The 121,896-nt window shown below is 39.7% G+C and overlaps 7 protein-coding genes across 7 annotated transcripts; 4 read left to right on the top strand and 3 right to left on the bottom strand.

The window, feature by feature from the left end:
* Positions 1–4,803: 4,803 nt before the first annotated feature.
* ctrb.3 (chymotrypsinogen B, tandem duplicate 3) lies at positions 4,804–10,272 on the bottom strand. Its single transcript, XM_072670989.1, has 7 exons — positions 10,158–10,272; positions 9,634–9,737; positions 9,258–9,337; positions 9,048–9,126; positions 8,053–8,233; positions 7,228–7,361; positions 4,804–5,067 (listed from the first exon to the last, which is right to left on the bottom strand). The coding sequence occupies exons 1-7, from the start codon at positions 10,207–10,209 to the stop codon at positions 4,906–4,908; spliced, it is 792 nt and encodes a 263-aa protein (XP_072527090.1). The 5' UTR covers positions 10,210–10,272; the 3' UTR covers positions 4,804–4,905.
* Positions 10,273–20,835: 10,563 nt separating this feature from the next.
* LOC140548018 (chymotrypsin A-like) lies at positions 20,836–24,813 on the top strand. Its single transcript, XM_072671367.1, has 7 exons — positions 20,836–20,887; positions 21,038–21,141; positions 21,299–21,378; positions 22,458–22,536; positions 22,745–22,919; positions 24,042–24,175; positions 24,631–24,813. The coding sequence occupies exons 1-7, from the start codon at positions 20,836–20,838 to the stop codon at positions 24,811–24,813; spliced, it is 807 nt and encodes a 268-aa protein (XP_072527468.1).
* A 1,841-nt stretch (positions 24,814–26,654) lies between these two features.
* Positions 26,655–29,645, top strand: LOC140548253 (chymotrypsin A-like). The gene is made up of 7 exons (XM_072671722.1): positions 26,655–26,706; positions 26,884–26,987; positions 27,726–27,805; positions 28,056–28,134; positions 28,271–28,451; positions 29,066–29,199; positions 29,320–29,645. The coding sequence occupies exons 1-7, from the start codon at positions 26,655–26,657 to the stop codon at positions 29,479–29,481; spliced, it is 792 nt and encodes a 263-aa protein (XP_072527823.1). The 3' UTR covers positions 29,482–29,645.
* LOC140548252 (chymotrypsin A-like) lies at positions 26,946–36,172 on the top strand. Its single transcript, XM_072671721.1, has 8 exons — positions 26,946–26,962; positions 33,122–33,173; positions 33,342–33,445; positions 34,277–34,356; positions 34,469–34,547; positions 34,684–34,864; positions 35,715–35,848; positions 35,969–36,172. Exons 2-8 carry the CDS (start codon positions 33,122–33,124, stop codon positions 36,128–36,130), a joined length of 792 nt encoding a protein of 263 aa, XP_072527822.1. The 5' UTR covers positions 26,946–26,962; the 3' UTR covers positions 36,131–36,172.
* Positions 36,173–41,025: 4,853 nt separating this feature from the next.
* On the bottom strand, positions 41,026–43,059 carry agrp (agouti related neuropeptide). Its single transcript, XM_072671539.1, has 3 exons — positions 42,924–43,059; positions 42,433–42,527; positions 41,026–41,226 (listed from the first exon to the last, which is right to left on the bottom strand). Exons 1-3 carry the CDS (start codon positions 43,057–43,059, stop codon positions 41,026–41,028), a joined length of 432 nt encoding a protein of 143 aa, XP_072527640.1.
* Positions 43,060–49,101: 6,042 nt separating this feature from the next.
* Positions 49,102–59,086, top strand: atp6v0d1 (ATPase H+ transporting V0 subunit d1). The gene is made up of 8 exons (XM_072671583.1): positions 49,102–49,317; positions 50,869–51,040; positions 51,801–51,979; positions 52,815–52,894; positions 53,025–53,102; positions 54,579–54,755; positions 55,619–55,696; positions 57,029–59,086. Exons 1-8 carry the CDS (start codon positions 49,191–49,193, stop codon positions 57,188–57,190), a joined length of 1,053 nt encoding a protein of 350 aa, XP_072527684.1. The 5' UTR covers positions 49,102–49,190; the 3' UTR covers positions 57,191–59,086.
* Positions 59,087–79,890: 20,804 nt separating this feature from the next.
* Positions 79,891–99,561, bottom strand: hsd11b2 (hydroxysteroid (11-beta) dehydrogenase 2). Its single transcript, XM_072671155.1, has 5 exons — positions 98,937–99,561; positions 89,841–90,053; positions 86,369–86,554; positions 82,939–83,076; positions 79,891–81,413 (listed from the first exon to the last, which is right to left on the bottom strand). The coding sequence occupies exons 1-5, from the start codon at positions 99,208–99,210 to the stop codon at positions 80,998–81,000; spliced, it is 1,227 nt and encodes a 408-aa protein (XP_072527256.1). The 5' UTR covers positions 99,211–99,561; the 3' UTR covers positions 79,891–80,997.
* Positions 99,562–121,896: the final 22,335 nt, after the last annotated feature.

Here is a 121,896-nt window from a genome sequence, read left to right as displayed (position 1 = left end):
CATGGTGGAATACCATACGTGCCCTGTATTGCACAATACTTGTTCTTATTGTACACAGCCTTTATATAATGGATTAAGTATGGATTCTGCTTTAGATAAACCTCTTTCAGAGAGACATTTGTTACACTGCAAACTGCAACTGCAGCTAACAATGCTAACTAGCAGGTAAACCAATAGTGACTGATACCTGTCGGACAGTCAATTCACTTGACTATTCTCACAGCAGCAAATCGCTATGAGCTGACCTCTAATTGTTTTAAGGTTTATAATTCAATATCAAGAATCCTGCTAACACCAGGCATGCTAAAATGCTAACACCAGGCATGTTCACTGGCAAGAATTTAAGGCAGATTCACTGCCCATAAATGGCCAACTCAACTGAGCGGTCACACATGCTTTTCGGGGCAACGCAGAGATACATTTTATTGTCATGTTTCTGCCATTCAACAAAAATATAAGTTTTAGGGGGTGTGGAACATGAAATTTTGTCTTTTTGTGTCTTGCATCAAATGAAAGTAAGCTTTCTCATCTTTCAGTGTTATCCTGTACTGCATTTCCACCCAGTGAATATAATCGCATGTTACAGCAATCCGACCTCAAAATAAGGTCTATCATGTGGTTACAATGCCTGTTAAATGGTTAAGAAATAAAGATAATATCAAGAAATCAACCAATTAACAACCAATTAACAACCAATTACCACTACCTCTTGAAAGTTGTAAGGTTGTGTCTCCATGGTCATTGTCAGTCCATAAGTAGTTGGACAGCGCCATGACTTTTAACTGTTTTGGCTGTGTAATGAACCACTGTACAGGAACCAACGCAATGGTTATAAACTGTGTACAATCTGTAGCACTAATTTGAGGTTATGTTTGATGACGATGCATTGACTGTAAAAATCTCAGGCCAATGATAAGTGGACACCTGTCTGTTTATAATTTTCTTGGCCAGTTGTGTGTTGGTCCATTATTATTTCATGAGTAAGAAAGCTATTAAAGGGTCTAAGTGTCCTTTTTGAAGTCACATTCGAATTTGGACTTTATTACTGTGTCTCGACAACAGGACCAAAGTGTCAGAGCCAGCAAAGCAGATCATCCCCATGCTAAAATAATTAGAGTAAATCAATCAGAGACATGGCTCCAAAAGTCTGAGAACACTTGTGAATGTGCTTCTGTTATTCATTCTCTTTCAACTGAATACAATGTTGAGGTGGCATTTTATTTTGAGTGGTCCTTTTAGATGAAATAAACACTCCACAGACTCAGTAACACATCATCAACAAAATATTGATGATGTAGCAGCAGTAAAGCATCTGAATAAAACGGCTTGAATAAAATGTGTGTAGAATCTGTGGTATGCAGTTGTTTTTCACTTTATTTAGATGTTGACCTGAGAAGTCACTGGATGTGTAACAGGTATGAAACACCATCTCAACAAGCTGTTGACATGCTGCTCACAACACTGTATAACTGGATTTAACTGAATTAGGTTTTGATTAAGGTCAGAATTAGGGCCAGGGCAAAGGTTAGGATAATGCTTTGGCTTGAAGTTTAGGGTTAGGTCTTTGGTTGAGGTTAAGGTAAGGATTTTGGTCTGGATTGGACCAGGGCAAAGGTTAGGATAATGCTTTGGCTTGAGGTTTAGGGTTAGGTCTTTGGTTGAGGTTAAGGTAAGGATTTTGGTCTGGATTGGGCCAGGACAAAGGTTAGGATAATGCGTTGGCTTGAGGTTTAGGGTTAGGTCTTTGGTTGAGGTTAAGGTAAGGATTTTGGTCAGGATTAGGGTCAGGGTTTGAGATAAATTTTGGGGTTGAGATTAGAGTTAGATTTTGATTAGGAGTAGAGTTATGGTTAGGTATTGGGTTGAGATTAAGCTTTAGATTCAGGTTGGGATTAGGGCTTGGGTTAGGTTTTGGATTCAATTCAGTTCAATTTCATTGTATTTATATAGGGCTTTTTACAACATCTTCAAAAAACAGCGTAATCCTTACTTGACTGGATTGACAGGACATGCAACCATGCATTGGAAAAGAAATGAAGCATAGTAATTTTTTGTGTCTGGAGAGCTTATAAAAACCCACTATAATAAAATGGTAAATGTGGAACAATTCCTTTTTCTGCTTCATAGACCAATAGTTGCATAACCTTCTTTCATTCAGTAAAATTGCCTTCTTTCAGGAAAGACCCTAAATCAAAGATAACCCTAGTCTAGTCCAATATACCTTTGGCTCACATCACTAAAACACACTGGAACATTTAAATACAATGGATACAAAGTATTCAACCCCCTTAAAAGTCATCAGATGTATTTAATTACAAGTAACACATTGACATTTTGGTTGTAATCATAAATCATTAGAAATTTTAGCCCCGGATGGGAAAAGCCTGTGAAATAAGCTCACACACAAAAAATGTTGGATCAGATGGTGAAATGGAAGCTGTACCACTCAGAAGCAAGACACGGTTGTCCTTCAAAACTCAGCATTAGAGCAAAAACAATTGTAAGGAAAGCCAACAGAGAGGTTAGCAATTACTTGCTGAGGTCTTGTAAAGGCCAATGTCTCGAATGGTCAGATGTGTTGTGGCGGCACAAGGGGAGCCTACTGAATATTAGACAGATTGTATTAATGTTTTGTCATACATGGATAGATTAATTTTTCTAAGTATTGTAGAATCAACTCACAGATATTTTCCATGATGTAAAATAAGAGTCTATTTCTATGTTTTCTCCATCATGTCCAAGATCAGCAAATCTTTGTCTTTGTGTGCCTAAAGTTTAAACCCTGCAGTGGAAACACCTGGAATTAAATTAGGATTAATTATAATTGGTGAAGGAACAGTCCTTTAAGGTGACGAAAAGCCCCTCCGTGCCCTTAGTGTATTTTGCTAGTTCAGACCATGCCATCAGCATATGATGATATGCAAGGAGACTAAAAAGAGCAGAGTGAACTAGTTCAGATGGCTTCTGTTTGTGGTAGGAAGGCTGTCCCCCATCTCTGGTAAGACTGGTGAGGTGGAGGGTTGTAAAAACCTTTGTCATGGACACGTGGACATGGTATTTATAGGACATTAAATTGGGAGGAGCTTTAGGCATGTTCCTCCTCCCAAAATGTTTATTTCATAACATACTTCACTGTAATAGAGGTGACACTGCAATAATCTCCAATAACAAACCTGAATTTAGCATTGTGTACTTTAGGATAGTCATTTAATAGTCTTTTTTTATTTCAAATCTGATGTACTGGATGATCATCACATTGAAAATTGTATCCCTGGATCATCCTTAATTTGCCCTGCCATCTCCTTCACCAACATCAGCTCCTAATGGAATTGCCCTGACATCAATAAATGGCTGTCTCACACTTATCACAATGTCACTTTCTCAGCCCATGCATTGGGTTTAATGCAAGGGCACAGATCCTCTCCTTTTTTGTGGCTCATGAAGGCAAAATGGATCCACTCGTCTCCAAAGACATCCCTTGAGTCTTGAGTCATCACACACTCTGAGACTCAGTTCTGAGACTGACCAAATGACGTCAGAAGTCCATGATTTACTCATTCCTCACTTCCCATCCTACTGAAAATTGACCCTCACACTCCACACACACACACACACACACACACACACACACACACACACACACACATACACACATACACATATTTATTAACAGCCCCCTGAGCCCTAGAACTTCTGTCACCAGTAATACAGTTTATAGTGCCAGGTATTGTAAAAATAGAGCCAGGGCTGTGAGTCGAATTGGATTCTATTCATTCGATAAGGAACATTCAATTTAGGCTTGGCTGGAGTCTAACCATGAGCTTGCATAGAGCAAACATTTAAATAAAGTGGCAGGGAGAGAAGAAAAAAACATTGGTAGCTAGATTCAATGACCCCAAAATAACAGGATTCGGTAGATCATAGAGAAGTCGCAGATATGTGCTTTGAGAAATTGCGACTGATTTGTTTGGCCAATGATGAACATAATGCATCTGCTCATAGTACACAGATGTAATAAATGAGGATCAAATGCTTTGTTTTTGTAGCATCCCAGCATGAAGCTTCTGATATGGCTAGATTAGTGATGTTTCATGCAAAAAAAGGATGTTCTCTGTTCTCTGTGAATAAATAGCTTCTAACAGCATCACAGGGGGAATTTAAGTGCCTCTTGTATTGTATTTCTTGCGTCATTCCGCCTCTACAGCCGCCTTTTCTGCTCTGCTTCATTCGGTGCAACAAGTGACCTACTCCATGCTACAGAGTACTCAAGGATCAGGCCGTTGTCATGGAAATGCCTTATTCTGCTTTCTATCTTGTCTGTAGAACTGGAGGACCTCAGGGTTTGGGCTTAATCATGTAAAGCCTGTAATGCTGACAATCATGAAAACATATAGAGGACCGCTTTTCACTTTTTCTTTTTTTTTTTTGGTTTGGTTATTGCCAGCACCTTGGTTAGCGCTCCTAGGCTTATCTGTGGCGTTTTCTGGGGATATAATGCATGAGACACCTAAGGCCGAATACTGTGTCTGCTGTTAGTGACTTAAGTGCTGTCTTGTTTTTTATGACAACTCCCATACTGAGTTTAATTTACTGATTTAATTTGAACTCTGGCATAGCTGATGGTGCTGAGAGTTGAGGGAGATACCTGGAGAGTGCTGATATCTGGCTGCTTCTAAATCGAAACACATTAATGTTTGAAACCCTCAATAAATCACGCACAGGAGACTGAAACCCATGGATCGGTTAAGTGCTGTGGACAACTAGTGCCCCCACCTGTCAAAAACAAGCCACTGAGGCCTTGGATGTAAGGCAGTGAAAGACAAGAGTGGATTTATTAGGTTGTGAAGGTTGGGTTAATCCAGGGGGAGTCACTCGAGCAAAGACACTCGAAATGCTGTGGTGGCTTTAGTTGGCTGCCAGGGTCTGGTCCACCCAGGCGCGAAGCTCAGTCACACGGGCGTACACGGCAGGAGTGGTGGTGGAACAAGTGCTACTACCCCAGGACACGATACCCACCAGGGTCCACACATTGTTTTTCTGACACACCAGAGGACCACCGGAGTCACCCTGCAGAAAGAGCACGGGGGCGAGAAGGGGAATCAGAGTCAAGGGCAAATAAAATTGACATGTTAATGCTCCTGCAGCTTAATGCTTAATAGGTGCCAGATTGAAACTACTATGTCAAAGAACAACAAGAAACTCTAGATTTTAAGATCCAGATGTTCTGGGCAGGTTTGGATCAATTAAAAGGAACCCCAGTGTGATTGCTCTGTAGCCCCTGTTGTGCACCAGCTATGCAGCCTGAAACCTCCAGCGCAGGTGGATCTCAGCTCGCTTCCAAACAAACTGTAGTGTAGTTTGAAGGTTGAACGAAACACGACCAAGCACTTCTAAATGTACCAACCATTAAATGAGTCATCATCTCCACTGCAGTCTCCAGCAGTCTCTATTCCTCTGGGAAGGCTGGTCTGTTTCTACACTAGATGGTGGAACATTGCATTGAGCTCCAAGACAATTAGCGAGGGAATGATTAGTCCCCCCCAATGCATCCCAAAGGTATTAAATGGTGTCCCATCACTCCAGAGAACACAATACCACTTGGCACTCCAGTTGGCTGAAAATAAATGCTAAACTGCTTGCACACCAGAAGTGGAGTGCTGTTATTGTTGGGAGCCAGACTAACATATGTGCTGACCTCACTGGTGTGCTTATGTCTGAATGCAATCAAATCCTCACAGCACCTTTTCAAGAGTTTTTCAGCTTTTATGGAAATGGACACTCTCAATTTGATTGCAAAGTGTGGGTGAAGCAGGTGTCTGGATGCTTCTGTACATCAACAGTACCTACAAAATGCTGCACCTGGAGTATTCTAAAGATCTAATAAACTTTAGATATGGTGAGCTATGGTGAGTTTTTGCAGCAGCAGTATTGCTGAAAGTGCTGAAGTCATGCAGGATTTATGCAGTCTGATATCGAGTTATAACCTAGGGAACCCCTGAAGAACCCCTGAGGCATCGGTGCCGATGCGATCTTTCTAGCTGAAGGAGACATTTATTACTTTTTATTTCCTGTTTATTGTAGTTCATTACTCTTTGAAATACAACTGTTAAGAGTGTAAACTCAACAACACTTTAAGGTTTATAAGATGTGCTTTTGACTGTCATTTATCCCTCTGTAAAAAAAGCTAATTTTGGGGCTGTTGACTATGTATATTAATAACCACTGCTCTCAAAGGCTGTCTCTGAAGAAGAAGTGAGACAGGGGATATGGATTTGTACGGTGGCAAAAAAAACAACAAAAAAAAAACTTTAGACTTGTTTGAGCTAAAATACCAAATATGGTCACTAAATCATAGGCATGAGCCATGATGAATTACACAGTGAAGTTTGACACACACACACACACACACACTTTGCAAAGCAGCTTTTATCCAACATTATAGACAAGACAACCATATTCACCATTTGTGTTGGACACAGATGGAATTTGGCCTCCGTCTTTAACCCAGCCATGCAGTGAACACTCATATACACACCAGTGATCAAACCCACACACACAGTGACAATGAGCACACATGCCCGGAGCGGTGGGCTGCCCGGAGCAGTGGGCTGCCCAGAGAAATGGGCAGCCTTTGCTGCGGTGTCCAGGGAGTTGAGAGGGTAAAGGGTCTTGCTCAAGGGCAGCTTGCCCGAGCCTGGGTATCGAACCCACCACACTGTCATTAATAGGTTGGTGCTCTAACTGCTGAACACTAACAGCTGTCAACTAAACTGAAGTTGCCACTAGCACAGTGCTAAGCTCCACGCTAAGTGAAGGCTGGAGAATCTAATTCCTGAGTTCCCACAAAGTCCACAAAGCAATAAATGTATTACATTTTTTGTTATAAAATATTATTAAATATTAGCTCAGCTGTTATTATTAGCTAATGCTTAACAAAGAATCACTTAGCTAGCGCAGCTAACAATTACATTGCCATCAAAAACAAACTTTTTTCCACTCAGCTCTCCTGTTCTTTGAGCATGGTGCACAAACTCAGGTGAGGGGGTCTAATTCTGAAGTATTCCACCGTGATTTAGGAAGAGGAGCCAAATCCACACAGTGTGCTTTCACGGTTTTGTGCTGGAAGGCACTTCAGATATGCCCAAGCATAAGATATTTCCTTTAAGGAAGAACAAAGCAAAAGAGAGAGTGAAAGAGAAAGGAATCAGCAGATGCAGGTTTTCTCACCATGCAAGAAGATGCACCGTCAGCACCAGCACAGATCATGACATCAGTGATGTTGGATCCCCAGTAGTTCTTGCAGTTGTCGTTAGACAGCAGGGGCAGTGCAACCTGCTGCAGCTTGTCAGGGGTAAACAGAGCTAAGAAGAGAAATACGATGGAGACGCTAAATTAAGAAAATATAAAAAGGAAGACTGTATGTATATCTATACACGGTTATTGTAGAACCTGATGTGCTGTGGGGCAAGTGTGTCATGATTTAGATATTGTCGCTGTCCAATGAAAAAGACATATCTCCAAAATGGCAACTTTAAATAGCAACGTTACCCCTATTAATTTTCAATGGAAGTCAATGTAAATATATTTAAATTTGTAAATTAAATAGCGTTGGATAATTTCTATTGCTTAATTCATCCAGAATTCTTCACACAGTGTACAGAGCGGCTACAGGGTTCAATCGATAGAGAAAACTAAAAACGGACAAAAACGGACAGCAGCAATATGCAATTTACATAGGACTAACTAGTCACACAGTCAATCACAGTGTTCTATTGCTGGAAATGGAATTGGACTGGAACATGTGTAAACCAGAGTTTAGAGCTTTCTCAAAATATCAGTACATTTGGTCATTTGGTGATATTTTCATATTATATTTGTCACTTTGAAATTAATTAAAATATAGAACAGGATGAAACTTTCCAAACTATCAAGGTCCAATAGTAGGAGTTAAAGGGCACACAAATTGTAATTGGCATGTAATTGTAGGTGGGCCGATTGTTATAAATACCAGATGCGGTTGTAAGTTAATACAAGTTTAACCCTTTGCCTCACCATTATAGCGTGTCAGGCCCCATCCGCTGGTCACACATTTCAGGCCGGGGGCGAACACGTCGTTGCTTTCAGCCAGACAGACAGGGGAAACGTTGCTCTCAATGGAGGCTGGGGAAGCCAGCTTGATCAGAGCAATGTCATTGTTAATGGTTTGGGGGTTCCAGTTGGGATGAGTAAACACCTAGAAGGAGAATTCAACAGAATTCAGTTCAGTAAGTTAGCTTTTTCATTTAAATCCTACATCCTACATTTCAAAAATGGATCCCTTACTCAGATGTTCAATTATAGATGCATCATGGATGCTCACCTGACATTTAACTGAATAGGTATAAGTTAAATGTAAATGACTGTCTATTTAAATGTAACCCTGCACTTAACCTCAACTTATATTAACTTTACCCTTCCTAAACCTAACCCAAACCCTAACTTAAACCTAAACCTTAAATTGAACCCTAACCCTTTAAAGGTTAAGGTTAAGGTTAGGGTTATGAGACAGTTACAATGGCATCTACAATGGACCATCCAAGTAAAGTGTTATGTCAAAAACAGCAAGGATTCATTTTTTACATCACCATTTTCCAGACTCTCTTTCTCCCTTAAAACTAAAAGGCTGTTACTGTAAAGTGTGATATATGTAAATGACATCTTTTGTAGTTGGCTTCCATATTTATTTGTGTATATACATACAAACACAAAAAATATGAATTTATTTAATTACAAAAACAAACATTTAAACATACTTTAAATGGCCCCTTTACTTAGAAAAGCACACCCTTAACATAACAAAACTACACCTTGTTGAACTGCCAACTTGCCACTGGAATAAATGTACAATATTTTTTATGAAGACTCAGAGGCTGGCTACGGTAAGGCAGTACAGTAAAGTTACTTTGCTATGTATGAACCCTTATTTAATATTTAATTTACCCTTATTTAAAAGCTACTGAATCTATAATGCCTCTGTTAAGGTACATTTTGGAGTTACCAAATCCCACCTTGGTCACTCTCAGGGTCTGGATTTTCTCTCCGCTCTTGGCTTTGTTATGCTCACCAAGGATCACACGATGGCTAGTTCTGCAAATTCATCAAGGAAATGAATCTTGACATATCATTAAGATTAACCAAGCATGGGTTTGATGCATCGTTTTCAGCCACAGGTCAAATGTATTCTACTTTTCTATTAAGTAAACACGCGCAAAATGTACCTGACATTGCAGTGAGCAGCAGTCACGACCCAGTTCTCATTGATCAGGGAGCCTCCGCAGAAGTGGAAGCCAGTGAAGTCCTGTAATTTGCAAAGAAAAGACCTATTAGTCAGGAAAACGTTAAGGAGCATTTGAATTACAGAAATTATTTTTTGTTGCTATGCTGTGTGACCGAGAGGGGCGTAGCAACATTCACTTGTTCTTGAGGCATTGTTTACTACTCATATTCTTACTTGAGTAGGGGTTTGAGCAACTGTACTCACTGATCAGTATCCCGCAAAATGTGTAGCAATGAAGATCTGAGCAGGCTTGAGCAATGCTGGCGTTACAATGAGTGAATGAGAGTGTAGAAGTGAGTTAGGCTAAAGCATCATACCTGCAGAGAGACCTGCCAGGGCCATGAGTGGGGCACTGCCTCCTCGCCGTTGACAATACGAGCATAGCCAGTCACCACAGGGGGGATGGCAGGGACACCACAGCCTGGAATAAAGCGAGAGAGAGATTCATATACTTTTTAGCATGCTAACACAGCTCTGCTGTTGAGATGTATTGGCGATTGTGAAAAAATGGCTTCTCTATTGAATTTTTGATCCCTGAGGAGTTTTTGGTGGTTTGTTAGTTTGAAACTGTGGAGGAACTTCCTTAAAAGCTTTGAGTAACCTTTTTCTTCTAAAATCCTTTTCTTAATGGTTCCTCAAAGCACCTAAAAAGAATTCGCCACAGTTATTAATTGAGGAGGCTCCTAAATGTTATCAAGGATCTTATGCTTTCAGTAGAGCAACTCGGATAAACCAAGTAAACCGTTTTTTATGAAATACCTATTTGGAGTGAACTAATCTAGCTGTGAGCTGATGTTCTGCATCAGAAAACAGAAGGACAATGCAGAAACTAAGCACTCACCGTAAGCTGCGCTTACAAAGGCGAGGCAAGACACCAACCAGAGAAAAGCCATGTTTGTTAATCTGACAGCACTGACAGACAGCAGTAGGCTGTTTTTAACCTCTCTCTGTGACCCTGCTCTTACCAATGAGCTGCTCAACACTCCAACACGCCACCCAAAAAGAAAATTCAAACCCTGGGAACCAACATCGACTGTTTGTCACCTGTAGTCAGTCTGCTAATTCTCACCACTCTACCTGACCAGTGACCTGTTTTAGAGCTACTATCACACTCTGACCTTCAGAGATAGTACAGGAAGGAGACATGATTAGAGAATACAGTGCAATGTGAATGACTGGCTCTCCCGTGTTGCCATAATTGTGATTAGGCCTTGCAGGCCTGCCATGGTGTAGTGCTTAAAATGGCATGTAAAATGATTACTTTTGGACAGTGGGTGTAAAATTATGAAAAAAAAAGGTTACACCACTTGACATACTCTGCTTTTGTTTTTCGATGATTTATTTAGTTTTGCATTACAAGAGCAAGTTTTCTAAAACATCCTACCATGGAGTTTGGTGTTAGTAGTGGTATTAACAGTTGGTAGTAGTAGTAGTGGTCATGGCCATGGTAAAAGTGATAAAAATAAGGACTTAATGCAATACAAATGTGTGGTTTTCCTGTGTAGCAATTTTTATCATTAGTGCATACTACAGAAATAAAAACCCATGTAAATTAGTTTACATTTTTTTACATTGAATTTACATGATATACAGTACAGTATATCTTTACTGCCATTGTCATTGCATGTTTTTTCTATAATCCTTTCATGATTTTCATCTGTCCATTCAACATCCCCCATACCCGAATAAGCTCTCCAGAGAACATGTATTTTGGCTCCAATTCAAGGCAAACTTACATACGTGTGACACAGCGCAGCTAGTGTGGAACAATTTGTTTTCAACAGGTGCTCTAATTTCATTGTGCTTCTGATAAAGCTGTTCCCTCCCTTCAACCCCAAATCCTGCAGATGAACTTTGTCACATATACAAGTGTTGAATTAAACTGCTAACAAAATTAAAATGTTTTGGGCTACGTTAACTACTGTATTTCACCCACAACAACACCTTTCCCAAAAGAATTATATTTAATGCTGTGTCTTTTTTCAATTACACTTTGCTAAACATTGTAAGATGGTTCTGGGAGCCTATGCAGTTTAATCAGTGTAGTTTAGATGTTTGGAGTTGAAGATTCTGCTTTAATCTCTTAAGCTCCCTGGAGCCACTAGTTCTGGCCATTCCCCCCGCTGTTATTTCTTAGGAATAACTCAACCAGTTTGCATTGCTTCGCATATAGTTTCTGAATAGTAATTCTTAGGATGTAATAAAAGTCACAGAGCATAAGGAGTCAACTGGATGGGACCAGATATGTCTTAGCTAATTTCCTGATAAAGATGGAATTTAAAGCACTTTTAAAAAATAGTTAAAAAAATAGCTATTTATTAGCACAGCCATGTGTAATCATCACACAAAAAGCTACATTTCTACACCAGGACAAACAGAAAGCAGATTATATATACTGTACATAATCTGTATATACAGTATATATATATTATACTATACTATATACTATACTATATACTATATATATATAAATGAAATAAAAGTGGTCTGAGAATAGATCCTTGTGGGATACCAGTAGAGCATTTATGATTAGGAACTTGAATACAAATCATACCACTTAAGGCAATTGACTAAACCATTAAAGGAAAATAGTTTAATAAAAAGTATTTTATGTTTTACCATATCAAAGGCTTTTCTAAGGACAGGAAGAAACAGCCCGTACAGTACCACCATCATCCATCACTGATTTAATCTTTTTCCAGAAAGAAGCAGGTAGCAGTCTCTGTGACGTGATGAGCTGTAAATCCAAATTGCATTGGATGCAGGGTGACATTACTATTTTTCAAATAAGAGACTATCAGCTCTGACACCCACTTCTTCAGTACCTTGGATACAACAGACAGAATGTTAATAGGCCTACAGTTACTGATAAACTGGGGCTCGCCTGTCTTAAAAATTGATGATAGAACAGCAACAGTGCTATTATTGTTGCTATTATATCTTTTTAAAAGTAATTGTTTTGCTGAGCTACTGGGATTAACAGATTAGCTTCTTATTATGTTCCCAGGTGTGTTTAGTATTGCCTTTAGTCTCACAAATAATAATAATAGAAATGTTTACTCTGGCCTTTCTCAGTTATTAATACAATTATGGCATAACATTATAGATTTCTATTGATCATTTTACAGTTTAGACTTTAGGGACTTTTTGCCACATGACCCATCTCTTCCATAAATCAGTGAAACATTCATTCCTGGGAACGCTTTATAAACTTTTGGGCCATGCATTGAATTTTGCCAAGAAAATATTTATGCTGCTGTCTTCCTCTACTTTCTGCTTCCTATACTTCCTGCTACTTTCTGATATTAATTACTTCCAATTTTTATGATTTATTGCTGTTTGAAGTTTTAGGAATTCTGAGGTAGTAAGAGGGTTTAGTGGTTATCTTACATCTGTTATTTGAATGCTTTCTAGTAAATAATTTAAGATAATCATAATAAAGTACATAAAGTACATACATGGAGATTTCATCATATGCACCATACTTTGGAAGTTGGGAGTGTGAATGTGTGTCGAATACTGAATACAACGCCGTCGCTCTTTCCAATTGCTGCAGTGATCAAGCACTCCCAGGAGCAGCAGCATGCAGGTATGATTTCTGATCAAAATTACAGTGAAATTTACATTTAAATGAGTGAAATATTTATTCCATACTGATTTCTTTTGACTTATCTTCCTAGTTCATGTTGGGAAGTATTAAATAAATACAATAAGGTTCCTCTGTTATTAATGCTTGTTTCTAAAATGAAATGGCCAGACATATCTATTTTTCTCATTTTTACCACGCCCCAAATCTCCTCCTCCTGGCCCTAAAACCTTTATATACCCCTACTTCTTACTTTAACTGTGTTGAACAAAAGTCACACCCAGGACCGGCTGCACTCTCAGACCGCCTCCAAGCCGACCCGTACCTCCAAGTTTAAAATATTCCCACCTTCCCGTTCCTTCTCAGGGAGTGGTCTGCACTGACAAAGAAACTAGATATTAATAACTAAAATGTAAGTAAAGTATATTTAACAGGTATTTATATTACAGTATTTATTATAATTGGGAAATACTGGAGTGTGAGGTACAACCCCGACATTATTTTTCTTCAGCTTATGTAAAACTAAAAGACCTTTTAATGATGTCAGTAGTCAACTGCTGTTAGCTGTCCTGTCACAAACACTGACTCTGAACACTAGGTGGCATAATTAGAAACAAGAACATTATATCTGCCAGTATCAAACAGTATGTCTGTTTTTTCACAGTAAATGACAGTTTTGATTTATAGTATATTATACTATAATTTATCTTTAATATAAAAGAAATCTCCCCACAAATGTGTAAAACAAAACTTTTTTATAAACAACTTTAAAGTTAATTTAACAAAATTATAATATAAATGATTTACTTTATTTTAGGTGACCCATGTATCATAAGAGGTTCACACACTCAGTGGAGGTTCTAGATCATTTTAACCAGGGCGGGGAGGTTAGGTGGGGTTGGGGGCCAGGCTGGGGCCATCTTAGAAGGGCCAATTACTTTTTACTTTATTGTGCATTGTGGACAATAAGATACAAAATCATCATTCATATATAATTTAACATCATATTTACTCAGTTTTCAGCAACATTTTTCTGTATTAATTTCTATGTTCTATTCTCATGTTTCATACAGTGAGCCCAACCAATCACAATGAGGGAAACTCCTTCAATCCTTCCTAAACAGGTCTTTTTTAAAATGATGTAAAGAAATAAAAATCATATTTTTACATTTTTCTTAAGAAACAAACAATGTACTGTTCATCAGGTGATAAATAAAATGCAACAAATAATAATAATAATAATAATAATAATAATAATAACAACAGCAAAAGCAACATTGGAGACAAAAAGACCTTCTGAGCATTATCATATATAGTTTCTGCAACAAAAAAAAAAATCACAGCCCTGCCCCAACTTCTGCTATATGCTTTATCTTGAACTCCAGACAAATGAATTACACTGTCAATATTTAAAATTCCTTCATGAATGCCCTTCTCAGCCATGTTAGTCAACTTTAGTCAACTTTCTGTGCCTCAATTTCATGAAATGTTTTGTGAAATGAAATTCTGCCCAGTGTTTCTAAAACCCACACACACATTCTTGTTCCTCATAAACCATACACACTATATGTCCAAATGTTGGTGGACGCCCCTTGTAATAAACGCATTCACATACATTAAACGCAACCCATGGATACCCCTAGCACACACACACTAGGCAGTGGAACTGTGTTCTCTGACATGATGGTGCTACATCCAATACTTCTGGGATGAGTTGGGGAGTTGGGGATGAGGTGAGGTGGTGATTGCAATAAATTCCTTGCAGCAATGTTTCAAAAGCTAGTAGACAGCCTTCCCTGCACAGTAGAGACAGTTACTCCAGCAAAACAATAAATACTTTTTGTAAAGTGTACAGTATAGTGTCCCAATACTTTTTTCCATATAGAGCCATGAAGTGTGTGTACATATATATGAATTCTGAAGCATTTCTATTGGTCATCTCATTATAATATTTGATACAATATAGATGACAACTGGCAATGACAACTTTTCAGGTGTAACCCTAAATATAATCTTATCCTCATTAACAAAATGTTTTTTCCAGGACCCTGTTTATCAAGTCAATACATTTGTGTCCTGAAAATGCTTGCAAATGAACACACACACACACACACACACACACACAATGCATACACCACAATATGCAAATGAAGGGTTTTGATTTGAATAAAAGAAGGTCGCTCCTTTGTGATTTACTGAAGCCAGAATCATGGCTGTCCTGTGGGTGCTGTCCTGCCTTGCCTTCATTAGCACAGCCTATGGCAACATATCACTCTCTTCTTTGTGCTTTTGTTGCAATAATGAGCAAACTTAATAGAAGCATCAGTTAAAGCAAAGCTCTGTGCCTGGAAGACTTTCTCTGGCACAAACTTTGAAATGATGTCTTTGTTCCCAGGCTGCAGCTTTCTTGCACCTCCTTCTGGTCTCTAGTGGCTGCTCCAGGGTGGTGAACTATGAGAAGGCAGTGGCCCTGGCAGGTGTCTCTGTGGAATAAACAAAGTTTTCATATGCAGTTAGCATATCTGCTAATTACTTTCAAAATTAGGGACAGCATTGCACAACCTGAGACAGACCTTTTTATTTTTCAAGTACCTTTTAAGTGCTTTTGGTCTTCTTGTGTTTCCATAGTGACATCATCTGCACATTTTGACAGCAATTGGAAGGATTCACTGTATGTCTAAATGTTTGTGGACAGCCTTTAAGCCTTTTAAGACAGCTACTTCAGGTTGCACCTATTGCTGACAGATGTACAGATGTGCACACACACAGCTTGCCTAGTCCCTGTAGAGAAGTACTGCCAATATAATAGGCCTCTCATGAGCAGATGAACATTAACCTATTGAAACCATGCCTAATACCAGCTGTGGGCTAGAGGGGTACAAATCCCCAACACTGAGCTATCCAATACTTTTGGGATGAGTTGGGATGAGTTGAGGATGAGGTGGGTCAAATCACCACACTATTGCTCCACAATCTAGTTAAAAGCCTTACCTGGACAGGAGATAAAGTTACTCTAACAAAATCAGAAAAAAACACTTTTATTATGCATGATTTCTGAAAAACAACAACAGGTGTCCCAATACTTTTGTCCATAAAGGGTATTTCTCAGGATTCAGCTTGAATACACCCTGTTTTTGTAAGTAAAAAGCAACCTCTGAACATCTGTGGTTCTATGCTTAGCATGTATGCAACATATGGGTGCATTTTTTTCTCCTCCTAGCACTTTAACATGACACAGAAGCATGAGATCTTATTCACAAGTCTTTATCAGCTTGAATCAGTTTGAAGTCTTGGGATCCTGACAGCATATTATTTCCTCTAGTACTGAGGACATTCAGAACATGCATTTAGGCAAGATGTTCCCAGTAACTATCAACAACTGGGATGTCTGTCCTATATGCTTTTCTTTTTTGCTGTCAATTAACTAGCATCCCCTGTCCAGCTGAACTCCCATGTGTCTTTTGTGTTTTTACTAAGACCACCAACAGTTTCTTTGGTGACATTAAGTAGGGGGCCTAACCAGACACAATGGAAATTATCAAGGTTTCTATCATTAGGTCTAACACCAATTCTGACCTTTTTAGTGGGCGAACAACAGTAGAACAAACATTAAGCAATGAAACAGAATGCAATTATAAAGTATTTTTAAAGGAGTGTTATGTAAAAAAATGAGAATTTGTATTTCTTGCTCCTGGGTTCACCCCATGGTCAGAAAGTGGAATTTACACAATGAGTCACCTCTCAAGAAGGACACACTTACACATATTTCTGGACTTTTGAGCGATAAAGAACTGTCACTAAACATGAGAAAGCATGTAAACTGACATGGTAGAGTAATATTGTAGGATTTTACACAAATGTGACTTATTATGGAGTGTTGACAATTTTTGTAAGAATCTTGCCTGATTCTCCCTGTTTGTCATCACACTGATTCTGAAGCTTTTTTAAGATACAAAAAAGCTTCATACTATAGCTAAATAAAATAGCTAAATAAAAGCTAAATAAAAGATATGTGACTATGGTTGGGGGCAAAAATGCCCAGATTCTTCAACAGCCATACCAGATTTGGTTGCTCTCCTCTCTGTGTGATATGTGGTAGCTAGCTGAAGAAATGGTAAAACCAAATGACTAGGGTTAGCTTTTACCCTGGCATTGAAACCCACTCATTCTGAAGCAAACTTTTCCCTGGCTTTCCCACTTTTAAGCTCCCCTGACCGTGCTTTGTCCGGGCAGGTAGATGGCACTGTCTCCACTCATCACTCTTTCTCATCATTGGAGACACATGTTAAGTCTTTACCCTCATAATGTTGAGAGCTTTTCTAGGGTGAGTAATTTGGCAGTACCAAATTGGGAGAAAAAAGAAAAGAAATACGCTGCCGGCACATTTTACTGTTTCACCAGCTTTGAGTAGGGCTGTCACTATTGGGCTGAAACTGGAAGTTGTGTATTTGTGTATATTGCCATCGTAGGAATAAATACCTTGTATCTTCAAAATGGTAACTTTACAGGAGCAATTTCCTTAATGTAACTTATGTTAGTCGACTTACTATATCATTTTGACACATTTTAAATAATATTTTTAAATTCTGTGAAAAAAAATGCTGGTTTCTAGTTTTAATCTTCATCAACAATTGTTTTTTCTTTCTATACAGAAATATAGATTTTTATATATCTCGTTTGGTAAAGGCCAGAGAACACAGTTGTGACAGACTGAATATTACACAGCATGATTAATAGTTCTTTCCTTTATCAGATGTTACATACATAAATATGCATAACACATAGTCTTGTTATCACACCGCCCCCTCCTTTGCTCTCACAGTCAGTACCGTAGGTCATAATCAGCATCTTCTGATTAAGCATATCTTACTTCTCTTTAGATCTGTTCTGCCCTGGAAAACAACAACAACAACAACAACAACAACACATGGGCATTGAGAAGTGTCTCACTTCTTTACAGCAGAATTAGAGCTGTTTTTTCTACACTTAATTGATTCCTTCTCCATTGTGTACAGACCCCACTTACCCACCCTACTGCCCGCTGTAGTCTAGTCAGTGTTCTGGAGTTTGTTTATATCAGGATTGTGTTTTACCTGCAGTAGACTGCTTTTCTGATTATTTGACTGGGCTGTTTTATTCTCTCTCTTAAGGCTATTAAACAAGGAGCCCAGCACACGTACCCTGTCTGAAAGAGCCATTTATTACTCCTGATCTTATCATTTAATGTGGATCCAGGGGACTCCAGTTGTGGAGCCTGGAATGAGCTACTTCCAGTTTGGAGAGTTTGGGCTTATTTTTTGTTGTTAGTGAATTTTCTACAATCATATGGAGAACACCACTGCAGACTTAAGGAGGGGAGGCTGGCCCACTATGTAAGATCTAATGGCAATATTATAGTGCGCCCCCCAAAGCTATGCCTGAATCAGTTATCTGATCCAGGTGCACCAAGCATAGCAGCGCTCCAACACTCTCCCCATTGCTGACAAGAGACATTTGCCTAGCCGTCCAGCTTTCAGCTCTCCAATGGCTTTAAGATCAGCACTAAGTTGTAAGCATTGTGAGTTGCAGCAAGGCTTATTAGGGACAGAGTTAGACAAGAGGCAGGGACCAGGTAAAACCAGCCAATTGTAGGCTGTATTTGGTCAGTTCCCAAGAAGCTGCAGTTACAAACAGATTGTTTCATCAAATGAATGGAATAATCCTGTTAAACATGGGCTCATATGAGGAACATATGAAGAACCTCTCACCCAGTCATTTCTGGGTGAGAGGTTCTTCATATGTTCATATGTTCTTCATAAGTGATAACAGCATTAGCATTGCTTCCAGGACAGCACGGTCACCCTGATTCAACGCCTGAATCAGTGTTTGAGGTTCACAGTGTTTTCTAGAAGGCTATACCTTGGGACACTGAGAGAAGCAGATGCCAGCAGCTAGTCATTTTTGGGGCATTAGGATGACATTAACATAATAATGCTGGTATCCTCAGTGCCATCCAGTCTTAAACTCCCTTTTGTCTGCCTGCATTCAAATCCCTTTGGTTTCTCACCAACATATCACTTTTGATGCCTGTAAAAGTGCAACAGAAGTTTGCAGGAAAAATATGGTCTGTGGAATTTAGGGAGTTCCCTAAATGCCCTCCAGTGTAGGCAGGCTTCCAACTCACCCGGCCAAGCAGTGTATAGATGCCTCAGATGCCTGAGAAGAGATATGATTTCTGTTTTCATTTTGAAGCAAATCCTCAGCAGCTTGAGAAACAAAAATTGGTCTTTTTTTTTTTTTTTGCAAATATCCCCACTAGCTCACTTCTGTTGTCAGGTTCTGCTACTGCTTTCAAGCAGATATTGAGCTAAAAGGACAAAGATTTCTGTCAAAGGTGAAGAACCTTAGATAATAGTTGTCTAAGTAAGCAGGGCTGCCAACTCTTGTGCAATTTGCTCTAATCTCACACTTTCATGCCACACTTGCCATTTCTCATTCATTTTAACGCCTCCTCGTTCGCCTCTGGGTGAATTTAGCTACAGCTGCAGCTACGGATTTCACAGATTAAACACATTAAAAACACTCTGGGGTGGGAACGATGGCCTTTTAAAGGAGTGCACCCCCTTGGCTCAGCCAGCCAACTGCATGATAGATAGACACTACCACTCACTCTCAGTGCCTGTGGAAGTGCAAGTTTTCGGGAAAAATAAGGTCACTTGTCTCCCTCATGGGAGGTCACTTTCTTTACTGGACATTGTATGTGCCCCCTCTCAGCAGCAGAGATGCAGGCTATAGAAGCAATACAAGCTAAAAGTGCAATAACCCGTGGCATTCGGGGGTCCCTGAATGCCCCCAGTGTTGGTTAGCTGTGCCAGTGCAGATAGTCTAAATGATCAGGCAACAATCAGAAATATCAAACATGACATAAGGTGTTCATTAAGTTCGCCTTAATAATGCCAGAACTCAGCAGGGAACAAGTGGCGATGAACGCTGCAAACGAAACAAATCTGCCAGTGGTGTATTTCATAATGTCTCATACACACCAATACACAGACACAGACACTACATGGAATTTTTGCATTACTGTAGCTGACCTAACCCTAATCTCAACCCTAACCATAAGCATACTGATCTTAAAACTAACTCTAACCTAAACCTAACCCTAACCATGTCTTTACCTCACCCTAGCTTTAACCATAACCATACTGAACCTAAATGTAAACCTAACCTAAACCTAACCCTAACCTTAACTCTAATTTTAACAGTAACCACACTGAGCCTAATTTAACTCTAACCTAAACCTAACCCTACCTTTCAGCCTAATTTAAATCATACCACACTAAGCCTAAACCTAACGTTACCTTAACCCTGGCTTTAACCATAACCATACTGAGCATTAAAGTAACCCTAACCTAAACCTAACACTAACTTTAACAAAAACCATACTGAGTCTAAATTTAACCCTAACCTAAAACTAACCCTAACCCTTTAAACATAACGCCACTAACCTAAACCTAACGTTAACCTTAACCCTGGCTTTAACCATAACCATACTGAGCATTAAAGTAACCCTAACCTAAACCTAACCCTAACTTTAACAAGAACCATACTTAGTCTAAATTTAACCCTAACCTAAAACTAACCCTAACCCTTTAAACATAACGCCACTAACCTAAACCTAACTGCAACCTAATTTTGGTCAATATTTGAAATTCCTTCACGAATGCCTCACCCAGCCGTGTTTAATATTAGTCATGATTCTTGTTTTTTATGTAAGCTATCTCATTTACTGGATGTGTCAATGTGGAAGATTACAAATACTAAGGCTGAACATGTGAGAGGTACACACACACACACACACACACACACACACATACACTGAGATATGCAAATAGGAAGGAACAGACTTTAGTATAAGAGGATCAGACTTTTGGGACTTCCTCAAGCTGGAAATATGGCTGTCCTGTGGGTGCTGTCCTGCCTTGCCTTCTTTAGCGCAGCCTGTGGTAAGATATTACTCTCTCCTTTTATGCTTTTGTTCTGATTTGAGCAAACTTAATAGAAAAGCAGAGCTTCATGTCGGGAAGACTTTCTCTGACACAAACTGTGATAAAAATGCCTTCGGTCAGTGATTGGATTGTGCTTTCCTTTTTCAGGCTGTGGTGTTCCTACAATCCCTCCGGTCATCACTAACTACACCAGAATTGTGAACGGTGAGAACGCAGTGCCCCATTCCTGGCCTTGGCAGGTGTCTCTGCAGGTGCTTTCCACAGCCTTTTAATACTTTCCAAAAAAATATGCTATAATTTTATGTTGGCATGTCTACTATAATATTATTAGCAATATAATGGCACACATTGTAATACTGTACGGAGAAATAATGTCAAACAAATGTTTTCCTTCTGTCTGAAATGCAGGATAGCAATGGTTTTCACTTCTGTGGTGGCTCCCTAATCAATGAGTCATGGGTTGTGACTGCGGCTCACTGCAATGTGAGGTAGGTTTACATTCATGAGTATAATTTTAAAACTGTACAGCTAACAGTTTTAAACTTTATAGTTAAAAAAAGAAAGAATACTTTAATCCTTAACAGGTATTGTAACTACATGGTAGGCCTTTTTTGTCTGTGTAAACCCATCTCAGCAAAACCCATTTTCGGCTGTTTAACCTTTTTCCCCTATTGAATGGAGTGTGTAATGCTGATTATGTCCACTGGGTGGCAATGGCTTGAATGGATATCACTGTCTGAAAGCTAAAACAAAATGGAAATGTATTGTGTTGTGTGACAGATACTTACTTTCATGCTACAGAGAAAGTAAAGTAAGAAAAATAATTATCAAAAAGTTTGTGTGACCGCTCAGTTGAGTTGCCCAGTTGGGGTAAACAGAATTGAACATAAACATTAGCTCAGTATAAACACTGCACGAGGTCATATTGCCAATTTCCTTGCTAGACTGAGCTGTATCAAGTGTTTTAACTTTAGATTGGCAGATTTTTAAAACTATCTATCTATCTTTTTATTTAATAATATATGAGCTAGTACTCATTATTTCTGTTCTAGCCATTATAGCTAAACCTTACTCTGAAAAATGTACATACTGCGCACTGTGAAATAGCTACAACTATATAGATCAAATGGACAGACATAATTGTCCATGTTTTATTGTGCACAGTGACATATTCTGTAATGCCTACAATTATCCTAACTGGGCAAGTCAACCAGCTGGTTGACTTGTGTATCCACTTTCTGAATAGGTCATCTGGGAAAAAAAATGCTAAATGAGGATCCAGGAACACTATTTTACCAATGAATATTTTTTGCAAATGTTTAGTGTGACTGTTGTGTCATGATAGTCAGAAATTATTAATTCATAATAGACAAGTCATGATATTAGTCATTATGAGATAACATTGCTTTTCACAAGTCCATTCCACACTTACATCAACTCCAAAAATAGAATAAGTGTGGCTATATTTCTAGGAAACATACTGATGGGTGTAAGGTTTCTCTTCCTAATCCCATAACATGACACAGAGGCATGATGTCCTATTCTGCATTGTCTTTATCATCTTCAGGAAGACCCATAGAGTAATCCTGGGAGAGCATGATCAGTCTTCAGATTCTGAGCCCATCCAGATCATGCATGTTGACAAGGTATACATTCCAGTAACAGCTGCACTGGTTGTATTTTAAACTAAACACATTTAAATATTTGCATGTATGCTATGCTTATTCCATGATTAGTGGCATATGGTAACAGATAAGGCTGGGAAGTTGGATGTATACTCTTTGGTTAAGCACCACGTCTGTATGTCTATGTCTTTAACATCACGCGGGTAAACATTCCTCTTTCCTGGTTTAGGTTTTTAAGCACCCCAACTTCAAAGACTTAAACAACGACATCCTTCTGATCAAGCTTGCCTCACCTGCCAAGCTGAATGATCATGTGTCACCTGTATGCGTGGCTGAAACCAGCGACAACTTCGCTGGTGGCATGAAGTGTGTGACCACCGGATGGGGCCTGACCAAGCACAATGGTACCTTCTCACCTGTGTTTTAAACTTCTGGTACACATCCTAAGGCTGGCTTTACATGGTGAAATGGTTAGACAACTAGTTGCACACTGTGATTTGCATATAACATGATATCTAAAGGAACTTGGCAGCTGCATGAGGCATTTGAAAACAATGGCACTTATTACATTAATTTACTTCATGAATTAGCCACATTAGCAGTCTGTATTTTTTGATGCATCATATCATTATTAAGTTATCTGCCATATTTGCCTTTACTATTAGGGGTGTAAACCAATGCCATTATCTGTATCTGCATTTGCATTTGTTTGGAAAACAAAATGATCAAATCTGCATTCGGATTTAAACCTGAAGAGGACGAGACATACCCAGCCAACATACTTATGTGGGGTTCCCATGGGTGAAACGTGGGCTAGATGGTTTTCAGGTGGGCATGGGCTCTGATTGAGTTGGTACATGAGTTTTTACTGGGACCCAGGTGGGCTTCCCCACTGCCTTAATCTCTGCCTTAATCTCACATGGGTCCCATCTAGGCTCAGTATGCAGTGTACAAACTATATATATATATATATATATGCACTTTTATGCAAAGTGCATAAAGTCACCAACGTATTGCTAACCTGCTGTTAGAGCTGCAAAAGGGCACAGACTCCAAATGAATGTCTATGGATCTTTGGATTTAGAACGTAATGTCTCCTGAATGTAAAGCTCCTATAGTTGGGATGTGTATGTAGTATTTAGGTCAGGCTACTGAAACCGCATCTGATCCAGTAGCCATGCGGATCCTGTAGCTTGTCAGCTTTGCTAAGGCCACTTATGTGTTTACGGTTCTTCATCACATTTGTGACTTCTGTCTAATCTATGTGTGATACATCTTTGATACCAATGTTTAAATCACCATCATAGCTGTACTTGATCATATGCTCATAATGGCTGTACAACATGACTGTACCTGACCCCTCACTCATCCCCAAATCATCCTAGAAGCACTGCAAGTGTTTCATCTTTTGCATCCAAAGGAATTCCAGCCTTCTGAATAGTGTAGTGACAAGAGTACAGCAGTCCAAAGTTAATGTTATTAAAAAAACTAATTTCAAACTTTCTTTGATGTTTTTACTGTTACAGCTCCTGATATCCCAGCTGTACTGCAGCAGGCCACTCTGCCCCTGCTGACCAATGATGACTGCAAGCATCACTGGGGCTCCTATATCACTGAGCAAATGATCTGTGCTGGAGGTGCTGGAACCTCCTCATGCATGGTACAGGCATTACACAACTTTCAGAATCCCAAAAACTGTCACACTGCTCACACTACCTTTGGTTCCATGAAGGAGCATGCTTGTAATAGAGATGTATGAGTGTGAAAACCCATATGAAGGTCTAGAAAACCATTGCTTTATGCAAAAGGTTCTTCACACTCATATGTCTCTATATTAAAATGGCTCCACAGAACATATTGTCCCTGGATTTTAATGATCATTGGCTTCACCATACAAAAACAAGCTAGTGCTCTTTAACAGGCTCATTCACATCTTTGTCTTTCAGTAGCCTCTGCAAGACCACTGGCCACTCCACTAGTGGAATGAAAATCAACTTACATTTCTGTACTGGATATAACATAGTTTTTCTTCTGTTAACATTTAAAACAATTAGCACTACAGCCTCACCCTTCCTAATAGCCTTTCTAAACATCTACATGTACAATGTGTTTCAGGGTGACTCTGGTGGTCCTCTAGTGTGTCAAAAGGGTGAATCATGGACTCTAGTTGGTATCGTGTCCTGGGGCAGTGGCAACTGCTCTCCCGCCATTCCCGCAGTGTATGCCCGCATTACGCAGCTTCGTGCCTGGATGGACCAAACTATGGCTGCTGCCACAACACAGATAGTTTTAATATAAGAAGTAAATAGACACTGATAGTGTTAGGTTCCTTATGCATGTTTCTGTGTTGATGTATTTTTATTTGAAATTCTATCAATTAAAGATCAGCACATCATGATAATTTGGTTACAAATGCTTTATGCAACAAATGATCATTTATGTTTTTGTACTTGAGCAATAAATTAGGTGTTATGATTTAAACTGTTGTCTGACTTTATTATTGAGCTGTGTGGAGGTATTTTAATTACAAATGGAAGCAATTGGTATAGATTGGTCTATGGTTGCTAAACAATGAAAGTAAGAACCTCTGAAAAAAGCTCTTAAAACTGTTGTTTTTATTGTGTCTAGAAAGGTTTACCTTGTTTCCAAAGGACAGTTTACAATGTCTAATAAAATGGCCAAATATAAATATAAATATACAAATTATGTGTGTATGGGAAAGCTGCAGGTGTCAACTGGGAAGCAAAGACAGGTGACCAGGCAAAGTTAAGGATTTTGCTGAATGCACACACATATTGTGAAATGCATGACCTTTCAAGTCTTGCAGCTCCAAAGATAAAACTTACTCATAGTCACTTCATGACTGTTCATAACTGTAGCACCGAACTGGGCACCTATCTCAAATACATACTCCCATTTTAAAATACATACAGTACATTTCATATACACATTCTCAATGCCATTAAATGAATGAAATGTACAGTATGTCCAATTTATTAATCAAATGAAGACTTGTGAATTTGAACGTACAGAACGTACACCTCAAGATCCACAATGGACCTGAGCATGACCCAAGAATCTCACAGAACTCACACACACACACACACAAGAACTGAACTCTAAACAATGAGCAGTTAAGGGTCTGAGTGGCTCAGCAGTCTAATGCGCTACCGTTATGGCCCGAGGGTCTTGAGTTTGAATCCTGAAGCATGCCGCTTTGAAGACGTGGGTCTTCAGTCTGCGTTTGAAGACCGTGAGCGACTCTGCTGTTTGGACACCCAGGGGAAGCCGAACCGTACTTGAAGCTCAAAGGGCTCTTGGTGCTGATCAGCTTTTGACCATTGCCATTAAGTACAAGGTCCATTCTTGGCTTTGAAGGCCAGCATCAGGGTTTTGAATCTGATGCGGGCAGTGGAGAGAATGCAGAAGAGGAATGACATGGCTGAACTTGGCTGGACACATTTTGCTGTACAGTGTGACAAATACATGCACCTTACCTTTAACCATCCAAGACTACACCAAGGCTTCGTGATTCTGTAGATGGAATGACCAGTGAGTTCTCAAAGGAGATGGCAAGATCATTGTGAGGTCCAGCAGTTCCCGGGATGTGCAGCAGTCTCTGACTTGCTGTATCAGACAAGATACATGTTAAGTCTTTACCCTCCTGATATCAGAAGCATTGCTAGTGCTAGTGTGGGTTAATTGGCAGTACTGAGAGAAAAAATCTCTCTCTAAAAAAAAAAACAAACAACAATAATAAACATTTACTGCTTTTATAAATGGCTTGACATTAAAATTGAGAAAATTACTTGATCATTTAACATTATTTAAACCTTAATCATCACTAAACCAAAAATACTTCATCATTTACATTATAAATACTCACATTATAAATATATTTGCATTGTATAAATATAAAATATGGGTAAATTATTTTCTGTAGGCCTGGAGTATCAGTGGAAAGTTATAAGTCAGTGAACATGAGCCCCATTTTTTATGCACAGTGGGCAAAAAACATGCTTCCTCCTCTGCAAGGTGTACATTATCCCACAGGCTGGAGATAAGATATGGGGCTTATGGGCTGTTCTGTGTTGGGTATATAATACACCCAGACTTTGGAGAATCATTCAGCTGAAAACATGGCCTTCCTCACGATCCTCTCTTGCCTTGCCTTTGTCAGCGCAGCCTATGGTAAGTGGTGGTCAGGTTTTAGATGAGCTACCACATGTTTGAATAGTGCAGTTTTTTAACAGAAAATACATTACAGAAATACTGGTGACTGCAATGGCTGGATTTGAACATTCCTCTCAGTAGAAAGATCTTATATAAATATTTGTTAAGTGATTTGAGTGTGCTTTTCTTTTCCAGGCTGTGGCGTTCCTGCAATCTCTCCAGTCATTTCTGGCTACTCCAGAATTGTGAATGGTGAGGAGGCAGTGCCCCATTCCTGGCCCTGGCAGGTGTCTCTGCAGGTATGATCCACATCTTCACATGCAATGTAATATGATAGCCTGAACTACACACTGCATCCAGAAGCTGTAAACCAAAAGAAAAAAAAATGTTGTGTGATTCTGTGATTGATGCATTTACTTTCTACTGTAATGTGACATATACAATGGTTATGATATAATGTATCTGTTCACTGCTAACAATACTTAGCTACAAAACTTATTTTCTATGTGCAAATATTACTTTTTGATATTAAACTTGTTAAATGAATTTGTTAAATGTGTAGTTAACATTAAGTTAGACTTTAATATCAATATAAATATCAATATCTTTTTGGACTTTAATATCAGGCTGTGACATAAAATGAAAATAATTCATAATTTATTTAAAATGTGATATTACTTACTTAAACTAAAGCAATACATTAAGCACAATGTTATGTTTTTCACCCCAACATATTACATGTGCCAAGTGCTGTAAAATGTGCAAATCAATGCTATGTTGGAGATTATTTTATTTTCATTTAGAAAATATGTAAGTTGAGTTTTTATACAAATTTACTATTGAGTTTGATTTCTATTCTGAACATGTAAAAATTCAAGTTTCAACAATATTTTGAAAAAAGTCAGCTATACCATAAAGTATACTTTTATCATTGACAGTGTGTATAAAGGCATCCCAAAGCTTAATCTTCAGTTATTACTACATAATAAAAGTAATTGAGATGTTTATTAGGACATTCAAATAATCTCTTCTTACAGGACAACACAGGTTTCCACTTCTGTGGTGGCTCCTTGATCAACGAGTGGTGGGTTGTGACTGCTGCTCATTGCAATGTGAGGTAATTCCCCCCCCTTTTAAGAGCTTGTTGCTCCAAAATGTTCCTATAAGCAGCTCTAGTGTCAAGTCAAGTCAAGTCAGATTTATTTGTACAGCGTTTTTTACAACTGTTGTCGTCACAAAGCAGCTTTACATAAATAGTGATTAATAAAAGATAGACACAAAGAAGAAAGAAGAAATAATATAAGACATGATGAGTGTCATTGGACTCTACAACATACTGACTAAATCTTTCCTATTTCTCATTACAGGACTTCTCACCTTGTGATCCTGGGAGAGCACGACCGCTCTTCCAATGCTGAGCCCATCCAGATCATGAGTGTCGGCAAGGTGTGCATTCTAATACCAGTAGCAGTCATTTTAATGATAACAATGAGAAAACCATCAAATGAACCAAACTGTCCAACTGAACTTACCTTGGCTTGGTCTCAGATGTGTAACTGAGTGATTGTCTCTCCTGGATCAGGTTTTCAAGCACCCCAACTACAACGGCTTTACCATCAACAACGACATCCTTCTGATCAAGCTCGCCACCCCTGCCCAGATGAACCCTCACGTGTCCCCTGTGTGCGTGGCTGAGACCACCGACAACTTTCCTGGTGGCATGAAGTGTGTGACCTCTGGATGGGGCCTGACTAAGTACAATGGTATCTTCTAACGCTTTGTCCAGCAAACAATACTTTCCAACTACCAACAATAATTGTATGTGTTAATAAGGTCATACAACAGACAATCCCTTGCCGTTTATATAATAAGCTAGCTTTAAGGTATAAGTTTATTTTACTTGTTAGCTACATTAGCCTTTAGGACAGCTTGTAGAGAAGATGTAAACACTAATCATGTACATTTGATTGATTGACTACATTTGAGCTCAGGAGAAGATTTTCACGAATCACTTCATCAGCTTCGAAATGCTTTTGTCCATAACTAGCCTTCTCTGATCACACATTGCACTGAAGACTAACATCTGAACAATGAGTGAATTGAATTGCCAATTCTGTAACGCCAGAAAACAGAGTTGACTAGCATTGCCCTGAGTGATGGGGAGAGGGAGGGCCAGCCTAACCAAAGGGAATTAGGCTGGTTAGGCTCCAATGACCTTTTAGCCATGGACAGTTGTTGCATCCCATAATCAAACTTGTCAGTGATAGCACAATGCTATTTTTTCTCAGACGAATAGCATTGCACCTATGCTATTCCACAGTTCCAATTACTGTATTTCTTCTTTGCCAGCTTTTCATTAGCTTCCTCTGCATTACAGCTCCTGATACCCCTGCCCTGCTCCAGCAAGCCAGTCTGCCCCTGCTGACCAACGATGACTGCAAACGTTACTGGGGCTCTAAGATCACTGACCTGATGATCTGTGCTGGAGCCTCTGGAGCCTCTTCCTGCATGGTAAACTATCATTTCTCTCGACAGTTAGCCTGACATAATCAAGTATGCTTCTCATTCACTGACTGAGAAGCTTTTTTTGAGAGTTCTGATCGATCACAATCTTCTGTCTGTGTGTTTCAGGGTGACTCTGGTGGTCCTCTGGTGTGCCAGAAGGCTGGAGCTTGGACTCTGGTTGGTATTGTGTCCTGGGGCAGCGGCACCTGCACTCCCTCTATTCCCGGAGTGTACGCTCGCGTCACCATGCTCCGTGCCTGGATGGACCAGACCATTGCTGCTAACTAAAGCCACAACACAGATAACAGTTTTAGTATAAGCAGTAAATACACTGATAATGTTGCATGTGTCTGTGTTGATGTATTTTTATTTGAAATTCTATCAATTAAAGATCAGCACATCATGATAATTTGGTTACAAATGCTGTATGCAACAAATGATCATTTATGTTTTTGTACTTGAGCAATAAATTAGGTGTTATGATTTAAACTGTTGTCTGACTTTATTATTGAGCTGTGTGGAGGTATTTTAATTACAAATGGAAGCGATTTTATAGATTGGTCTATGGTTGCTAAACAATGAAAGTAAGAACCTCTGCAAAAGTTCTCAAAACTGCTGTTTTGACTGTGTCTAGAAAGGTTTACTTTGTTTCCAAAGAACAGTTTTCAATGACTAATAAAATGGCCAAATATACATATATATATATACAAGTTGTGATATATGCATACATATATACATACACACACATATTTATATATTAATTGTTTTCATGCAAAAACATTGCATTGCATTGAATATGGCAGTTCTTTACATTGTATCACAATGTCATGATGAATGAACCAATAGAAATGCTCCAAGCTGACTTGGAATAAAATTTTTACACTGACCTCCATTGAAAGTTAAAATGTTTTACCCTCTCCTGTAAAAGCTATAATTTCTTTTTCGCATGACTGTGATGCTTTACATATTTATAAAGAACATTGTTAAAATTGTTATTTATCATGTCAGTAAGTGTGCTACTGCCTGTAAACATCACTATATAACATTACAATTAACACAAAGAAAAATCTTCAAAGTGATCGTGTACAGAAGAAGGGAAAAAAACCTCTTAATTTTTAATCAAAGCAATGTATAATTTTCATTTTTCATTAATCAGTTTTGTAGCATTTCTATTGGTCCATTCATCATGAAATGATTGGTACAATTTAAAGGACAACTGCCAAATTCACATTATGCTAAAAAGTGAAATAGAAAGGAGAGAGAGAACAGTTTATAATGCCTAATGCAACATAAGTGGTCCGATTTTTCTTAAATCAAAAAACAAAATCTAAAATGTAGGTATAGCGTTCTTCATCACTTTATCTTTAACTATCCATACGTGCATAGTTCGGCAGAATCTATTATTGGTGTTTTTGGAATAGAAGATATAACCACATATTTATCAAATGATTCAATTTTGATGATAAATCCTCAGTGAAATAATCCGTTAGTAAAAGTTATTTGGGTTTATTACACATCAGGGCTGTAATCTATAGTGTGACCATGACTGTGTAAGAGGGTCATTATGTGCTGGCAACAATCAAAAGTGCTGAAACGTTCAGCGGCTTTTTTCAACAGAAAAACCTGAAAACACCAGTCAAGAGAATCCTGTAAGGATTAGTGAGACAGATGGGTAAAAGCTCACACAGTTCTGGTAAGAAAGAGGATCTGTATTTAGCAGGGCTGGTTCTGGATTTTAAAATGAGATGATATTCAAAAGAAGACGCTGGTCCCAGTGAAATGTTTTTGCATCTGAAAACATTAGACAGAACAACACCTCAACCCCCCTGTTTACTGTCCTATACAAAATGGATAATATCATAATTCATTGTTGTTTGATGTCTGAAAAGAAGGCTATTCAAATATTAATGTAAAAAGGAAGCCTTTGCTCTAACATATGATTACACACTCCCTTATATATTATTAATCTTACTATATTCATCTGATAAAAACACATTCAGATTTATCTGTTTGCTGTAAAAGAATAAAACAGAATTCATGGTTAAAATCTATACCATGTAATACAGGGTATGTATGGGAAAGCTGCAGGTGTCAACTGGGAAGCAAAGACAGGTGACCAGGCAAAGTCAAGGATTTTGCTGAATGCACACACATATTGTGAAATGCATGACCTTTCAAGCCTTGCAGCTCCAAAGATAAAACTTACTCATAGTCACTTCATGACTGTTCATAACTGTACTGCACCTATCTCAAATACATACTCCCATTTTATATATACATTCTCAATGCCATCAAATACATACAGTACATTTCATATATACATTCTCAATGCCAACATAAACAAAATGTACCATTTGTCTAATTTATTAATGGAATGAAGAGTACTTGTGAATTTGAATGTACAGATGTGTTGTCTCTGTAGAGGATGTAACTTTTGTCAGTTTAACCATAAAAAAAAACATAAAAAAATTGAAAAACCCTAGGTGCCCAAACTTTTTACTCATGACAGAATGCATGTATTTATGTATATAGATATACAATAGAAAGTAAGTGATTTATTGCCTGTACATAATACTGTTTAACATTACAATGACAAATAGACATATAAGATTATAAAATAAACATAGAATAGTTTCTTTGAAGTATCATTTAAGTCATTTTTTTTAGTTTTCCAGTAAAATACATTATTGTCACCATACTGTAATTAATTACAGTTTATGTGCAGTAAAATAATACATTATGGAATAAAACTCTTAATATACACATATTGTTAACCTCCTTCCCTGTGCACAGTATGCAACCTGTATGGGCTATATGTGGAGAAGCAGCTCTGATGGGAAGTGACAGGGGGACTTTCTGTCTTAAAAAGTATTAGTATAGCCAGTAAATATGTCAATTAACAAATATTTTGTGAATTATTTTTATACTCAGGCTACTGGGGATAATCTGACCGGCTGTGTATGAATACTTTACTTTTAAAACAATCCAAGTCCCGAGGAAGCTAGAATAGAATTTTCTGTTCTAGGTTTCTCCCAAGATTTCTTCCTTGTGATCTGAGAGTTTTTCATTGCTACTGTGGCTACTGGCTTGCTCAGAAGAAGCTCAGACCCAGATCTCTGTAAAGTTGTTTTGTGACAACATTCGCTGTGAAAAATGCAATGGAAAAAAAATTGAATTGAATTGGATGCAATGAGTAATGAGATGTTCGGAGAAAAGAAGGGCGCAGAATTTCATTAAAAGAACATCTCGACAACAGTGGATCAATGATGCTTTGGGGTTGTGTTGCAGCCAGTGGTTCTTTCCTCTACTAGTGGGAAACATTTCACTGGTAAAAGAATGAAAGAATGAATCCTGGAGGTAATGGTAATTCTGGAGGCAAACATCACACGTCTTTAAAAAAGGTAACAGTTATAAGAGGATGACTTCTAAAGCAAGATGTTGATCCTAAACACACCTCAAGATCCACAATGGACCTGAGTATGACCCAAGAATCTCACAGAACTAGAAGACTTCTGCAAGGAAGAGGGATGACACACACACACACACACACACAAGAAATGAAAAACTGAACAATGAGCAGTTAAGGGTCTGAGTGGCTCAGCAGTCTAGTCCCGAGGGTCTTGAGTTTGAATCCTGAAGCATGCTGCTTTGGCATCAGTGGCCGGAGTACAGGAGAGCACAATTGCCTCTCTGGTTTGTATAAATACAAAACATGGGTAAATTATTTTCTGTAGGCCTGGAGTATCAGTGGAAAGTTATAAGTCAGTGGACATGAGCCCCCTTTTTTGCACAGTGGGCAAAAAACATGTTTCCTCCTCTGCAAGGTGTACATTATCCCACAGGCTGGAGATAAGATATTGGGCTCATGGGCTGTTCTGTGTTGGGTATATAATGCACCCAGACTGGGGAGAACCATTCAGCTGAAAACATGGCCTTCCTCACGATCCTCTCTTGCCTTGCCTTCGTCAGCACAGCCTATGGTAAGTGGTGGTCAGGTTTTAGGTGAGCTTTTTGATTGTTTAAAAATGCTACCACATGTTTAAATAGTGCAGTTTTTTAACAGAAAATGCATCACAGAATAACTGGTTCAGTAGAAAGGTCTTATATCAATATTTGTTAAGTGATTAGAGTGTGCTTTTCTTTTCCAGGCTGTGGCGTTCCTGCAATCTCTCCAGTCATTTCTGGCTACTCCAGAATTGTGAATGGTGAGGAGGCAGTACCCCATTCCTGGCCCTGGCAGGTGTCTCTGCAGGTATGATCCACATCTTCACATGCAATGTAATATGATAGCCTGAACTACACACTGCATCCAGAAGCTGCATAACCAAAAGAAAAGTTTAGTTTCTGTGATTGAAGCATTTACTTTTTACTCTAATGTGACATATACAAAAATGATGACATAATGTATCTGTTCACTGGTAATAATAGTTTGCTATAAAATTTAAAACAAGTGTTATTGTGTTTGAAAAGAAAGAATTTAAGTTTTCAGCAAAAAGAAAAACTCAAAACATGGGCAAATATTACTTCAGAATTTGTTAGACTTCATTTCATATCAGGTGAAAGTAATTTATTTTAATTTACTTACTTTAATTTACATTTTACAACTTTTTAAATTAAATTTAGTAAGCACAATGTTATGTACTATTTATCCCAATATGTTACATTTGCCCAGTGCTGTAAAATGTGCAAATCAGTGCTGTATTGGAGTTTGTTTTATTTTCATTTAGGAAATATGTAATTTGACAAAAGGAGTCCAACCTTTTGCACTAATAAGTAAAATGATAATAATTCATTTTACATCTGCAAATTGATTTAACTTAAACGTTAATTATTCATTCTTAACTTAAGTAAAAGGTAGTACAATTCTAAACTTGGTAAAAATTTACTATTGAGTTTAATTTCTATTCTGAACATGTAAAAAGCAAAGTTGAAAAGAAATATATATATATAAAGTAAACTAAACTACCACAAAGTATACTTTTATCATTGACAGTGTGGATAATGGCATTTCAAAGCTTATGCTTCAGTTATTTCTACATAATTCAGATGTTTATTAGGACATTAAAATAATCTCTTCTTACAGGACAACACAGGTTTCCACTTCTGTGGTGGCTCCTTGATCAACGAGTGGTGGGTTGTGACTGCTGCTCACTGCAATGTGAGGTAATCCCCCCCCCTTTTAAGAGCTTGTTGCCCCAAAATGTTCCTATCAGCAGATCTAGTGTCATTTGACTCTACAACATACTGACTAAATCTTTCCTATTTCTCATTACAGGACTTCTCACCTTGTGATCCTGGGAGAGCACGACCGCTCTTCCAATGCTGAGCCCATCCAGATCATGAGTGTCGGCAAGGTGTGCATTCTAATACCAGTAGCAGTCATTTTAATGATAACAATGAGAAAACCATCAAATGAACCAAACTGTCCAACTGAACTTACCTTGGCTTGGTCTCAGATGTGTAACTGAGTGATTGTCTCTCCCGGATCAGGTTTTCAAGCACCCCAACTACAACAGCTTTACCATCAACAACGACATCCTTCTGATCAAGCTCGCCACCCCCGCCCAGATGAACCCTCGTGTGTCCCCTGTGTGCGTGGCTGAGACCACCGACAACTTCCCTGGTGGCATGAAGTGTGTGACCTCTGGATGGGGCCTGACCAAGTACAATGGTATCTTCTAACGCTTTGTCCAGCAAACAATACTTTCCAACTACCAACAATAATTGTATGTGTATTCAAGCTGTTTCTAGATGCTTTTTTATGTGTTTCAAAATAGTAAAGTAGATGCTTTTACACTTTTACTAGATAAAATAACTTGAAACATGCAAAAACATCTAGAAAGACCTGCAAGATTCGTAAGATCTCATGAGGATAGAATTGATTTGAGGTGTTGTCACTTACTTACATATATTTAATAGTTAATAAGGTCATACAACAGACAATCCCATGCCGTTTATATAATAAGCTAGCAATAAGGTTATTAGGTTAATAAGTTTAATACTATAAGCTTATTCTACTTGTTAGCTACATAAACATTTAGGACAGCTTGTAGAGAAGTTGGAAAAACGAATCATGTACATTGGATTGATTGACTATATTTGAGCTCAGGAGAAGATTTTCATGAATCAATCACTTTATCATCTTCAAAAATATCCCATTATTACGCAAATTCACAATGCTTTTGTCCATAACTAGCCTTCTCTGATCACACATTGCACTGAAGACTAACATCTGAACAATGAGTGAATTGAATTGCCAATTCTGTAACGCCAGAAAACAAACACCCCTGTTGACTAGCATTGCCCTGAGTGATGGGGAGAGGGAGGGCCAGCCTAACCAAAGGGAATTAGGCTAGTTGGGCTCCCATGACCTTTTAGCCATGGGCGGTTGTTGCATCCCATAATCAAACTTGTCAGTGATAGCACAATGCTATTTGTTCTCAGAAGAATAGCATTGCACCTATGTTCCAATTACTGTATTTTATCTTTCCAGCTTTTCATTAGTTTCCTCTGCATTACAGCTCCTGATACCCCTGCCCTGCTCCAGCAAGCCAGTCTGCCCCTGCTGACCAACGATGACTGCAAACGTTACTGGGGCTCTAAGATTACTGACCTGATGATCTGCGCTGGAGCCTCTGGAGCCTCTTCCTGCATGGTAAACTATCATTTCTCTCGACAGTTAGCCTGACATAATCAAGTATGCTTCTCGTTCACTGACTGAGAAGCTTTTTCTGAGAGTTCTGATCGATCACAATCTTCTGTCTGTGTGTTTCAGGGTGACTCTGGTGGTCCTCTGGTGTGCCAGAAGGCTGGAGCTTGGACTCTGGTTGGTATTGTGTCCTGGGGCAGCGGCACCTGCACTACCTCCATGCCCGGAGTGTACGCTCGCGTCACCATGCTCCGTGCCTGGATGGACCAGACCATTGCTGCTAACTAAAGCACAACAAATCTGATCAATAAAGATTCTTTGATATATTAATATCTGCTCTGTAGACTCATTTCTTTTCTGGCATGTGAGGCTTACAATTACTCCAAAATGGTCTCTAGAATCTGCTGCATCATCTGCACTGAGTGGCTGTTCAGTTTTTAAAGGGATATTTGGTAGTTTTCCAGATTTTGGTTATCATGACCAATTATGACTTGTAAACCCGACTGTATTACTGCTTGACTTTCATGTTGGCACAATGGCATCAAGTATGGAGGGGCTGGTCCGTTCTTAGCTTTGTAGGCCGAGCAGCTACGGGAAGCCAGTGAAGAGACTGCAGCAAAGGAGTTACATGGCTGAATTTAGAAACATTGAAGACAACAAGTGCCACTGCATCAATTCTGGGGCAATTGCAGGGGTCTGATGGTGTGCAAGACTGTGGACATGTGTTCATTCTTCTTCTGTTCAAATAGTGTAAAGATAATGATACCACAACAAACAAAAAAACACCATGATGAATGGATCAATAGAAATTATACAAAATTACTTGGAACAAAATATTTTTTACATCCACTCACATGGGTTGTACGTGGGCTAGGTGAGTTTCCAGCTGGCTTCCAGGTGGGCATGGCCTCTGAGTGAATGTGTATATACTTTTTTACTGGATCCCAGTTGGGCTTCCCAAACGGGCCCAATTATAACAGCCCACCTTAATCTCAGTGTACAACTCAGATGTGGCCCATGCTTAACCCCTCCTGGTTCCATCACTGACCCAGGTCGGCATCCATATGTGGAGTCAACATGGAACCTGAGGACAAAGCTTTCTGGTTCTCAGTTAGGCTACTCATACAGGCTCCATATTGACATGTTAGCTGGGCAAAATCTCTACGGTAAAGAGACCAGAAGCAGAGTCTGCATCTGCAACAGTTACAAGCAAAGAGCAAAATATATCAGTACAACATCATGGAAACTGAAAACCATCTTAGAAAATTATAACATTTTTAAATCTATCAATCAGTTTTATGCATCAAGTCGTCTGACAACATGTTGATAAAATACACTGTTTGAAAGTTTGGACGTTTGGAGCAGGATAGCCTCGATGCTGACAACTGGGCTAAGCAGCAGATAATCTACAATACTAAAAGGGACAGCAGCCTGGATCCGCATGGAAAGAGTGGGTTAGCCACAATGCTAACAGCCAGGCTCAGCAGGATTTGAGCAGGTTAGCCACAATGCTAACAGTATGCAAAGATGCTAACAGGACTCTTTTTTTTCCATTTCATTTTTGAAGCATTTGTTTGTCTAAGCTGCTGGTGCTCTAGTGTGCCATCCAGTGGCAGGAAGGAACACATAGTGCTCCTTTAAAAGGCAGCATATTTAATGTTCATGATTTAACTATGGTCAATGGTTGCAAAGTAATTAAATGTGTTACATGAACACCAATCTTTCCAAAACTAATGAACATAATGTGTTAATGTAAAAGTTTATTTTTGTGCAACCAATTGTCATAATTTATTTCATTAACCATCAATTTTAATGCATCTACCAGGGTGTGGTGATGCAAATCTTAGAGGTTATTTTAGAGACAGGCAAAACATCAACTATTATGAGAAATCTTTTTTTTAAACCTTTTAAATTTTGTCTTTTAAATTACGATGTAAATGATGAATTATTTTTAATATGAATATGTGAACTAACGTCATTTTTAGACTACCTTTGCTTGCATTCTACATTTAACCCCAATAGACTTGTTTTATACAGGTACATAGCACAATTCTGACTTCTTATGACCCCAAGTGGGGTCATTCTTTTGGAAAACTTGGGACATGTGTTATGTGTACGTAATACGAATACACTGACGAGTGGGAATAAGTCAGCTGTCTAGGGCTTAACTGTGCCTAGGGTGAAAAAGGTCCACAAAGAGCCACTTTATGCCTGTTTCATCAGACTCACAGACACGTGAAATGGCCACACACTTTGAAGATGAGTGTGCGTGTATTCCTGTGGTTGGCTTAGAGAGCTAAAGCCCAAACAATCAACAAACTGTATAGACAGATGGTGCATTCTTACATGCAGACACTCTATACCCATGTACAGTCGCAATCAGGTCGTAACATACATCTCTTATAGAAACTTAAGAAACTTTACTTACTAGCAGACAAACAAATAATGGAACAACATTAGACAGCTTGTCTAGTCCCTGTAGTGAAGTATTGCCAAAAGACGAGGACTATCTGGAGCAGATAAACATGAATCCATTGGCATCATGAATAATGTCAGGCATGATCTAGAAAGGTATAAAGCCCCCCAGCATTGAGCTGTGGAGCAGTGAAACTGTGTTCTCTGGAATGAGGGTGGTGCTCCATCTAATACTTGTTGGGGAGATTGGGTTAATGTGGGTGATAATCATCCAACATTGCAGATTGCAATTAGGTGAAAGGAGGTAGGAGTATGCATAGAAAAAGATGGGCTACAGTCTGTCATTATCGAACTACAAAGTGCTCCTATATGGTCATTCGAGCTGGTTGAGTGCACATTAAGTGTAGAAACTTGATTCTTATGTTTTGGCTGATCAGTGTATATCCATGGTAGGTGCATGTAACATTTCAACCAAAACTGCATGTAAGCTTCAATAATGTAAAAAAAAAAAAAAAAAAAAAAAAAAAATATATATATATATATATATATATATATATATATATATATCCTCACAGCAATGGTTCAAAATCTATTAAAAAGCTTTCCCTCAGCATAGAGACAGTTGCTCTCTTTTGGTTTTCCCAAAACTCCCCAGACCCTCTGCCAGACCAAACACTGGGCACTGTATAGAAGTATGAGCCAGTATGAATGTACTGTAAATGAATGGAGGAATTTAACTTCATTTGATTTAATGAAAGCTAGCAAGCTAACAGAGGGAGATCAGAGTATGTAAAGTTCTGACTTGTGTACCAAGGAGTACAAGCTCCTGAAAACGGGTCACCCTGTACAGTAATTTTGCTGTTGGAACAGCATTGTGGCTGTTATAGTTACATCCTGATGCATCCTCAATAACTTTACGGAACAAAACCACATCCGGACATTTGGACTGTAAACAGAGTGTAAAATGGAAGTGCTGGGTCAGTCTGAGCAGGGTGGTCTACCAGGTCATCAGAGGAGAGGAGCCCTAAACATCTCTCTCTGGGGCAAGCTCCTTCTGACTTTTTTATAGAGAGCTCCCCTGGTGGCCCATCATGGATCTGCACCTACAGAAACAGACAAACACAAAAAACAGCTCAAAAGGCACACAAAAGGAATAATCTGACTTGGGGTCATAGCACAATGTCAAACTAATTATACATTAGCATTGACTGAAAGGCCGTCCAAGAGAGAAGCGTCTGCTTCAAAATCGGCACCCTCAAGATAGCAGCTGACTGCATGGACAATGAAAAGCCTTCTGAAGGAAAGTTTTATGGCCAGGTAGGACAAAGATTTAATTGTTTGGCCACAATGACAAGAGAGACACATATATAGACAAAAGTATTGGGACACCTGCTTATTCATTGTGTCTTCCTAAACATCCAGGGCAGGCTTTCTAGTAGATTTTATTAAACTTTGTCATGAGAATTTGATTGCAATAGTGAGCATTAGTGAGATCAGGATGTTGGATAATCACCACCCCACTTAATCCCAAAATTATTGAATGTAGTTCAGTTCAACTGCTCTGCAGCTCAGTGCTGGGTGCTTTATACCCCTCTAGCCTACCGCCTGGTATTAGGCATGCTGTCAATAGGCTCTTGCTTGGCAGTACTTAAGGACTAGACAAGCTGTGTGTGCATTTGCACATCTGTGTCAGCACTCGACTCCACTCGACTTAGCACAACACACACCATGTCAGTGTCACTGCAGTGCTGAGAATGACGCACACCCTAAATGACACATTGTCTGAGGTGATCAGTCCTGTGGGGTCCTGACCATTGAAGAACAGGGTGAAAGGAGGCTAATAGAGTATGCAGAAAAACAGATGGGCTACAGTCTGTCATTATCGAACTACAAAGTGCTCCTATATGGTCATTCGAGCTGGTTGAGTGCACATTAAGTGTAGAAACTTGATTCTTATGTTTTGGCTGATCAGTGTATATCCATGGTAGGTGCATGTAAACTTTCAACCAAAACTGCATGTAAGCTTCAATAATGTAAAAACAAAAAAACTGGTATGTGACAGCAGATTGCTTGTGAGATATATTACTATTATTATTATTATTATTATTATTATTATTATTATTGCTGTTGGTGTTTTAACAATGTGTTTTGTCTCAGAATAATAAAAGACCATGACAAATACATTTCAAACAAATAAACAAACAAGCCATGTGCTTTGCCCATTATTTATTGATGACACACAATAATATACATAGTTAAGTTCAGAGGCGACGTCTATACAAAAGCTGAAGCAGAAAGGAGCAAGAAGAGGCACTCTGAAATATTACATTCATCTGAAAGTCTGAAACCTTTCCATGACTGCTGTGGTTTCATGGTCACTTTGTAATAATTTCCCCACAAGATGAGCCAGTTTTCAGTCTGTGTAAATAACAATTCAATAATAACACAATGAATAACATGTAACACTTTGCAATGGTGTTCCCTCTAAGAAATCCAGGTTTTCAGGATCTGCACACTAGAATAAGAAGTGTGTATGCATATAAACTTTTACACAGATGACTCTAGATGCCTGGTACTGTAGTTAAATACACTCATAATAACCAAATATCAATACTTTTTGTCAATTTTGCATGTTTTCATGCATCTCTGTGCATACTGACATATGTGTTTGTGTTTGGGTTTGTGTGTGAGTGTGTGCCAATATGCGCACAAATCTTCTGTACATATGCTGCTACCAGCACCCCGATCCAGGGGCAGTCTCCTCAGTGCTAGGCACGCCCGTGTTTGCAGGTGTGGTCCATGCTGCGGCAGTAGCAGAAGGCTTTGAAAAAGCGGCAGTAGCAGGTGTCGCAGGCATCGCAGCAGGGCAACTGGTGGCCCAGGCAGGACTGCTGGTGAGGGATGCAGCGGCCGGGGGAGCGTGTGCCTCTCCTCTGCAGCTGCACTGCGTCTGCCACGTCCTGTGGGTACTGACGAAAAAGCATCATGAGGCAGTATAATCAGCAGCAGTGTACATTTCTGCAGTCCACTCAATCACTATATAGCAATTGTACCTTAACATATCACATTTAAAATCATGCTCCAATGACCCGTAATAAGCAAAACAGTGTCTCTGTCACTGCCATTTTGGGCCGGTTCACTGCTACTGCACTGTGTAACTGCGGTGGAGCTGTGTAACACTGTAACGCTGTATAATCCAAGTCATATTTAAGTAAAATTCTGTAATATTACTGGTTCTGTATCCTTCAACTTGTCAAAAATACATGTTTATAGTTATACATGAGAAAGAGCACAAAGTACAATTTGGATTTACACCAGTGCTGTAAAAATTTATTACACTCCAAAACTATATTCTCACATTCTTTAGTGAAATGCATCAGTTTAGGGGTTGACTGTAAATATTGACAGATAATATCAACTGATAATATTGACTGATAATATCGAATCATCTACTTTTTTGGTCACATCATTGCCTAATACTAGTGCTGGAAACTAGCCCTAGGAATATCATATAAACATTGGAAGAATAAATATTATTACAAATAACCAAAGTGTGTGTTTTAAAAATAGCCTGGGATTGCCAGTTTGCTGAAACAAATGAGTGCATTGTTTCTTAAATATTATAATAGATTATTACTTTTCAAAATCAATGCAGATCACTTACCACCCTCAGACAGATGCACAAAGGTTTATTCCAATAAATGTATTTTATTATTATTTTTTATTATTCAATACTTTTTGATACTTGGCTTGCCAATGGTTATAGAGCTCTAAAACATTCCTGTCTATTTTAAAACCAATAAAACCAGTGTATTACTGGTAGTACCAAACATTTGTGCCACATTTAGGCTTCTTACCAAACAGTCAAAGTAATTAGAGTGTATTTATGGCCATGTTATAGACTATAATCGCTGGAGCAGAGCTCAAAAAGTCAGACTAAAGCTGAGTTACCCAAAGGCTACATAATTATTACAGCATGACAACAACAAGCTTCTTTCTTTTATATGGTTTGCTACCACTGTCGACTGAGCACAAGCTCTTCTGAACACATGCATGCAAAAAAATAAAACACGTCAGCTTCCAGGAAATTTGAATTTCTTTTGGTTTTCCTGGAGCAATCTTGTTTATCCTGCTGTAAAATGAAGAACGTTTGTAAGTGGGGATTGTAAGCCTACTTCATCATAGGAACCAGGATCCACCATCAGTTGTTCTTCCACTGAGTCGATCCTGGGTCGTATAGGATCCACTCCAGGAACCGAGTCCTGCACAGCTAGAAAACAATGAAAAATGGCATGATCAGAACATTCCAATCTGACCTATGACTCATCATGTACTTGATATGACTCCGTTACCAAACTAACATCATATAATACTGAATAAACTGGGCAATAAATAAATAAATAACATTATAATAAACACAAAATGAAAAAATGACAAATTCTTGACCAGATGCGTGTAAGAGTTTCCAAAGCTCTCCTGGAGAAAGTTCAGTATTTACAGCTCCTTTTCAATATCTAGTTGATCTAATCAATTTCTTTATTCAAGTGAATCAGGTAAGCTGCTAGTGGAACCAAACACTTCAATACCGTGCCTGGAGTTCACAAAGCAGACCTGTGTTCTCCTTTCTGTGTCCTTCTAGCCAACACAGGTGTAATGTGTCACTTACTTATGTCTGGGAAAAATACATTGTCTGTCCTCCTCATGCTCGGACGCGAGTCCTCCATACGATTAGTGCGGACGAGACCAGATGCCACCTGGACCATGTTCAGACTCAACCAGCAGAACATTACAAGACTCAACATGGCCACTGATGCAGGAAGGTGTCCTTCACTCTTTTTAAACTGGTGTTTGACAGACTGAACTGAAACAAAACAAAGCAAAAAAAGTACACAAGAAGATCCCAACCATCAAGCAAATGGCTAACAACCTTGTAATATGTCATACTTCGACCCTTAAACTCTTCAAAATAAGGTACTTCAAAGGGTTCTATGAGTGGTGCCATTGGAGAACCATGTTTGATTCCCTAAAGAAACAGTTTCTTTTGAAGTCTTTTAGATTTTCATCAGGTGAAGATTCTTCCAACTTCTGAAAAGTTCTTCAGACTCAGACACATCTACTGCAAACCTTCACAGAAGCCAAAGTGGGTTTTCTGTGACTCCATTTGAAGCACCGTTTTAAAGAGTGTATATTATATTATACTAGATAGCTTGAAACCAGTCATTTCAATGCCCACTAAGAGTGTAAAGATGTACATTTGTCATAAAGACCACTGCAGCAATCTCAAAGCCAAGCACTTACCGTAAGGCTGGTTTCCCAGACGCAGATTATAAACAGTTCTAAAAACATCTAAAAAACTATGAGCAAAGTAAGTCCAGGATTTGGCTTAATCTGTGTCCGGGAATCAGCCCTTAGTGCAAGAAACTTCTTGCATGAGGCTTAAAGCCGCCTGAGGCACACAGTAACATGTTTACCCAGAGGCTGTGTACCCTGTGTATGTATGAATGTGTGTATTTATGTGTGTGTGTGTGTGTGTGTGTGTGTGTGATCATCTCTCATACCTGCAGTGCTCCTTACCCCGGTTAAGGGTGTGTACCACATTCAGCTTTATAAGAGTCCCTGGGTTAGGAGGAGGGCCACATGATCCTAATCAGCGGGTGGAGGAGTGGTCTCTTACGCCTTGCTGTTTTTAGACACACACACAAGCACACACACAAATTACCTATAATTGAATCCTTTGGGTAGCTAAATGATCACTTTAATGGACATCATTTTACAACAGTTTCTGCTCATTCATAGACAAAATGCCACAAAACTCAACATTTAACAGTAGTCAGAAAAGAAATAGTAGCAAAAAATATATAATAATAATAATAATAAAATCCACCCTCAGCCCAAACCCAGTCAATCAGTTCATTTACTTTTGTACTGGAGATACATGGCTAATGTGACTTACATGTAATGGAAGCTTGTAATGTGCCAATTAGCATCCTGCAAACTGCTGCCTTCAGTGCAGTTCAGGCGGTAGGATCGTAGTCATTCTACATGAGCATTTATGTGGTTTATCAGGGAGGTAAACAGAACATTTAGGATGGGAAATGGTTGTTGCAGTTTATTAGTTAGTAACATCTGCTGCTCTTGGAGTAGTTTTAGTACATAAATGGAGCAGTGTACAAACTGTTTGCATCTTTCCTTATGCTGTAGTTCACTCAGCTGACCGAAGATCTTTATCATCCAGCTGTTAAGGGTGTGCATGTTAAGGGTGTGCAACCTTGTTCTTCTAATAAAAAAGAAGACCACTTGAAAGCAGCCTGTTATCGTCACTCATCAAATTGGAGGTTCAGTGGTTTCCAACACAGTTTTTTAAAATATATTTATATATTTTTTGCATGCATGGGATGATTTGAACATCCAGTTTGCACAATGCCACTGGCCAAGTGTTCCAAAACTTAGTAGTATCAGTGCAAAGATAAACGAGCAAACTTCAGATACAGTGTTCATTCTTCCTATATGCAAACAAATTGTATAGGGCCACCACCACCTCCCAAGTCAAGAATGTCATACATTATATAGTAATTTAGTAGATACACCTATTATATTATATTATATTATGGATGGAATATAGCTGAATACAAAATCTGAGAAGATAGCCCTCCAGGAGCAGGGCTGGAGGACATCAGTTTAAGGTATAACAGTGTGAAGCATTCTAGTGAGATAACAGAATTGTCTATCAAATCTAACTATTTGATTCACAGTGCATTTAGTCTCGTAACCCCCTCTTTTCAACTGGATAACATAAACATTTATTCTGGCCCAGCTCTAGTGTATGGGTTCTCCGAGGCTGGGAGGGTTGTTTTGTGTGCAGCTTGTCATATTTCCATTCTAAAGTCTTCCCCGATATTCCTGCGCTTGGCTCTGAGGACCGGAAGTGGTGTGTACGTGTATGCATCTGTGTGGGCAGACTGGGCAGAGTACAAAGTGACCATTTCATTTTTACTCTTCCATTTGATGTTCATTACTGCTTGGTAAACACTGCAGTACTTAGTGGAAGCATTGAGGTTAATGCGGTCCCCATGAGCTGCTGACTCCACCGTCTCTTTAATGGGTGACGCAGTAAAGCATCCACGCTTTGCAAATACGGGGAATAGGCAATAAAATGCTCAGGGGTCTGCACATCAACTTCAATCAGCTCTCTTCCATTATTTTGGTTTTTATCAGAATGTGAGCAATGGAACGGAAATATGTGGAAAGCGACATTGATGTGCAACATTTATTAGGACTTCTGGCTGTGATCATTAAAGAGAATTACACGTTTGGCTGTGTTTTCTTTTAATGGATATAAACTGACTGCATGAAATGGGCAGGGTTTTATTCAGGAACCCCCACTTTTATTTATTTATTTATTTATTTATTTATTTATTTATTTATTTATTAATTGCTTGTTTGTTTTGTGTAATACAAATATACCCCAAAATAATAACTGATGTTTTTAATGAATCAAAGTAAAAAAATAAAGGGGATTGAAGAGCCAGAAGCTCCTAGTGTTTGCTCTAAGCTTGATGTCAACTTATATCAGGGGTATATATTTATTTTAATATACATTATATTTTTATATATAATAAAAATATAATATATATTAATTGTCAAATGTGGAGGAAATTAGTCACCTGCAGACTGCTTAAATAAATGTGTTATCATAGCACACTGTGCGGCATCAGCCAGCAAAGCCATTATCTTATTTGGCACACCTTTTCTGCATCACCATATTTTACAGCTACCTGCTAGAACGGATTGTGCCTATTGTGTCCCTGCACCTAAGATGACCTACTGAATATCTGTATATTCTCACTGTCACACAAAATATTTTTCAACACGTGAGTCTGGCAGTTGTTCTTGTCCTTCATCTTCGTGCTCCAAAGTGACTTCTTTTTACTCTGATTCCACTGAAAGTTTTTTGTGCGACAGTGATGAAATATGGGCTATATAAGGCCAAGGCTGGGAAAAAAGGCCGGCCCTTAAAAGACTGGCTCACCAGAAAAATACCCAAAGCCAGTCTGCACCTGCCTATTCATAGATTTTCACTTTTGGACCGAATGGGAATCTAACAAATTATTTATATAAATATTATTATATATTATTATTATTATTATTATTATTATTATTAAATATATATATATATCTATACTGCTGCTCATACAACGTTAGTGGACAGCTGAATGCACTTCTGTTAGCTAGCATCATAGGAAGGGCCTTCTTACTCAGAGCTGGGCCAGTTGTGCTCTCTGCCACAGACCTGTTTTTCTGAATGGTATAAAACCTTAACAACCACCTGATGAACAATCCTCAGGAAGTGACTGTTTCTATTTTTTCTAACCACTGCAAGCTTTTATGAGGACTAAATTGAGATGATTTTATTTCATTTCTTGCTTACTGGAAAAATAAATAACAGGTATTCTAGCACTTTTCTAGGTTATTTTTGGTTAAAAGGGCAGTCAATTTCCTGGTATAGCATACATTTTTTAAACAGCATTATATCTTCAAGATGGTCAACACACGGCATGGCCTATGAGCTGTATATGCATATCAGCTATCTTTAAGCTTCCGCCTTTTACTGCTGGCAAAAACTGAAAAATTAAAATGAACTAAATACAGCATTACTTTTGCACACGCAACATGACTTTTTTTTAAAGATAAGATTAAATCTAGCAAATAAACAGAAATTGTGCTTTAAAATGTACAGACCATACAATTGGTTCAGGAAACCAGAGCACACAAATGAATCTCACATGGACACAGGAGGACACCTCAAACTCCCTAAAAATACAGTGGCCTGAATTAGAATCAGACCTACAACCCTCTAGAGCTGTGCAGCAGACATTAACTGCTGCATTACTATGCCGGCAGTTTTTTTTTTGTGTATAATAATTTATTTCTGTGTTTCTATTATTTAAAATAGGCTTCTCACCCAAACAATATTCACAAACACACACACACATACACTGAGGCAGATGGACAATAGAATAAACCTACGCATACACAACTAAAGCTCTTTACTGTGTAGAGAAGAAGAAGGAGGCAGCAATACATTAGACCATGTTTGTAGAAAAAAATGACTTTTTTATTGCAGCACTGAAGCATTTTGTAGAACAAAATAAATTAGAATGAAGTTAAAAGATTATGCTTATGTAAACTAAATATTGATGGACCATATGAATTACTTATGGAACCATAAATGTTCTAATAATTTATGGAAATTCACTTTTATAATAAAATCTATCTGTAATTTTGACTTGAGTTGGGCATGGTCCCACCACTGTTGAGCCCTGAGTAGGCCTGTCGTGATAATTATATGATCTTGTTGCACATTATCTTAATTATGGACTTATCATATAATGACATGACCCTTTCATTTTAGCTGATCTCGATATCTCCCATAGTGTTTACTTCCAATACCTCCAATGCAAGGAGAGCCCATTAATGTGGATAAGGCAGTATGCCAACTTTGTTTATTGCAATTGTTTATTGCCTTATTGTGTTGTTTATTTATGCTTTATCCATTTAGGACATTTGAATTGTCTTTATTGTCAATTCAACAAGCTTGTGGAACTGTCATATTCCAGTTCCAACGTCTGAATATTCTTATTATTTAAACACCATTGCTCTGTATTATCAATTTTATTTTATTACATATTTAGTCAAAAAGAATATAGGTAAACAGTAATGTCCCACATCAGATGTTGTCATATGTGCATGCTTCTCCTGAATGCCACAGGATTTTCTGAACTACAGGCTATTGATGACAAGGTTGTGAGTTCAATACCTGGGCCCTTGAGCAAGGCCCTTCATGCTCTCTGCTCCCCGGGCGCTGCAGGGTTGGCTGCCCACCGCTCCGGGCACGTGTGCTCACAGTCACTGTGTATGTTTGATCAGTAGTGTGTGTGTTCACTGCATGGATGGGTTTACTGTAGTCAATATAAATGGTTTGTGGTTAAAAGGTGTCTTAGGTAATGTGTAAAAAAGTGTGTAAAAAGAGTTTGTAGCAATTGTTTAGGGTAGGAACTGTTTTTTCTTCTGCCTCTTCACACACACGAGACGCAGTGAAATCTGTGTAATAAAGAAGACTTATTTCACTTAATGTAACTGTTTATTTTGCATTTTTTTACACTAATGGAAATGTTGTTTGTTTGTTGTTTGTTTAAATACATGGTTAATTGCATTTTAAGCATATTTAAGCTTTAAGCATATTTAATTTAATAAGCATTGACTGTAAATACCATTTACTAGATTATTCTGAGATAATAATCTCATGATTTAAACCCAAATCATAGCAATAAATCAATCATCCTTCCTATCAGCGTTTTTATATTTACCCAGCGTTTAATATTTAATACAAATATATGCATTGGCTAACTTCACCTGTACATGTTTGGCCATTTTCATACATGGCAAATAATAATTCAATATAATTAATAATTCATGGAGCTCAAATTGCAGGTTATGTTAGCTGCATAAAATAAGCCCTACTTACGTCCTGACTGCCCATGTCCAAGCACAAGAAATAAAGGGAATTATTATTAAACATTAAGGCCTTATAAATAACCAAAAATACAAATCTAAGTTTATACGCTACAACTAGTGGTGAAACGCATCTCGGGCACACGGTCACGAAGCTTCTCAGAGTACGAGTGCTGATCTAGGATCTGCTCCAGTCAGTAAAGTCATGGTACAGGCACTAAAGTAAGGTGAGCGGAATCTGATCCTGAATCAGTGCTGGTCTGAAACCCTGCGTTAATCCGGGCCGGGGAGGACTGCGTCATCGTGATCAGATGGTTCGTCACATGAGCGTCTCTCTCCAGCCGGATTCATCAGATCCCTGAACATCGGAGACAGGCCGACTATTTATCCAGGGATATATCCAGCCTGCTCATTTTCCAACATGCCCTTTTCCGAGCTGTATTTTAACGTGGATAATGGCTATCTGGAGGGGCTGGTTAGAGGTTTCAAGGCTGGGATCCTCTCTCAGGGGGACTATCTGAACCTCGTTCAGTGTGAAACACTGGAAGGTGAGCATTTGAACGGTAGCAGCGGCAGCTAGCTAGCTATGTTAGGTGTTTGGAGAAAAATCAACACTTGGATGGTTTGATATATGTCTTCTGGATAGCTGTCTAGTTTTCTCTCGTGTAGGAGCAATATTTAGATATCACTGTGTGTCCGTGTTTGCGTTTATCCCATTTTAACATACTCTTAATGATAACTGGGGTGGAAAATCCAGGTCCCGAAAATGAAAATCCACGCCGGGATTTTGTGTTAACAACCTGGACGGCTCCTCTGCAGCAGGTCTGTCGCGGCAGTTGGAACAAAATCGCGGAGCGGATTCTGGACCGGGGTTTGTCACCATGCTAGCTGGCTAACGTAGCTAAAACAGCGGAGCCTAGGATAGGCTAGTAGGCTAATGGGTAAATTCCTGGTGACATTGGGAGTATCTGTCTAGCTGTCAAAAGATAATGTTTCATGTCATAGTTTTAGTAAATATAAAGGAAACTAGCTAAACAAGTTACTGTTCTAGCTAACAGGTTATAGATACGCCGCGTTTCTGCTAATTTATTGTTAGCGTAGCTCCAGCATGTAGCTAGCTATAGCTAGCTATATGCTAAACCAGCGCTAGCTGTGAAAAACTGCAGGCTTACGTTAGTAGATTAACCTTAACTATGCATTTGTTTATTTGACAGTCATCCTAAATTACTCGTCTTTTTGGTCTGACAAGTAAAACAAGGTTGTGGCTATAATATTTTAGTATATAGCTGTTTTTTTAGTCGTCTTTCCAGGGCTGACAGGGCAATGTTGTGCTAACCGGTCATGTGATGTGGAGTTTGACATCTTCTCTTATATGTCTTGCTATTTTGACTTAACATTAATACCTAAATAGATCATAAAAGATCTGAAGATATGAAGTATTTTGTAGTTAGATCATCCACAGTTTGCACACTATTAAACAGGCCATTTCAGTCCTGCAGTAATAGTTAAGTGAATGGTTCACTGAAATCCAATGTACACCTTTCCCCCTTGCATTAATTGTAGGCTGCCAGCTATTGTCTCAAGTTGGCTTCTCTATTTTTGCGCAAGAACTATAAGGCAAATGTATCTTAAACATAGTAGCCAATGTCCTCCAGAATTGAACATAGATTGCTGTTATATTTGCCTTGTATCTTCAGTACAAAACTGAAAAAAACGTGAACACCAATCATGTCTTTGATTATAAAAGTACATTTGAGATAAGGGGGGACAAAACGTCTGCATTCGGGTTTTAGTGTGGCGCTTCCTCTGCTTATCTCTGAATCACTGTACTTTTTTCTAGTTTGGGGAACTGGAAACAGTTCTATCACAATTTTGGAAATAGCCGTGACCAGTCTGCTGACTTTTTTTTTTTCCAAATGGAAATTCGCTGCTGCAAAACCACCATTAAACAATATGAAATATTTTAGTTGTCTCTTATTTTCCTAGATGTCTAATATATAAGTTAATTAAAGTGAATGCTTGAAATCTAACTGAGCTACGTTTGGGAAAAGCTTTGAGTTTTTCCGCTGCTTAGTTTGTTGCCTTATATGTCTCCTCAGATTTGAAACTGCACCTGCAGAGCACGGACTACGGAAGCTTCCTGGCCAATGAAGCTTCCCCCCTCACGGTGTCGGTCATAGATGACAAGCTGAAAGAGAAGATGGTGGTTGAGTTCCGCCACATGAGGAACCAGTCATATGAGCCTCTGGCCAGCTTCATGGATTTCATCACGTGAGTAATTCACAACTTTAGAGGTCAGCTAAATCCTGTAAGAAGGCTCTTACAGATGCATGTATTCCATATACCTGTCAGTAGGCAGCGGAGCCTCTCAAGCATCATTTTTGTAAGTCAGAAGCAGAGTGTGAGTTTAATGACCACACATGCAGAAATTCACATTACCCTCTTATTTTTTTTTTTTTACCTTAATGTGACCCTGATTTGAGGTTGATAGAGCTGTGTCATATAGACACAGAAATTGAAGCTTTTCAAATTCAGCTGTCAGTCACTTTATTATTATTATTATTATTATTATTTGCTCTTTTGTTTGCAGAGTACATATAAGGGAAGCCAAGCTTCAAAAACAGCTTGTTTCAATTTAATTAATTTTGCAATGCACTTACATAGCTATAACAGTTTTTGTCAAGATAGACATGTTGCAGGGTAACTAAATTTGTCTTTAAGGGACAGTGAAATAGCAGCATGTTCAAGGGATAAAAATAGGTTGGAAATTGTCATGTGTAAATTAATCATGACTCATTTTTGGTATAGATGCCCATAAAAATCTAGATCTTATCTAATGTGAAAACGTACAGACCTTTACCTTTGCAGGAAAATACATACTGATACATACTAAAGCTTTTACTTTATACCAGAGGCACTTTGAGCTTGGTCCAGTAGGTGGCACAATGTTCCCTCACAAACCTAGGATGCAACTGATTTGAAAGCTTCTCACGTCCTGATTTAAAGAACTGTTCTTCACTTGGTACTGCAGATACAGCTATATGATTGACAACGTCATCCTCCTGATCACGGGCACTCTGCACCAGAGGGCCATCTCAGAGCTGGTGCCCAAATGCCATCCCCTGGGCAGCTTTGAGCAGATGGAGGCTGTGAACATTGCTCAGACACCTGCTGAACTCTACAATGCCATTCTGGTTGATACCCCACTAGGTGAGATTGTAGTATTCACATTCATATTGATATAAAAGATCTGACCAGATTGCTGACAGTGTATATCAAGCGAACATAACATGGCGTGGTGTGTGGCTTTTGGCTGTTCTGAACTCATCACTACATCACTAATCACTACATCAATTGTTCCGAGGCCTGGATCTTGACTGTGATGTCTTAATCATGGCATTATTAGTTCTGAGACACCTAAACACCCCTCTGACTACAGTTGATCCTAATCAGACCACCAGTGGGATGATTGATTAGAACGAATCACAGGTCAATGCAGGTGGATCTTGATCACCGCAACATTTCTTCTGTGACCTCCCCCTGACTGAAACTGATCATAATGACCACATTGTTTGTTCTCAGACAACCCCTTACTGCAATTGCTCCACATGGGTACCAGTGTCATGAAGTGGGACTCTAGTAGTGCTGAATGTGAAAAATTTTTTTTTTTTTAAATGTTGTCTATGTAGATTTTTATGCCTTTTGTTGTTTGAAAGTGCTTGCTTCTTTCATTTGCTGCACCTGGTCCCTTTACACAAGAGCACTACATTACAATTCATTACATGCACAGAATGCTTTCATCTGAACATACTGTCTGCACATTTAATATTGTTACCTGCTGCAAAGTGCTTTTGTAGAGGCGAATGCATGTACACTGCACACATTTGGCTCAAATGCGTCTCAGACCACCTCCAAATTGTGTCTTTCTGGGGTGTGTTTACAGTTGCATTTTCATGTGGCTTGACTGTAATCCTGTGATGGTCAAAACGAATGCAGTGATCAGGTCTAAACGGGTTCTAAATGATTGTCCATCTGTTTTTTCCAGCTGCTTTCTTCCAGGATTGTATCTCCGAGCAGGACCTGGATGAGATGAATATTGAGATTATCCGTAACACCCTGTACAAGGTGATAACTCTTAATTAATTTCATAAAAAGGATCCTCATATTAATAGTGTGCATTACTGAGTAATAATCATTATAGGTTGTACTAACCTAACTGTGAATGACTCGTATTTTTGTCTTCATGCTTTTCCAGGCTTATCTCGAGGCCTTCTATAAATTCTGTACCAATCTAGGTGGAACAACAGCTGATACAATGTGCCCAATTTTGGAGGTGAGTTGGCCTTTGCGATACTAATGATTAAACAACATTTAACATAATTTATTGTATGAATTCATTAGCATTAGTGTTTGTTCAGTTGCACATGGTCAGGTGTTGTTAAGCACAGTATTGCAGCTGAATCTGATGCTTCAACTCTGACCAACATCCTCTCTGCAGTCTAATTATAAAACTTTACTAAATCCTGTATCTTCCTAATTCTGCAGCTGTATCAGAGCTCTTCCGCCTGCTCACATTGACACATCGCCTAAATTCTCTAGATCAGTGTATGTTAGCTTAATAAAACTGCCTACAGGACATTGAATGTCATACATTGAAATGCTTGTGATGAGGCTCAGGAAATGACTCTACAGCTGGATAGAATGACGAATTATTAAGAACATTATACAATACAGTCCTATGTAGAGCTGGGCAATATGATGATTTTTTTTAATGTATTGTGATAAATTTGGTTATCATTATACAAAATATGCCTTTCTAAGCATATTAAGGATATTGTTAGTGCGTAATAAACACTGTTCAACAAGATTTCTAACCCATAATTAGTCTGGTTTTATTGGATGAAGTGCAGCAGAGTATCTGAATAGTAGTTTAAGAATCTGATGCCACTGATACAAAATGATACTGATGTATTTACATCATGATAAATATTGTGTATCATGAAAAATGTCTTTAAATATCATGATATAGTATTTTTACATATCACCCAGCCCTAGTTCTGTGTTTGGAACCCTAAACTATGTATGAAATATTTAGACGAAATAGCAGTTGGTGTTATAAGTTAAAGGGACTTGGTGACTGTCCGTAGCAATAATATAAAATATTAATAATGAAGTGATGATTGGTCCTGAATTCACAGCTTTATGACTCGTTTAGTAGCCTGATCACTTGTGGGTAGGAACTTTATTGCCATCCCCAGTAATCCTCATGTCCTATAAGGTTGGCAGTGTGCTGCTTCACTGCCATGGATTCTGCTGCCTGCACCAATCGTTAGGTTAAAACGCTGGCTGACAGTCATTAAGTTCCTGTGATTGTATGGTATTTAAAAAAAATATATATAATGTGAACTAGGGCAGCCTAGTAGCCTTGGAGTCAGCTGTTGAAAGCACTGTTGTTATAACACTCAAAGCATTAAATGTATTACAACAGTTAAACAAGTGTGGTGCTGAGCTGGAACTGGGTTGTTCATGATGTTATCTAACTAATAAAATCATGTAGATACGTACCAGCATCTTTAGGTAATTTTTACATCAACCTGATAGAACCTGACAGGGCTGACAGAAAGGCTACAGTAACTCAGATAACCACCCTGTATAATTATGGTGATCATCTCTGAATGCACAACATGTTGAACCCTGAGAAGCGTGGGCTACAACAGCAGAAGACCATATCAGGTTCCACTTCTGTCAGTATTTCCTTTGAATATGTAAACGTTGGTTTCTACATTCTAAGAGAGTGTTTTCTTTTTAGTTTGAGGCAGACAGGAGGGCCTTTATCATCACCATCAACTCGTTTGGCACGGAGCTGTCTAAAGAGGACCGGGCTAAACTCTTCCCACACTGTGGAAAGCTCTATCCAGAGGGGTTGGCCCAGCTGGCACGTGCTGATGACTATGAACAGGTCAAAGCTGTGGCGGATTATTACCCTGTAAGTACCCACTGGTAGGAATACAGTATTTCTGAAATATTGTTCAGACATTTTCAGTTAAACTGATTTTATATTGTTCTGGACAATGTTTAAGCTGTTGTATAGTGCTTGATACTTGACCTGGAGTTCCAATTTTTTTAGCTTTATGAATGTGTTTTAATAATCTGGTCATAGTTTTACTGTGTATGCAGGTCTAAATATGAAGCTTGTGTTTGTATATTAATGAAGGGCTCTGTTAGCTATGTGCTAACCCTGTCATCCTTCTATATTGAGGGCAGATAACAGAAACCAACCTTGTCGTGCTGTAAAATTGGGTGGTACAGGAGGAATATTTTGGGCAGGAACTCTATAACACAAAATGACTCATAAGCTTAAAAGAAAAATGCTTCACAGCAAAAACTGTCAAATGTGGACATTGCAATTGTTAAATGTTTACAATCAAGTGAGCAGTGGCCCTTTTAGTATGTGTATAAAGCGGAGATGCCACTTTGGCAGCCTGTACTTGCTCGTCAAGTCTGCTCTGAGTAATATGAGAGATACTTAGGTAACATCTAATGTCAAGAAGCCGGGGGGGGGGGGGGGGACTTAATCCTTAATAACTGGATATGATTTCATACCTCTCCTGAATTCGTGCCAGTCAGAGTAATAAATCCAGGACTACGTGATTCGGCAGTCGCCTAATGTTTGAAACCAGACCATGTACCTGCAGTACGTGCTTAATACCAAAATGCCAGAGTGATGTGAAACTGTTCCCAGTGATTCATCGGTTTCTTCTTTGGCAGTGACAAGCGACGGCTTATTTGAAAATATGTTGCTGTGTTATGCCAACTCAATAAGGTACCCTCTGTTTTTTTTTTTTCCAGGAATACAAGCTCCTTTTTGAGGGCGCTGGCAGCAACCCAGGAGACAAAACGCTGGAAGATCGCTTCTTTGAGCATGAGGTGAGCATGAAGATGGTGCCGGTCAAGGAGACTGAGGTTGGAGAGGGACGTTATCTGGTAGAACTCAAGCCTGCAATGCACCATTTTCTTGCTGCAGGGTTAAAGTTAGTTTACTTAGAAATTAGGGTTAGGTAGTGTTGACTTTTTTTTTTTTTTCCATACAGCCCTTAAACATGAGATTACCAGGGACACTACGTTTTCCTTTGTTTGCGACACTTTCGTGCCATCTCATCCTGCAATATTTCAAACAAGAAAACCATTCAAATACAGCTAACTGAGGTGTTCTGGCTCACTGAGGCTCAAGTTAGCAGCCGATCTTCTGGCGCAGTGCGTCTATGGGAACCATGTAGTGATAGCAGGTGCTTTTTAGATAGAGGTGCTTGTTTGATGTGTTTCAGATACTTTTAGTAGGCTGGTTCCTGCTCTCTTTTTTTTTTCTTCTTCTTTAAAGCAGTGTTTCAAACTAAACCTGTAGCTACAGCACCTGTTTTCAGCATGACATTACCAGTCAGTGAGGTCCCACAGCAGCCCCCACTCTGTGGCCCCCTAAATGAAAATTGGGGATGTATGTTTATCACACTATCATGTTTTGCAATACTGTATTGATTCTCCAAAACACAGTTAGAATCAGAATCATATTTATTGGCCAAGTATGTTCTCTCTCACACACACACACACACACACACACACACACACACACACACACACACACACACACACACACACAAGGAATTTCTTCTGGCTGTTGGTGACTTTGACGATACCCCACAACAATAATAGCACCTCTGTTATTATGTGAATGATTGAAGTCATGACATCAGAAATCTATTGACCCTCAAAGCAACAGACAACTCTCAGAAAAGGAGGTCCTCATATGGCCTTACATGTCCAATCTTCTTTGCAAAGGGCCTGCGGGCCTGCGGGTTTCATTTAAAGCAAGCTGGTGTGAACCTGACTCTACTTGTTTATTTATTTGGTCTCACTCTGTGAGCTCCTGCTTTGTTGGACTGGAAACCTGCAGCCACACCGGCCCTTTCCGGATAAGCTTGGACACCCCTGGTTTAAGTGATTAGTGGAAGAACATTGGTCTCTGTTTATTGCAGGGAGTCATTCGATACTGAAATATTAGTCCACTTGATCCTTTGTGAATGCTGCCAAGACAAACAAACAGTATTGTTGATGTTACTGGTTGCCAAAAATCACACTGCCTGCACGGCATGATAAAGCTCCCAAACACATGCGTTTCATCCATTGGGAATTGTTGAATTTTAGGTCAGTAACTGTTGTTGCTTGACCTTCCTGACCATGTTTTTGTTTTTAATCTGTCTGTAGGTGAAGCTGAACAAACTGGCCTTCCTCAATCAGTTCCACTTCAGTGTGTTCTATGCCTACGTTAAGCTGAAGGAGCAGGAATGCCGGAACATTGTGTGGATTGCAGAGTGCATTGCCCAGAGGCACCGCGCTAAGATTGACAACTATATCCCCATTTTCTAATGGCAGACTCTTCAACAAGCCCAATTCCTTCCTTGTCAAAAATTGTCATTCACCACCTCTTATTTATAAGTACTGTATATTTTGATTATTTTCTGTAACGTGTAATAATTTGTCTCTGTATAACCCCTAATCTAAGGCTAAAGCGTCCCGTGGTTGAAGTTTACCTTGTTTATGGTTACTTCTCTAACCCTGGCCGTGGACAGTACCCTGTCTCGCATGTTTTATTGGCTTCCTGCTCAGCAGCTCAGGAAGGACTTGTTAAACTAGCTGATAAGTTGAATCAGGTGTGTTGGGAGCAGGGTGAACACCAAAATGTGAGTGGTATGGGATACTCCAGGACCAGTGGGGGTTGGGACCTAGTGCTCTAAAGCATTTCAGATAAAATCATGGGTTTCCTCTACTCAGTTTATTAATGTCTTGAGAAAATTCAGTCCAATTGATGTGGTACTGAGACACTTACATATGGTACTGAGTCATCAGAATGTACCACAAATCATTATGGACTCTCCACCGCTTCCCTTATTTGGTTGTCACTGCAGTGTCTAATGAAATTCAATCCCTCACCTTTGCCCCACTTTTAACAGCTTCCTGTTAGTTGTCGTTTTGTAGTTGGCGATATGCCCATATTAGGAACTTCAAGTCTAAAAAATGGGAATGTTTTTGAAACTCTCTTCTTTCACAGCCTTTATTACATAAAAATGTTCTACACAGCTTTACAGACTCATTTATAGTATCCAGTGACATTCAGGAGGGGGGAATGTACACAGGATAAAGCGTATCAGCCTTGGGACCTTTTTATCTTCAAAAAGCCACACATTTTTCCCAGGAAGAAATACTGCTTAGACCCAAATTTCGTTATTTGGGCAATACGCTTCCTACAAAACATTGACTGGTCTGTTGACAAAAAAGAATATTGAGGCCTGTTTTACGATGAGGCCTTTCATATACAGTGTTTTTTTTTTTGTTTGTTTTTTTTTTTTTTTTTCCTTCCTTGGTAGAACCATGTTTGGCTTCCTGAAGAACCATGTCATATATATATATATATATATATATATATATATATATATATATATATATATATATATATATATATATATATATATATATAAAATGTGTGTGTGTGTGTGTGTGAGGAGATCCTTTTAAAGGTTTAAGAAATCTTCACTTGATGCAAAGGTTTTACATGCATGGGCCTTATCATCAGGGAACCAAGAAAGGTTCTTCTGCAGCATCGCTCAAAGGGCATTTTGTGGCACCTTTATTTTTGAGCGTATATCATATGCTACATCATTCACTAGAGAAGCTCTAACATGGTTAAGTCCAGCCCGAACACTGTAATGAAGGAAGTCAGACATAGTAGTGGCCCGAGTCCTGCATGATCTACTGATTCAGACATTCCATTATTGTAACTTGTCTGTGTGCAGCTAGCTTATTAAATTAATTTCAGAACGTTTTCCACTTCTAAAATTGTTCAAAACTTCAAAAACAAAGCACCGTCCCTTTTTAAAGTCTGATCATCTATAGAGTTCACCCCCTTGTTCAGCTGTTGTGAGTATTAAGAAACTATGGGGACGGGGAAGGGGCAAAAGTGTTGCTCTTTGTTGTGTACGGATGCCTGGTTCTGTGTATTTGATGCTGAAGTCTGTGTGAACTGTGCTTTTTTTGTTTTTGTAAATTAGTGCTGAAATAGTGGAAGAGTAACTTATGGTGTAGATCAGAGTTTATGAATGAGAAAAGCCAGATGTTAAAGGTCTGACCTTATATATATGAATATATCTAGATTTACCACAGGACCTGGCGTTCAGGCATCTCATGCTGTGTAAATTGTTTTGCTGTAACCATTTTGCTTGTGTTTTGTGTTATAAATGCAAAAATATATACAGTATATTATATGGATTTTTGAGTCTGAATCTATGAATGACATTTATTATTTAATAGGTGGCATATTGTTGCAGTCATCCAGATAACTTTCCATTTTGGGCATTTTTCAGGCATTATGTGCATCTGGCAGTTGTTCTTTACATCGTGTCAAAATTCCATCATAAATGGACTAATAAAAATGCTCCAAAATGAAACTTGACTTGGAAGTTGAGAAGGTTACCTTCATCTACAGTGGCATCTGCCAAAGGGTAGGATATATTTGGCAGCAAGTGAACAGTCAGTTCTTGAAGGTGCTAAAAGCAGGAAAAATGGACAAGCATAATGATCTGAGCCACTGGGTCAAGTTAAATTTGCATAACATTTCTAATTACCTGAATAAACTTAATGGGAGGACATCAACATTTATGCTCATAGCTCTATTCTGTTATTATTGATATTTTCATCACTATTACTAATAATAGTTATCCATCTTATCTGCTTCATCCTGGTTAGAGTCAAGGTGGGTCCGGAGCCTACCCAGAATCATTAGGCACATGGCAGGAATAGCCCCTAGGCAGGGTACCAGTCCATCGCAGAGTGCTACACACCCATTCAGTCACACACTTACACCTAGGGGCACACTTGCACCTATCCAAACCCAAAAGCAGCACACACATACTATCTGTTGTCTGTATCACAGTGCTACTTATTTTATTTTATTTTATTTATTTATTTATTACATATTATGTAAATCATGCAACAACCCTGGCCCACCAGCAGAGAGCGTCAACGTCACAGTTATATATTTAGGCCTTCAGCAGTAACTACTCTCTGCTTGTCATCTGATGATGTGATCTACATGACAGAATGTGCAGATATCTTCATACAGATACAGCCTGTTTTTTCACCTGTAACTGGCACAGCCATTTTAAAATAGCCATGAGCACAGGGTAGTTGTAAAAGGTTCACTGTGTTCATTGTGTTGTATGTACTCATGTAAAATTGATTCCTTCAGAGCATATTAAAATGATAACACCTGTACTTCTACTCATGTTCAATTTTTGAGGAAGTAATAAGCTTCTCACTCGCAAAAAGGCACCATTACAATATGCAGTGAAATGCTCAGCCCCCAACAAACTGCAGAGCCAGAGATGGAATTATTTATGACAATAGAAACTGGACTTAATGTAGGCAATTTTAGCTCATCATTTGATGTTGTTGAGTACATCTGAATGCATGTAGAGGTAAAGTGGTTCCACAAATGCCAGCTTTACATTGTCGTGAGGTTCACTGGTGCAGTATTTGGCCTTTTTGTGGTCGATTGCACTTAGATTTTCTTGTTAATGTAAGACGGTAAGCTTCTGCTTATTAAGTTACTAATACATTTGTAATTAATTAATTAACTAATTAACTTCCATACTAAAGTTCCATTCTATTATCTCTCTGATATTATCATCTGTGCGGCCCTGTTGTTGGTCCCACCTCTGATTTTAGATCTTTAGCATTTTGGTTTAGACTAAAAGTTCTCCAAAAAGAGCAAATGTCAGTTCCCATGCTAATCGATGCTGAGGGGTATAAAGCCCCCCAGCACTGAGCTGTGGAGTAGTGCAACTGTGTTCTTTGGAATGATGCTTGGTGCTCCATCCAGGTGTTGGGGTTGGGGTGGGGTGATGATCATCCAACATCATGACCTTACTAATGCTCTTGGCACTGAATGCAATCAAATCTTCAGAGCAATGATCCAAAATCTGGGAGAAATCTAGTCTTCCCTGGACAGTAGAGACACAACTCCAAAAGAAAGCAGAATTAACTCTTTTTTTAATACCCTTAATTTTAGAATAAACCATGACTGAGCAGGTGTCCCAATACTTTTGTCTGTACAGTGTAAGTTACTAAGTTGGATAGTAGCTTACGATTTACCTCAACAAGTTGGACATTCTCACATCTTCACATGTCCCCAGTGTTATTGGAGTGCAATGGGGAAGGGATGACTTGTGACTGTTACAAACACTGCACCATCTTAACATGCCACGTCAGCATATCAATAAAATGTAATATTGAAACAAAATAGTTATTATTTTGGGTAAATCTAAATACTTTGTGGATAGTGCCTTTGTGTTGCCAAGTATCAGCTGCAGGTTGTGTGGGCGAGACGTACGGCATGCCAGCTGGCAGAGATTAGGGTGTCTGTCAAATCCAATCAAGAAAACACAAAAAGGTGTTTACATAAGTTTTGGCACTTCATCACACCTCCATTTGCTTCTAGTGAGGTACCCTGGCATATTAGGTAAGCCGCTTCTCCTGTTGTCTTTGAGCTGCCAATATAGAATCTATACATTGGTGGGAAATATAGATTTGACCTCATGGGTTACTTTCATGTCTTTTTTGAGGCTTTTGTTGTGGTTTTATGACCATTTCCTGACCTCTTCTTGTCCCCTGGGATTACACAAGCTGTTTGTTACTGCACTTGTAAGGTTAATGTAAACCATGTCTGTGACTGACTTTCATGTGTTGTGCCTGGTCCAAAAAGCATTATGCATCGGTGAAGATAAGGTGGAGCTGGTGGAATTGGGCATTGTTTTTCTTTTCTTCCTGAAATTCTACCAAAGGTTTTACACACAGGATCAGCAATATACAATCAGCACACCTAACATTTAGTTTATTAATGTCCCTTAGCAAGTTGCACCTTGACCAGACACTTTTGCTAACCATCAACAAGCTTCTGGCAGTTCTGTAGTTCTGGTTAGATATTTGACCACTCTTTTTGGCACCACTCTTTGGGGGCATTGTGGGCTTAGTGGTTAGAGCACCAGGCAAAGCCCTTAACCCTCATCGCTCCCCAGGTGGTCCAGCAATGGCTGCTCACTGTGTGAATTTGCTCAATAGTGTGTGTGTGTGTTGACTGCATGGATAGGTGAAAGATGGAGTCGGGGACTGCACTAAGCGCCTTGGGCCTTCCCATTGTACTGTGTGTTGTTCAAGCCAATGAGCTGTCAAGCAAACCCTTGTTAAGTGGGCACAAAGTAGCTCCCAGCTGGAGTCCATCATGACCACTAACAGGAAGTTCAAATTTCTTGTCCTTGGAAAGTTAACATTTTCAGAACCACTGAATGAATGGCTGTATCTATATACTTATTTACACAGTACCTGTATATGTGGTCTTGTATTAATTTCAGGAACCACCCAAAAATTGAATGTGCATCAAATTCTTGTTTGAACAATCAAAAGATTGTATGGACTGTATGGACATAGTGGATACATAAAGTATTGGGACAGCTGCTCATTCACTGTTCTGATTCTGATTCACTGTTTCTTCTGAAATCAAGGGTATTTAGGGGTATCTCCCCCTCTATAGCCCACGCCTGGCATAAGGTGTTCAAATTCATGTTCATCTGCTCCAGAGAGTCCTATTCTATTGGCAGTACTTCTTTACAGGGACAGACAAGCTGTGTGTGTGCATGTGCACATCAGTGTCAGAAATGGGTGATCCCAAAGTAGTTGAATGCATTCATTTAAAGGGGTGTCCACAAACATTTGGACATATAGTGTGTCTTAACTTAATTCTGCCTCTGAAAAAGGACAGTTCAAAGAACTGAAAGGCTAATATTGCCATAACATTCATATCCTTGATCGGCCATGATCTTAGGACTACTACTGATGTTCTAGCAGCTTAAAGTCCATATATGGACTGTTTGACACCCACTGAAAGACCTGAGATGAAATTCTGTGAAAAAGCACAAGCAAGGGCCCATCTTGGTGGCTGCTGTGGCAGGCAAAAGTGATGTCAGCTGTAACACCCACACTGCGGGTCATATTTCCTTTGAAATGAGATTTGGTCAGTAGGCTCTTTTGATTTCTTCCCCATTCACTCTCTGAACCCTCACTCACCCCTCTTCCAATGTGCTAAAACAGTAAGGATTGGGGCTCATTAAAAAACTCTTTCAATTACCCCGAACAATCACGTCTTTTTGGCTTAACAATGCTCTGGGTGTATGACTGATAGGAGAACAGAAGATGGCATGAACTGTACTGAATGTAATGACAGCAAATTATCTTAGCAGCCGTTAGCTCTGCAGCCAAGAGACAAGCCCAGTAGGGTCAACAGACACATTCCACAGTTCTCTGCCATTACTGGAAACTACAGTCATGTGAAAAATGAGGACACTCCATAAAAAACCTTTGTCTTTTTTTAACGTATTTAAACGTATGGACATTTGCTTTTCATTTGAACAGTATTGAGAGACGGAGGTTATATAATTAAACACATTCAACTAAAAGAAATAATTCTTAAAAATGCAATTTAGAGTTAGAATCAGCTGCCCGAAGGATTCTTTATAAAAAGTACACTCAGTTTGCACTGGTGTACTCGGTAGCACTGCCTTGGCAAGTTCGACTCGCGAGTACAAACTCCCGAGGATGGAAGGACGCTGTACTGTAATTTTGCAGTTGGAACAGCAGCGTGGTGCCCAATGCATTTTTGGATATTTGGCTGCGCCAAGTCCACACAAGTCATGTCCTGATGCATCCTTAATAACATGGGTGGAACAAGAACAAACCTAGCCATTTGGACTGTACTTGCCTAGATATAAATTTTAAAATTGAACAGTACTTGGGCTGCGACTGATGACGCTTCACACGTCCACGGGAACACAAGTCCAGACAGGAACACAGACTGAGAATCAGCCCCTGATGTATTTAGACCTCAGACATTCAGTTTGGTTTGCTGCTGATTGTTGAGGTGAGTGGTTTCACCATGGTGCGATCCAAAGAGCTCTCTGCCGGCTTTAGAATAAAGGTTGTAGATGCATTTGAGTCTGCAAAAGGATTTAAAAACAGAACAATTTAAAAATCAACGTGTCCACTGTCTGCTAAATCATTTACAAGTGGAGAATATTTAAAACAACTCCCAACATGGTCTGCTCAGACCCTCCTCAAAAGTTTAGCCCAAAATCAGACTTCAGGATGAGTCTCAGACAACCCTAAAATGTCATTACAGGATCTACAGGTAGATATTGCTACAATTGCGTTACCCCTAAGATCAACCCTGAATTAGTTTAATTAGTTAGCCAGCCGGAGCATTTACAAAACAGAGCAGCATTTAAGAATAAGGAACAATACAGAGAGATCCATGTATAGTATAGTTCCTGTAAATAAAAATAATGTAGTGTGTCTGGATGTCCATACATTGAAATAGGGCCTCTCTATCAAAAGGGAATTTCAATGACTGTTTAAAAGGTATGCAGGATGCAGGTAGATAAATCAGAGTGGTTTGATGAGAAATTGTGCTTTATACAAAATCTGAGCGAGTCTGGTTTCTTTACAATGGTACAAATGCAAATATAGTATATAGCATATAGTATATCGTATATAGCATTTATTTATCATCTAAAACCAGCATAAAAAAATGTGCCTTTTATATAAGTTTCATATGTAATGTATGTCTTAGGGGTTCTAAAAAGCCCCTAAAATGCCATACACATATCTTTCCACATTGATGCACTAAGAAAAATATAAAATCATAGCTCAAAGCTGTCATACAACAGTGTCTGACTCAACAGATTTCCCAAGAATGATGCATTTGCCTACCAAACCACTCATCAATGACTTTTTCCATCTTAACCATTTCATTATTTGACATTTGATTCAATTATTAATATTTTTGTATTTTTATGATATATTGATGATTATATTAAATGAGTAATTTTATTGCAATGACATAAACAAGCAAACACATGAAAAGTTGACTATAAAAAAGAAAGTTTTTCAAGCGTATGATAAAAGAAATGTGTTTGCACTAATGCAAAACATTAGCCAGGTGCAAATACGATGTATTTATTATAAAGCGTGAGCTATTAACAGAAGATCAGATTAATCATCAAACAGGGATCGCTTTGTAAAGGTTCTTCGATGGTTTGTTTTTTTTTTGGTTCTATGTAGGACTGGTACAAATATATATATATATATATATATATATATATATATATATATATATATATATAGTATAACATAGTTAAGCCCCGCCCATGCATAGCTGGATATTTAAAAAAAAAAACTTTTCCCTCCTCGTTTTTGAAAATATTTCCGTCCATTGTTCTGATCATTATTAGCAAAAAAGAACCATTTTATATACATTAGATACAAGTTCATGCAAGTTTCCCTTTTTGATTGTATCAAATTCATATCATGCATATTATGAATAAATGGATACAAACAGAAAATATATTTTTTGGTGTTTATTATTTTCTGTAATTATGTAGTCAATTGACATTTATTAACTGTATTTATTATTGTGTTCATCTTGTATTTTGAAGGCCTGGGTTGGTTTACCCATCTTTTGGCCATTACAAGCTTTTAACAGACACCTAACAACATTGAATTGCCCCAGCAAAATAAATGACTGCCCATCAGCAGGCCAGGCACAGTTGCCAGTCATTGTAAGCAGATCTAATGATCAAAACTATTGGTTATGGGTGGGACAATTTTGACAGCTGAGATGCTTAATTATTATTAAAAATCAGTATTATGCAAAAAAACATTTGAATATTATTATTATTATAATATACACTATATGGACAAAAGCATTGGGGCATATGCTCATGATTTCTTCTGAAATCAAGAATATTATAAAAAGAGTTTATCCTGCTTTGGTGGAGTAACTGTCTCTATTGTCCTGTGAGGATTTGATTTCATTCAGCGACAAGAGCGTTAGTGAGGTCAGGATGTTGGTTGATCAACACTCTACCTCATCCCAAAAGTATCAAAAGTATTGGATGGAGCTTTATATGCCTCTAGCCCACAACTGGCATTAAGCATGGTACCAACAGGTTCATGTATATCTGCTCCAGAGAGTCCCTGTTTACAGGGACTAGATAAGCTGTGTGTTTGTGTGCATTTGCACGTGTCAGCAAGGATGAAACTTAAAGTAGGTGAATGCATTAATTAGAAGGGGTGTCCACAATTATCTGGACATATAGTGTATAGTGTATCCATTGTTAAGTAAAGACTCATCAGTATATTGCCAGCATCGATACTTTGACAACTCATGTTCAAGCTGTGTTACCATATGAATGGGTGGTGTAAACTCTGAGAGGGACATTCTTTTTATCACCTGTGTAGCCACACCCATTTCTTCTTCTGGCGTTAAACCTGCAATGGGCATTTCGGGTGGTGCTGTCACCTACTGGTGAAAAAGGTACCTACAGTGCCATGCAAAAGTATTGAACTTTTCAACCTTTTGCCACATTTCAGGCTTCAAACATAAAGATATGAAATTGTATTTTTTTTGTGAAGAATCAACAACAAGTGGGACACAATCGTGAAGTGGAACGAAATTTATTGGATATTTTGGATATTTACTGGATATATTGGAACTTTTTTTAGAAATAAAAAACTGAAAAGGGGGGGTGCAATATTATTCGGCCCCTTTACTTTTAGTGCAGCAAACTCACTCCAGAAGTTCAGTGAGGATCTCTGAATGATCCAATGTTGACCTAAATGACTGATGATGATAAATAGAATCCACCTGTGTGTAATCAAGTATACGTATAAATGCACCTGCTCTGTGATAGTCTTAGAGTTCTGTTTAAAGCGCAGAGAGCATCATGAAGACCAAGGAACACACCAGGCAGGTCCAAGATACTGTTGTAGAGAAGTTTAAAGCTGGATTTGGATACAAAAAGATTCCCCAAGCTTTAAACATCTCAAGGAGCACTGTGCAAGCGATCAAATGGAAGTATGGAAGGAGTATCAGAGCACTGCAAATCTACCAAGACACGGCCATCCCTCTAAACTTTCAGCTCAAACAAGGAGAAGATGCAGAGATGCAGCCAAGAGGCCCATGATCACTCTGGATGAGGTGGGAGACTCTGTCCATAGGACAACAATCAGTCGTACACTGCACAAATCTGGCCTTTATGGAAGAGTGGCAAGAAGAAAGCCATTTCTCAAAGATATCCATAAAACGTCTTGTTTAAAGTTTGCCACAAGCCACCTGGGAGACACACCAAACATGTGGAAGAAGGTGCTCTGGTCAGATGAAAACAAAATCAAACTTTTTGGTCACAATGCAAAACGTTACGTTTGGCATAAAAGCAACACAGCTCATCACCCTGAACACACCATCCCCACTGTCAAACATGGTGGTGGCAGCATCATGGTTTGGGCCTGCTTTTCTCCAGCAGGGACAGGGAAGATGGTTAAAATTGATGGGAAGATGGATGGAGCCAAATACAGGACCATTCTGGAAGAAAACCTGTTGGAGTCTGTAAAAGACCTGAGACTGGGATGGAGATTTATCTTCCAACAAGACAATGATCCAAAACATAAAGCAAAATCTAAAATGGAATGGTTCACAAATAAACATATCCAGGTGTTAGAATGGCCAAGTCAAAGTCCAGACCTGAATCCAATCGAGAATCTGTGGAAAAAGCTGAAAACTGCTGTTCACAAACGCTCTCCATCAAACCTCACTGAGCTCAAGCTGTTTTGCAAGGAAGAATGGGCAAAAATTTCAGTCTATCGATGTGCAAAACTGATAATCGCTGTAATCACAGCAAAAGGTGGCGCTAAAAAGTATTAAAGCAAGGGGGCTGAATAATATTGCATGCCCCACTTTTCAATTTTTTTATTTCTAAAAAAAGTTTAAAATATCCAATAAATTTCGTTTCACGATTGTGTCCCACTTGTTGTTGATTCTTCACAAAAAAATTACAATTTCATATCTTTATGTTTGAAGCCTGAAATGTGGCAAAAGGTTTTTTGCACTGTACATATGGCTATGCAAGTAATGTTATCATATAAATAAGATTTGGGGAGTAACTTCTCCTGGATTGTGAACCATGGTTCTTGACATTGTTTTTACTGGCAGGGCCAGTTTGTGAGTGCTCTGTTGCAGCTTACCTCAGCTACATTTTATATATGTATATATGGTAATATCCTGATTCACATTGACCAGCCCTGTTTCACACATGGAATTGAATCATTGGCAAATTTGCAATTTGCTGAATTTCCTCGAGCTGAAGCTTTCAAGGCATATTTACTGTTCTTTAATTGGATTCAGAATTCCTGCAATTCAGCACAATGGTGTCCCCGCCACCCCCTGGATTACAAATCCCCATAATTAGTGGTGGGCCAAGGATGTGAGGATGACTCACACGGAGCTGCCTTTGGTTTTTCTGCTGATGCTGGGAAACGTAGTTCTTGTGTTTCCATGCGTGTACCCAGTGTACCCGGTGTATACAGTGCTCCCGCTGCTTCTCATGCTCCTAGGTTACACATGGTTGGAAATGCCTCTGGGGCATTCTAATTAGATGCTTATATAAATATTATATTTTAAGTATGGGAGGAGGCGACTGAGATGTGGCAGGTCATAAAAGATCTGTCTAAAGTCACCAGGGTAAAGAAGGCAAGTGCACACCTGCCTGTTGAGTACAGATTTAGAAGGCTCTTTGGCAGTAAGTTGGAATGAGATGGAAACTGAAACATTCACAGCTACGAGATTATGGAGCTGGTGGAATGCAAACATATGCAGACCATCAGCCACAAGCATGCAGAGCTCACAAAGCCATGGACTCACGTGCAGACAGAACCAAGACACGTTTTGCTCTTAATCTTAACATGCCCTGTCTTTCAGATGGAAACACTTGCCTGTCCGTGTCCGCAGTGATGCGTGGCCTGTACATATAGCCTGTACACTGATGCGTGGCCTGTAAACAACATACTGCATGAAAAAGTGTAAGATAAAACATCCTTTTCTAAAATTGAAGACAGCAAAAATAGCTAAATGTTTCCAGGTAGCCATTTCCTCAGCTCACAATGTAATTAGGAAATGGCAGAGGAACAGTGGAGGTCCCATTGAGGTCTGGAAGACCAAGAAAACCTTCAGAGAAAACTGGTTGTTTAATTGCTAGAAAGGCAAATCAAAAACCAAATAAAAACTGTTTAACATCATCAAAAATCTGTAGATAGACCTCAACAGAACAGTGCATGCAAGAGGGCCCAAAAATCTCACAGCACTAGAAGCTTATTGCAAGGAAGAATGGCTAAAAATCCAGAACTGAAAGATTTCCCTATGTAAGGTATATAAAGCACATTTATTTATTCATTTAGCTGAAATTTGCTTGGAAGTCACAGTGGGGAGGTTTTAAAGGAAATTCTGAGTAAATATGAATAACTGCATATTTTTTGCTTGTATGGAAATATGCTTTCATTCAGTTTTTCTTGATTTAATATCCCTATTGATCAATGAGCTACTCAGCTCCACGAGTGTAGAAAGCAGAAGCTGATAATACACTGGGCCCTGCATCTGTATTTGTATCTGCATCATGTTGAATCCCTTGCAAGATAAGATAAGATAAGATAATTCTTTATTAGTTCCACAGTGGAGAAATTCACAGTGTCACAGCAGCAAAGGGATAGCAAGACATGTAAAACTGTAAACACTGTTTACTGTTTGAAGTTTAAAGTTTAGACATGAGCAGAATTTAAGTCTTCCCTGCATTCTGAATGAGGTCAAATATAGGCCAGCCAATCAGATGCGTTTACATATCGTCACGGTCATGCAAAAACTTTGTGTCTCCAAAATAGAAAAAGATGGCTTAAGTCATTATAAAAAGATTTGACTCCAAATTTCCATTGGTCATTCAGGACATTTATCAAAAAATCAAGATATTCAGCAAGAAACTTATTATATTATTATTATTATTATTAACTATATATATAACAACTGCTGGTTTCAAATGATGTCAAAAATGGAAATACAGGTTTTTAGCTTGACAGTGACAATATAGGTAAGCCAGACAGAAGGCATGTGATATTCTGTTCAAAGGCTTTGAGAGATTAATCAACTCAGTACTCTAAGCAATCTTGGTTAGCAGGTGATAGCTTAACTCAGCCAGTGCTATCATTAAGATTGCTGAGTTTTCTTTGGCGTTCAGTTGGTGGTGGTTTTTGTTTGGGCTAAATCAGGTTCAGAGTCCCAACTTGGTGCTGCGGTTTAGGCCAGGTCAGTCTTGGGCTGAGAATGTTCTCGAGCTATATTCAAGTCATGATCAAAACTGCTGACCCAATTAAACTCTATTTGTGTTGTAACAAACGGATACTGTGGCCTTTAGTGGAGGTTAAAACCCATCTATTATGCTATTGCACTCAGTGACTCCAAAGTATAAGGACATGGAGACGGCAGAAGCACAGCAGTAGTCCGTTTGGTGGCAAATGGAAGGAAATGCTAAACAATGTATGGGTGGCCGGCAAGGTGCTGTAAACTTTGAGTCTGCTGGGCCTGGAACAGGATCTGCACTTCCCCTGAGAACCAATGTCCTTTCACTGCACATGCACTGACCCGGCACAACACGAATGCTTATGCAATGAGATTAAAACATTTATCAGACACCAAACAATAATCGGACAAAGTGCACAAACATAATTGCATTATCTGTTGACGTTATGTCCAATTATAAAGCGCTACATCTTGCGACAATGGCCGTGACCTCTCTTTCAACGAGCATGGGGGAGAAGATGGAGGGAGGTGTCATTATAATGGCAGAATTCCTCACTTCCTCACAGCCTACTTCATCAAAGCTTGGAACCCAGTTGCTTCTCTATTATCTTTTTCAAGTGGATGAAATTAATGTTATTGAAGTTGTCTCAAGCTATTGGCTAGTAATTAACACAACCTAAAATCTGGCACCAGTGTTAACCTAGTTTTCACAAAGAGTGTTAGGATTAATAGTTGTGTCTGCCCTTTTGTGCTCCATGACCCCTTGCAATGTCTCCCTTTACACTTGTGCCTTTTGCCTTGTGTCGTGACTGAGAGCATAGAAGGGGTTAGCAAAGCACACTCAGGGCCTAGAGATGTTCTCCTTAACAACCCCAGATAGCCAAAGTTGAGTCAAATGCAGGACAAGAACAAAACCACCAATTGGGAGAAAACAAGCATCGGACAATGGATTTGGAAACTTTTGCCTGTTGGGTAAACCGAGATGGGGCCATGACGGGATGAGAGTTTCCACCAAGTACAACACTTGGCTTCATCACTCAAAGTAAGCTGATGGCTATGTAAACAAATCAGTCTGCATGTTCTGTTTCTGTCCACTAAGGCAATGAAGTGTCAATAATGAGGATTTGGTGAAAAGATAAAGAGCAAATGATAATAAACTAGGCCGTAGGGTTCAGAACACCGAGCAGAACACTGCTTCTTTGTGTACCACTATGCCAGTGGTAATGAGCTTCGTCAACAGTCATGGTGTCTTTACATAAAAGATACACAAGATACCCCTTCTAATGAATGCATTCAGCTACTTTTGAGTTGCATCCATTGCTGACACAGATTAACCATTGCAAATGCACACACACACGCACGCACACACACAGCTGGTCTAGACCCTTTACAGAAGCATTGGCTGTGGAGCAATGGAGATACATTTTCTGAAATGATGGTGCTCCCTTCAATAATTTTGGGATGAGTTGGGGCGTTGGGGGGAGATTGGGTGGGGATCATCCCACATCCTGACCTTACTAACAGTCTTGTTGCTGAATGCAATCAATTCACAGTAGAATCCAAAATAAACTCTTGATTTCAAAAGACAAAAATGAATGAGTAGGTGTCCAAATAATTTTGTCCTGTACACTTTAGTAAAAAAAATGAAACTTGTTGGGATGGCTATTATTCTATTTTATTTAATAGTACTAGTTAAACAACAAAGACTACACAATTAATAGCATAAAAGCATCTTGCTAGTATGAACCAGTTTGGGGTTTGGGGTGGTTTACATTTACATTTACATGACATTTAAGGCATTTAGCAGATGCTCTTATCCAGAGCAACATTACAAAAATGCTTTGCTGTTTTAGCAAGTTTGTATAGACTAGGATCTAACGATACCTCTTAAGCCTACATACTACTAAACACAAAAGTCAACATGGAGACCATAATACTTAACACTACACTTCGCCCAAGTACTCTCGGAAGAGGTGGGTCTACAGTCTGGGTTTGAAGACAGTGAGTGACTCAGGGGAAGTTCGTTCCACCACTTCGGTGCCAGAACTGAAAAAAGCCTGGACGCTTGTCTTCCGTGGATTATGAGGAGAGCACCAAACTGAGCCATACTCAAAGCTGGAAGGGCTTTTGGTCCTCATCGGCTTTTGACCATTGCCATCAAGTACGGAGGGGCTGGTCCGTTCTTGGCTTTGTAGGCCAGCATCAGGCTTTTGAATTTGATGCGGGCAGCTACAGGAAGCTGAAGCAGTGGAGTGACATGGTTGAACTTTCCGGATTAGTTGCAGGGGCCTGATGGTGCACAGAGGAAGATCAGTCAGAAGAGCTTTGCATCTGGGTGGCCTCTTTAGAGAGGAAGGGTTGCATTCTCAGGATGTTGAAAAGGAGAAATCTTTTTGGCCAAGTGAGATTTGCAACATGACTTGAGAACGATAACTAATCGTCCATGACTACACCAAGGCTTTGTACTTCAGGGCGTTAAGGGCATGGTCCTTCTCCTAAAATTTTGTTATATCATATATTATAACTTCTCTAAAGCAACACCATGAAATGGTGGCAGCTTTTATTTTAATATACTATATATATATATATATATATATATATATATATATATATATATATATACATACATACATACATTTTATGTCCATAATGGTCAGACTGACCTTTTGAAGGCTACCGCAGAATTCATAACATTTTGAAGGAAGCATTGCCTGAACCCCCTCCTCCAAATCTAACATCCTATAAATACCATCTCTACCTTGTTCATGTGTCTAGGACAATGTTTTCGCAACTCTCCACCACAAAGTCAACTCCCTTTAACTCTGTCAGATCTCCACCAAATGGCTTCCCACCACAAGCAGAAGCCACCCAAACTCCAGCCCAAAGTTCACTGAGTTTGTTCCCCTCTCTTTAGTCTCCTCCCAAATCACCATAGGCTGAGGGCATGGTCCGAAAAAAAAAAAAGGGAGGCGGAATATGCCTGAAGTCCATCCTTCCAATCTAAAGTCCTATAAATAACCATCTCTGCCTTTTTCATGTGTATTTGACACGTCTTTGCAACCCTCCACCATCGTCCATCTCCCTTCGACTTGTCCTCAATCCTGGCTCCACTCACTAGAGGGAGATCAGCTTCCCACCACAAGCAGAAGCCACCTCAACTCCAACCCAAAGTTCTCAGGAGTTCTCTCCCCTCTCTTCAGTCTCCCAAATCATCATATGCTGATGGCATGGTCCAAACTAGCAGAACATTAAGAACGGGGTCTTAATAGCTAATCAGGTCTGCCAGTAGATTTACTGAGGACATGGGATACAAATCAGACCCTACCCTACCATCTGTGTTCCTCTTTAAGAAATCAAGATTCATCAGACCAGGTTGTTTCTCCAGTCTCCAACTGTCCAGTTTTGGTAAGTCTGAGCCCACTGTAGCTTTAGCTTTCTGTTCTTGACTGCACTTGACACATACTCAAACCAGCTCATCTGATACCAACAATCATTTTCCCAAATTCTGATGGTTGATGTGAACATTTCCTGAAAATGTTGGCCAGTATCTGTGTTATGTACTGTGCTGCTGCCACATGATGGGCAGATTAGATTATTGCAGATGTAGTAGGTGTACAGGTCTTCCTAATAAATTGCTCTGTGAGTGTAGTTTTATTTTGGAGCTCAATAAGGAAGTGTTTGGATTAAGGTACTGGAGAAAATCGCTGTCACTTTATTGAAACATCCTTTACTTGATGATCTGATAGCCATGTGGATCTGTGTCACGGTTTGTCACGAGACAGAGGCAGGCGTATTCACAGGATAATATTTTAATGCTAAACAAGAAAACAGAAACCAAACAAGCAAAGCTAACCAAATAAACACCAAAATCCCATAAACAGGCCAAATCTACAAACTATGAACTGGCATGACCACAAACACAGGAACAGGAAAATTTGCACACAGACATGCACAAGACCAGACAAGGGACGACTGAAACAAAGGGGGTACTTATACAGACGCTAATACCTGTGACTAACAAGGGGGCGTGGCTAAAGAGGAGACACAGGTGGAAGCACTAATAGACAGGCGTGGCTAGGGTAGACAAGACACAAACAGAGCCATGTTGCCATGCTTGGGAGCACATAGCAACACAAAACAAAGGCAGGCATGACAACAGGGGCAGGCATGACAATCTGGTAGCTAATCAGGTCTGCCAGTAGATTTACTGAGGATGTTGGGATACAAATCAGACAGAATCAAGGCATGTAAGCAGTTTTAATTTTTTGGTGGATCTTGAGGTCATGTCTGGCAAGGAGAGTGGGATGTTAAAGAGACGTTTAAATGTTAGAAATGGTTGAGCACTGTTTTGTGCATGATTGGTCAGTGATTCTTAATAAGAACATGGCAACAAATGGTAGAATATTAAATAGCTTAAAATGCTAATAATGGCAATATAGTGCTCTTGCAATGAATAGATCACATGGCCTGTTCTGCTGTTTTGTAAAAGTTACAGCTAGGTAATGTGTTACTACTATAACCTGCTATTTGGCCTTGGGCTTGATTCCAAGTTGATTTGGAAGTCACTTTGTCTATTAAAGCAGTAAGCCTGAAACCAGGACCGATGTCCTATTTGTAGCATGTGAGTTTGAGCATTATGCCGGCTCACTCTACCTTGCTCATGTGTCTCTTTTTCCAACCCATGACAAAGCAATGCATTAAGCATTCAAACTCACGCAACAATGCTGAGAACTGTGAATTTATTTTTCCATCCATCATTTGTATGCTATGTGCCCCAGATCAAAGAAGTAAAGTGCTAACATCAGTAGGACATATAGTACTTGGTGCTCTGCTGTTCCTGGAAAACCTTCCTCTGCGGTCTTGGATTTATCCCACTCAAGTGAGCATGACAGATGCTCGAGTAACTATTTTCCATCAACTCGAATGCTCTCTGTGTTTGGAAACGTCACAGGTTTAGATTATTCCTGAGTGTGTTGATGTTGCAAAAGGCCCAGCGCAGGGTTCCCAGCATCTGCCGCACTGTGACACTGTGCAGCCTTGTGCTCCGTGTGCCCCTCCAGAGGCCCCACTAAAGAGTCTGACATGTGGGTCTGAGAACCTGCAGAACACCTGTGAGTGTTTGGACATCGTTGATGTCCCGTAAAAACCTGTTTTCCACCTTTTGACATCATTTGGAATTGTCATTGAGACTGTGTTAAAATGACATGATGAGTGGACCAATAGAAGTGCTCTAAAATGACTTATATATATAAAATAAAATAAAATAAAATAAAAAAAGTCTTATATTCACTTCATTTGAAATTTAGGAGGGGTTTGTATCTTTCTGCTGTAAAGTTGCTATTTTGGAGATACAAGGCATGACAGTGTCATCATGCAAACTGCTCCAGCAGACCTCCAAAACCACCCCCTCAGGTCAGATCATCAGTCCTCATCTTTCAGTCTGTCCTGAGGAGATCATGCTGTCTGGAACAGCATCAAGAGTTTTGAGACCATGGATGGTGGGTGTGATGACAGAACAGTCTTAGGCTATAAACCAGAGCCAGCAGCTGGTCCATTTTCAGCATGGTGACCCCTTCCATGAGGTGAATTGGACCACACTGCTCTGTTTGTGTATTTTATCTGTATATTACTGGTCTATTGCTAAATGGTGCAATCTCTTGCACTTTACCTCTTTTTTCCCTTCACTGCTTCCTTTTGGTTGCTTCTTTCTTTTTTTGGTCTTAACCTCTGTGGTTTACCTAAGATTGGCTAAATATTTACCTCAGTTGACTGAGAGCATCATTAATTCAGTCTCTTTCTCAGAATCGCCTTTGACTCGTCTATTCCTCTTTCCTACTCCCGTGCAGCTGGTCCAAAATTACAACTTTTGGACATCCCTGCTGGTTTAATGGAAACATTTGGACTCTGCAAGTGGGCTGATTTGGAATGCAGCTAAAGCAACATGTCCTCAATTGTCCCTGACCCTGTGCTAGCACTAATTTTGGACCGCTAGCAGCACTGTTGCAGAAACTGTTACCCAATTCTACACCAGGGAATACTTGAGTAATCTTTTTTTTTCTCTTGCTCGACCAAACTGATGAGGGGAGGAATTTGAAAGTGTTTGGTTCGCAAATGTGGAAGGAGCTTCGGTTCGCCTTGAAGGTCAATGGATCCTGCTGCTAAGGTGCCCTACTTATTGCTCTTGTCTGACTCTGGCTCTGCCTTGGAGTGTAAACAAGACATTGCAAGTCTCTCATCTCCTTGGCTCATGTGCTGTCTTGGTGCTCTGGTACAGCTGCATCCTGCTGTTCACTGGGTGAAGAGTGGAGCCAATCAATGGAAGATTTCAGGCCTGCAGCCAGAGAGACAAGGCAAACGGACATGTGTGCCACATTCAGATCAGTCATGCTTAGACAACAACGTTTCTCAGGACAAATCCGGCATGTGAATTAATGGAGTTCTTCCTAAAGCTGTTAATAACTGTGGAAAAGTGGTTTGATCCTCGCAAATGCCAAATTGTTCCAAGATATTTCCATGAATAGCAAAGCTAAATGCTAAATCAAATGAAATGGGCACTGACAGTTTGGCAGTTGAGGCCAGTGCAGGTTTCCATTCATGATGTTGTTTTTGTGAATTATGTTTTACTGGGTTCACAAATTCATGGTGGTTTTGATTTAAGGCACTGTTTGTGGTGAGACTGAAGTCTTCTTGGATTTTCAGATTTGTCAGATGCTCGAAACACAGTGCCAAACATTTGTCTTTTACATTGCAACATTTCATCTGTTAGAGAACCTACAAAAACTGCCCCAAAAAGTAAGCTCTTGACAATTTACTATTTTCAAATGTTGTTTGTTATTTTTTATGAAGTCAATCAAGTCCTATGCAAACTTTTGGACACCCTATTTAAATGAAATATTATAAATTAATATTTATATATATACATTTTATAAATAAAAAAAGTGATCAAATCCTCTACATGAAACAAACATGTATATTTTTTGTTTTGCAAATGTATTGTTATGAAAGTACAATACAATGGTATTTTGACAGTAAAACAAAATCGGACCTGGAGCTTCCAGAGCATATGGTTAAAATAATGATCAACTCATTTTAAGGATTAGTATTTTGAAATAAAACATGACAAATGTGCAAACGTTCAGTGTGTCGATTGTAATCCAGATGTATCTGATGGCTCCTAAGGGAGTTGAATTCTTATCCATAGCATTGTACTTACCAAGTTTAGGCTGTATTTTTGCTATACACTCTCAAAAGTAAAGGTGCTCTATAGGGTTATTTGAGCAATGCCAGCGAAAGAACCCTTTATGTTTCCACAAATAATCGTTTTTGTTTAAAAACCTTTAAATTGGTGAACAATGTTTATTCTTTAAACCTTTGAAATGTTCTTTACTATGTTCTGTTTATTTTACAAAAATGTTAAAAAAAATTATAGAACATAAAATACAAAAATCTTTATAGAACAAAAATATTTTAGAATATAGAATAAAGAATATATGCTAAATAAAGCAAATAAACTGCTTAATTAACCCTTTACACAGCCTATGGCCTGCAGGCGAACTGAAAGCGTTATTAAAAACTTCTGGTACCAAAGAATAGCCCCACGAGTTTGTACAGAAGTCCCTGTAGTTACTAAATGAAACACCTTGGTGTGTAATTTAATGTACAGTGCATAATGAACAGGCATTTTGTCTGGATGGCATCAAAAGCCTGCTTCTATTAGCAAATCAGAAGTCACATTAGCAGAGATGGCAGTGGAACTGAGCTCAGCTATACAGCTCGGTCTTTATGTAATGCAAGCTCTGCTCAGTCTGGTACTGTTTGCAAACTAGGACTTTTTTGCATTGTTTCCTTAACAAAGTGCTCATCAGTTATTGACCCAAACCTCCGCTTAGTGGAGAGGCGAACGCAAAGGCCGGCGCAGTGTGACGTGTGACCGTTCCTTCCCTTTGTGTGGAACAAAAGTCCTGGCTATCAAAGAAACTCGACACTGGCCAAAAACAATACATGCAATTAATGAGGTAAACATGCCTGACGGCGAAATGCGCTGGCGCTGTTACCGCATTAGGGTGGCCAAATTCCCATCCGAGAGGGAAGGCCAGGTCCTCTGTGTTTCCGTTCTGGTCCTCTATTCTACGTAACGTAAGGCCCTTTCTAGGAATTGAGGATACTGTCTACTCCGGCCAAGCCCGGAGGAATGGGACAGGGTGTTATTATCTGACCAGGCATTGGGGGATATGTCTAAATGTGTGTGTGGTTTCTCAATTGCTGGCCATTCTAATTGCTTCAACTGAGTGCTGAGGAAAATGTCATAGTGCATGCTCGTTCTCATTTCTGACTATTGTATCCTTTGTCTGACTTCGTCTGAGCTTTATGAAATAAATTCAAATATGGAATTGGAACAACTGCAGCCAACTACTGATTGACCTATCTGAGTTCTCCTTACAACTGCATGCTTTTAAAGCTACAGTCGCTAGTTGAAAGTTGACCTCAACTTTCTCAACTTAGCGGAGTTATGAAATATTTTTGCACTCACCACCACCAGTTCTCCATCCCAGCTCATTTCAGGGCATGGTCTGCATTCACAGAAAGAGTATTGAGAATAGTTTTGTCAAAATACCAAGAGGTCCCACTGATATGATAGATTGTACAGTATGCAGACTCCCTTACTGCATAATCCAGTTGTATTAATAGTTGGTGTTGCATAATGGGTAACAACAACACCTTTCCTGTGGCAGACTTTAACCACATTACATTCTCTTACCAGTATACCATGATTTAGATGTAAGCTGCTCTAGATTAAAACATCAGACAAATGCTGTAAATTAGGGTCACCACATATCCATACATCTTATTTGTCCTGGATTGTGAAATGTCTGGGATTTCACGTCAGCATTTTCTCTACTTTCCGGTCTATCTTTCTTGGTAAATGTATTAATGTTCATGGTTTTTAGGTATTTAACTCTTTCCTACTATCACACGTAATTACACATTGCCATGGTCCTACAACTTATACCTTTTTGAAGCTCCCCGGGCCTAACACCCTAAACCATGATGGACCCGTGTGTGTCCTCTTTTTTAAAAATGTAAATTAGCAGGATGGCAAACTCATTGTTTCAAACCTGCCTCGATTAGCTACAGCAACACTGGTCAGCTTGGTTGTGTAGCATTGGAAACCCATTGCAAATCAGACAGCAATTGTGCTCTATGCTTTTTTGTTAGGTTTATTGGGGTTTTCTTATTGTTCTGTAAAACCTGTTAAAATTCTCCATAGCTGCTATACAAAAACCATTAGAAGCTTAAGTAGGTCAACTTAGACCTATCCATTGTAGTGAAAGGTTTTATAATCATCCAAAAAGGACCAGTGAGGCTTAAGCTTTTCATTTCTACAGTGAAGCAACATATCTTGGCTGGGTTTTCCAAAAGCATCTTAGCACAAATATGGCCAGCAACCGTATTACCACACTCATATTACAACACTCGCTCTGGCAGTCAAGATGATCTGCATACTAAGATGCTTCTGGGAAACTGGGCCCTGATCAAAAAATCTGTAGATTGAGATCAATTGTTTCAGCAAAGAGGGTCAGGTGTACTTCAGCTTGTTAGATACCCCTAGTGTAGAGGGTGGTAGTTCTACCAGAATCATGTTTGCAAAAGAGATGCGAGAGTGTGAAGAATGTTTCGAGGAACCATGATCATTTGATCCTATAAAGGTTCTTCATAATCTCAACAAACATGGTTCTTCAGGGGCATCAGAGAACTATTTGAAGCACCTTTATTTTGAAGAGTGTAGGTACAATAATGATAGGAGGTTATCAGGAGAAGAAGAATGCACAGCACTGAAGATCAATTATTCAAAAAGTCAATTTTAATACAGTCTAAGAATGAACAAGTGAACAATTTTCATTTTTTTCTGATTCTTTTTTGAATACTTTTGTACAAAAAATTCACAGTTTAAGTGATTCATAAAAGAAACTGGAATAAATACTCCAATTTATAATAATAATAATAATAATAATAATAATAATAACAATAATGGTGGTATGAAAAACAACAGCAAATATATGGAAACAAATAAAAAGATTCTACAAATGACTTCTAGGGTCCTTGACAAAATAAACCTATTGGTCTCTTAACAAATGTGGATATTATGAGTAAGGGGGGAACCTATTGCTTGTAGCTGGCTAACTTAGCCGGATAATAGACATGAGTTTCACCTGAACTAACACATGAGAGTCCTCATGCAAAGACAGGGATGAAACAGATCTGAACGTGATGATGCATGAATCAGTTGAAAACAGCAGGACAAAGAAAGTGAAGCCAAGATAATGAAGTCGTACTTATCAGAGTATCTGCTTGCCAATTCAGTCACTCTGCCATGAGGAGCTGGATCCTGGCAGCTGAGTGAACCTAGGCCTGTTTCTCGTGCATCTCTGAGAGGATTTCACACTCGCTGGCAGCAGGCAGGGAATGGTGAGCTTTGTGAATGTGGCTCAGATAGGGAACACACACCCTGGTTGGAAAGACGCCGTGGACTTCCAAATGGTCTTCGTCGCCAAAGCATCAGGTTCTTATAGAGTCTGTGATCTAGGGAGTGTTTGTGACCAAGGCACATCGAGAAAGTTCTCTGGAAGGTATACAATCTCTACAGGTTTGCGTTCTTGTCTTTGTGAACTATACCAAAGCAAAAATAAGGGCTCAGAAGGAACTGATCCATGTGATAACATGGTCACCAAACGTTAACACATTTCCTACAATGTTTATCGGTATTGGCAAATGGTATGCAAACCATCACTGCAAATCCAATGATCCCTTCAAAAAGAAAAACAAAAAAATACACCTTATATAAAACAATAAAACGACACAAGAACAAATAAACACATTGGCATCAGATCACTATGAGTGGATTACATCAGTGGTCCTATAGCATCTCTATGTACAGTAAGCTATATCGAAGCTACTCCGGCTTGGTGGTGATGTTGTTGTTGTTGCTGCTGATGTCGTTGTTGTTGTGATTGAGGAGACTCAGGCCGTTCTGCTTCCTGAGCGCGCAAGGTATGACTTTCTTCTTCAGGAAGAGTCTCTGCAGGAACTTGTCACTGAGGCTCATGGGGAAGTAGCTGTGGATAAAGTACATGAGGCCCACGCCTGGCCCGGCGTAGTAGCGTGCATGAGGGTGCGGCGACAGCAAGGCCTCCACGATGGTGTTGACGACAGGGCTCAGGTCCTCGCAGGCTGTTTTGGCGTGGTTCTGGAAGAGGTCCTTGGTCTCCAGCATGTACTCTTCGCCGTACTCTTCTAAAAGGCTTGGGGAGAGGTTCTGCAGCAGGTGCTGGTACTGTTTCTCCCAGTACTCTGTGTTACTGCTCTGACCTAGCAAAGCATACAAGGTACATTTTTAGTAGAGGCTTTTACTTTTAATAGAAGTCAAATTACACAGTTCACATTAGCACATAGTAATGCACCATATGGACAAAAGTATTGGGACACCTGCTCATTTACTGTTTCTTCCAAAATCTTCCAAAGGGTTTTTTAAAAAATTAATTAAACCTGATTTTGTTGGAGGAACTGTTTCTACTGTTCGACTAGATTTTGGAACATTGCTGTGAGCATTTGATTGCTAAAACTATTAGTTGGATCAGGCTATTCAATGATCACCACCCCACCTCATTCCCAACTTCCCAACTCCTCCTAAAAGTACTGAATAGAGCACCATCACTCCAGAGAACACAGTTCCACTGCTCCACAGCTCAATGCTGGGGGGCTTTATACCCCACTAGCCTACGCCTGGTGCCAATGGTGCCAATAGATTCATGTTTATCTGCTCCAGAGAGTTCTATTCTATTGGCAGTACAGGAACTAGACTTGTTTAGGTACAAGTAACAAGTAAAAATGGCAAGGCAAGTCTGTAGTTGCCAATAACTTTACATATAATAACTTTTTCATATAATAATAAAATCACAGTAACATGTCTCCTACTAACACACAGGACAAAAAGGACCAACTGAAAGTCCAGAATATGCACTTTCTACAGAATGTACAGAAGGATGAGTGGGAGATAATTGCATACAATATCAAATGACATTCCACACCCCATAAAGTACGACTCATTTCAGTGATTAATTATTTTAATAATTAATCCACTTGACATCCTAGACACACTCTCTGCTATCTCAGTATCATTATAAATGATCTTTGTAAACTCAACCACCAAACAGTGGTTAAGTCAAATGTTCTCCCACTTTCACACATAACTGCTTTTGTTTCACGCATTAGAGGAGCTGGCATGGGCCTGTATGTTGTGTGCCAACATAATGGGGGAGATGCTTGACTGGAAGGATTGGAGGTGAATTAATTGAGAGGAATGTAAACATCGGTCCGGGCACACTTTATCCTGCCGTTTCTCTAGTAATCCTCCAGAACTGTCTTTGGCATTGTGGCCAGCTAAATTAGCACTTGAATAAAGGATCAGACTGTTTAGCTAGCAGCCATACCCAACATCTATGCAGCCAGAATGTAAACAAGCTATTCAATTAAGGGAGCTGAAAGTAAAGGTCTGTTTTGTTTTAAGGTCTGATCAAGATGTAATTTAGTCACATTAAGACTTTTAGAGGGCTTTAAGAAGAAGCTCACAGCTCCTTTTATTACACTTGGCTGTGAGAGGGAATGTTTAATCCAGCACCTATTAAGCATCACTGAAACTGGTACTGACGCACTCACACCTTGTACAATGTACAACCTTCACACGTCACTGTGTGAAGCCAATAAACCTGCAGTGTTTTTTTTTTTGACTGCTTCTGTTTCTACAGGACGAAAGTTGAAGGTCACTTCAACATCTCTCATTACAGCTCTCATGCAAACATCACTGTACCAATAGTCCAGACTTGTCTATTCTCACCTGTCTTAAAGGCTGAGGGTAAGATGGTGGACACTTTGACCCCCCAAGGCTCCAGTTCATGGCGGAGTGTGTTGATTAAGAGATTCAGCGCCGCCTTCGAAGCCCCGTAGGAGGCCAAGCATGGGAAGGGCTGCTCACCTGCACACAAACACAGAGCAAGAGAGAGATAGAGAGAGTGAGTGAGTGAGTGATGTATGGAGATCAATGTACTCTGACATCTTACTGACTTATATGTGTACCTATGGTCATGTTATATGTTATAGGTTGTCAGTATACTCCAGAATATGTGGGCCCACACTGCAATTTCTTATAATAACATGCCTACAGGTTTCAAGGACGTTACTGAATAATTCATAGTAGTTCATAGCAGAATAAGTATTAAATATTATGATTGATAACAGAAAAATAAGGCTGTGTTAAATATCAAAACCACAAACTATTAACCTTGCTTTCTAGCACCAATGATAAAACAAATGCAGCTTTGAATTCTTCACCAAATACATACTGGATAACTATTACTTTTGCTTTGTGGGCCAATGCAAATAAGACAGCGTTATGGGTAGGCAGCGTTATCTAAACAGCAACTGCCATTGCCTTATCCTGCTTTTATTAAAAACAGAGATCATCTATTACATAATGAATTATTATAAAATATCAATATTTGTTCTTTTGATCTGATCGCTAAACACACACTGGATTCTTGCATTGCTTTGTGGGTAAACGCAGATAAGTCGTGCATGTGTAGCACTGCCAAAAAAAGCTTTGTACATTATCTTTCCTTTATCAAAAGCACAGTTCATGTATTAAATCATCAATTATTATAGTTTTATATAAAAAAATAGGACTTATTTGATCTCTAAATTCACACAGGATACTTAACATTACTGCATCGGTTTGTGGATGAATGCAGATTAAATGAGTCTCCTTAATCTTTTCTTTCTGATCTGATATTTAAATTCATACTGGGTGCCTAATAAAAATGTTTGATCTGTTCTGTAGATACACACTGGATATGTCTTTAGGTCTGTGGCACCATTCACATGATCACATGACTTCGACCATCCCTCCATGTTGTTATCACCTGTGTCTGCTCTATAGTTTAGTATTTAAGCCCAGGCTTTAGGTCAGGCTAGTTCTAAAGTATTGTATACCTATTCTGGTGAACTACGGAGCATTTTATTTTTATTGTTTCTTTCGTGTATGACTTCTTGCCTTTGTATTTTCGACCTTGTTTTTTTGTCTTGCCCTTTGAACTTGTTGCCTGTATGTTTTGACTTGGATTTAGCCTGTTCTTGTGACTACGAGTTTGCCTTGACCATTTGGATGTGTAACTTTCTTCTTCTTCTTATTATCTGTTGCCTTACGGAAGTGCTCCTTTCCTGTTTTGTGACTATGAATCTTGACTACGATATTTTTATTAAAGCCTCTTTTTCATTTCCATTTTGGATCATTTTGGATATTTTTGCATTGCTTAGTAGGTAAATGCAGATATGTTCCAGCCATTAATATAGAGAATTACCAAAAAGCAACACATTTTTCTTTATTAAAAGCACAGGTCATGTGTTACACAAAAAACTATTATAAAAAAAAATATTTGCTCTGATCTCTAAATACACACTGGATAAGTCTTTAAGTCAAATTCAAAGTTCAACTACATGCTGAGTACTTAATATAAATATTTGCTTTTTTGATCTGACCTCTAAACACACACTGGATACTTGTTATTTTTGCATTGCTTTGTGGGTAAATGCAGATAAGTTATACGTATGCAGCATTGCCAGAAAAGCAACAGGCTTTATCTGTCCTTCATTAAAAGCACAGGTCATACATTACATAATAAACTATTATAAAAGAATAAATAATTGCTATTTTGCTATCTCGGATCTCCAAATGCATGCTGGATGATTAATGAGTTTGCATTGCTTTTGTGGAATAAAGCATCTGCCATCGCCGTAATCTGTCCTTTCTGATCTGACGTTTCAATACCTACTGGGTACTTCTTATTATTTCACTGCTTTATCTGTAAGGACAGATAAGTCCTGGGTATACACCAAAAAAAGCATACCACCCTGCATCAAGATGAGGAACCTCCAGTCATCTTTTGTTGTTACAGCTTGGCAGTGTGTTTGAATTCCAGACGCACAATGACAGGCTTGATAGCGGTTAATCCAGTGGCATAATGGTATCATTGTTAAAGCGAAGGGTGTATGCCTTTAAAGGACACTAAAGACAGTAGTGGGGCTAAAGGAGGATCAGAGCGAAGGTGCAGGAAAACCAGCAGTGTGCTGTAGGTTAATTGTAGATTGCGGTGCTTTTATATAAACATGTGGTTTCGCCGCAAGGCGAGGAGGAATGAAAAGGGGTTTGTGTGTGATTTGCACCGACATAGCTTATGGCAGGATCTAAGGTGCGTTTAGGAGCACCAAAAAAAAAAACAGCCCACCTGGAAGTAGGCTTCCAGGAAGATGGCAGGAATAGGCTCTGACAGTAGTGTGTGTTGTTCTTCAACACAAAAAAAGAAGAAAGGGGAGAGAGAGAGAGAAAAAAAAGCATTCTGCCCCTATCACACAGCAAGATCCCCCAGTTGGAGCCATCTTTTTGTTTAACAGGGCCCCACGCCAACGCTTTAGCCAGCACTCGGATAGAACCGTGCCAGGCCGTTACTCGAATTGGCGCGGTGACAGTAAACAGAGGGTGATAAAAATCTGCAGTGCGGAGGGGAAGGTAGAACACGCTGTATACATCGCACTGCTTTTATCTGTCAAAATACCCATGCTGGATGGCAAAGAGTGCTTATCTCAAGGGAGGTAATCACTGAGCCCGCATGAAGCCAAGAGATATCATGGCTGATAAGCATCACAGGCTTAAATGAGGGCATAGAAGAATGCCAACCTTTCTATTTTTGCTATGTTTAGAATTCTTCCCCAGTACATTCCTGTCATTTGTTAATGACTGAAAAGTAGGTTTACTGAGTGATATGTGTGTTTATTTGTTTGTGTAGGAGTGTGTCTGCTAGAGCCTTTATAACTGATGCCGGGGGAATGCTGTAAAGACTTCTAGTGAACTACAAAATAAAAAGCTCCATACATAATAATTATTAGTAGCTCTCTATTAGCAGTATTTATTAATTATTATTATTTTATTTTTTTAGTATTTAGTATTTATGCAGCTTGCCGAGAAGTAAAAAACAAAACAAAAAACGATTTCCTGGACCTCCTGCATGTGACTTCTGTCGCATCCACCACCATACTTCACTCCATTAAAAGCAGGCACTGTCACTGACTAGCTGACAGTGGGCTACAAGGCCAACTAGAGGATATGTCTTGGATTTGAGGATATGATTGTCGACTAATCTAAGCATCGGCTAGGTGTGTGTGTGTGTGTGTGTGTGTCTGTGTGTGTTTGTGTGTGTGTGCATCTGTGTGTGTACCTGAGGGACTGGAGATAGTCACGATTCGACCTTTGTTCTGTCTCAGCAATGGAAGGAAAGCCTTAGTAACGGAGAGTGTCCCGAAGAAATTGACCTCCATGCAACCTCTGTAGTTGGACATGAGGGACAATTCAGCGTCACCGAAGTTCACACACAGTCCTGCATTGTTCACCAAAGCCCACAGGCCTAGAAAAGGAGAGAAAATGTAGCTGTATGTTAACAAAACCCTTTTAAACACTATCCTTTTAATTCAGTTACTTCATTTTGGGCCGTTCAGGCGGGGTTCCTTTGGAGTTTAACGAGTTAAAATAGTTTTTTGTAAGGCCACAACCTTCTTCACTAGATGATTCACAGTCAGCTGCGTCGTTTCGGGCTCCAGATTGAGTTTTTAGTGGAACCAAAAACGCTCTGTACTGACGGAAATAACATCATGTTTCTGTTTTAATGCTGAATAGGCAGAGAAACTCTTTCTGCAGCGGAGGTTCATGCAAGACATTCACGTTTCAGCCGTGACAGAGCAGATGTTCTGTTTATTGCTTTGGGATGAGCTCCCTGTGTCTTACACACACACACACACACATACACTCACACTCATATCCCTGCTGTAATTCATTCTACATGTTCCTCTTTTACCACAGTATGGGTGAACATCTGGAGAAGACGGCGAGAGCTAGAGGGAGATGAAGCAGAGAGAGCTAGAGGGAAACCAATGCAAGTTATTTGTATTTAATTAGCACTGGCTGTGATTGTGTGAGATGCTTTGTGGATCTGTTGCATAGAGGGCTGCAACACACTGGCTCTGGAATTGGTATTGTACTCTTAGTAATTCCCCCAGAGTTTCATTGCTGGTTTTGCAACTGGACTGTTGCATCATTTATGATGATGCCTTTACCCGATGTCTTTAGACTTGATTAGAATAGCAGGGACTGCTTCTCCACTGCTTGATGGATTGCAGTAGAGAAACCAATAAAGTACCTGATTACAGAGTGTCTTAGTGTAGTCAAAAGTTCTGCATTTCAGTTTAGTCAACAATATGAACATATTAAGCTCATTCCCAGCTGTAGTTTAGGATGTCCTCCATCACATGACATCCCCAGACTGGGAGGCTTTTGCCCACAAAGCGCTGAACCCTGGCAGGGATCCGTTATTCCAATCCCTTATGATCTCCTTACATTTGATGAGCAGGCAGTTAGACCATTGTGCCACTCTAAACCTCATAGCTCTAGAGTAGCACAGCTATCTAGCTGACTGCTTGTCAAGAGACTGAAGATCATACTTTTTAAATCCTGTCAATACCACAGCCACAAGTCAGGAGTTGGGGAATATGAAGGCATCTTCCCATGTGATAGGGGGAGGTTTTACCTCAGACTAAACATCTTAGCATTTTATTTCAGCACCAGCTTATTTACTGATGTTTTTAAGTTCAAACGAAAATGTACTGTTGACCAAACCGAGATGCAGAACTAAAAATTTGTAAATTAATGGTATTTTTGACTAAACTACGTTAAGATAACTCCACGTGTTTATTTGATGTTGGCCTGGATTTAACTTTTTTATAGTGGAGAGACAGATCTAAACTGAGTAAAGAGAAAGAGAGAGGTAAATGCAGTAGGGAGAGAAAGGGAGGGTTATCTATTACTTATCTATATCCGGATACAGTGTTTGTGGCAGTAACTTTCCTCCTGGGCGTTATTTTACCTCTCAGTCAAATAAGGTCATGTACTTTGCTTTCATGCTGATAAAGATTCATGGTAGGTGGTTATGAATTATGACTGGAGTTAACCCATATTACTCCCATTCATAAGATCTGGCCATTTCTTCTAAAGGCCCCACCCTTGACTTTGTGATCTATGACTTGTAACAGTCATAGATCACTTATGGCTTTGTTGTGATCACTGCATTATGATTGTGAATAAATCACCTGTTTGTCCCATTTGGATCGAGCTGTCAGGTTACATAAAAGGCAACTGTATGAGAGTGGATCTGATCAACTGATAACTGGGAAATTTTTGAATGCTGGAGTGAAATTATCGTGACTATCAAGAAATGCTAAAAATGTTTTGTTTTTTTACAGCTTGTGAAACCACAGGCAAACAGCAGGCTTGTGTAAGTGTGTGTGTGTGAGTGAGTGTGTGTGTGATGTCTGGTTTGTTCTTGGAGTGCATGCAATTCAGCTACAAGAGAGCACATGTCCTTTGGGCTGGATGTGAAAATGTCCTTAAATCACTGTTCCTGTCTGAGTGCTGAGTGAATGCTGAGCGAAGGCGAGAAAGGAGCGAGACACGCTTTCTTAGTTTCCTCTCATTTTCTGCAATGTGGAACCTCGATGTTTGCACTTACACTCATCGCAAACGAGACATGGGCTTATTTTGGTAGGTGAGGGCGAAATCGGGGTGGGGGGGGGTGCGTGTCCTGGAATAGCTTCTGACCTTATGAAAAAAAGAAAACCCGTATGCTCAAACTAAGGAGAAAAAAAAAGGAAATCTTCTGATTGGTCTATTGGGCAACTCGCACTTTGCTTGTGTTTGAAAATAACGCGAGCCCTTGATATGCTGCCAAGCCATACACACAGAAGGCTCGACGAGAGAGGCCTGCTTTAGCGAGTGTCACTGACCTTTTCCAAACTCTACGATTACAAACACGCGCATGCACCAACGCGCGCCCACGCTGTCCTCAGACGACTCCTACAGTGTCAACAATAGTACAGGGAAACCGCCCAACTAGTGTAAACTCATGTTTGCTTTAAAAGGGACCTTGCTACTCCACGGCCTGTGTTTAATGTGTTATTTATAATGTGATGACCCTGCCAAGGAACAGGGAAGGAGAAAGAGATATATTAACGAAGGAGCTGGAAAACAAAACAGTTCTCAAAGACAGTTAGGCGGCCTCACATTAAAGGCTAACTGGGAACTGGTAATTTTGCAGAATGCCAAAAACCTCCATAATTTGTAACGTAGGTCAATGCGAAGAGATTTTTGATCATTCCTGTTAGTCCATTCAGTGTAAAATATGTCCACTCCAAAGGATAGCTGCACAAAATGTTGTTTGTTAGTGTTTACAGTCTTAAAAATCGAGTTTTAATTGGTTTACTGGTTTATTGGATCTCCAGCCAATCAAACAAGAACCCAAAACATGAACAAAACAATAAAATGTATATAAAAAGGCATGGAAAAACCTACAGGACATTGGTACATATAACAACCTACTGAATCTGACATATTGATCAAATTCATACTTGATATGTTACCCCAGTTTTAACATCTTTCGTGGGAGGCCTCAAGAACACAACATACTATAATTGTTCAAAAACATCTTCACAGGAAACAGAAGGTAGAAATTAAAATTTATAGGACCTTAGGATCACGCCTCCCCCAAACATATTAAAAGAATAGCACCCTACATCTGTTTTGAGAGCATATGTGTGCGTACGTGTGTGTGTGTGTGTGTGTGTGTGAGAGTGTAAAGCCTTTACCTTTCATGCCCAGCTTGGCTTTGGTGTTGATCAGGGCCTGCTGGACCTGCTGTGGCTGGGTGATGTCCACCTGCAGGAGGGTCAGTCGTGGAGAGCAGCTGTTCCTCAGGTCCTTGGCCCCCTGCCCTTCCAGATCCAACACCGTTGCGAACACCTCGAACCCCAAAGCATCCAGGTGCTTCGCTGTGGCATGCCCGAACCCTGTGTCACACCCTGAACAGAGAGAACAGAGAGACAAAGAGAGTGTGTTATGCTCACAACCCACAACTTTACATCTCAGAGACTTTATCTAATATGATAATCGTGCTAGCATGGTGCTGCACTATTGATATACCTACTCACTTTTAGGGGTTTAACTGAGATTTTATGCATTGCAATATATTGAATCGTTACACCTGTACCATGATAAGTAACGTATCGCCAGGTTTGTGCCAAAGCACTGTTTGTTATTTCACAGCCCTACTAACTTTCCTTCAATCTTTGGCTATCAAGTTATCCTTTTAGGACATTGGTAACCATAAAACACGCCAAATGTTCTGCATAGTAATGCTCAACCATGACTTCATGCTGGTCTGTTAACAGAGCACATCCAGCCACATCATGCTTATATAAAGCCCTCACTTGCGGCAGTGTTCAGGCTGAAATGGCTCGCTTGCCAGCAAAACTGTTCCCTTATCTCTAACTGGACTAAATTTGTTGGCAAAGATAGTGCAGCTGATAACACTGCATGGTTTCTTTGGTAACAGAAGCAAAGCACTCCACACAAACAAACATCAATAGGCAAACAGGCTTACTCGTAAAAAATAAAACCCAACAGTAAGCAAGTCTTAGAAGATATCCACACACACGTGGAGCATGTGTGACAGATCATGTGTTGGGGACAAAAATGAGGACGGACACAATGATGGGAAATCTAACACCTATGCTTTATAAGCGTCATCTCCTAGAGGATAAACAAGTATGTTCTGGGGACCTTTAACCCCTATGCAGTGGAGCAGAGTCACTGAAGTTTAAATGATAGAAGGAGAAAAGGACTGCTCATCATTTGACAGCCTTGTCTGTGCTGTTTCTGCTGTAGTCTTAAATGCAGGTAGGCACTGTTTTTCTAATCGTAAAAACCTTTGAGAATGATATGATTATTTAACCTATTTGAAGACATGTATATGTATGTACACTGATCAGCCAGGTGAAGTGAAAAACATTATTATATTTATCTACAGTGTTCATCCAAGGGTTGGATATATTAGGCAGCACATGAACAGTCAGTTCTTCAAATTAAAAATGAGCAACAATAAGGATCTGAGACACAAATTTCACAAGAGCCAAATCTCAACATCAGGCAGATCTTGTGGGGTTTTCTGGTATGCAGTGGTCAGTACCTAACAAAAGTGGTCAGAAGATGGACAACCGGTAAACTAATCACAGGGTCATGGGCACATAGGGCTCACTAATGTAATCCACGGAGGCCCCACCTAACAACTTACAGCAGTTAAAAGATCTGCTGCTTACTGCTTGGTACCAGGACGCCTTCAGAGGTTTTGTGGAGTCCATGCCTCAAATGGTCAGATCTGTTGTGGCAGCACAAGGGGGACCTACTCAGTTTTAGGAAGGTGGTTCTAATGTTATGGCTCATCAGTGTATAAGGGCTGATTGGTACAGTGGCTTCAAAAGAAGCGGTTATTGCTTACTTTCCATAAATGGACTATATAGACTAGGGACTGAATGGGGGCAAACTGTTTAAAGGGTCCATATCATGGAAAACACATACCACATTACACCTACATTAACGTATGGCCCTCTTAACCTCTTAACTCTTTAAAAAGGGTTTTTTAAGATTCCTCTCCATGACAACTCAATAAAACATTTGGATGCCAGGTTACAAGGATCTGTGGTTCGGTGGAGAACTTTATGGGTTCCATAGTGTGACTCAGAACGTGGACCACAAGCTGGGAAGCTCCATGGAAATTTATGCACTGCCCTATTTTCACATCTCCACTCCGTTTGAATGGCTCACAAAAGCCGACTGACAGGCAAACAAAAGTCAATTGAACGGGAGTGCAGTAATAAAAAGCTTCCAGTTGGATTTTACAGGCTTCCTTCAAGCTCATCTAATAGAGGTCAACACACTCAACCTTTACTCTACTCTGTGTGTATGTATGCACACTGTACATGGAGCCACAGCTGTTATCATAAGAGCACACGCCTCCCGTGATTCCAAACATGCTTTTTATCTTAAGGTATTCTGAGGACATGGTGCAATCTGGCCAGGCCTTCACTCTCACATTCCACCTGCTAACAGAGTAGATGCACACACCATCTAGATGTTACTGCTCACCGGAGGAACTCATTCTTGCTTTGTTGTTTGGTCCAAACCAAACATGCATTGCCGTGTTGATGTGGTTAGCTATGATAGATCAAGACAGCGTGACTTTCTATTGTTAACATTAACATTTATACAAATGTTAAAGAAAACAATTGGTAATGTTGTGAAGCAATCATCACAAGTTCTTCTTATACTCCCCACCTCCTTTTTTTTCTTGAAATATGCCTCATTTACTTCTTGCTTTATAAACCCTGATCAGGAATTGAAGCAATTTGTAAAAGAGGCTTAGGGGCCCAAAGAGGATTTTACAGTATAGCCAATCTACAGCTACTATTGTGGGCTACAATTTCATGAAAACATCTCTGAAGGTCTCCTTATGGGAGTCTAGTATATCTATAGTCGTCATCCAACACCCGGTTTGTGCTTAAAGATATGCTCAGTGCTTAAAGATGTCAAATCAGGTGAGCTGCTGATGGTATTGATGCGTTGATGAACATGCACTGGCTGGGGGGCCTCCAGGAGAAATCTGGAACCAAGCTTTTTTCTTCAAACTAGCTCAAAATATCTCAACTAATTCAATGAAAATGTGAAATTTGTGTTACCTTGTACTGTATTTATGTTTATCTGCATCTTTTGTAATGTGATCTGGTGATTTTTCAAGCAAAAGCACTCTTACTGCTGAGATAAATGGTTTTAAATACTGTATTGAAGTGTCTAATGATGTTGAAGATGTAGGCCAATATCTAACAGTCAGGATTTAGCTTTGAGAGTCAATAATGAGATATCAATAAAATACTATAATTCACAATAATATTGAACTCGGGAGTATGGGAGAGAGCCGGTTGTACTCGGCAGAACTGACTTGTTTGTATCTGCAAAACATGCTTCTTAGTAATAGCAGCCACAATTCTAACAATTATAATTTCATGCTTTCACTATAATTTTTTACATTCCATTTCCCAACTGTACTGAGATGCGCAAGCAGAGGCTTACTCACACATGCACACACAGGCTTCTTATTTTCTCAAGATCTGACTTTGTTTGGAATCCTCCTTCACCTGCTTACTTTAGGGTTATCCCGGTGCCTGTGACATGGCAGTGTCACACAGCTGTGCCCTGAGTTCAGGGGGAAAGGGTTATGTAAGGGTGGCAAAGATATTTTGGGCAACTGGTTGAAGTGTATCGCTTCACTCTGGGATGAACTGGAATCTGGACTTGCTCCAGGGACATTGAGTAAAAGGAAAGGCCTGCCAGAACTCTAACAGGCCAGAGAAGAAGCGGCAGACACACACACACACACACACAGAGACATGTACGCTCACACTCACATGCTTCTGCTTGCACCCTCATCTCTTTCACTCTCAGGGTGAGCTGGAGTATTTGTTTCGCATTGTTCTATCGCTAGCCTGCTTTTGCTCAGCATACACTGAAACACTATCGCTGTGGCACTTCAAGACAAATCCCATCAAGGGGAACGGCTGTGAATGGCTCGCTCTTATGCAACCGCTAACAGGGCTCGGGTTGGAAAAATAAACAGACGCACACACACATACACACACACAGATCCTTGTGGATGTTAACACAATTACAGGCTCTTATTGCGTGTGCTCAGGTTTCCTGTCACAGAATGCTGTACATGTTTGTGCTTAATTGGTGAAATTGTAGCACTTCACCTACTCAGCAATAATGCAGAGCGTTACGGGGTGGAGATTTGCAGCGAGGAAGGCATGGAGCGGATGTAATGTTTCATGGTGTACCCACAGATGAATGTGTGTGTGTGGCATTTGGAATTCACACATCTGTGGCACGAGAACCCTGTGTTCATCATGGCTTCAGGTCGCCATGGAGCTTCACCAGCATAAAAAGGAGGGAGAGAGAAAGAGAGAGAGAGTGGCTGAGACTGATAGGCTCCAGAAGTGCAGCCAAATAGCATTTAGCATTTGTCCTTCTTGGAGATGAGAAATGATACTGGGAGCAGAGCAGGGCATTAATCTGTATTTACTATATAATTGTTTCCCGGCATGGGGTCTAATATGGGTCTGCCTGGAGGCCTTAGTGTTGCTCTTGGCTGGGTAGACAAGACAGGGAGGACTTCAATCACAGTGATGCTATACAGAGAGCAAGACGTGTCAGCATCCCTGAGTTATATCCCTGAGATCTGCAATGTTCTTCTGGTCAGTCTGTGGCCAGCGCTAAATGTGTGGCAAGTTGGGGCGAGTTCTGTACAGTTGATTCAGCAGTCCTGTGACTTAGCCTCCAAAGAATGTCAGCCCACTCACTCGCCTTTCTAAGAGGTTTAACGTGTCCTTTATTTCCCCCACAGCTTTTTAATTTCCAGGAACAAAAAAGTGACGTCCTCCAGGTAGGCCTGTGTATTGGCAAGAACCTGCCGATACGATGAGTATCATGATACAGGGGTTATGATTCTACATACTGCAGTATGTCTGCCACCAATCTTTCCATTTACTATGAATAAAAAAATTCAACAGTGCTTTTGAGAATACAGTATTATAATGTATCCAATTCTATAATATTGATATCCATAACATTAGCATAACAAATGTATCTCTAAAGTGGTGACTTTAAAGGAGAAGACAGCTCAGTCTTAACTCTAAATGCAAGTCAATGTAAAATGTGAATTTATTCCAAGCAGTTTAGACCATTTCTATGGGTCCATTTGAGCAGAGTTATTCACATAGTGTGCAGAGCAACTAAAACCTTGAACAGCAGCGATATTTCTTTAGAACCCTACCTCCAGGTCCAAGGTTTTGAAAGCAAGAGCAAACAGTTGGATCAATGTCTAATAAATATACAGCAGAGGAGCTTTCCACTGCTTCAGGGTACAGCTGAGCAGATTCAGGCCCTTTAAACTAAACTGAAATGGCCTTTTATAATGGACAGACATAAGACTGACAACCGAATTAGAAGCCTGTAGTTCAGCTTGTGAAATGAGTTGTGAAGGGCTGCTTCTGCCATGCAGCAAAATATGTCATAAAAAGCTAAATAAACAAAGACATGCCTAATGAACAATCCAAACTAGCAAACACCCACCCTTTCCACAGCAGGGGTTTTGGGTGCCAAGTCCAGGCTGTGTGTGTGCGCATTTGTACATGTGTGTGTGTGTGTGTGTGTGTGTGTGTGTGTGTTTGTGCATTTCAGGAAACTCCTGTATGCACAATGAGTGAGAGCATGTTTGCATGGCTTGGGACACACTGACAAATTCCTTAAATAAGAAGGGGGGACAAAAAGCCTGAGGTGGGTGACTGGGGGATTTGACCCTGGTTGCCATGCCAGTAGACAGCTTTTTATGGATTTAAGGAACCCAAATGAGATCTTTCTCAGAACCCCTCCCTCACCACCCCCTTCTGTTCCTAAACCACAGCCATAATCTCCCTTGGAACATCTGACCAGGCCCAAACTGGTTTTGTTAAATTAACAACTCCAGTGTACAGGCTTAACTGCTACCTGCCAATCCCTAAGCACAAGAACCTCAACCCTGAAACCACAATAATGCTGCATTTTGACTACACAAAGCCGTTGGCTAGGTCTGAGAACTGAGAGCCGCTTTACCTTCCTACGCCAGCAAAAAGAACCACTTTTGGTTGCTTTCAGTTTGGTGGACCTTGAAGAAACTCTACTGAAAGATTCTTTATGGAACCCAAAGTGGTTCTTTTATGGTGTAACTTTAATGGTACCTTTTGAGAGAAGCGTAGAAGGAAGTGGAGGCAAAGTTCAAGAGGCTCTGCATCATTCAGTGTGTGTGTGTGTGTGTGTGTGGTTCAGGCAGTAAGGAGGAGATAAGAAGCTGCTCTTTGAGTGGGGCTCGATCAAAGGGGGTGTGTGTGTGTGGGGGTAAACAAACACGCTTCAATGCTGGCACGGATAGTGTAACCTACATTCACTCAAGGTTTCCTCCTTGGGCTGCTGATTAGAAAGCAAAGGCTTGCGGATTTGATCTTGGGTGTGTACCGTGGGACATGGACCTTATACTGGAAGACTGCAGGTGCCTTTGCCTTTGAGCGAGGCATTTGACACCCCCCACCGCCCACTTTCAACCTGTGAGTGGGCTATATAGAGAATGTTTATGTAGACTCCCACAGCTATACTGTATAATTCCCTCTATTGTATCTGTAACTCTTTGTAAAGCAGGGTACACGCAGGGTACTCTCTGAACAGTGAGAGAGAGGGTGAGGGTGGGAGAGAGAGAGAGAGAGAGAGAGAGAGAGAGAGAGTAAAAAAAGAGAGAGGTAAACATAGTGAAAGGCAAGAGAGAGAGAGAGTGTGTGATAAGCAGAGTGAAGAGAGAGAGAGGTAAACATAGTGAAGGAGTGAGTGAGTAAGAGAGAGGTAAACAGAGTGAGAAGGATGGAGGGAGAGGAGTGAGAGGAAGAGTGAGTGAGGCACAAAGAAAGAGTGAAAGGGAGAAGCAAAAGGAGAGGGGAGAGCGAGCGAGAGAGCTCTGAAAATAAAATTATTATGTAATATGAATAATTTGTGCTAATCTATGTATTTTCATTAGGGGGCACAGTTTTCACTTCAGTCACTTGCATAATCACATGTTGCCATAGAGCAGCCTTTACACATATTCCAACAACATACCTCAGCGATCGCCTTGAATCACTTCAGCTTTCATCTCTGCATGCTCTCCCTGCAGCATGTGTGTGTGAGTGTGTGTGTGTGTGTGTGTGTGTGTGTGTGTGTGATGAATTCAGAATCCGAGCAGTTATTCTGAGGCGTTTAGGAGGTGCTTTGGGCTATAGGGGATAATGAGTGTTTTACACTTTTCAGAACTGAGCAGTAGGTGTACAAGTGACCTGCTGTGCTAATCGGAGTAACTCTCGCTCCAGTTCCAACTATCATATAAATCAACACATTATTGTAGGCTTTTTTTGGTGCTTTGTTTTTCTTGGCATTGGCATAGAGCAAGGGGCTCAGCTTACACACACACACACACACACACACACACACACACAAGGGAATGGAGGTAAAAGGTGCTATTAGTGGCCAAAACCTTTACAAGGAAAAGGAGATTTGAAGAACTTGGAGATTGTACAAAATGTGCAAAGCTCTCCAAGTTCAGGGAGCTCCTCTAGGATTTCCCAAATGCTTCCAAGTGTGGAGTGACTTCAATAGAAAATGAACCCATAACAGCCTCCCTGCATCCATGGGCATCAATGGATGCAAGTGGACCTGAGGGAACATGTGGAAGTTGTGGACCTGAAGTTACATAAGGCTGTTTAAGTGGAGATCAGACCAGCTCATCCAATTAAAAGAGTGTCAAAACCGCTTCCGAATGTGCTCTGGTCGGCCCAACGGGGCACCTGCTACGCTCCAGTTTGCAGACAATGTCAGAGGAGAGTGAGCTTTGCGGTGACAATCAGCTTGTTTACATTCCGAACCTGACTCGCCCCAGAGCGTAAATCTACTGATAATGCCGTTTCAGTCAACGGTGGAAGATAATTAGGAGAGCATGAGAAACGATTGCAGCACGGTAGACAGTCTGTACCAAGTCATTTTAATGGGGCAGAAAGAGAGAGAGAGAGAGAGAGAGAGAGAGAGAGAGAGAGAGAGAGAGAGAGAGAGAAAGAGAGAAAGAGAGTATGAGTGAGGGACGCAAACGATAGCACAATCTGTTCTGTGTCAGGAGTGTGTGCGCTTTGAAAGAAGTGCTTGTGGGCGACCATATCTAATCTGGTTCAGTGTGCCCTTGATGTTCTTGATGTGGCACACTCGACTCTGGAACAGCTTGTTGTGCACTCTTTTTTTTGTTTTTTAAACAAACAAACAAACAAACAAACAAAAAAGGTCATTTTCCTTCCATTTTCTGTGATTTACATTTTTACAAGATTTACATTAGAGGTTTGCAAACTTAACATGTTGTGCATACACCACAGGTATAACCATACAGTCGACCTTAATACTAATATACATTTGACAACTCTATGTCTGTGTCTCTCTATCTCTCTGTCTGTTTGTTTAGCTAAGGCAGACACATGGGAAGGGGCAGCTCTACTTTATGCATATATATATATATATATATATATATATATATATATATATATTAAAGTGAAATTAAGTGTACTATATGTAACTGCAACTATATATATATATATATATATATATATATATATATATACACCATTATTACCATTACTTATGTATAATATACTAATATACATATACATGTAATATACATATGTCTCCCTATCCCTCCCCTTCATGAAAAGGTGCGTATGATTCAATATATTGTGTTATATTGAAATGCTGATGCAATTATAAATCAAAACATAGTATCATAGTAGTCATGGTATCAAAAACACACCATCTTAGGCATAGTACGAGAAAAGATAACTTTTTCTGCAATCAGAACAAAGGGATCTGAAGACAGTCGGGGTTTAAACACAACACAAAATAAACCACTGTCTGTCACCCAGTCTTTAACATACTACCTACAAACTACTACCAAGTACAGAGACTCTGCTTCTGACAAATAATACAGTATTGCAAAACATTATATATCGATATTTTCTTACTCCCGCAGACAGTATGCCCGTAACCAGTGCAAATGAAGCAACATTTGTATTGTATTGTGTAGCTTAAGTTCAATCAAAGTTAGAAATTAGAAGTCTGCAGCAGTTACTTCAGCATTACTTCAAGCATTATTGGCATAGCCATTAGCTGTTACGGTATGGCACTGGCAATGCATTTACATTCATCATGCATCTGTTCGAATTACTCTCTCTCTCTCTAAAAAAACCCCCCCTTCTCCTTACCTGTGATGAAGACTGCCTTGCCTTCCACGGGCAGAGTCGGCGCTGGGGCAGCCCAGGTAGTGTAAAGCCAGCAGGCGGCACAAAGGGCAAACAGTGCCAGCACAGCGGGCATGCAGAGGGCACACAGCCTCTCCACCAGCAGCGTGGCACCCAGCCATGCCACCAGAGAGGGCATGGCACTCACATGGGCTGCCAGGAACTTTTTGAGTGTCCCACCGACGAACACCGACATCACACCCATGTAAATCCAGAAGGAGAGGGCATAGTCGTCCATGGTAGTGGCTTATGAAGCTGTGGCAACTCTGTCTCTATGTCACTCTATGTGTATCTCTCTCTCTCTCTCTCTCTCTCTCTCTCTCTCTCTCTCTCTCTCTCTTTTCTTTCTTTACTCTATGGCTCTGTCCACCTCCCCAACTCTCTTTGTAGTACTGGCAGCCCAGTGTAGTTTCTTCTGTCTGTCTGTCTCTCTCTCTCTCCCTCTCTCTTTGTCAGATCACAGCTATCACAGCACAAACATGTGCCTGCTCTTGCGCTACCTACTATGCTATGCTCAGAAGATTGCGAGTTGACACACACACTCAAGCGTGCACCAAGCTCACTTTACGCATCGAGTGGGGCCAGTGAATTGGCTGTGCCGGGTGTGTGAGCATATATATAGATCTGCATGCTGGAGGGGAGGGGCTTCTCTGAGACAGATCTAATCAGAGCACGTTTGCCAAAGTTTCATTACACTTTAAGCCCCCCCCTCCACCCCCCCGTACTCACAAACTCTCTCTCCACCCCCTCTCTAACTCAATCTCTTTCTCTCTCTCTCTCTCTCTCTCTCTCTCTCTCTCTCTCTCTTACATACACACACACACACACACTGCAATTCTTTACTCACTTACAATCACACTGACTCTTTAACTCATCAAGTCTCTCTCTCTCTCTCTCTCTCTCTCTCTCTCTCTCTCTCTCTGAAACACACACACACATTTCATGCTGGGTTTTTCTCTCTCTCACCACTCACTGACTTTCTTACTCACTGTCTCTAAAGTCTCTTTCTCTCCCTCTTTCTCTAAATTCTGTGTTTCTTTCTCTCTAACTCACTCACTGACTCTCATTTGACTGACTCTCATATTCACTGACTCTTACTCTCACTAACTCTCAACTCTCACTGACTCTCACTGTCACCGACACTCACTCAGCGACTCTCCCTTTCACTGACTCACTCTCACTGACTCTCGTTGACTGACTCATTGACTGACTCTTTAAGTGTGCACTCTCTAAAAGTGCTTAGTCTCACTCACTGACACTTAATCTCACTGACTCTCAATTACTTATTGACAGTCAGGTTCTCTCTCTCTCACTCTGATTCACTCTCACTAATTGACTTTCACTCACTGACTCGCTCACTCACTGATTCACTAAGCTTTACCAAGTCTCTCTTATTAACTCTCCTCTTCTTTTTTTCTTTCTCTAACTCACTCACTAACTCTTACTCACTGACTGTCCCTCTCACTGTCTCACTGACTCTGTAACTCACCAAGTCTCTCTCTCAAAGACTCTCTAACTCACCTATAGGCTTTTTCTCTCACTCTAACGCTAACTCTCTCTCTCTCACTGACATTCTCTCAGTCTGTCTCTCTCGCTCCCCCCCCACCCCGCCCCCCCTTCTCGCTGTCTCTACTTCCAAGAGCACGTCATCTCCTGGCCTTTTTCATCCCTGCTTTCTCTTTGATGTTCTAACTGCGGTAAGTCTTTCTTGTGGGAAGTGGGGGAGCACCCTCTCTGCAAAGAGGCTGCCGCTGTTTCACAGGCCAAACTCGTCAGGGGCTCTTCACCATAAAACACTGAATAAAAGCTCCTATTGTTCTGCTGGAGTGTCTGACAGGTGGACAGGTGTCATTAAGACATCCACTGGGTCTCATGCAGCAAGTCTCTGCCTGTTTCACTGCCTACTGCCTCTCTAATCGTGAAACCACCAGGTCGCTCTCAGAACATCATCCAGCTGTGTGAGGTTGTGGCAGGTGGATAAGCAGAGTAATGGAGGTGATATCCTTCCAGATGATTGATCTTTAATGTATGACTTATAGGGGTGTAACAATTCTTTCCTTTTTATTTGAACAGACAGTCTTGCAAGTTACAGTTTGTTCCATCTAGTGCCGTATAGGATAATACAGTCTCTAGTGGGTTAGTTAAACAGTAAAGTAAAGTGTAAATGAGCAGAATTGCAGTGAAAAGTGAAATACTTGTTTATTTCCAGTGGTCTCAAATCCAAAGGTAAGGACATTGAGAGGTAAAAAATAAAGAGAGTAAAAAAAAAAAAACCTCTCTCCACATGGCAGCGAGACGGAGAGAGAGGCGAGAAAAGGGGGGGGGGGGGGCAAACAAGACTACAGTTACCATATCCATACTCCTAAACCACTCCTAAACCAACAGAATATAGATTGTTGAAATGACCATATTTACCCTAATGGTGTATATAGTTTGTTCTCTGTACAACTGTGTGCAACAAACTGTGATCCTGTACCATGATATGGTGGATACACCAGTACCGTGGCACCCCTAATGATTCGAGGGTCTGTTTTGGCATACCATAGAATAGAAGAGAATAAAGCTTTATTGTCCAGCAAAAACAGGCCATTTGTCTTTGGTTTTACCATAAAATATCAAATTGAATAACAGGCAATAAACAACACATCACAATATATACATCAGTTTTGCAGAGTCACAGATATAAAACGCTCACACATTTATACACACACATACACACACTCCCCCTGTCCATGAAGCTGGCAGAAGGCAAGAAAAAAAGAACAAGTGAGTAGGAGTAAGTGGGCTAATACATTTGTAACTGGAGTGAAAATGTTCTGTGGTTCTACACAGCACCAAAAAGTATGAAAACAAACCATTTCAGTGAGTTACAAGCAACTTAGACACCTTATATTAGATCAAACCTCATTTCAAAATGTGATCCCGCTGTCAAAAACACCAATCCACCAGTCAATTCTTGCACCTGTTGTGCCACGACCTCAGAAATACACATACACTTACGGGAGTGTGAAAGCCTATTTCACTCCAGACGTGACTGGAACCTTTCCATTAGGCTTGTTATTTCACACTGGACGTGACACACGTGCGGCATAGCGCAAAAGCGAGTCCTGTTTGTCCTGCATTGGAATACAAGTGACAAATGTCTTTAGTAATTGTGTATTCCTTAAATAAACAGCAGGCTATCTTTGACCATAGCTTTTTAAAAATCCAAAAAATCCTATTGCTTCCTGCATATTGTAGAATCTAAAGAAATACATTTCGATTCAATAGGGTCAGATATACAGGTGTTGTTTGAGATCTATATTGGCTTAGATTGTACATGTAACATAAATACTGCATACATTATCCAGCAAATACTGGGATTCGGACTGTTTCTGCCTAGAAACTGCTAGAAAATATGCTTCTATTTCTGACGTGTGCCGTGTGCAGCATTCTAACGGTTACTAGGCAGAAACTGTACCACATGCAGTAATTGCAGTATTATATATATGCAGCACTCTTGCTAATGGCAGGTTTACAGTACACAATTTTAGCCCAGATCTGGAGGTTTGATTTAGCCCAGATTAGCCGGCTGCAAAATGGAGTTGGCTTGGTTGCTATGTTAAAAGACTACTGAAAGACACCATTCAAGGGCTGACTAAATGATCGCTGATGCCCTGCAAAATCTAAAAAAACAAATATAATACTCCAAACCTGTCGGCCTCTCTAAATCCAGTAGTGTAATACGTGTTGTGACTGGAAGCTAGCGAAACGACTAGCTACAGCCAATGAAGGCAAAAAATGTGAAGTGAGGAGAAAGGTGGGTGGGCAGAGGATGGAGTTATACACAAATGTCTGTATCCATTTTCTTATCCATATTATTTTCTTTTTCTTCTGTCTGTTTTCTATCTATCTATCTATCTATCTATCTATCTATCTATCTATCTATCTATCTATTTCATACATGACATGACATCAGCCCCAGCATGTGGTTTTCATGACTGAATGTGGATCTGATGACTCTGAAAGTCACGTAGTGTTTACATAGCATAAATATACCATCTAGGCCAATACACATTTTAACAAACAGCTACTTTAGAGCCGAACATAAGTACTTATTTACTTTCCACCACAATACACTATTTGCCACCTGATATTGTGACCAAAACAGCCAGCTAGCAAAAGCGAAACTGGTACGGAACAATGAGTGGGATCATTTAAAAAGCTATGATCAGATTTAGTCAACATAAAGGTAATTAACCACTTAACGCAGAAAGTCTTATCACACACTAAGGCATATTACTCAGTAACTACAGGGACTTCTGTCCAAACAAGGGGTTAAACAATTCATGAACAATAAAGACATGTGTAGAATGTATTGATATTGTGGAGAAAAGCAGAACGTGTTTAGACCTCACAGCGACTGCATGTTGTCTCCGATGTGAGAATGGTTCAGATGAACCAGGTGTGCTGCAAAGCTTCTGGTGTGAAATGGGCTTCAGGCAGTCATGAAAACGATGTATCACTTTGAATAATTTCACATATACATATATGCAGTAAACACTAAGAGCTATTGATGTGCAGTGCAGTTCCTGACATGTTGAACACAGTTAGAGAAGCATAGATCTGGTAGCTGACATCTCTGTGAACTCCAGACAACTGTATGGATTTGTTCAGTTCACCAGCAGTTCATTTACTTTAATGAAAGACTGATTAGATAACCTAGGTGCTGGATAGTAACTGTAAAAAAACAGACATTCCTTCAGGAGAGATTGGGTAATGGTTGAAGGACAGTTCCACTGAAAAATGCTCTGCATCATTAAATGGATAATATGTAAACAAGTCGTTCAGAGTGGTTTGATATGGAATTCCATTCTAGAGAAACTTACCCAGCCAGAATTGCCAGAACAGTGGTGGTGATGGCAACCAGACGCCCAAAAAGAACATCTGAAGCTAAGTCTAAAAGTTCCATCACATAAGGCGATTACATAAATGGATTCAAAGTAATGAGGAGCAAGCAGGGTGGTATAATGAACAAAAGCCCAATTTAATCATAAAACTTTGGATAGTAAACAAAATGGCTATATTTGCGCTGTAGACACAAGCTCTGGTTCCAATCCTCATCATCAACAGTACAGAAAGACTTCAGTCAGCAAGTGACTAATCTATTAATCTGTACTTTTACTCAAATCTGAAATTAAGAATTAGTGAGAAATGGGGGGGGGGGGGGGGGGCAAACAAGACTACATTTACCATATGAATACTTCTAAATCAATATAGTTTTCACAATACCTTGCAAAACCAACAGCGTATTAATGTTTGGGGGTGGTACATATGTTGATGAAATGACTGTGTTTACCGTAATAGCGTGTAACAAGAATTCTTGTGTGCACCGAACTGTGACCCTGTATCGTGATACAGGGGATACACCAGTGCTGTTACATCCCTTATGACTTTGGTCTGTTTTGCCATAACATGAAATAGAAGAGAATAGAATTGAAAAGAACTTAAGGAGGAGCATGCAGGGTGCTATACTGAATAAAATCAAGATTTCATCATAAAAAATCTTCAGGTCATGGATGCGGTTGGGTTTGGATAGCAAACAAAATGGCTATATAATGACTATTTTTGAGCTGTGGGCATCACAAGTCCTAGTTCCAATCCTAAATAACCGTCCAGAAAAGCATTAGAGTCAGTTAAGTTCTTGATTTATTAATCATTAGTATTTCTCTACTATTTTTAATGTATGTGTGTGTGTGTGTGTGCTTGTGTGTTTGCACATGCACAACTTTGTAATACATTCTGCAGTTAAGCTATAAATCCTTAAAACCAGAGGGAAATCTGAAAAAAATGAAAATGATCAAAGAGATGTGGGGTGCTCAGAGAATGGGAAGGGAGGGAACAAAGAAGGAAAGAAGACCCTGCAGACACTGACCCCAAGCACTCCTGTCTCTCTCTCTTTTTCGCAGTGCTTTATACTAGCAGGTGGACTAAGCTCACTTTGCATGTCTCTCTCATCTCTGGCACATACTGTTCCCTGACTCTGAGTGACCTTCCGGAGACACACACACACACACACACACACATAGCATGGTGCAGTCTACACACACACACAAACATTACTGCCCTCATCTAACTCAGCATACATCTGGGTAACCATCGGTATGTGGACATCCTGTGCTAATCTATGCTGAAAGAAGAAATGAGGACATAGTTTGCTGCCACGGAATGCCCTGACGCCCGAGTCCTGTCTGTAGATTAGCTATGTGAGGAATTCTTAGGAACTCCACTCATGAAGTAAGAGATGTCAATGAGACTACATCAGATAAAAAGGGCTTGAGTTTAAATAAGGACATGAAGTCAGCACTTTTTTGTCCACAGCTGCTGAAGGGTATAGGTCTGGTGATCTGTACACGCAAAACACATGACAAATAAAAAAACACACCAGCAAATCTGGAAACCTGCTAGTGAATTCAGACACATGACAGCAAATAAAAGACATGACAGCAAATACTGAAAAATTCAACAGCCTGCCAGTAAATTCAAGAGCATGCTAGCAAATTAAAAAGCATGCTAGCAAATTCACATGCAGACTACAAATTAAAAAAACATGACAGTAAATTCCAAAACACACCAACAAATTTAAAAATATGGTAGCAAATGAAAAAAAATGACAGCAAATACGAAAACGTTAAAAGCAAAAACATACAGCAGAAACATGCTGTGCCAGTAAATTCAAGAGCATGCTAGCAAATTTTAAAATGTGACTGTAAATTCAAAAACACACCTAGGCTTTTCAGTAGAACTCAAAAAACGAATCTTATAACATCCACTCACGACTTGGCCATAGCCTATCTTGTCTGCGTATGTACAGGCATCACAGAGCAGCCACTGTGTGTTTGAAAGACCATCAATTTGTCTATGACTACTTAAAGCACTAGTCTGTAAATTTGGGGGATTTAGGGATTTAGAGACCTCTCTGGTGAGAATGTGTAACTGCACAGAGGATGTGAAAAAGTACTGTTAAAATGTGCACTGTTGGGCGATCTCCTATCAGAGCAGATGAATCTAAACATTGCACGTTTACATTTAGTCAGTTTCTTTGGTTTGACAGTGGGTGAATAAGCAGATGAAGACCGTTCTGATTTCTCTACAGAGAAATAGCTCTTGCAGTAGCTCTTGCAGTAGCCTTTCTGTTTGTATCTGTGCCATTAGCAGTGCTGTGGTTGTTCAGGTAATCAGTGAACTGTGTTGGATCCTCTTTTAAATGCTATGCATGTGACTTAAGTATGTAAAGATCTGACATGGCCAGGAAAGCACCTGTGAAAGCCTACCAGACCGCTCGCGCAGCACACTGATACCATTTATTACAATATTTATGCTAATCAGAAAGACTACTGCTTTTTTTTAGAAAAAATAAATCCTCAGCACTGCAGCTTTAATAGAAATTTTAAAAAATATGGACTGCTGCTTTAATAGACATAAAAAAATATGGACTGCTGCTTTGAGAAAAGATAATTAAAAGATATATATAAAGAAATTGCATCAATATTGCACTTCTGGTTTCTTAAGAAGGGTGGTGTATTTCACATATGGCTGCAAAGAGAAGCTTACCAGAAGCAGTGTTCAAACATTTCCACAGTGTGAATCCATCAAGTTTATAAAGCGCTATACTACAGTAACCTCTTAATATTTACATTTTCTGCATGTTTAACTTCAGATGAATTTATGGAAGTGTGCATGATTAAGAGCAGAATGAACTCAAAGCCCCATCATATGCTCTCTCCATTAACCAATCAGCAACAAGCATGAAATTCTGTAAGGACTTGCCCTTTCTGTTTCAAGTTAACTTTGTGTTTCTGATGCAGAAATTTGCTGGATAGTCACTCAAGGAGAATTGCAGCTGGTACTTAAATGAGTTTAAAATATGAAAGTACTGTTTACTATTAATAGAAAATTCTTTATTTACCACTAACAGCCATACTCCACAGGAAACACACCATATCATTGGAAGCCCAGATGAAAATATGAAACCAGTTACTGTTCCACAATGGAAAGTGAGGAAAGACTGGAAAAACTGTAATGAGTATGTAAATGAGCTTATGCTCATTTACATTCATGCTATCAGCATGAATGCTCTCTATAACAATTGCCATTTCTTGTGCAATAGATGCCCTTCAAGCCATAACAATTACTGGCCAAAACACTAAGCACAATCCCTACCTACATCTCTAGAGGGCAACAGAGGGAAGCCTGTTGACTGTAACAATAATAACCATTTACTCTTTAGCTTTCCCTCCCTGTTGGTAATTAATAATTCTCTCCCCAATGGTAATTAGGGCAGCCAAATTCAGGGCCCACTGAATCAGTTTGTCACATGTTGACCTGCTGTTTCCAAGTCTGATCCCATCTGCCACTCCCAGATCCTAAATTCATTCTACTGTCTTAACCTCTTCCTCATTCGACTATGGAAAGAACTTCTAAAGCCTGAAGACAAACAGATTCTGTGCAGACACCTTACGTAACATTAGTGAGAATTTCTCAAAAACCCAAGCTTACTTCCTTGAAGAGGGGCCAGCTATGCTATTTTAAACATGTGACGAACACCACCCCCTCAACCCCACCTTCACCCCCACTATTGCTAAAGGGTGTCTGTGGGTACCACAAGTAGGAATTCAGCTGATTTCATGTTGATTCTTGTTGACTAATTTCTGGGGTGAGAGGTGGATATCTGAGTGTGAAAGTATATGTATATGGACTGATTTATGTAATTCGGTTGTAGCAGCCAGAGCGGTGGAGTATTCCCTTCTGCTTGTGAAGTTGAGGAGCATAGACAACGGCTGTGGCCTGTTCTCTAGGTATCTGGTCAGCCACAAAACAACTGTAATACAAAAGCACTTTTCCAGCCAAAAGTTATTAGTAATTATATGGCAGAGGGAGAGAGACAGAGATAGAGGAAGAGAAAGAGAGATAGAGAGAGAGATATTTTCTGATATGTCAATCTTACCATTTGGCAGAGTCACACTGAACATCTCGGCATAACAGCCTTTTGAATGCGCCATGTCACAGGAAGCCAAGATAACCCAGCATGAAATCTTGATTGTTCTGCTTTGTGCATCTTCTGCCAACAGGCCTCAGGGCATCCACATACTAAAAGTACCACTACACAAAATCCGCTAACCAGGACCATTGTAAACCAACCACAGCTTTGCCCAATCTCCCTGTAGTCTGTCATCACAACTCCAAAACACTACATTCACACAAAGCTTACCACAATGGTTCTTGGCCTGGACAGATAGTTCTAAGAAGAAAAAAAAAACTTCAGTGAATATAAAACTTGTACAATGTAAGTTTTAAATGGTTTATCACATTTCATATTTCATTTACACAAAATGTTTTTAAGGACCATCTCTTAAATGCCTTAAGGATTTTTAGGGAGATTTAAGTTTTTAATTTATTGTTCTGTACCAGAGAAACATTTGTAGGAATCTTATTAGGAGAGTAGTGCTACAACCAGCCAGCTTCATACAATGTACTACATTCAACTCTTTGGTACTGCCATTTAACCCACCATTCATAATTCCCCCCTAGCACTAGCAATGCTGCCACCGATACGGCATCGCCAGGCAACTGGTGGGCTTGGACGAAAATGACGGGTCCCCAGCTTCACCGCTCCGGCTAACGGACGCCTGTGAAACATGAGAACATGGCCAATTGTGCTCTCTCAGATCACCGGGTCAGATCACCAGATCACAAAATAGCCAAATCTCTAAAGCTTCTAGCTTCCCTATTAGTTAGGATTTCAGAAACTGGACTGAAGACCTAACCTTAGAAATTAACCACAAGCATAAGTAGGAAACGAGAGTGGAATCATCCATTAATGTTTTGATTTTGTGTGGAAAGCATCACTTTAAGCTATGTGAAAGAATATGAGCAGTAATCTTACCAATGAGTTAGATATGACAAATGTAAAAGAACAGCACAGAGCTTTAGTCTTTACTAAAGGAATCACTGTACAATTGCAAAAGACGAGTTTAAGATATGGTGATGTCCTTTACAAGCCTCATGTACAACATATAGAATGAATTTTACAAGCTTTGAATGTTTCATTTATTAATCTAAAACTTTCAAGACAAAAGAAATACAGTGCCATGATTACAAAAGTCCTGTAGAGGGACTAGCAAAAAATAGCTTTATCATAGAGGTGGGTTTGAAGGCCTAACTGTAATCGATCATGGTTCAACACTACACTTTAATAAACGCTTGACACCGTCTCTTCAACCCAGCCTTCACCTCAACCGAGTATCAAATATCAAGTATTTATTTATGCCATTTTTCCTCATTGTATCATATTGCTGGTACGTGAGTCTGACACGTCTGTGATGATAGCAAGATTGGAGCATAATCTGGGCAATATGTCACAAAAAGGGGCAGCAGTTTTTTTTACCGGTCTGGAGTCTAGTTTCACCACCATCCTCTGGTGACTCTGATACGGTGGAGCCTGAAACACCAGGAGGCTCTGAGGTGGTGAGCTTTTTTTTTTAAACACACCTTAAACAACATCAGATTCATTCCCTGCCCTGAGGGTTCCAGACCCTACTAAGAGGTGAGGCGTGTCCATAAGACCCGTTTTGATTTATGCAAGTGCCAGTGATCTGGGTTTATTGATGTTGTCAAACCTTCAAAGTTCAATGTTCAGTTCAAGTGTGAAAACAACTGCTCTCATAAAGCAAGGTCAAGATTCTCAGATCTCGCGTTAAAAGATGGTTGCTTGCTCTGTTTTTACCCTTTTATTTAATTATCTAATGCTTTTTACACAATCCCAGAACACATTGGGGATTATGAGACATTACGCAACATGTTAATAAGAGTTTGGAAGTGAATATGATCAGCCTAAGGTAGAGACGTTCAGGCTCAAGGACGTTTTTCGTAGGAAAAAAATATATATGTAAAAAGAAATCCTTTGCTTAGTTTGAACGCGTTACAAGTTCATATTCCAGACATTGCAAAACAGGGCTTATGCAACCTCTGCTTTTTTTTACTCCAGTGACTAAAAAGGTGGTGTCCCACCACACTTCGAAACACTCCTTCTCACTCCACTCCTACAGCAATCCTATGCTCATGACACCATAACAGTCCATATCATCTCAACTGTTTCCTGTTATTATTTGTTTGCCAATGTCTTGGGAAGCCATGATGGAAAAAAAACAAACAAACAAACAAAAAAAAAACAGGCAAAATCTCTCAGCAGTCTTTGTGCATTGGGAGGAATTGGTCCAGACAGTTTTTGTTTATTTATTGTGTGTTGCCACAGATGTGTACGAGGCAACAAGAACAGCCCCAAGAAAAATAAGACAGAGATCAAGTGTTGCAGTTCAGATATTGCAATATTACAATGCCGGAGAGACTCTTCACCAGTGGGGTGCTTTCGCATAGGCTTGGAAGACGCTGTCTGTGTGCTCAAAAAGATTTGAGCACACAGACAGTGCGTGCCAAAGTTAAGGGTTTTCAAACTGAGATCAAAGTTCTTTTCTGTGTCAGCTGTGCCCTCTGTTGGTGGCTCAATACAAATTGGGAGCTTGGAGAAGGGGTGAAAGGGACTCTTGGAACAAAGCTACCACCATATGATGGTCTTACACTACACATTTCCTGATTTGGATGTTGCGGGGCAGGTGTGGATGTAAGACTCGACAGTTCAAGCCTGTCAAATACATTGGGCCAGAGCAGCGCTAAATGTAGCTTGACTGCAATACGCATTGCAAATACAGCTGAAATTAATATTCGATTAATCAAGGCTGCATATAATCACACAAATGGTACCTAGGGACACCTATCCACTATATGTTTCCATTTTTGCTTTTTTGTTTTTACTTTTTGGCATAATGTGAAGCTGAAGTTGTTCAAAACTTGTGTCAAAATGAACCAATAGAAATGCTTTATCTTCCATTGGAAATGTATTCCAATGAAATTTATATCCTTCTCCTTCAAGTTGCCATTTTTGGAGATCCAAGATTTTGTGTGACACAGACTATATGCTCTCATGGTCAAAAGAAGTAAGTATTTTTTATGCACAGGGCCTATAAACCCACATGTTTAGGTTTGCAGGTTTTATACACAACACATAGGCAGAATCTGTCTAATGTATGCCTGAAATTGATTTGAAAGGCTTAGTACATCAGACCCATTCTGTTTAATTGCTCACCAGTATGTGGCAGTGCATAGCTAATGGCGAGCTGATGGTACTTCTTCATCTTCTGATCTGCTTCTTCCTGGTCAGTGTTGCAGTGGGTCCTGAGCCTACCTAGAATAAATAGACACAAGGGCAGGTCCGGCAGTTCACATGCTACCACACACACTCATGCCTAGTGAGCAATTTAGCATACCAAAACACCCCAAAACACCTTGTCGGCCGTCTAATATTATGAGGGGATAAGTAGTGGTCCTTAAACACGTTTACTGAGCTGTCTAAAGAATTTTTGGATGCGGTGTGGTGTATATGTAAATATATGTAGGCCAATATGTTGGCCTGTACATGTGAGTTAGCACACAGTTGTGTAAATATTAAGAAATGTCTTTAACATCAATTGATCATTTTACACAGTGGATAAAAAATGTTGCAAGAATAATTCTGATGACTTGGACACGTCACTAAATGATACAATGAAAAATTATATTTGATACAGTTGTAGCAACCATCAGCAACCAACCAAAGCAATGCAAGGACCTGGTTCAGTCTCCCCGCTTTGCCTCTCTACCATTTTGAGTTGTTTCTATACTGAATGCTTGATTTATTGCAAAATTCAATTGTAGTCTAATTCATGACAATTCTTTAAGTCATGCCATAGAAGAACCACTGTTTAATTTTTTTTTTAATTAAACAAAGACTGAATGTGAAGAACCTTTAAATCAAATAAAGGGTTTTTAGACCTTTAAAAGGTTCCTCACGTGGGCTCTGAGGGGCTCAGTAGCCTAATGTGTTACTACTATGCCCCATAACTTGAATCTCAAGCCATGGCACTTTGCCATCAGCAGCCAAAGTCAGAGAGAGCACAATTATCCATGCTCTCTCCAGTTGGATAGATTATGCTCATTCCTCTCATTGCTCTAAAAGCGATGTTGGCCGGCACAGGCATCTGTTAGCTGGTGTGGTGGATATGGGGACCCGGCACTTTCCTCCGTTGCCATGTGTTAGGTCCCTACACTCCTAGTTGGGAACATTGTTAGTGCTAATGAGAGCTTTGAATGGGTGGGTTAATTGTCAGTACCAAATTAGGAGAAAAAGGGAAAAAATGGAGAAAACAGGTTTGTCAATAAGCTTCCCAATAGGTTGCTGAGGATTAGAATGTGAAGCTTTTGTTTTTACAGCAATTGCCTGATTTCTGAAATTCAACAAGGCTGTGTCTCATTTGATTTGTGTTGTTCTCTCCTCCTGTGTTAAGGAATGATTTGTCTGCAAGATACCTTGTGATTATACCCCAGTAAATCAAGGAAGACATGTTTAACAGCTACTAAAATTCTAGTCAAAAACATATGTAAATTTAATTATCAGACATGCCAGACCTGCTTTCCAAGGTAGTGGTGACCATACTGCAGGTAGGTTTCAATCAGGTGTAAGCTTCTTTAACTGGAAGCCGTGTTTGATCAGTTACGTTACGTCAGTTATGTCACACTTGTTTTGCAAGGTGCAGGTGTTATGTATCACAGATAAAGTTAACTGTGTGAAGCAAGTTTCGTGACTGAACATTCTGCACTGCAGTGTCATTCGCTACATTATTATCTGCAAAGTATAATTTTTTCTCCAATGCTAGTGACAGTATACATAAATTGTTGCAGCTTGTGCTCCCAGCATGTTCCTCCACAAACCAGCTTTAGAAGTGAAGTAGAATCTGCTCAGCAATGTAGATTGTACAAGTGATTTACAGTATTCTAAATTTATGGGCCTTGTAAGCTTAACATTTCATTAGTGTTGTATATCACTTCCATGTCAAATTGATTTCAGCCTCTAGCCAGCCATGAGTTCCTCCAGTGATTTAGATTGAAGATTCAGTGGACTGATTAGCATATGTAATCTGATAATCTTACTATGTCCTCTGTAGTAAAACTGTCCCACCATGATTAATGGTGCTGTGTATGTTTGGCTCACGGACAGGTGGGGAGTACACACTGAGGATCAGGTAATTAAAAACTCTTCATCGTCTTGACTGCCCTGACCTCGGTCACAGGGCAAACATAGTTCACCAGACAGAAATAAAAGCATATGTAAGGTCTATGCTCGAGAGCATTATGAAGAAATTCCATCAACTTGCATCTTTAATCCACAGACTATTTAAGAGGACTCTTAAAAATAAAGGTTGCCATAAATGAACCGGTTATGGTTCCAGAAAGAAGCATAAAGGACCTTTTCTTGATGTACAGGTTCTTCACACATCTTTTACACACATGCTTCCTTCTGCAAAAGTAGTTCTTTTATGGCATCATTCAGCATCTTTATTTTCAAGGGTGTATGGACTTCCAGAGTCTTGCCAATATGGTCCATCTTATGAACAGAATCATGTAAAACAGACCATTAGTATTTATGGCAACAGTGAGCCAAAATGCACACTAGAACCTTTTTTTACTTTTTTAATGAAAATTATGAATTTTCTTGACATTTACAGTATGTAGTTTGTGTGTGTGCATACCCATGTGCAAACTAGAGGGGGTAAAGAGTGTCGGATGTTGGGGCTTAAAGCTTCTGTCAGGGTAAAGGAATAATCTGATCTGAATAAGAGGGCAATTAACAGTACGCAAATGACCATTACTTACATAAGCGCATCGAGATTATAACACCTCCTTCAGCTGATTAGAGCAATGGATTAAAGCTGGTCTTGAAATGTGTTTGGTATGTGAAAAAGTGCAAAAGTACATTAGGAGTGGAGCAACCTAAGTAGGTCAGTTATGAGATCCATTATTCAAATGTTGGGACCCAATTCCTAATACTGCTGAAAACAGAAATTAGCGAGGTAATGTTGCATGAGATGAGAATAGCATGAGACAAGCCAGCTCTCAATTAATGGGAATTGAATCAGGAATAATACATGGATACTGTTATACCAGTGTATAAAGATGCAATACTGTGTTTTGGCACTCCTCATAATCATCTTCGACCATGTGAACAGTAGACCAAACAATTACCCAGCCCATACGTCCTCTGAGGTGTTTGGTGTATTTTGGCATTTTGCTGACGTTCTTATTCAGAGCGACTTACAAGGTAACTCATATTACAGAGGTGGGCCAATGTAGTGTTTAGAGTCTTGCCCATTATTGGTGTGGCACAGCACAGTCACCCAAACCAGGAATCGAACCCCAGTCTCCCACATGGTGTGGTAGCTTACTGACCGGTATTGGGTTTATCTGTTGTGCCATACTCTCCCCCCACCATCGCACACAATGCCACCGACACTAGTGGTTGGCTTCGGAACACCACCCGCAGACGCCAGTGGCAGCCAGCACAGCAGCGGAACAATGTGGGGAGAAAGCACCACCCAACCTGGAGAGAACAAGGCATTTGTGCTCTCTTGGGGCCTTGGCTGCTGATGGCTAGCAGCATGATCAGGATCGGAACAAGTGATCCTCTGATCGTAGTGACAGCGCTTTAGTTTGCTGGACCACTTAAGTTTCCTTAAGTAAAATTATTCAGCCAGTAAATGCTGTGCAGACTTCTTTAAAATCCTTTATTTTGGCAGTGTGTGTGTTTTTGCCTAAATATCAGTGTAGTAAAACGAAAAATGAATGTGCTGGTGGTCAGTAAAGTTACTGATATCCTGGTTAGGAGAACACATTTAGAAGAACACAGGTTTGTTTAACTGCTCTGTAAACTCTGTATAGATTTGTTCTGTTTCACCAGCAACTCACCTGATGTACCGTAATGAACCATTGATTAGATAAAGAAGGTATTTGGACTGTAAATACTGGGCTTCCTTAAGAAGTGGTTTGAAAATGGTTAAGTAATGTATTTAATGTATCTATTTGTATTCATGTTAGTGTTTTGTTTACCAAATAAACACATACAGTCCAAATACAAATCATTTGTACAGTCCTAAATTTATTGTTAATGTGATTTATTATTCAATGACCACCCAAAGTCCACAACTGATACATGCGATTTAATGACACAACAATTTTCTGACTTTTACTAGTTGACGAGGACCATCCACAGAACTCCACAGAAAATAAGCAACAAAGGTAAACTGCGAGAGCAGCAAATTAAGGCCAGTGATTTCCTCAGATGAATGTGCAACCACAGACTGCAGCCCTGGAAGCAGCCCCATGTAAATTCTGTTAAAAGTGGCTGAAAGCATGGTTTTGGAGCGGCCTGGAGCCCATATGGAGATGAGAAACATGTGAGCTTTGGCAGCTTGTGAAACAAAGCCGGGAACATGTCAGAAAGGCCAGGGCTAGAGACGATGGATCAACTGTTGGAGGTTAGAATGACAGCATGTGTGTGGTGAGAGGTAAAAAAAAGAAAAAGCAAGGCTGTGAGCGAGGCCACATCTACACTGGCTTAGGTTCAGAGTGTGTTCATGAATTTGCTCTGGCAGCTAACTCCCAATCTGCACAACCTTATACAACCTTAGACTTTTATAATGGCAAACTACTAATGATTCATTTATCAGTCCATAATGATTTCAATGTAAAAAATAATTGGGAATAGAAAAAGGGTAGCCCTTTACTGATGGATGACATACAAGGCTAAAAGACTTACATAACCTACACAAGCTTTTAACAACCGATATAAACATTTATAGCAATGTATAAAGGAACTTGTGGGCATTACGATCCTCTATAAATATTAATGTAGGTTTGTGCCAGTTGTTTTAGAAGGCTTATGAATGCTGCCTTTCAGTAAAGTGTTGCCAGAAAAAAGTAAATACATAAACAATGCAAACACAATTATTCATATTATTTATTATTAAAAAACAGAACAGGCTTTTATCAAATGCATAGCAACAAATCCGTTTCTCTAATCTCTAACCCTTAACAAGGCTAACTCTAACTCTTAACTCTAATCTTCTAACACTCAACACAACAAACCACACTAAGCACATGCATGAGACCAATGGATTCAAAAAGCTCTGTTACTCTTCACAGTAAAATGATGAAAACCAAAGAAAACTCCCCCCCTCAGTCAACATTGTTTATTAATCTAAATTCTAATTAAACAACAATTAAGACAACAAGTAGACAATCGTTTGCTATCATTGTGCTTAATATATAAATCGCAAGCAAGTTGGTTGTAGAGAGAAAAAGCTCAGACTCAATGTTACAAGCCTATTTACAACCCTGTTATTTTGTCTCGGAATGAAACACACTGTTTTTCCTTTTATGGTGGACTCCAGACCACCATACAAAAAAAAAAAACTGCTTGTATTAGCTGGTTTATGGCACTAAAACAGGCTTACAGGAAGTGCATATTATAGCATTATTAACACTGTAACGAAAACTGTAACTGTTCCCGAGTCTTACCAGTAGTGTAGCTTTTAGCTTTGCCCCTACTCACTTCCCTGGGTTTGGCTTCCTAGGGTCTTACTGGTAAATATATAAAAAAACTACCTGGTGCTTTCTCTTCTGATGTGTGTTTAGCTCCAGTTTGGTATTCAGCTGAGTTTGCCCAGTTTGATTTTGTAAGAGTGAGAAAGAGATTTTTGCTTTAAACAACTGATATAAGCCTTTATAGACATGTATAAAGGAACTCATGGGCATTACGATCCTCTATAAATATTAATGTATGTTTGTGCCAGTTGTTTTAGAAGGCTTATGAATGCTGCCTTTCAGTAAAGTGTTGCCAGAAAAATGTGTAACACTAAATACATAGACAATGCATTAATCAAATGCATAGCAACAAATCCTTTTCTTGAAGTCGTTCTAGATCTTGCTATTTTAACTCTATCTTCTAATGCTCAACACAACAAACCAGACTAAGCACATGCATGAGACCAGTGGATCCAAAAAGCTGTGGTTTCACATCAATTGTTTTGTTTGTTGTCTATTTTTAGGTCCTGTGGGGACATTTTTGGGATTGTTGGAGGCTGATAGACCTCCAACCCTCTACCTGAAGGCCTCAGAATGTTTTTTGGATCTGGCCACGGTGATTTTCACCCTTCAATGCAATCTTCAACAATCAAGAACAAACAAAACAACTTGTCTGTCAGGCTCTTTCAGAATCCTCTCTAATAACATTCTAATCATCTGCGTCTGATATAATTATCAACGTACGGCTATCCTAACTTTTCCCGCATAAGACAACTGCATGCATATTCATTTTATTTAACTACTGATTTTTACAGACATTTCTTCAGATTTATGTGTTTAGTTATTTTATCTCCATCTCTCAATATTGTTCAGGTAAAGATGTTCATATGTTTAAATATAATAAAAGAGACAACGGTTTTCATGGATCTTATCATAGATAAAGTTGTGCTCCATTTTTTTCCAGCTGACCTGACCTGAGTGTCCCAGAGAAATGCTTGATCACAATCCAAAGACAATCACTTCGTTAAAAGAAATGGTTGGGGTCAGTCGAGAAAGTGATAAAATAAGCCATTTGATATTTTGTGTGTTTGCTAAGTTACATTTCTGTCACATGCCTGATGTGTTTAGCCTTCAGTCTCCTCGGCTTACACACAGCAGAAGCAGAGAAAGAGGATGAAGCGAGGAAGGAGGGTACAGTGTGTTCCTAGAATCTGTGTCAGAATATACACTGCAGAGTAAACACTGGAGACCTGCCAAACATTGCGTTTCCCTGCTACCAGCATCCTAGGCAGTAGCACTCACACACACGCATGCTTATTCAAACACAGGCACATATGTACTCTTTCACTTTCTTGTACACACACACACACTCAGAGCTGCAAATGTGGCATCTGCCAACAAGCAGACTGGATGTTCCAGAGTGCAACGACCCATATTTTAATAATGCAGTGGAATTCATTTCTCCCTCATATTACCGGGTATTATTATTTTTGGTGATTGAAATGCAGCAGATCATGTTGGAGCAAAATAGCTGTTACTTTTACAAAAAGTCTTGCATCTAAAACCTGAGAAGAAGTCAGAGAAGATACAAGAAGTCCAGACAGCCGGCTGAGGCAGATAGAGGGTGAATTTATTGTGCTGGTCAGGCCAATGAGAGACATGGATGAGGGAATGCAGGTTTTGATGATTTAGTTCATCGTCAGCAACCATTTATCTCACAGAGTTTGCACGGTCCATGATCCATTTTTGTCCAATTGATGCTAAAGATGGCGGCGCAGGTGGAAATTCGATGCTACCAAGCTAACCAGTCACAGTTGTGTCCGTCTGCGATGCTGCAATGCGCAGTTACATTTCTATAGTCAGTGATCTTTGATGTACCCAATAGTGAAAGCCTAACCTAAAGGCCAGAGTGCACCAACCAGACATTCAGGACAAATCCCAACATTCTGAAAAGTAGCTTTCCCTGCCACACCACTCAAACACCACCTATTTAAGTCATTTTCAGTCAAAAATTTACATTGGGTCCTGAGGTAATTCACTTTTTCACAGGTGCTCCTCTGTGAGTTTATTCCTGTCCAGATCAACCATGTCTGAGTTTGCTCTATTGTTCTCTGAGAAAAGTACAGATGGAATTACCTACTGATTGAAGCTGATAATTATAGACTCATTTGGATTTTGGATTTCTCCAGACAATTGTTGTCGCAGATCAGAAAAAAAGGTGTTTGGCCACAGCTGTGCACCGTATTTAGTCTTAGAGCCCATATCAGAGCTCCTTCTGTGGGCATTAAAAACTTCACTTAAGAAAAACTGGAAACCTGGGTATACCTTCTTCACATGGTTTGCACCAGAGCAGCACCAGAGCAGCACCACCAGCCTTTTGAAAAGGTTAGCTTCACCTCACATAAGATGCTCAAACACCAATAATTGGACTGCATGTCCCCAGGGGAGCATCTCAATTGCACTTTGTCCCCTCTGTCCAAAACGATAATTGCATCGATTAGCAAAAAGCAAGCTAAACAGCAGTGACAGTGAGCTGTCTGCTATGGTAACCAGGGAAGCGTGAGCTGAGTTTCAGTGGGTGTACAGATGCGTTTCTGTTCAAAGTCATGGCCGACTGCCCGAACATCAACACACACAAATTCATGTTGATTTCGACCGAACATTTCCTGGCATACATGAACAATATAAAACAGCCGTGGTACATCAACTGAACATTTGTGTTTGTTTGTGTTCGTCCATGTTCATCCGGTGGGTGAGCTGCGGCCTTCAGAGTGCCAAGGTAGCCTTATAATGTAATTATGTCCTTAGGAGGACTTGCCTTAAACAGGGAAGCTCACCTGTGGGCCATGCACGAGGTGGGGGGGGGGGCTGCCTTCTTTATTGGCCAAGCTCATCAGCCACTTCCAATCTACCTTTGCCCTGCTTGGGGGGATTAGTAGGAGGTTTCCTGAGATTTTGGGGGAGGAGCAGGAACATCCTGTTTTTGAGCCTGAGCCTCCAGCTCTGAGAACGGCTCCTGAGTGCTAGTGCAGCAACGCCTTCCTTTATCAAGTCAACCTGAGCTGCCCCCAGGTTCTCCTCTGCAGTAGTGGCTTGCAGTGTGGCAGTGATGTTACAAAGTACCATACATAACCATACATAGTTTTCTATAGTGTACCACAGACGGGGAAGGCCAACATTTTCTCATATTCCCATAGGAGAACTGACAGCAAACAAACAGTTCTTATCCTGAAGACAATTATTTTCTGCAAAAGGATATGATAAGAGAAGTCTATGCCTCTCCACATCTAGACTTTTTGGCATATATCGATGTTGTCCAATATAGTCATTTTGGCATATATCGATGCTGTCCAATGAAAAACATGTATCATTTCATCATTTAGAGCATTTCTATTGGTCTATATACTCAAAATTATTCACACAGTGTACAGAGCAGCATCAGGGTTCTAATGAATGAGAAAACAAAAAATGGACAAAAATGGAGAGACATGTTTGTAATTGGACAGCAGCAGTATTTAGTTTGGAAAGCTCATCTTATTCAAACATCATGAAATTTCATGGAAACACTGTTTGCTTCATTGTACCAAACCTTTTAACAACTGGTACATCTTAACTTTGCTTATACTGCACCAGTTAGCATTAAACAAACCTTATAGTTAACATCATTTCATGAAAATGTCAGAAACCACATAAAGCAAATCTGTTTGAGATGATGAAACAGCCTGATGTGGTGTGGCATGATGATTTGGTCATGAAGTTTCCATTACTGTGCAAAATGAAAGGATTCTTTAAAGAATCTTTAAACACTAAAACATTTTTTGGCAAACCTACAAATATAGACATATGATATAGACTAGAGAACAAAAAAACAAATCAGGGAAATAGAAACTGCAGAAGTGGCAAAATGAACAATTTGGTATGCTCTTAAGAAGAAGAGATGGACTGTTGAGCTCAAAAAACTACCATGAGAAAACAACTAAGAAAGGTGAACACAGAATTATTTTCTCTGTCAAGAAAAACCCTTCACAACATCTAGTCAAGTCAAGAACACTCTCAAGTAGGCAGGCATATCATTATCAAGGTCTACAACTGAAAGGTTCTTCTTCATGAGTGTAAATACAGAGAGTTTACTTTAAAACCCTCAGCTGACTTATTATAAGAAAGTTTTGTGGACAGATAAAACTAAGATTAAATTGAGTATGGAGAAGAGTATGGAAAAGGGGGTGGAGGAAGAAGGGTTCCTGACTTGATTTGTCTGAAATTGTATGCTTTAAATGAGATTCAATGAGAGATTTGCAATGGCAGGCTAATTTCACGTACATGACTTCCAGACCAATACATTGTGCCTGAAGATTTTTGCGTCAATTTCAATTTCGGTGAACTTTGACAAGCAAATCTGTGCCACCTGCTCAGGTTGTGTGACCTATGATTGTTTCAATTTTAAACACACTCTTTTCGTGTGAATTACAAAATACAACACAAGCCAGAGGCAGCATGCTACACAGTCAGTCGGGAGGTGGAATTAGATGGTAATTAATAGCGCATTAGCTGGTTTGTGAAATTGCTGAACGAAAATGGAGGTCCGCTTACACCGCTAATTTACAGCTCTGCACACAGTCACACCCATTTTGCAAAGTGACGTGAAATGCAAAAACCCAGTGTGACTGGGGCTTTATTCTGCCAATGGAACTGGGTCACTGGTGTTCATTGACAATGTGACTGTCTGAGTAAAATGGTGCAATGTAATAGGATGGAGCTTCACTGACACCTGAATTTTACTTTATCAAGGACAAATTTAAAGGCAGAAAAACACATAAACAAGCAACAAGTGAAGGCTGCTGCTCCAAAAAAGGCCTAGCAATGCATAAGAGGAACTGGTGATGTCCAAGGGATCCAGACCTCAGTTTGTAGTTTGTCCAATTACTTTTAAGCCTGGAAAAAGCTATAAGTTTACACTTCAATCACATCTTGAATGCTTCATTTCAAATCCATTGAGGTGGCAAAATGACAGAAATTGTGTCACTGTCTAAATACCTATGGACCTGATTGTACATTTACGGGCAGTAATTTACTTTTTATCCATTTCAGATGTTGTGCTTGATTGCTAAACCCTTTGTACAAGCACACACACGTGCACACATACCACTGTGTTGAGGCTTGGTGGCTTTCCAAAAAAAAAAGTTTCTCCCCGGTCAACACCACCCTCCTTCTTCTCCCCCTACTTGGCCCGGAAACCTGGAAAACCTTTGTTTTTTGTTTTGTCTTTTTTTTGTTCAGCGGCTCAGGTCAGCTCTACTGTAATCTGTTCTGTGTGTGGCATTTGTCTTTTAGAGGGAAAAAACCCCACCTGATGTATTTTGAGGTGCGTGACCTCAGAACACAAACACTCACAAGACCTGCTTTCTCTGGCTCAATGAACCATCATGAGTAATAA

Source organism: Salminus brasiliensis, chromosome 25, assembly GCF_030463535.1.
Source record: "Salminus brasiliensis chromosome 25, fSalBra1.hap2, whole genome shotgun sequence".
NCBI lineage: Eukaryota > Metazoa > Chordata > Actinopteri > Characiformes > Bryconidae > Salminus > Salminus brasiliensis.
The sequence above is the reverse complement of the archived record's forward strand: the minus strand, read 5'-3'. Positions and strand labels throughout refer to the sequence as shown.

What these genes read in the sequence shown, in the direction of transcription:
- hsd11b2 (XM_072671155.1), bottom strand. Translation starts at nt 99,210, where the DNA reads ATGGACGACTATGCCCTCTCCTTCTGGATTTACATGGGTGTGATGTCG. An exon ending in CAAGGCAGTCTTCATCACAG is followed by an intron (nt 90,054 to 98,936) that starts GTAAGGAGAAGG and finishes CTCTCTGTTCAG; the next exon opens with GGTGTGACACAGGGTTCGGG. An exon ending in AGCCAAGCTGGGCATGAAAG is followed by an intron (nt 86,555 to 89,840) that starts GTAAAGGCTTTA and finishes CTCCTTTTCTAG; the next exon opens with GCCTGTGGGCTTTGGTGAAC.
- agrp (XM_072671539.1), bottom strand. Translation starts at nt 43,059, where the DNA reads ATGTTGAGTCTTGTAATGTTCTGCTGGTTGAGTCTGAACATGGTCCAG. An exon ending in TGTATTTTTCCCAGACATAA is followed by an intron (nt 42,528 to 42,923) that starts GTAAGTGACACA and finishes ATTGTTTTCTAG; the next exon opens with CTGTGCAGGACTCGGTTCCT. An exon ending in ATCCTGGTTCCTATGATGAA is followed by an intron (nt 41,227 to 42,432) that starts GTAGGCTTACAA and finishes CTTTTTCGTCAG; the next exon opens with TACCCACAGGACGTGGCAGA.
- LOC140548018 (XM_072671367.1), top strand. Translation starts at nt 20,836, where the DNA reads ATGGCTGTCCTGTGGGTGCTGTCCTGCCTTGCCTTCTTTAGCGCAGCC. An exon ending in CTTGGCAGGTGTCTCTGCAG is followed by an intron (nt 21,142 to 21,298) that starts GTGCTTTCCACA and finishes TCTGAAATGCAG; the next exon opens with GATAGCAATGGTTTTCACTT. An exon ending in GCGGCTCACTGCAATGTGAG is followed by an intron (nt 21,379 to 22,457) that starts GTAGGTTTACAT and finishes TATCATCTTCAG; the next exon opens with GAAGACCCATAGAGTAATCC.
- LOC140548253 (XM_072671722.1), top strand. Translation starts at nt 26,655, where the DNA reads ATGGCCTTCCTCACGATCCTCTCTTGCCTTGCCTTTGTCAGCGCAGCC. An exon ending in CTTTGTCAGCGCAGCCTATG is followed by an intron (nt 26,707 to 26,883) that starts GTAAGTGGTGGT and finishes TTTCTTTTCCAG; the next exon opens with GCTGTGGCGTTCCTGCAATC. An exon ending in CTGGAGCCTCTTCCTGCATG is followed by an intron (nt 29,200 to 29,319) that starts GTAAACTATCAT and finishes TGTGTGTTTCAG; the next exon opens with GGTGACTCTGGTGGTCCTCT.
- ctrb.3 (XM_072670989.1), bottom strand. Translation starts at nt 10,209, where the DNA reads ATGGCTTTTCTCTGGTTGGTGTCTTGCCTCGCCTTTGTAAGCGCAGCT. An exon ending in GCTGCTCACTGCAATGTCAG is followed by an intron (nt 9,127 to 9,257) that starts GTACATTTTGCG and finishes ATGAATTTGCAG; the next exon opens with AACTAGCCATCGTGTGATCC. An exon ending in ACGGTGCATCTTCTTGCATG is followed by an intron (nt 5,068 to 7,227) that starts GTGAGAAAACCT and finishes CTCTTTCTGCAG; the next exon opens with GGTGACTCCGGTGGTCCTCT.
- LOC140548252 (XM_072671721.1), top strand. Translation starts at nt 33,122, where the DNA reads ATGGCCTTCCTCACGATCCTCTCTTGCCTTGCCTTCGTCAGCACAGCC. An exon ending in CTTCGTCAGCACAGCCTATG is followed by an intron (nt 33,174 to 33,341) that starts GTAAGTGGTGGT and finishes TTTCTTTTCCAG; the next exon opens with GCTGTGGCGTTCCTGCAATC. An exon ending in GGGCCTGACCAAGTACAATG is followed by an intron (nt 34,865 to 35,714) that starts GTATCTTCTAAC and finishes TCTGCATTACAG; the next exon opens with CTCCTGATACCCCTGCCCTG.
- atp6v0d1 (XM_072671583.1), top strand. Translation starts at nt 49,191, where the DNA reads ATGCCCTTTTCCGAGCTGTATTTTAACGTGGATAATGGCTATCTGGAG. An exon ending in AGCTTCATGGATTTCATCAC is followed by an intron (nt 51,041 to 51,800) that starts GTGAGTAATTCA and finishes TTGGTACTGCAG; the next exon opens with ATACAGCTATATGATTGACA. An exon ending in TCCGTAACACCCTGTACAAG is followed by an intron (nt 52,895 to 53,024) that starts GTGATAACTCTT and finishes ATGCTTTTCCAG; the next exon opens with GCTTATCTCGAGGCCTTCTA.